The 144179-nt window shown below is 36.3% G+C and overlaps 2 protein-coding genes and 2 long non-coding RNA genes across 8 annotated transcripts in view; 2 read left to right on the top strand and 2 right to left on the bottom strand.

Moving 5' to 3' along the window:
* Window positions 1-2051, bottom strand: part of SEPTIN10 (septin 10) — a 55200-nt gene extending 53149 nt beyond the window's left edge. The window contains exon 1 of one of the 2 annotated variants that reach the window (XM_074299628.1): window positions 1808-2051. In XM_074299628.1, coding sequence (XP_074155729.1) covers window positions 1808-1837 — 30 coding nt within the window. In that variant the 5' untranslated portion in view covers window positions 1838-2051. The remainder of the gene's footprint in view (window positions 1-1807) is intronic. The other variant, XM_074299629.1, reaches the window with a different exon arrangement.
* Window positions 2052-2763: 712 nt separating this feature from the next.
* Window positions 2764-7234, top strand: SOWAHC (sosondowah ankyrin repeat domain family member C). The gene has a single exon (XM_074299626.1). It carries the CDS (start codon window positions 3055-3057, stop codon window positions 4921-4923), a length of 1869 nt encoding a protein of 622 aa, XP_074155727.1. The 5' UTR covers window positions 2764-3054; the 3' UTR covers window positions 4924-7234.
* Window positions 7235-47995: 40761 nt separating this feature from the next.
* Window positions 47996-126897, bottom strand: LOC141560842 (uncharacterized). The gene is made up of 5 exons (XR_012487835.1): window positions 126867-126897; window positions 126285-126375; window positions 124253-124431; window positions 112857-112995; window positions 47996-48199 (listed from the first exon to the last, which is right to left on the bottom strand). It is a non-coding gene; the product is annotated as an uncharacterized LOC141560842 (long non-coding RNA).
* Window positions 54027-74441, top strand: LOC141560841 (uncharacterized). 4 transcript variants are annotated; one of them, XR_012487833.1, is made up of 4 exons: window positions 54027-54716; window positions 59142-59236; window positions 60382-60453; window positions 73793-74441. It is a non-coding gene; the product is annotated as an uncharacterized LOC141560841 (long non-coding RNA). The 4 variants fall into 4 exon arrangements; XR_012487831.1 differs by having other exon boundaries at window positions 59142-59250; XR_012487832.1 differs by lacking the exon at window positions 59142-59236 and having other exon boundaries at window positions 54034-54716.
* Window positions 126898-144179: the final 17282 nt, after the last annotated feature.

Below are 144179 nucleotides of genomic sequence, written 5' to 3'. Positions count from 1 at the left end.
TCAAGATAAGAAATTTTAATTTTGGGCAAAGAGGACAAAATATAAAATTAAAAATAGCATTACAGAAAATAGGCTGTGCAAACCTTACAGTGATATACAAATGTAAGCTATGTTACAAATATCTAGCTCCTCATGATCTTAGTTTGTATCAGCAAGCAAGAGTGGAGAGTGTGCTAGAAAACTGCCAAGACTCTGGGAAGTCAAAGTTAAATCCCCCTCCACCTGTGTGAGCTTAGGCAAGTTGCCTGATATCTCCGCAGACTTTCATTTCTTAAATGAGAGGTCCCGCTAGACCTCTGGTGTCTCTTCTAAATTTCTATGATTCTAAGTCACATTTACTTATTTTCTGGGTTTTCATTTCTTCATATTTACAATGGGGATAAATAGCCTCCCAGGGCTATTGGGAGAATAAAAGGAGACTGAGCTATGTTAAAGGCCATGGCATTGGTCTTGCCCCTCTGGTGGTATTCTTTTTTACATTCTACCCTATAGTATAGATTTGTGATGGAAGAGACAAACTAAGGACTGGAGTTGTGTTTCTTTTTTTCTATTTTTTTTTTTTTTATTCCTAACGCCGTTTGCCTTGTCTGTAATAAATGCTTAATAAAGATGTTCCCTCTTTATTAAAGTATCAATGTGATCCCAACCTTAAGGATAGTTCAGATTTGCAGAAAAGATACCAGGCATGGGAAGCAGGCAAAGGCACTAGAAAGAATACCATCTAAGAAGAGTCCAAGAGTTCCCCAAAGCGGACCGTTTTAAATGGGTTAAAGCAGGGGTCCTCAAACTTTTTAAATAGGGGCCAGTTCACTGTCCCTCAGACTGTGGGAGGGCCTGACTCTAGTAAAAACAAAAGCTCCCACTCTGTCTCTGCCCCGGGTAAATTGAGCCCTGAATGACAAGTTTGCAAGTTTGTGCTTCATCCTACAGGTTAAAAGAAACTGGAAATCCAAGCAGAAGTTATTACTTGCATTAAACTTGAAAGCTTTATTTTCCACGCTCAAACTGCGTTATATTTTCCACACACACACACAATTACAAGCAACTGCTCGGCAGCACAAGATCTCAGGTCTGAATTTTTCCACATACAGGAGAACAAACAGGCCACCATCCAACATAAACGCGGGCAACCTTCCATTCCATTCTTTCCTAAAAGCCCTAACACGCAGAGTACAAAAGCAGCCTCCTAATTGCACCGCTCCAGCTTGCCTCTTAATTACAGCTTGCACAGGTAGTCTGGAGTCGGTCCTAATGATAACGCCCAGTGGGAGGAAGAGGAGTTAGACCGTCACATCTGGGTGTTACTATCCCATCACCGCTTTCTTCCAAAGGCCCGCCACCTAATCAACACTGATCTCTTCCACCCGTTACTGCCAGAGGAAAAAAAATGTCCCGCTCCCGGATTCGGGAGGCTTCCCCGCCCCCGGTCCCAGGGCTTTGTCTGCCGGCGCGCGCCCCTGCTCCGCTACTCTAGGGAGCCCCTGGGAGTGTTTCTGGAAATGAGAAACTTAGGGGGTAGAAGAGGTTCGCGGGACAATAAGCAGAGCGGATGGAGTCGAGAGGAAACAAGAGCAACAGGCTGAGGGGGCGAGCCGAGGCGTCCGGCAGCGGAGTCCGGGCGGACTCTGTTCCAAGTCCAGGATGACCCCCTCCCCCCAGGGCTAGAGGTCTCCCAAGTGGACGACTCTGCGGCACGCAGGAGCCAGGGACCGGGCCCCTTCCTGGGCATGGGCAAGCCCCCAGCTTTCGGGCGCTCACAGAGGCAAGGCAGCCCTCTCGAGAGGATGCCCCGGGCGGCGGCACTTACCGTGTGCCGCGCCACATCGGAGGAAGTCATGTCTCCCGGGATGTCCGGCAACTGCTCGGGATCCGAAGTATGGGACACACGACAGCCAGAGCCGCACTCTCCAGTCTCCAAGAGAACGGGAAAGCTTTGGAGCTAAGAGTGGGGAGGAAGAGAAGAAGAACCGAAGCGTCCCGCCTACGGCCCAAGGGCTTCCAGCAGCTGGAATTTAACTGGTGGCGCAAAGCAGTCTGGAGCGAGCCTCCCGGGGAGGGTGGGGCTAGGAGAGCGGGATCCCGGGGGCTGGGAAGGGTGGAGCCAAAGCCCCGAGGAGCGCGGGAGACCCGGGCGGAGTTCATTGAGGGCGGTAGCCCGAGGAAGGGAGGGGGCGGAGCCCTAGCGGAAAGGCCAGCACGAGGAGATGGAAACGGGGCGGGGCCAAGTCGGAGTCTCCAGACAGGGGAGGTCCTTGTGCGTGAAGACTCTGCCCAGCTGGGGGCGCTAGCGTGACGCGGCTGACTACCAGGCTCTGGGCGCGAACCCAATTGAGGACGGAGGAGGGGTGTGTCCTGGCGGAGGAGCGCCTTGGACGGCTCACTACTCTTCTGGGTTTGAGCCGCGAACCTCCCTCCGAAACAGAGGACCCCCATGATGTTTAGGGGACGGGGAAAGAGAGGAGTACGAAAGACAGTCTGGAAGAGTTGGGGAGGGGGGCTGTTTTCTGAACGCGGGAAGAATGTCCGGAGTAAAAAAGAATGAAGGGAACGTAGGAAGAATGTGCGCGCCCCCTCCCCCACGCTCCCCTAGGCAACCACAGTTAGTAGCGACTGAGATTGGCCGACCAGCGGGCGGGACCGGAAGTAAGGCGGAGCCCGGGGGAGGAGCCAGCTGGAGAGGGAGGTAGGGGAAGGGCGGGGCGGTGGGAGCAGGAGGCGGGGTCTGGGGCGGCTGCTGCTGTTTTTGCTGCTAGTAGAGGTGGTGGCGAGGCAGCGCTGCGGGAGGCAGCTGCAGACACCGCGGCGTCTGTCTGTCCGGACTGAGACCGGCCTCTCCGAGCCCTAGAGCAGACGTCCGTGGTCTCCTGGGTTGGCCAACGTGTCGGGGGGCGCAGTTCATCTACGCCAGCTCAGACTGGACTCAAGCCACCGCCCCCTTTTCTCCAGGAGGTTCCCCCAGCCGTGCAGCCCTTCCCGCCTGCGATGGGGCCGGGCTGAGCCTCCTCCCGCTTCGCTGTCCCTTTGCAAGGGAGAAAGGAGGAGGGGAGGAGAGGGATGGAGGAGCTTGGACAGGAGGCGGTGTTGCTCTTCCTCACCCAAAGAGGGGGCCGAGCCCGCAACGCGGAGCTGGTGGAGCATTTCAAGGGGGCCCTGGGAGGTGAGCCCGAGCAGCGAGCCCGGGCCCGGGATCGCTTCAAGCAGCTGGTGAACGCTGTGGCTACAGTTCGAACCGATCCTGAGGATGGAACCAAGTACGTGTACCTGAAGAAGAAGTTCATCAGTGGTGGTCTGCCTCTCCCGGTGCCTGCGGGCCAGGAGGGCGCCCCGACCCCCCAGGTCTCCGAGGGCGGCGAACGGGGGGCTGGCAGCGAGCATCATCCCTCATCTCCAGCCCGGCCAGTGGACTTGAGAAAGGAGGATGCGCGGAGCCCACCACCCTCCCCCGGAAGTAGGGAGCCTAACCCAGAGTTGCAGGAACAGGAGCAGCAGTTACCGCCGCCGGCCGCTCTTCAGGTAGTGCCCAGTATCTCTGTGACCGAAGCACCCGAGCTCGAGGAGGCTTCGGGCCCTTCGGACAGCGCTAACCCGCCTACCCCTAATGGACTTGAGTCACCGGAGGGACGCGCTCCTCCCTCCACCGGGGACCACTTGGTCCCAGAGAGCACTCCTGAGGAAAGTGGACAGTCAGCGGACCAAGAATTGACTCCCCAACTAGTCTCTTGTGAAAGCAGCCGGAATGAATTGCCGAGATTGGGGCAGGTGCAGCCCCTGGGCGTCGGGGCGCGGAGGAAGAACTCTAGACGTAATGTACCTCTGCTCCGGGGGCTACCGCAGGGTTCCTGCGGTGGGGAAGAGTCAGAACCTTTCTCAAAAAACTGGGAGGAGGGAGACGTTTGCAGCTCTCCTGGAGGAGTCGGTACCCCAAGACCTGGCCGCAAGAATTTGCTGGATCTGATGATAGGCAGTTCCCCGCAGCTTAAGAGGAGTTTCTTTGTTGGGGGAAACAATCCTGGGGCCTCTTCTGGAGGGGCACGTGCGCCCAGAAGTGGCGGAGACTCAGACACTGCGTCCTTAGCTTCATCTTCCACGGAGGAAGAAGGAAGCGCAACGGGGTCGGTGGCCTTGGACCCTCTGGAACATGCCTGGATGCTTTCTGCCTCGGATGGTAAATGGGACAGTTTGGAGGGACTGCTCACTTGCGAGCCTGGTTTACTGGCCAAGCGTGATTTTATCACGGGCTTCACCTGCCTTCACTGGGCCGCCAAGCATGGAAAGCAGGAACTCCTGGCCATGCTGGTCAATTTTGCCAATAAACACCAGTTACCAGTAAACATCAACGCCAGGACCAGCGCAGGCTACACAGCTCTGCATCTAGCAGCAATGCATGGACATGTAGAGGTAGTGAAGTTGCTGGTGGGAGCCTATGATGCCGATGTGGACATTAGGGATTACAGTGGGAAAAAGGCCTCTCAGTACCTGAGCCAGAGCATCGCAGAGGAGATAAAGAATTTGGTGGGTGCCCTGGAAGATGATGAAGGAGAGAGTGCTTCAGAAAGCGTGGGTGGGCGCTGGAAGCTCTCTAAAGTGCTCCCTTCAAATCTTATCACATATAAACTCTCTCACGTACTGGAGGACGGAGGAGATCATCATCACCACCACTACCACCACCACCACCACCACCACTCTTTGGCTGATGGGTCTGCTGGGGGCAAGTCAATGAGTCGCAAAGCATCAGGTGGCAGCAACAGCAGCAGCAGAATGAGACCCAGACTCAACAAAATTCGGTTCAGAACGCAGATCATTCACAGCACACCCTCTTTCAGGGACCCTGAACAACCGTTATCAGAGGAGGAAAGGCCCCTTAAAAGCAGCTCCTCCACATCCTCCTTCAAATTGAGACCGAAATCCAATGTATTCGGGTAAAGTTTATTGTTTTGGGCACAGTTTAGAATATGTGTCCTCTGGCATAGGAAATTTTGAGTGTCAAACAGAATTAGGAATAAGTATAGGAAGGGAAGGGGAAAGATTAAGGAAAATAAAACTCCATTCTGTACTTGGGGGAGGGGAAGGAGAGGAAAGACATCATGCATTCTATTGGGTAAACCCATGTATAAACAAACTACTGGGATAGATTTTTAAACCTCTCCGTAAATGGCTGATTCTCTTCAAACACTGGCTTATTTTGGGCGAGTGTATCTGTGCCAACAGATTCCTTCCCCTTAGAATTTTTTTCCCCTCTAGATCTCAGATTTTTAGGGTCTAGATAGGAACTTGAAGTGGTAAGGACAATTTTTTTTGGTAACCTTTTACTGTTACTGGACATCGTTTTTGATGCGTCTGTTTAAGTATTGTTACTCTCATAGGAATGGAGATAGTCAATTTGCAATGAAACTTGTATGTGCTGCCATACATTTTCTGTAAATGTTTTTGCTGGTGGAGGTACTATTACTACTGAATGTATAGTCAACAAAATGCAAAAGCACTGATAAAGATTATGTGAGTGAAAATGGGAGTCTTCAGTAGCAGTCACTATTTTAAATATTTAAGTTTATAATCACTGTGAACTCATGCTAAGTAAAATTTTTTGAGTTGTTAATCTGTGGTACATTCCATCTAACTGTATATAACAGCACTGCACTCAGCACTGTGATGCATCATTTGTAACTTCATCCAACAGACCTAGAATACTCTTAGCACTGATCATGCTGTAAATGAATAGTTCTTTAGTCAGACCTAAATCAATTCAAGTATTAAATATTCCTAGTCATTCCTTTTTAAATTGATATCCAAGAGTCATTTAACTGTCTTGCTTTTTTTTTTTTTTTTTTAATACCCTCTTTTATGGTGCTTGGGGTGGAAACACTTCAAGAAACAATTTCTAGTTTTAGATGCTTAGCTGGAATTGGCAATCTACTAGAATAAGCTCATGAAGTTACTATTAAGTTAGACTTTTAACAGACTATTACTATTAAATAATTCTCATTTAAGGTACAATTTTTTTTTAACAAATAGAACTTTCTTATCTGTGCTCTGAAGTAATGTTCTGTACATTTTAAGATCTTAGTCTAAACCCATTAGCTAACTTAACAGCTTTCTTGAAGTTAATAGATTCTCTCTCTCTCTTCTCTCTCTGGCTCTTTCTTTCACTCTCTCACTTTCTCTCTCTAAAAAGGAAACCATCAATTAAAAGCCAGGTGATAAATCTTCCAAGTTTAAAAATGGCACTTTCCCTTCATGAAGTAAGGGCTGGTCTTATATCTTGAATGCTGCTGGGTTTTCCAATCCCTTTGTACATAAACAAAATAATGCCAATAAAAATCCAAGACTTTGAAGTGTAGTTCCCAATTTCATTTCATATATATGTATATGTTTATATGTATACATATATATGTATATATAAATGGCTTTATATTTCTTTTTAAAATCTAGCTCAAAAGCATATCAAGACCTGTCACTGAATTAGAAAAAATCCTAAGAAGAGCTAGCTCAAGCAGATCTGCTCTATCAATTCTCACATATATGACATTTCTGGTACTCTGTTGCAAACTAACAAGCATCTGCCTATACTCGTAGAGCTAATGAGAGTAAGAAACTTTCCTTAAATTATCAGTTTAGCCACTGCATAGTTTGCACAGAGTTATCACATTTAAAGTTTTATATTTCAACATACAGAAATTAACAGCTTGATGTCATATCTTTTATTAGATGAGGAATGTTACTTACATAAAGACATATGAAAAAATTATCCTTTAAAAATGTAAGCTATATTCCTTGGTGCCTTTACTTTTTTTGTTTGCTGTTAGAAAAATGGGGCGTATCAATGTGTAAAAAGCACTTTTTTACTCATACAGATGAGTCGAGAGCCAATCTGTAATCCTATTCAAGGAAAGAAATGGATTTCTTAATGAGAAAAAACACTGATTTGTTCTGTAACCATCTGTATAGCTTATAAAGGAAGCATCAATTAAATGAAATTCAAAATGTCTAATAATGTAGAATAAATTGAAATTTTCCAGCTCCTAATTTGATTAAAATTATAAGCTTAAAGGACAAGATTTATCTTGACTGGAAATTTTAACCTTCTAATTACTAATGTAAAGATTGGCATAGTCTAGACATTCCTATTTTTAAATAACGTAATTCAATATCATTTTGATTAGAATATAAATATATATGTACTGTTGAACAATCAAAACTAAACTATTAAAAAGGAGTGGTACTTAGTTGAACAAAATATTTTATTTTAAAGAATTTTGTGGGTTTAATATTCCAATTTGTAGATCTAGCAGTTTGTATATATCTTGCTTTTACCTCCACCTCCCACCAAAGTATTTGTTTTGGCTTACACATCAAAATATGTTAGTATCATTTTCTTACCAATTAGGAGCTATTTTAAATCTCCCTAATCATAATGTGCTTGTGTGCTATGAAATCTGTAGCATTTATTTCGCTTTTTGACACTTTACATTTCCTCTTAGTTATTTTTTTAATTCCAAATCAAGAGATTATGGATCAAATTATTTGTATTCAACTGAAATTCATAGTTGTGCCTATTCATGGATACATTGTGTATTGGATATTTTAAAAGATGCTTATTCAAAAACTGATGCAAAAAAAAAAATGAACGTGTGTATGTATCATAGGTACACTTGAAAATAATTGAATGTGTATTCTGTTAACTTTTATGGTATGCGTACTGAAGCTAGCCTGTATAACTTGAAACTTTGATACTGTTTTATTGTGTCTTATGCCTAAAAACTTGGGGACCAGGATGCTTTATCTATATATACATACACACACACACATACACACACACACACATGCATATGTATGTATAGTAAAAGTTTGGGAGTCTGAGAGTTTAATTTGTGTGTAAGAAGTTGAACTTTCATTTTTGCCAAAATAAATGTTGCCCACTAGAATTTTGCTCAGTTTTCTTTGTTACCAGTGTTCATAGTCTTTCTATAACAGATTATTATATCTATTAGGAACTTTGACCTTCCTCCCCATTAGCTGCTGCAGTAAAGTTTGGAAGCAATGCTTTTAGGTAGCTTATGGACAGAAGAATGCTTTAAAAATTATACTCCCCCTAAAAAAAAAAAAATCTGGTACAAATCTGGTCAATCATAAACCCTCCTAAAACTGTAGAAATCAATGTGTTGTTTTTTGTAATTTTCACCTTTATTCAGATTTCACTATTATGAAGATGAAGAAATTGAGAAAAGAACAGAGTTGAACACATTTAAGTGTGGTCCTCTGTTTCCTTTAATTATGCTACTTAAGCTGGTTCATTATTATTTTTAAAATAGATTTTAAAAGAATAGATTAATTTTTATATTTTAATTTGTCTGAAAGATTAAAGTCCTGCTTTTACATCCAAGAAGAAATAATATTTTTCCTTAGAAGTCTATATCTTACAGAGGCTACTCAGAACAATTCATTTGGAAACATGTCCCCATCTGAAAGGACAAAAGTTCTTTGTTTAATAAAGTAAGCATTTAAAGTTTAACCACAGTAATGAATACTCTATTTAAGTCATTGGCACAATTTTCCTAAATACATCTTCTACGGAATATATATCAAACTACACATGTGCACATACCTGTAAGATGTGACCAGTATTGTTCCAATGTCTCTTTGAGTTTTTTCTACACATATATATATATGTGGATTTTAAATGTCAGTTTCAGTCTTCCTCTTAGAAAGCCTTTCTAACTTGGTAGAACCTACCATAACTCATGTTATTCTGGCATAACCTTAAGGTTACTTTCATTCCATGATGAAGCATCACAGTAGAACTTTAAAGGAAGAGATCATATAACTTATCTAGATCCAAAGAGTTTGGTTAAAACTGGACTAGCTATGGAAATGCAGCAAGATTAACAGCATATATCTTAATACTGGAACTTCAACAGAGTTGCATGATAAAAATCTAATTCTCTCCAAATTATTTTATGTAGCCATGAGGATATCAGCAATAAACCCGAAAATAAGCATTGGGAAATATATTTGTTCTTCCTAGAAACTTCCCTAGCCTAAGACTGCTGTTATAAAATCTTGGCAATTAAAGATATAAAAATATCTAGTCCAGTTTCTCATTTATATATAAACTGCTGGGTGGAAGGATTAAACAAAATATCTAAAGTCATGCAGTTAATTAATAGTTGAGATATCTGAGACTCATTAAGAATTTTCTGTAAGCTATTTGTGGGATCATAGAACTGGGAAGCACCTCTGAAGTCAGAAATATAGCAATTTGTCCAAAGTGATCCAGAAAGATCTCAGATGAGAAGACCATTGACTCCAGATCTAAATATGTTTGTACTTTAAACATTCATGATGATGGGACATACACATGCAAAAATTTTACCCTAGAGGACCCTAATTATTTAGAAGTATGAAAAAGACTAAGGCCATTTACTAATCTATAACAGGAAAATCTTCCATGTGGCTAAGGATTTTCATGGACAATATAAGCAATCACTAAATACTGCTACCCCTTAGCATGACATCCCCCAAGATGTCTGATAATTCAACACTAATAGACATGAATTTGGTGTCAGTATAGCAAGATCAGACATCAAGTGGAATCAGTATTCAGATTATAAATGGTTTCCCTGGTTTTCACATTTTTTTTCAGTAATCAAGAAACTGCCATTTTACTTGAAGGAAATAGGATTTTAAATCCTTATGTCAGACAATCTTGAGTTGGTATGACTAAAGAAATGTGTTGTCTGGTAGCCAGCCTTTTGGAGATGAGTCTCTACCTATTTAGAGAATCATCATCAGAAACATAGCTTGCTTCATATATCATGATGCAGAACCTGCCAAAATTTGTGTGGAACCTGGCATAGCTTTAGAGAACCCCAGGTCAGCTCTGGACCATAATGATGCATTGGAGTAAAGTGTCCATCCATCTTATCACCAAATAGTGTTTTCCAGAATGCCAGAGTTTTCTGGCATTAGAAATATACATTCTTTAAAAAGCAATATTTTAAAGTATCACTCACTGTGCTCTTTGTGCATTGTCCTCTAAACAACTATCATTTCTTACTACCTCTAGTCCTGGGTCAGCCTGCAAATTATAGTTAACATAAAAAATTGCTTGAAGTCACCATGAGCAATTCTGGAACGTTACCAATCTAGAAATAATGAAGCAGTGTTTGCTACCACATAATTTGTTATTGAACATGTATCAAGGATAATATAGCTATCAAGTATGATATCTGGATATTATGTAGCAGTGGAAGTATGCTGAATTATAATCAAAACAAACCTATAGTAAATGTTCAAATGTGCAACTAGGTATCATTTCAGATGGTATAACATAGTATCATCTGTGAACTCTAGCCAAAAAAAATAACAAGATAGTGTATGCTGGGATTATTAGAAATGAAATAATTCATTCTGAATCAAGGCCTGGGATTATGAATCAAGGAAGGATAACTGTTAAGCAACAGTGCCCAAAGTCACAACAATCTTTGCAATGGTGTTACAGTGGAGGAAGGAGGGAGAGAGGAAGGGAAAAGGGGAATTGAAGTGAGATGATCCAGGGAAATGCCTCAGTTTCTTCAATTGCAAAATGAGGAGTTTGGATTAAATGGCTCCTGGGGTCCCTTCTAGTTATAAATCTATGCCAAAATTGGATAGAGTAGGTGGGCCTGTGGTCAAAAAACCCTTTTCCTAAATTCAAATATAACCTCATATGCTTAGTAGTTGTGTGGTCCTGGGCAAATCACATAACCCTATTTGCCTCAGTTTCATTATCTATAAAATGAGCTGGAAAAAGGAATGGCAAACTACTCCAATATCTTTGCCAAGAAAACCTTAAATGGCATCACGAATTATTGATCAAGACTGAAAAACCATTGCACATTAATCAGTAAGTACCTGCAATTCCATTACAGTGGGAACTTGCCCCTCCATAACTTAGTAGATGATATCACCAAAATTCATCACCCTCCACTCAATCTCATGATAAATCTTTCTGAATTTAGCTAATTTGGTCTTCACTTAACAGACATATAGTCCAATACTAAGCCTACATTTAAAGGACTCTTCCATTTTAGGAGCACCTGGAGAAATTTGTATTCCACTGACATTGCATTGTCATTGAATGTTTTAAGAACATAGGATAACTTCTACAGTGAGAAACATTAGAATTTATAGTATGTCATATATGAAAATAATATTTTTTAAAACATAATAAAAGTTGCTCTTTGAAGTTCAGAGTATGTGTGTATGTGTGTGCATGTGTCTGGCTGCAACTCAGTTTTCTCTTTTTTTTTAACATTTGAATGTTTACTCAGCTCTCTTTAAGCTGTCATATTGTACTTCCAGTTTTTTTTTATTAATTTTATAATTATAAAATTTTTGACAGTATATATGCATGAGTAATTTTTATAACATTATCCCTTGTATTCATTTTTCCAAATTTTCCCCTCCCTCCCCTAGATGACAGGCAATCTCATACATTTTACATGTGTTACAGTATAATCTAGATACAATATATGTGTGTAAATCCAATTTTCTTGTTGCACGTTAAGTATTAGATTCCGAAGGTATAAGTAACTTGGGTAGATAGACAGTAGTGCTAACAGTTTACATTCACTTTCCAGTGTTCCTTCTCTGGGTGTAGTTGTTTCTGTCCATCATTGATCAACTGGAAGTGAGCAACTCAGTTTTTTCAATTGGAAAGAAGCTTAACCATATCCTTACTGGCCAAATATAAAAAAGATCCACATCTAACTGTAATCCATTACTCCTTGCACAAAAACAGTCATGTATTTCACTTCCTAGCTAAACCAGATGTTAATCTCCAAATAAAGGAGGAGCAAAAGAGGTGAGATTTATTAATCCAATTGGCATCAATCCTTCTGTTTGATTTTAAGTTCTAGTCAGTGCTTGCCTACTAATTTGGATCTAGAGAAAAGGAAACTAGCTCAGCATTTGAACTGATTATTTTCAACTGGAAGGAAGAGAACAGAATGAGAAGAAAATGTTTTTTTTTTTTTCTTATGACATCAATCTAAAGATGTTTCCACTTGTGGGACAATTACTAGAAACTCAATTTCTTAATTCCCATTGGTTCAATCAAACCTAATCAAAAATCAAACTAGAGTACTAAGTAAAAAAAAAAAAAAAACTAGGACATTTAAATAAAAGGCAACTGATTATTATTTTAAAGGACTACTTATAATTTTAAGGGACACAACTTACAAAAACATTTAGCATACTATTTTAAATTTTTTAATTATAAGAAATTTTAGAAAATATAGATTTCTTTAAATATGTGTGGATGGAGCTGGCCAATGGAACCCAGTCCAAATATATATTCTAAGACAGAATATAGATTTGTTTTTGAAAGAACTCATCAATCTCCTGTTGAGGTATGGTTTGGCTGAGATAAACCACACCATAAAACCTTTTAAGAAGTAAAAACTCTCACCTGCATTGTCTGGCCTCTTTATTCTGTCTTCTGTTCTGCCATTCCATTGCAGTTATGTTCATGCTGAAAGCCACTAACCTTCTTTCCCAATCAATTAAAGCTGAGTCTTTACCCCAAAACTTCCTTCTCCATTGCTTGTAATTTGCTCTACATTTCTAATGCTACAGAAGAATGGGATCTTTAGAGCCTCCTTTTTAGTACCAGTTACAGAGTAAGACTCTCCTTAACTTCATGGTGTCCCTAAGTTAGTGGGCTAGACAAGGCCAACTTTTTCTGAAGATGGAACTAGCATCTCCCTATATAGGTTTGTAGATAGATGGCACCATGGATAAAGTACCAGGCCAAAGACATCTTTTGGAGTTCAAATCTGGTCTCAGACAAGTACTAGCTGGTGATTCTGGGCATATCACTTAGTTCTTTGTGCCTCAGTTTTATTGTATGTAAAATGAGCAGAAGTTAATGGTGAAGCATTCCGGTATCTTTGCCAAGAATACCCCAAAATGGGGTCACAACATGTTGAACAAAACTGAAAAACAACTGAACCATATAGGGTAGGGATTATCCTGCTAAGCTAATTGGGTTTGTCATAATGCTCAATATTTCCATTAGAGTTACAGGTTAAGACTTCATGCTCATTAGAGTTCTCTGTTGAAGTAAAAATACCTCACACAGGATCTCCCTCTATTTGTCACTAAAATTAGGGGTGACCTAATGGCTAAAACATTTGATTTAGAATTAGGAAGTTAGGAAGACTGCAAATTCTGTTTCAGATTCCTAATTAGTTTGTGATACTGGACACATCATTTAACTTTAGTCAGCCTCAGTTTCCTCATCTGTGGAGGAGAAAATGGTAATAGTGCATGCCCAGGATTTATGTGAGGATTAAATGAGAAAACATATGTAAAATGCAAACTTTAAAGTGCTACTTAATTATCATCAACAATAAATATCATCTGGGAATGTAGAAAGGCTCTTGTAGTATGTTTAGATTGGAGAGGTGTGCAAAGGGAAAGACATGTTTTCGAAAGAAGGATTATTGAGGGACACCTGAATGAGGTGGGAATTCAGAACCAAGGAATGCCATAAGTAAGTGCATGGGTACTAGGAGTGGGGGGAGGAGAGAAAAGGAAGTCAAGAGGTGCTAAAGGGAGGCAAAAGGATATGAGAGAGGAAGCAAATAGGCATTTATAGCCACTTTACAATTTTACTTTGGGCCCTCCCAGCCATCTGTTTTTCCCTGTTCCATCTTTCTCTCAGACACTCAATAGCCTGGAGTTCCTTCCAAGCTTTACTTAGTCTTTTTGCTCTAAAACTTTGAAAAACCTAGATTTTCAAGTCAAACTCAATAGTTTTCTTAACTGACTTAAGCGTTCACCTAATAAATACTTCCCTTACTCTTCTGCAAGTCTTCTTGCTCTGCTATCTAATATAAATTAGGGCCAACCCCAACATCTCTTCCTTTCTCACTGAAAAATTTGTCTTCCATTCCACCAACCCTGCCCCCTTTTATCCTATTTTATACATGCATTACAATTATTCACTGTCCTGCTTAGTAAAATGTATTCTCTACAGTCTTAAGTAAAGTAACTTATTCACAGTGAGGTATAAATAATAACTAAATTATACTCTTATCAAAGGCACTTATATTTTTAACAGGTTGGCAAAACTACAAGCTCAAGGGATAGCATTTACAGTTGCTAAATTTCAAATTTTTGTTCATTTATAAATTGCAGGCACTAGCTAGGAGATATTTCAGGGGGCAACCTGTCTCTCTCTACATAGTACATTAAGGCCATTGGTCCAAACTACATCATTTACAGCATCTTTCCCCTTCCAAATCCCCTTTTTGCTTAATCCTGAAGATCTCTGCCAAATTATCTTCCCCAACATTTTTCATCATTGTTTGGTGTCATATAAAGAGGTCTTAGAACCACACTAAATTCATGTCTCATTTAAATAAACAACTTCCATATTCTGTGACTCAGTTTTCTCATCTGTAAAATTAGAAGTTTGAAAGAGATATCTAAGGTCACTTCCACCTCTGAGTTCTATGATTTTCTCCTCAAAACTCCACTGGCTCCGCATTACCTATCATATTATTGCCTATTCCCTCACACTTGATTTTAAAGCCTCAAGGTTTTAAAACAGAGAAAAATAGATAATTGGATAGATAGATAGATAGATAGATAGATAGATAGATAGATAGATATAGGTGAGTGGATGGGTGGATAGATAGATAGATACATACATACATACATACATACATACATACATAGACAGAAGAGAGAGAGGTAACAAAGTCAATCTGCAATAATACATAATTTGATTTGGAAACCAAATCCCAATAAATTAACATTAAACAAGTTCTTGTTGTTGAATTACTTTCCCTCTAAAAGAGAAAGTTAAATCTTGACAGCTAGATATAGAGGAGGATAAAATTTTATACATTTCATTTCCAAATAGCTAACAACAAAACATTATTGAAAGCATAATAGTAATAAATTACATAGTTCAAATATAACCTATCATGAGATAAAAAATTCAGAGATTTTTTTTGTTTCTATTTCCATGATTTTTCAGTGTTTTTTTGTTTTGTTTTGTTTTGTTTTGTTTGTTTGTTTTTTAAGTTAGAGCATCCTATAATATCTAAGGGCTATGATTTTTCTCATTGTGGAGTATCTTTTGGCCATCACAGATTGCAACCTCTCTAAGCTTTTTAAGTAGACTGTCTTCCTGAGTGGCTATGATTAAAAATGTTATTCCTCCATGGCTAATCTTTTGAGAATAGGTTGATTCTCAAATGACATTTCCATTATAAGCCTTGTATTCAAAGCCTTTTTGCTTGGTAATATGTCAGGATTTGTAGAACTGTAGGTCTTCAGTACCAAAATGAGCCATCAGAGGGAATTTAGGGGGAGATGAGTTATATACAAATTCATAAATCAAGTCACATTTACTATTTACTATACATGTGTACATATATGTAAAATATTTATGTATTCACATATACATATATTACCTATATTACCAGATCAATAATTTCATCAGTTTTGGGAACTGCCAGTGAGGAATTTCTCCTGCTAACACAGATTGTTGTGTTCTTTGCAAGGGAGAATGTTATCAAGTTGTCTGAGGTTCTGAGGGGTCAGTTTTGTCCAGGGTTATATAGTCAGTCTATGTCCAAGGCAGACCTTAAACCTAGAATCTTCTTGACTTCAAGATCAGTTTTTATATCCACTCAACAGAGTACATCTCTGTAAATATTAAGCTGCATTAAATGGAACTGTATTTTAATGTGAAGATTTACATCTGAATATGAGACATTTTGTGAATACATCTACCCTAGATCATCACAGGCTCTATTCGTTCCATAGATCATTCGTTTATTGGCCCTTCCTTTGTATCAGAAAAGAAGTCTGAATTATTATGGTATTAAAATATAAAATATATTGATATTATACAATACTGTATATGTGTGTGTATGTGTGTTATATGCATTTCTGAGCTACTAGACATTTTCTGTGTTATCTGTTAGCCTTTGTACATCATCTGCAGCTTCTACAAAACTCCCAAAAATTCCCATTTAATTTCTTATGCCAACCCATGTTATATTGAAATGATGACAAAGAAAAGAAATCACAATGTGGAAGGGATAACTGTAATTGTTTGTATATCACCTCCTCTGTTTGATTGTGAGCACCTTGTTTTTGCCTTTCTTTGTATCCCTACCTCTTGTCACAGTACCAGTCACATAGTGAAAAGGCATCAAGGTAGATAGAATGCTAGGCCTGAAGTAAGAAAAACTCCTTTTCCTGAGTTCAACTCAGATACATACTAGCTGTGTGACCATGGGCAAATCATTTAACCATGTTTGACTGAAACAGATCAGAGTAGAACAGTCTTGTGAACAGCTCCAGTACTTCTACTATAGGCAAGATATAAAAAATAGTCTTATCTCCTCCTTTTGAGGATGAGAAAACTGAATCCCAGGGAGTTTAAGTCACTAGCCTGACATGTCTTCCATATGTAGCACTAAGCCAGTAACTATTTTTCTTCAGTTAGATTAATTATTTTACTTGCTTAACTTAATGAAAAGTTAAGAGTGAAAACTTGAAAGAATACTTTTATCAAATGCAAAAAAAAAAAAAAAAAGGGCAAGATTAGCATTCATACAGCAATTTGTGCAAGTTTTTAGAAGTCCAAATGCTAATATGTGATATTAAATGAAAAAAACACGGGGAATGAAGAGGTGTATTATGCTATGATATGCTTTAAACCAATCCCTATATATTGCTAATGCAAAAATGTGGAAATTAAATTCTGTTCATTGAGACTGGCAGTTCAGATTAAGAAGCTGATATTGGCAACTCTATAAGATTTTAAATTGTAGAGAAGGAATCTAGTTAAAGGAGTAGAGAAAGTTTTCTTCCAGCAGTTCTTTATATCAATGAAATAACAAGTGCAGATCCCTATTTATTTATGTACAATTGCAATTTTAGATTTCTTTCTCTTTATCACAAATTCATTTTGGTCTTAATTTATCATATTTTGCTATTTTTGGAAAAAGCAATATGGTTTTTGAATTAGTGTTAGGAATCAAAACTAGAATCTGTATTAAATACTAATCAATCAAAGGAGGCAGGAGGTGTGGTGGAAATAAGGTGACCTGAGTACAAATTAACTATATAACCTTAAGTAAGTCATTTAATTTCTCTGAGGTTTAGTTCCTTCAAATGAAAAATGTCCTTTAAACAATCTTGGTCAATCTAGCCTTGAAATTGTAAAATTCATTTTTGTTCTTCATAGAATCATAGACTTGCAACTCTAAGATAGTTTTGTCCGAGCCATAACTGACAAGAGTACCCTTGAAAACATTCCCAAAGTAGCCATCCAGCCTCAGCAAAGACCTCCAATGATAAGAGATTCATTAATTGCCAAAGTATACCCAATTTACTTTTTGATATTTCTAATCATTTAGAGATTTCTTCCCTCTGTTTTTCCTCTTTGTTTCATCTTTATATAGATGAAATAGCTCCTCTGAATGCTTACACCCACCTGCTGTCTGGAACCAAATAAAATGAGACAAACATCTTTTCCACAAAACAAGCCTTCAAATACCTGATGATACTCATCCCATTCCTCTCCTTGCAAAGTCTTTATATTTTCAGGCTAAACATTTCTAGTCCTTAAACCTTTTCTCAGTAGGACTCTCAAAAATGTTGATTGACTTTTTCTTTCTTTATTTGGCATAAGAACTGATGATATTCACCTCCTTCCTAAAGATTTTGTGGTCTTACTGATATAATAATACTGATCACAAGAAGCATTTGAATGGAATGAAGACACTTATTTCTATTCATTGGAATTTACATATTGTATTCATTGACATATATTTCATATTGAGACTTCTAAATATCATATGAACTAACTGGTTAGAATAAGAAACTTACCCAATATAAATAGCATTCTCTTTGTGGGATTGATTCACATATTTCTTTCTGTAACCTTTAGCATTGAGTTTCAGGCTGATGAGCATCTGTTTACTGCCTTATTCTTTGCCAAACAGAAATTAGCAACTCATGCTTTCTATGTAATATCCTTTGTGTACATTAGGATATTTTTTTCATTGTGCAAATATATATAGAATCAGCTGTGGAAATATTCTCGCTCTGTGTGGTAAATTGAAGCTGAATTGTTTGCAATATGCAGCTGTGACACCTAAAAGCAACATTAGCTGACTCAGGTTATTAAGCTAGATTAGGGTTTACATGCAATCATAAACTTTTCTTCAGGTAGTTTATAGTTAAACTTATTTCCTAAGAGATCTTACAAATAAAGGTTTCATCATTTAAAAAACTAAATCTTCTTTAGCTGTATGTCTTTTATTTTTCTAGTTTGCACCTTCATTTATAGTTAACATTTCAGATAATCTGAATCCTAGCAATAACATCTTCTTTGCTTTAATACAGCTTAGCACAGTGCCTGACCCACAATAGACTCTTAATAAGAGCTAATTGACTTGACTTAACTTGAGTTTAGTATTCAAAAATAGTAAACAAGGATGTTTGTTATTCTACACTTACTGCCTGTGTGACAATAGGCCATGTTAGTTTACCTTCATAAACATAACTTTTCTTATCTATAAAATAAGAATAATAATTCTTATATTGCTGTTTCTTGGTTTATAAAAATTTTGTAAACACTGTAAAGAACCATGTATATATGAACAAAATAGATGAATGATTGTCCATAATATGCTCAAGCTTATTTTTAATGTGTATGCCTGGAGATCGTTCTTTGGGTTGTGGCTGTTGGGCAAAGACAGAGTTTCCAATGGTGATAATTCTAATAGCAATCCCAGACCCAAAGACCACATGAACATCTTCCTATTTAGTTTGGTCTAGAGGGACTATAGTCTCTTTTATAGATCATGCCAAATTTTTTAATTAAAAAAAAAAGTACATTTACACATATATTCATTTAGTATATCCACATCTGCATAAGTTATATATGTTTTCTATATATACACATAGCAAGAAAATTTCACTTTCATTTTTGAAGAAGACCAATGACATCATGGAGTGTCTTGACTTGCATATGAATTGGATTTAAATGAAGCAGAATTTCTCAAAGTCATCAGTCTCACTCTTTCTTCCAAAGTCATTGAAGCAAGACAAAAGTCAGGATAATTGGCAGTGATTCAGGATGCAGTGGGTGAAGTAGGCATGTTTGATATCTGACCCAGGTCTAAGTACTCCATATTGCCTGCTTCAGGCATTTTCATGGCCATTGGAATAAATTGTTCTCCTCTACCCATTCCACTAGGAGAAGTTTTCACATGCTTGGGGGAGACATTGCCCTAATGCACTGATGGACTTGGTTATCTCAACTTTGTTTAAGCCATATACCAAGACAGTTTACTGGGCTGTGGCTGCTGCACAAACTTCAGCTTTTTGGAGCCACAGATGGGAGATGAGTGACCAGTTGGATACCAAATGTGAATGAGCAGCCCTGAAAAGGGCTCCACAAGCCCTCATAGCAAAAATGCAAGTCTTCACTTAATACTTCATACACACACACACATACACACACACACACACACACACACACACACACACACACACACACACACATACACACACACTCTGAGAGATTATATGCTGTAATCTCAGAACTAAGGTAGGTGCTGTGGGGAACACTGAAGTATTAACCCCATCTCACAGTTCTTATAATGTAATTAGAGACAACATTAACAATTATATGATTATGTAAATATAATTAAATGTTATATTATTTAGGACAAATTCAAATGCTGAGTGAGCTTAGAGAAGAGGGGCATGGATCATTGAGGGCTGGAGGAGCAGTGAGGGAATCAAGGGGAAAAAAAACTGCTTCTGAGATTGACTTTGAAAAATGATAGGATTTGAATAAGCTTCATGGGAGAAAGAGGGAGGGAAAGGAATTTCAGGCCAGAGAAATAAATTTATTAAAGTAATAGAGAAAAAAATGTAGTAAGGGGGGGAGGGGATATGGAGAAGATGATAGAATATATTGGAATGAAAGTTGAAAATTATGAATTTAGTGGGAAATGTTTGGTTGAATTTGGGTGATATCCCAAAAGGCCTTAAACCAAGCCCAGAAGTTTAGATCTAATATAGTCAGAAATAAAAAAGTCAGATTTTTTGAGCAGAGAAGTGACAGATGACTGGCAGTAATGTTCAAATTGGCTTAGAATATAGAGAGCCTAGGATAAGGGAGGCCAGTCAACAGGCTATTATTGTTTCAGGAGTCTTTAAGATGAATAAGGCTTAGAATGGATGCAAATATCATATTATAGAGCCATAATTGAAAATTTTGGAACTTCAGTAAATTTAATTTGAGGAAGGAGTGAAAAGATAGATAATTGGTGACATCATCCCCAGCTACCATCACTGGACTCCCAAATAAGTGGTAAAAAGGTGGTCCTCTGAGGTTCATACTAACATGGAGATAGGGAAGTTAGAAAAGGGATATGACAATTCTAAGATTCTTGTGGGAATGATAATATATCCATATATATACATATTACCTCTTATCTTTCAGCTTCTACAAAGCTTTGTTCAGCTTCCATCTCTTAAATGAGACCTTTTTTGATATTTCACCAATATCATCACCTCTACCACCATAAATAAAATAGAGATGGGAGGAAGGGGGGCATTTCTCATGTAGTCAATATGGTTCCCAACTCCCTTATGGCTATCTGTTAACCACAAAATAGTCACAGAAAGCACAGATTTTTCACCACCATCATGGTAGTCTACTAAGTATTAGGCATTGTGAAACACTGAATAAACAAAGACAAAAAAAGAAATGACCCCTTCCTGAAGGAATTTATATTCTAAGTACATATATAAGGATATACAAAATAAACAGTCAACAAGCATTTATTATATATCAGGCCCTGAATTTGTAACTTTAGCTACAAAAACAGAAAAAAAGGTTCCTCATATTCTATGGGAGAGACAACATGCAAATAACTATAATATTTGTAAGTCATATGCACTAAGAATGAAAAATAAACTCAGCAGGAGGGCACTAGAAGAGCTGAGACAATAAAATAAGTCAAGATTTCTTTTTTAAATGCTAGAATATTGGACTGAATCTTATACATACAAAACAGACAAAAATATAGCCTTTTGGGGATGGGAGAGAAGTTACCCAAAGCTGTGTCACCAGGAAAAGCTATCTGCCTAAGGGGAGCTGAATCTTAATAAATAAAGAAAACCAAGAAGTGAGATAGGAAGGGAGTAGATTTGTGAAACATATGATAAATGTGGAATTATGTATAAAAGAATTGTACATGTGTAACATATATTGGATTACTTTCTGTCTAAGAGAGGAGGAAAAGGGGAAAGAAGGAAGAAAAATTTGGAACACAAGATTTTGCAAAGATGAATACTGAAAACTATATTTGCATGTATTTTGAAAATAAAATTAAAAAAAAAAAAAGCTATGTAAAAAATAGAAAGGCCCATGGATAAGTGCATGGGGGTCACAAAAAATCTAAAAATGATTGAACAAGAATGATAAGGAATCATCTATAATTCAATGTCATGTTAGTTCCAAAAAAGAAATTTGCTCCAAAGGCATGAATAATTATCTGAAGATCATTTAACATGCAAGTTATAATTCCCCTGTGTCTGGATCATAGAATTCTCACTTAGAATCATTTCTTGATGTAGGTGTTTTTAATAGATTTTTTTTTCTTAAACACAAGTAAGTTTTCCCCTTAAGTATCAGTTTACATAATAGAAATAGTTTCCCACCACGTTTGGAAATGTGTATGTCTGTGCTTTATCTAATCTGGCTTTGAAGATGACATCCAGATTGTGACATAGTCACCAATAGGAGAGTCATCACATTCAGTTTTCAGCCATCTGCATGACCTTTAGCCACTTATTAGTTTGAAAATTCAGTTCTTGTATTTCACAGCTTTCCAATTTAATGCCTGACTCATAATAGAAAAATGTGAAACACTTCCAAAGATGTAGGTGTGCACAGGGAACCAGGATTGTGAACAGCTGTTAGCAATATCCCCTTCCTCCTTCCCTTCATATAACACAATACTCCTTATTGATATTTTTAATAGATTTTTTTAAAAAATTGAACTGCAGCAACAGCAGTCTCAGTGTTCTTTTTTAAAATTTTAATTCTCTCATAATAGTTCTTGCTTCCCTATGGTATTTGATGTGAGTTAACTAGAGTTGTTGTTTGTTTTTTTTTTTTTTTAAATAAACCAAGAGAGTGAAGTGGTATTTCTGCTGAACTTCCCAGTTCTTTTATACACTTCTGTAAACAAGGTTTCTGCCTTTATGTTCACTGTCTACAGAATACTATTCCCTGTGGCTAGGCTATTCTCCAGACTGAAGCCCATGTACTTTGAAGAACCTTGAAGATATTGTTAATGGCAAAATTCTAGGCATCTTGTTTTGGAATTTTGTTTGAATTATTTTTTTCCAATGGGTGATTGATAGTGATTTAAAATTTTATTGTTATTGTTTTATATAGGAATTTCTATTATGGAGGCATTTGTTATAAAGGAGCTGGATGTGTCACATCTTTCCATACCAAGAGAAAAAAATAGGATACAAGGTTTTCAGGGGCAGCTAGGTGGCACAGTGGATAGAGCACTAGCTCTGAATTCAGGAGTACCCGAGTTCAAATCTGGTCTCAGACACTTAACACTTCCTAGCTGTGTGACCCTGGGCAAGTCACTTAACCCCGGCCTCAAAAATAAATAAATAAAATAAAATAAAATACTTTTATTCCTCTCTACTATTTGTGCTTTTTAAGTTGAAATTTTGACAGCTGTTGGAGGTAGATGTGTTAATAATCTGTTAGGCCAAGTCTACTGGTTAATTTTAAGTCATTTGGAGGTGAGTTGTAAAGAAAAAAAAATGGTACCATGCCTGATACAATGGCATTCCTCAAGCAGATTATTCAATAGTTTTTTGTACAAAAAGCATCAATGGAATAAAATGGGAAGAGAAGCAGTTCTCAAGTCTTAAGATCTGAGTTCAATTACCAGTTCTGACACATAATGATAATAACAATTAGTATATACATACACACACACACACACACACACACACACACACACACACACATATATACACTATCCATATATGTGTATTGTATGTGTATATATTTACCTATATGTGTGTCTGTCTATTCTACTAATTGCTAAGCACTGTGCTAAGTGCTTTATTAATATTAATTCATTTGATCCTTACTACAACCCTGAGAGGTATGTATTATTTCCATTTTATATGAGAAAACTGAGGCAAATTAAAGTTATGACACACAACTACAAAATATCTAAGGCTAGTAGAACTCATATCTTCCTGACTTCAGGCCCAGCACTCTTAGCCATTGCCTTATCTCTCTGCAGGACATTAGGTAAGTGGCTTAAATTCTCTATCTCTCAATTTCTTCATCTATAAAATGAAAGAATAGAACTAGATAGCCTCTTTGGTCCCTTCTAGCTCTAAGCTATGACCCTGTGATTTTGAGGTCCGGAAGCAAATTACATATCTTATTTTAATCCTACTGTTTAATATTTGTTGTTCTTTAGTCATTTTTTTTTTAGTCAGGTCTTGACTCTTTATGACCTATTTGAGGCATTCGTGGCAAAGAAACTGATAATTTGCCATTTCTTTCTCCAGCTGATTTTACAGATGAGCAAATAGAGTAAAGTGGCTTGGCCAATTCACATAGTAAGCATCTAAAGCTGGATTTGAACTTAGATTTTTCTGACTTCAGACGTAGTGCTGTATCCACTGGGACCCTCTGTTTGATTACTATACAATAGTAACTTGAAAGAATAACTTATATTTTCTCTCAGTATTAAATTAGGAGAAAATCTTGGCAAAGCTCCTAGCATAAGGACACTGGGTCTCCATTTTTAACTTCATTCTCTGTGAGAGGACTTTGAGTGAAGTAGAAGATTCACATGATAATTATAAATCATTTTGTGCTATTTCTTCTCAAAGTCCTTAATATCTAGCATTCCTTCCTGTCTGTTAAACGGACAGCAAAGCATTTTTACTAAATAGGCAATATTAATAGAGATGAACTTAAATCAAAGTGTGTGAACCCAGTGCCTGTCTAGCCTTATGATTGCCTAGCATTCCGATTCCTTAAGTCACTTCCATGCTCTCTTCTTAATGGGGAACTCTGGTCTCTCCCAAGGTCCATTTTCAAACTATTTGGAAATAGTTGATAGCACTATTCTGAAATCTGGGAGTTAGAATCAATCAGGCTCAAGCAGGACATGAAAACCTGAAATATCAGATTGCTGGATATCCATGACACTCCCTTTGATCCTCCTTATTGTTTTAGTGGAACCTGCAAGGGGGCTGAAAGCTGAGCATATGTTTCTAACAATAACTTTAAAAGATTGTACTGCAAAAGGAAGGTTTGGTGCCTGGATGCCCCAGGAACATAAGAAGAAATGGCAGCTTCTGAACAAAGAGCTTGAAGAACAAAAGAGCCACATGGCAAACAACTATTAGGAGCATTAGAAGGCTGACATGTGGCAGGACAGGCTTTCTTTTCTACTGATGATCATTTTTTAAGGCCCATGGAAACCAATGAAGAAAGAATTAGGATTAATAGAGGGGATCTAATAATGACCACTTAACATACTGCACAGGCTATTTGAGGCAGATGGTCTTCTCTTGGATGCTAAATATTGAAGACAGTCAGAAAAGACGCCATAGGGAGAGATACAAGCCTCTTGAGCTTTATTTCATACTATGTATTCTAAACTTCACTAATGTCACTTGTCACTAGGTCTTACGCTGCTTCTTTTAAGCCCAAGGAATTCAAAACCCAAATGCTAGGCATGGTCTCATTTTGACCAATTATCATCCTTTCCAATTTTTGCACTGGCTGCTCTTCTAAGATATGATCATTGTTTTCTTTATTTTTGGGCCCTAAAGAACTATAAAATTACCCACACGTATTGAGATACTGGAATCAATCAAATTATTGAAAACTAGTGGGCTCTGGCACATGCACTCTGCAGCTTGTTGGAGAGGGAGAGTGGCTGCATCCGCAGAGTCATATATGAATAGGTCATTTGGGGCTATGGATTACTCAGGTCAAAAATTTATGGGATTATTTAACGATCTATTCTTGCTTTTGGGAAGTTTACTCTTATGACCCACATGTATTGGATTCAAGTAAAATAGGGCTGTGAAAAGTTTTTAGCCTCACTCTCTGGAGTCATTGGGAATCCAGTGGCAAGATGTAAGTCAGGATGACTGGCAATTAGCTTCCCTGTCCTTGGTTATGTCTTCCCTAGACCATTTATTTTATTTTAAATTTAAATACAAAATAAGAAAAGAAAAGAGATATTCATTAAATGTATGCAGCAGAATATAAGAAGAGATTTAAAATATAAATCAGTATTTTCAAGAAAGCCTATAAAATATTACACATTGGGTTCAAAACTGTCTATCTTTGCTTCTTTTTTGGCTTTCTTTTGTTCTTTGATGTGCACTTTTTATTTTTTCCCCTTCCTCCCCATCCCCAAGAAGGCTATAATTAAAGTATGGCTATATCTGTATCTATATTCACATGGATATATATATATATATATATATATATATATATATATATATAAGGATATATATATATATACATATATATATATACCATAATATGCACATATACTTTCATGTGCATATAGGAAGACCATCCTGTTTATTTCTAGTTGTTCTCTGTTTCCCTGAAAGTGGATGGGATCTTCCTTCATATAAGTCCAAGTCTTCCTATACTTTCCTCAATCCGACTCATCATTTCCTACACCAAAGCAATACTCCAATCTTTTACTATCTAATTATTTTAAATAGTTTTTAAAATATTGAATGATATGACTGACATATAGTGTAGTATCTCTATTTCTCTTTTGATTAAATCTATTTTAACAACTTTGAAATCATGATTACAACCCATGTTTTTTAACATAATAAATTTCTCTTGATCTTTATTTTATGTTCAGTGTATCTTTCATTTTTATAACATTTCTTGCAAACAACATATTATTAAGTTCAAAATTTTAATCTACTATGTTTCCATTTTATGGATGAATTCATCCAATTCATGTTGGAAGTTATAATTACTTGTTTATTTTCCTCCTTCCTATTTTCCCTTACTGTCCTCACTCTATTCATATCCCTCCTCTACTTTAGTTCTACCACATTTATCTTGATTTTTCCTCGATCTCTCTTATTTGATTTTTAAAGACCTTTTTAAGTTCTAACAAAATATTTTTGTTTAACATTTAACATTTAACATTACTTATGAAAAAAGAAGTGGCTTTTTTTAGTTTCATTATCTTCCTCTAAATATAAAACCCTGATTTTCACTATCCCCATAGTTACTTTCTATGGTTGAGTTCTTTCTCCTCCTTCTGAAATCTATTAGTGTGACTCAATCTTAGGCTTTCTTTTCCACTCCTGAGCCCTGGTCATGTTTTTACCTAAGATCTATCTTCCTACACCTGTCCAGTCTTCCCTAGAACTGAAACCAGGGACTCTGCTCTCCTCTTAGTGTCCACAGCCAGCAGGTCCCAGTCCTTCTATTACTGCCCTTACCATGTGTATGATAGCTCTTTCTCCCTGGCAGAAGCAGCAGCCTAATCCAGAACAGGTCTGGTTAGCACAACTGTGCTTCACATTCTCTCCAAGGTGGAATGTCCTTCAGTATTCTCCTACTCACCGTCAGACATTTTCCCTGAGATGAAAGTTTCCAAGGCTATGTCTACCTTCCAAACCCAGCTGTCCCAGGGCTTGTGATTTGTTGATTCCACAGTTAGCCTAAGAGTATTTGTACTTCACTGAAGCCACATCTCTGCTCCAAGAAGCCCATCAGATCTTTCCTGGGTTCTTCTTAAGTGGTCAACAACTTTAACAGCTCTCATTTAACTGAGGCAATCAACCATTAAGTGACTAAGCCTAGGTAAGAAAGAAATAAGGCAAAAACTGGACTTTTTTTATCTATTAAAAAAGTGAGGGGAAGACCATTAAAGTTTCTGACCAAAACAGCAATAATTGCTATTTACCCCAAATGGTTCCAGAGGAGAAAGTTGGTGACCTTGAAAAGCCTTCCCCCATACAAATCCAATTCACTTGCATTTCATAGCTTTAGTTCTCTAAAATGTCTTCCCTGATGGTCATCTTCCAGAATGAAGGACAAACAACAGAAAAACAACTTCTTCTGTCTGACTTTTGCTTATTCCCATCTTTTTATATTCCCTCTGAGACTATGTTCTGTGTTTTTTTATTTGTTTGTTTGTTTGTTTGGGGGGGGGGTTGTTTTTGTTTTTGTTTTTGTGGAGGAAATTTGGAGAAGAAAAAGTTTTCTGAGTTATTCTGCCATCTTCCCAGAATCTTCTCCCTCTGTGGACTATTGCAATAGCCTCCTAAATGATCTTCCCCTCTCCATTCTTTTCATCTTTACTAGCCTTCCTATTTAATGCTGCTATGCTAATCCTCTTAGTGAACAAACTTGATCATACCTTTACTAAAATATATATATATATATATATATATATATACACACACACACTCCTTAGCCTAAAACTCAAGGTCTTCCATAATTTGGTTGCAAACCAATTTTTCACTTTTTTCATACTATTTACTCTATGTTCCAGCAAAATTGTACACTCCCTATTCTCAACTGGCAACTATGCCTTTATTTACACTGTTCACTCTGTCTAGAGGCTGAAGTTTTTCTAGCTGTTCCCTCCCCCTCCCAAGCCAGTCATAGCCACTGGATCAGAGCCAGCTCAGATGATACTTTTTCCACTTTGCTATCTGCCTCCCCCTCACAAAATGATCCTTTCCTTGAATCTTAAAGTTACTTTTTTGAATATCCTCTGGGCTTAAATCATTTTATGCCAATCATTTACTTACATTCTTTCCCCCCATTAAACTATCAATTAATTCTTTGAGGTCAGGATCCAGGTAATTTTCATTTTTACAACCCCAATGCATTACACAATGTCATGAAAATAGCAACTACTTAATAAATAGTAATTAAATTGAAGTAAATGAGAAGAAAAGAAGAAAAGAAAATGAGGACATTGTTGGAAAGTGAAGAGGCATATAAAGAGGTGAAGATTAAACACAGAATAGGGAGAGGGGAGAAATAAATACTGTCCATTTAAAAATTTTGTTTAGAACTGGTACTGGGTAACTAATTAATTTGTAACTCCTACCTATAAAAGGATTTATTCTGTAATTGTTGGCTTGATTCTTTTCATTCATCCACTTCTTGATTTCTTCTTCTAGCAAAGTTTTACCAACTAGAATTCCTAGAGTATTGGCTCTTTGTATTCAAAATATAGTGAAACATCATTAATTTTGACTCATAAAGGAGGTCAGTCAATATTAATGAAAAGCCTGAATTATACAATATTTTACAAGAAATATGATTTTTGGTTTTTAAAGACAATCAGTGAATATTTATGAAGTACCAACTATGTGACATCCAATGATCCATAGGCAATCCAATAATGAAAATGAAAAATTCAACTATGAAACAGTCCCTGCCTTCAAGGAACTTATGTATGTTCTATCAAAGGAGATGTGAATTTATATGTGTATGCAAATATATGCCAAATAAATGCAAAAGGAAAAAAAACCATTGTTTTAATAGATATCCTTAGATAGTCTGCTTTAATAAATAGAAAAAAATTTATCTATTCTGTCTCATCTCTCTCATTTGTAAAATAGTGAGGAATTTGAACTATGTGATATCTAGTCTTATCCAAACTCTGAAATTCCAGGATTGTAATAAATCTTATCAATTGTATATGAATTAGTGTAGTTATGGATAGATAGAAAAAGGTATTTTTAAATGAGCGTCCTTTTATACTTCTTATGAAAGAAACCTTTTGCCATATTTGGAAAAGTAAATTGTCAGTCATTCTTCCCCCCATGGTATTTTACTTTTTCCAAATATATGTAAAGATAGTTTCAACATTCGTTTTTGTAAAACTTTGTGTTTTAAAATTTTCCCCCTCTCTCCCTTATCTCCTCCTTCCCCAATTCAGCAAGCAATCTGATATAGGTTAAATAAGGGTGATCATTTTAAACATTTTTGTCATGTTGTGCAAGAAAAATCAGAACAAAAGAGGGAAAAAACACAAGAAAGAAAAGACAAATAAAAAAGTCAAAAATATACTTCAATCCACATTCAGTGTGCATTGTTCTCTCTCTGGATTTGATTGGCATTTTTCATCCCAAATCTATTAGAATTGCCTTTAATCACCATATTGTTGAAAAGAGTCAAGACAGTTGATCATCTCAGAATCTTATTGTTACCATGTGCAATTAAACTAGTAAGTCTTATTTCAAAATTTACTGAATTAAAATATTTTGTTTCCTTTGCTTGGCATTTAGCATTTGTCTTGATTAATTGATTTGACTGATAGAGGCCAATGGCACAACAGAAAGAGCTCCAGATTTAGGGTCAAGTTCAGGAAGGCCCTCTGTTTCTAAATCTGCCACTTACTTGTCCATGTGACCTTGGGCTAGATGATCTCTGAGATTGTTTCTAACTCTAAATATGTAATCCAATGACATTTGACTGACCAAAAATGTCAAAATACACCCTAATTTCAATATGGTTTTTGCACCATTTTGAAACATATAAAGATACTAACATTTTTCACATGACCAATCTGTAATTTTAGTGTAATTTCAGTAGAATCTGGCATATGGATAGAGATATATGTGATTTATCAGCTTCAATAAACTTACAATTGCATGCAACTTTCACAGTCTGGAAACTGGACTGTGCATGTCATGTATTATAATGGAGAAGACATTGAATTTGGGAAGTCAGAAGATCAGAATTATCATTTAAGCTCTGCTATTTCCTACCTCATCACTCTGGGCAAATCATTTAACTTCTATATCCCTCAGGAAACTCCTTAGGACTAAGTTCAGAATAGAAGGATTGTAGGGTCAAAGAGAAGAATTGCCCACACTGGGGAAATCCCAAATCCTTGGGTACTTCGTGACCTTACCCAAATCATTTAACTACTTCAAACCCCATTTTCTTCAACTCTTACCTGAGAGAATTGGACAAAATAATCTCTGAGATTTCGTTCAAATTTTAATTCTACAAATAAATTTTATGTTAAATGTATAATAATTATAATGGCTCCATCTCTTAGGATCTGCTGGTTTTTAATTGAACAAAATTTATTGTTTTAGCTAGGTAGAAATTTTAGTTTAACTATGTCATGAAGGCTTTAGGCTTAAAAATAAAGATGAAATTCCTTTATTAAATGACAGTTATCCATGAATAAACTGAATTCTCAGAAAACTAGATTCCAACCACAAGAGGCTAGGAACTAATTGATATCCCAAGTTTCCTTCTAAATCTGCTTCTAATCTTATTTCCTTAGTTTTTAGTTAGTGATATTCAAGTAGGAACTTCAAAAATATTGAAAAGATTTTAAATGATCATTTTAATTGGTCTTTTTCTCTTGTATTTGGAGAATACAATGCTATGCTTATTTTGGAAACGAGTGAAGGTTCTTAAAGTCTCAAAATTTTAATAGAATAAGTAATACTTCTTTAGAATGAGTGTTATGCCATGTTTAAATCTAGCTCAAGTAGAACATTTTAAATTTACTTATTCAGGAATCACTGATTGACAAGTCTGTCTTAAAGTGGTCCCAAAATAAATCTGTTGGACAATAAATAAGCTTAAACCATATCATAATAGCTCCCACATTGGGAGGTTATTCATTAGGAAGAGATGGTTAAGAAGAATCTGTAAACATCCCCATAGAATAAGTTGCTAATGACAAGATGAATTCTCAAAGTTGGATTCCTATTACAGAAGTTTTGAGACTAAATAATATCTCCTATCTCCTTCTAGACCTAATTCTAATCTTGTTTCCTTAATTTTTGTGTTTATATATGTATATGTATATACATATATATATATATGTATATACATATACATATATATATATATGCATGTCTAGATAGGTAGATAGACAGACAGATAGATGGATAGAAAGTTGGATAGCTAGATAGCTATTAGATAGATGGAAAGATACATTGTTGTATGGATAGATAGATAGTTGAATGGACAGATAGATAGTTTTGGATGGATGGATAGATTGGTAGTTAGATGGACAGATAAATAGATAGTTGGATGGATAGGATGATACATAATTGAATGAATAGATAGGTAGTTGGATACATAGTTGGGTGGATAGATATACAGTTGGTTAGATAGACAGATGGGTTGTTAAATGGATATATAAGTTGATAGATAGATAGATGATAGATAGATAGATGATAAGTGTTTGGATAAGTGGTGGATGGATCGATAGATGGATAGATAGACAGACAGTTGGATGGATGGTTAGATAGATAAATATAGACAGACGAATGAATAGGTAACATGGAGAGCTACTCTTGTATCAGTAACAATTTTTTTCAGTTGTTTTTCATTGGCAAAAATACTGGAGTGCCTTGTCATTTCTTTATCCAGCTCATTTTACAGATAAAGAAACAGAAGCAAATAAGGTTAAGTCTAGTAAGTCTGAGGCCAGATTTGAATAAAGGAAGATGAGTCTTCTTAACTCCAGGCCCATTGCTCAATCCATTTTGCCATCTGCTCACACCTGTAATAATATTTTGTAAGTTTTGTTGTTGATTTTCCAAAATCTAGATGAGATGCTTATTCTTGAATGCTTTCATCAGGAGGTAGAAAGACCCCTAGAATTTTAATCAAAATATTTTATTTTAGTCCCAATTCTGTCACTTATTAACTATATGTTTTTGGAAATGTCATTCAATTTATATAAGTTTCAATTTTTTCATCTACAAAATAAAAATAATTATGCATGCAGTGGCTACCTCAAGGATATTGATAAATATCAAACAAGACAGTGTATATATTCAGTCTTTTTTTTCCTTTTTATCATAATATGTTGAATGAATATAAATGTAAGCTATGACTATAAGTGAAACAATCCATCCAGAATGAACAATAATATCCAATATCAAGTACAAAACGGCCATCAACATATGACATAAACAAAAACATAAACAATAAAAAAAATCTTAAATCCTGTAGACTTAAAAAAATTCTATTGCAGTCCTTGGGAGAGTTCTGCTTTTCACTCAGGCAGTATGTGTAGCCCTGGCTAAAGATGCAGTCTTAAATTGGAAATTCACCTTTTCCCTAAAGAAAGAGAGCTAAGGACTGAGCTTGCATTTTAGACTGGATCTTGTTATCTACCTCTCTTTCCCCCAAGAACCGTGTCAATATTTGATTTAGAGATAGCATTGGCCAAAACTTGTGCCAGACCCTTGGGTTCATCACTAACAACAAACAGAAGGAGAAATAAAGAAAAATTGCCTTATAAAACTTTCTACTTTTAGAGGCTTTTCTGTACTTGATGGATTTCTGCTTCTTACCACCCCCAGGAATAATAATGCCAGCCTGCTCTCTGGGTATCTTTTGTCTGGGTTGCTCCACGGAGGGGCCCTGGGTGACAATGTGACGATTCACAAATCAGTAGGTCCCTAAATGTCAACATAGAGACCAGCAGCAAGGGCCCTTTTTAATATGCTAGTGAACCGCCTCCTAGAGCAGATGACATTTCTATTTTAAATGCTTTGCTTTCATCACACAGTATGTTTAATTTCTTGTCTGACTCTACAATCCTGGAAAGTGAGTAGACTGGAGAATTATTTTTAAAATGCAAATTAGTATGCAGGATGATAAAGGGAAAGGGAAAACTGTTCATTGTTCATCAAAGAATTTTTTAGAACCTCAAAAACACATTTCTTTTGATTCTCTAATCTGTAGCTTAAGGGATCAATGTGCTTTGGTGAAAGAAAAACCAGATCTTAAATCAGAAAACAATACTAACAACCACCTACATTTCTGTAGAACTTTTTGGCTTCACAGAGCACTTTCTTCACTCACCCAGAGACTTACAAATATGAGTCCATTTTACTGTCAAGGAACCTATGTCTCAGAGAGCCAAAATGACTTGTACCAAGGTCATATACCTAGAAAAAGTCAGAGTTAGAATTCGAACCCAAATCTTTTCTGACTCCTAGTTCTTTCTACTCCAACTTCCCCTTTCATTGTGCAAATCAATTTAATAATGTACATAAGGTACAGAAGGAGTTCTAGATTTTCAGCCAAAGGTGGTTGTTGAATTATTTGAGAGGCAGCTAGGTGGCACAGTGGATAGACTTGCCAGGCCTGAGTTTAAATCTGCCTGAGACACTTACTAGCTGTGTTACCCTCCACAAGTCACTTAACCGTGTCCTGTTTACCTGGGTTTCCTCATCTATAAAATGAACTGAAGAAGGAAATATCAAACCACTCCAGTATCTTTGCCAAGAAAACACCAAATGGGGTCACAAAGAATCAGACATAACTCAAAAGACCTGATTTCAAATCTAGTGCATCTCTTTATTTATTTAAAACCAAATGCAAAATAAGAAAAAAACAAAATAGAAAAAAGAAAGAAAAGGGGAAGAAACATTGTCATGTGCATAGCAAAACATCAAGAAGGATTCAAACTATGTAACCATAAATTTCCATTTCAAGAAAGCATAAATAATAATAGGAGAGAATATAATCATGAGTGTCCATCTTTGCTTCCTTGTAGGTAATTCTTTTGTTCTCTGCTGTGCAGTTTTTCTTTATTCTTTTTTTCCTCTTTCAATCCTATTTCCCCTGAGCAGGGGGATATATAATAATCTTAACCATGTTACCCACTCTTTCTGTAAAATGAGGGGATAAAAAATTTTTTGAGGTCCCTTCTAATTGCAAATTTATACTCCTATGATTAAATATAGCACTTTTCTAGTACTAAATCTATGATCCTATGGAAATCAAATTCATGTAAACTATATTTTAAAGTTATAAATGCCACCTAAACAATTAACAAGGTTTTCTGTAGAAAGTACAAAGGCCCTCATTTAATTTGACAAAGGAAAGGCTCCCCAAATTCTTCCTGATGAGTAAGTGATGTATATAATTTCATTATTAGAGTTTAATTTATTTAGCTTAAGGGTTAAAACCTTCTTAAAGTCTCCTCTCTAACATTTTAAGTTGCTATCAGTCATTAACGACTGATGATTATGAATAAAATATAGATAATAGACTTTGATGGGTTTTGAGCAGGGCTTAGTGAGAAGTCATGGAACTTTTCAGAAATGGGATGATTAAAGGAAGCCAAATGGGATAGAGGTTAAGAGAGTAAAAGACCAAGACAAGCCTCCTCCCCCCTTCACAATTTTAAAACATTGCCAATCCATTCAACTGCTTGTTTCCTTTTGCCTTCTTCCACTAGATCTTTTGCATTAGCCTCTTGCTCCAGAATATCAAAGCTATTAACTCGAAGAATGCTAAAGAAAACATAGTCCATGATCTGCAGTGAAAGGTCTAAACATCAGATGTCCTAACAGCTGGGTAGTTAAGGGGTGGGGGGGTGGGGGGAGAAGAGGGGTCTATATCTTGTAGCTGTCCAAAAAATAGTATTCACAAAGAAAAATATTCTGAAAACTGTCAATCTTCACATATGAGTACTTGGCAAATATGAAAATAAGCCAAGATGTTCCATTTGTAAAGCTTAGCAGACATAAATCTATAGTGACAGTAGAAATTGCACCTGGGATTTCACTAATTTAAGGAACTCTTATGAAAAAATTCTCTCCACTAACAAAGTTAACCCTTTCTCTGTAACCTAAAGTCATAACGAGTAGAAGTATCAAACATATGGCATCATGGACCAGATTAAAAAGTAATTGGGAAATTTTTAACAAAATCAAGAAAAATATAATATTGATAACATTACATTTTAAAACTTAAGCCAATAAACCACCTAAAGGGATCTTTATGAATTCATTAGTGGGCCCCACTTCTATTTGAGTTTGACCCCACTGGTTTAGGTCACTGAAAAAAAAAAAAAAAGTGACAAAGTCACACAACCAGCATGCCAGAAGAATTTGAACCTAGATCATCCTAGCTTAAGCAAGTTCTCCAATCACTATGTGATGTTTCCTTCTTTCTTAAGCTTGTTTGTTTAGATGAGGAAAAATAACACATGGCAGAAAGAATACAATGATTTAGAATAGATGATCTTCAATCAAGAACTGGCCCTGTCCCTGCAATTATGGGTGAGTCACTTAATTGCTTTTGATCTCAGTTTCCTGATCTGAAAAATGAGAGAATTGGATAACTTCCCATGTCCAGTCTAGTCCTACCATTCTAGATTCCTATCTTTTTCATCTCATTCCCCATTGTGACTTGCTTTCAGTTCCAACTTAGCCAGGTAATTATTTAACAAGCATTTATTAAATTCCTACTATGTGGTAGGTATATGACATAGGCACAGGTTTAAGGTAACCTTACTTGCCATAGGTTTTAAAAAAAATTTATTAAAGCTTTTCATTTTCAAAACATATGAATAGATGATTTTCAACATTCACCCTTGCAAAACCTTGTGTTTCAAATATTTTCCCTTCCTTCCCCCCAGCCCCTCCCCTAATAGGCAAGTAATCCAATATATGTTAAACATATGCAAATATTCTATACATATTTGCACAAGAAAATTCAGATAAAAAGGAAAAAAATGAGAAAGAAAAAAAATGCAAGCAAACAACAAAAAGAGTAAAAATGTTGTGATCCATACTCAGTCCCCATACTCCTCTCTCTAGGTATAGATGGCTTTCTTCATTACAAGACTATTGGAACTGGCCTGAATCACCTAGGTATTGAAGAAAGATATGGCTGACAGAATTGATCATCATATAATCTTGCTATTGTTGTGTACAAAGTTGTCTTGGTTCTGCTCACATCACTCAGCATTACTTCATGTAAGTCTTTCCAGACCTTTCTGAAATCATCCTGTTGATCACTTCCTATAAAGCAATAATATTCCATAACATTCATTTGCCACAATTTATTCAGCCAATCTCCAACTGATGGGCATCCACTTGTAGTTTTCCAGTTTCTTATCACTATATAAAAAAAAATGATACTTCAAACATTTTTGTACATGTGGGTCTTTTCCCCTTTTTTTGTGATCTCTTTGGGAGACAGGCCCAGTAGAGGCACTGCTGGATCAAAGGATATGCACAGTTTTAAAGCCTTTTGGGCAAAGTTCCAAATTGTTCTCCAGATTGGTTGGATCAGTTCACAACTCCACCAACAATGTATTAATGTCCCAGTTTTTTCACATTCCTTCCAACATTCATCATTATCTTTTCCCAATCATCTTAACTTGCCTTAGGTTTAAGGAGACACATAAAGAATTAATATTCTTCATTCTGTCAGTCAGGATGCTCCAAAGGTTGCCTCCTGGGTACCTTACTCTTCCTGTTCCCAATCATTTATCCAACTGTGAGTAACAGAATCCTAAGGCTCTATTATATCATTCATGCACTTCTCTCAGAAAAGTGTTAGAATCAGCAATAAGGAAAGATACCAACTCATAAGTTGAATTTTCCCCACAACTCCAGCCCAGAAAAGGTTTCTAGGGTCAGAGTAAACACTATATATCTTCTTATATGGGAGAATACCAACCCCAAAGTGAAGGAGGGAATGGGAGGGATATTATGGAGGGGATGGAGAATTTAAAGATTTAGAATTTAAAGAATTTAAAAGTTGCCCTTTAGAGCAATTAAAGACAAGCAGGACTGAACCCATGTCATCCCTAATCTTTTCCTTTAAGGATTTTAATTGTCTTGAATAAATCTTTCTTTTTCAATAATCTGAATGCTATCACAATTTCTTGATTTTCTCATCATGCAGAATAAACATCTGCCCTTAAAAGAATCTAGCTACAATTCTCTGTTTGGGGAACTTCCAGATTAAGGAAGAAATCACTGTTTCAACTTCAGGTGGCTTCCTGAAGAGCTGTGATCAACAGAGCCCTTGGTTAAGCACAGCCCCAAGTTGCCTTGTTCTCTTGTAATTCAGTCAATGTTTCATCTTTACTTTTTGAACAGGAAATCAGCCCCTGGCCATAGATTTATTAAATGTTTTGGCTTATAAAGAGCTGTTATATGTGGCTTTGTTTGCAGGCTTATAATAGGAAGAAATAAGGAACTTGTGAAAGAGAAAAAAGAGAGGATGATGGATATATTAAATACATATGGGTTTTTTTCCATCCAAAATATTACCTCAGCCAAAGCTAAAATTTTTCAATTCCTTGTGGGCCAGTAAAGGCAACACCAATCAAAGAGACTTGGCCCTGATCTATAAATCTTTAATATGAAGTCTGAAACAGAATCTTAGGGATCATCTAGTTCAACCTTTCTTCATTAAACTATGAGGAAAGCTAAGATAGAGAGATGAATCTTCCAAGAGCATAGAGATATTTGTATCTTAACATCAAGAATGGCCTGTAGGACTACTACCTAGCTCCTGACAAAGAATACCTAAATATTCCAAACCAAGACATCCATTTTCAAACACTAAAAATCTGGGAACTTATTTTGCCTTCACTCTGTATGTCCAGTTCATTAAAAGGTTTGGGAGTATTTTTTTTTCATTTTAGGGTAGGGGAATTGGAAGGAGGAACAGAACTATCTATAGAAAAAAGGAACAGAGAAAGGAGGACAGAGAGGAATTAGAGAGAAGAAAAAAACAAAGGAAAAAGGAAGGGAAGGAAGGAGAAAGGAAGATAGGAGAGAAGGAAGGAAGGGAAAGGAATGAAGGAGAGAAAGAAGAGAGAAAAATCATTAAAGCAATTTACAACATACATATAAAAGAGAAGAAAACACAAGACAACCAGAAGTTTTGAAAGTTATATGTTAACATTTATTATAAGTTTAAAAAGTGAAAATCAGCTGTCAATAACAGAGATTCATGATTTCATATATGACTGACTGATGTAAGATTTCTCAAGTCTTAATAATAGTGAGTACAAAATTTCAGAGAAAAAAGTGAATGAGCTCTCTGGAGGAAAATGAATTACACTTTCCCCACCCATTTTGGTTTATTATGTCAGTATTCATAATGGAGAGCAGGAAAAGCAAAACACATTAAAATGATTATCCCTTTAACAGCTTGATCTTTTTCTCCTCTTCTCTATTTCACCCCAATAACTTTACAATAGAAATGAGTGGGTTGGGATGATGATTCCAGAGAATTGTCCTGGTTTCCTTTCCCAGTTAACCATAAGAAATTCAGTGTTTCTAATATGGTTGCAGAGGTTCCATAATAGATATGGAAAGGATGACAGTTCTTGCTACTTCTACTAGTTGGTCTGATAGACCAGTAGAGTAAAACAGGATTTGATGAGAAGAATCAACTTGCTTCCAAAACTTCTCTTCCACTGCCCCATAATCAATTTTGAAAGTTCACTTCAGAGAGATCATTTCCTTTGAATTTAAACATTTCCTTCTCCTAGAGGTTCTCTATTAAAATGTAAACACCCAACTGTCAAAGGGTAACACATTATGCGGTTAACATCATAATGTGAATTAGCTTTACCAAAAAACATTTTCCCTTGAGAAAAAAGTTAGCTTACTAGTGCTATCACCTGGTTGGGGATAGAAAAGATTCTAAAGGCCCCTGAAAGAGGGAGGAGAGAAATAGCAAAGAAACATTTTGAATTTATTTTTAAATAAGCTTTGTATTTATTTGAAACTCTTAAATTTATATGTAGGAAAATCCTTAAAAGTAACTCAGTGAGAAACAATATGAGTATTAAATAATTAGCCCAATAATAATAATATTAACCAACTGGGTGATACCTTTATAAAATGGTATCAGTCATTTATACACTGCAATAAGAAACCAATTAATACCTGTTCCACCCAATGTGACAGGGATCTTCTAAATCACCTTGACATTAGAGGTGATAGTCATCATTTATCTTCAAGTCTCACATCATGACTGTCTACTTCCTTTCCTGGTCATACATCCCTCTGATGACATCCTATATGCCACATCCTTTTTGCAATTATTTATTGATTATATGTTTCAATCTGCTTATGCTTATTATGTGCCTGTTGAGTGGCCTTCAAATTTAACTTTTTTGGAGATAGATTTAGAGCCATCATTGAAATGTTCTGGCTTAGTTGGGCCTTTCACCAAGTTTTCTATGAACTTGTTTTCTCTGGTCTCTTTAATTCCTTCCCACTATCCATATTTTCAATATGTATTTTCACCATCTTTGACTAAACCTGCTTTTGCATTGAAGTCACTGACTATTCATCATAAGCAATTAGAGAGCCTAATTGAATTATCTGTAAAATTTTCCATATCTTCATGCTTTTCAATACATACTTGATATAAATAAAGTAAATCTATAAATCCTTAGAATAGTACTAGAAATGACCTTCTTGCAAGTAAGGATTAAGCAGACATTCACCATATTAATCCTTTTTGCCCCCCCAAAAATGACTGAGCAATACCACCATCCCCATCATTCACTGATATATTCAATTCAAGTAACCCAATAATGGGAACTCAGATGGGATAAAAACACCAGTATTAAACAAGAGTAGGTCATGACTTCCCCCTTCCTACCTACAAAATACCTCTTCATTCCTTAGCCAGTCATCTTCTGCCCTATAAGGAAACACTCTTTTGTGAAACCCATGTGTTGTTATGTTAGTATGTGTAGAAAAACTAGTGTGTCTACTTCATCACTTGAAGTCATCAGAAAAGAATTATTACTTTGTGACTCTGGTGAACCTGGTGAGATAGAGTTGAAAGATTACCACTTAATGTTGGTTTTAAATTAGATACTTCTAATTATTCTGCTGTTGTCAAATTATACTATAAATCCCAGATGTACTTTGGATATAATAATAATAAAATATAACATTTATATAGCACTTACTATATGCCAGGTGCTATGTTAAAATTTTACAAGAATTATGTCATTTAAATCTCACAATAATCCTGGGAAATAGATGCTATTACTATCCTCATTTTAAAGATGAGTAAACTGAGGCAAACAGAGTTAACTGGCATGCCTAAGGTCACACATCTAGAAAGCATAAGAGGTTGCATTTGAACTCAGGTCTTCCTAACTTCAGGCCTAGAACTCCAACCACTGTACTCTCTAGCTGTCCATGGTTATATGAAATAAGCTCTGAAATTTAAGTTATGAGGCCTAACAACTCATTAACTTAAATTATAAAGATATGGTCAAACTGTACACTTAACAAAACTACTCAAGGTAAAAAAGAGTGAAAAATGAATGTAGACATAACAAGCCCCATGATACATATTTATCATCTTATAAATCTTCAAAAAGCCTTGATAAAGACCCACAGGGTAGGTTTTTAAATGCCAACCCATTCAGCATTCTTAGAGTTAAACATAAAGTGACATACAAAAAATCTGGAAAGTCTTTTTCACTAATTTTCCTCCAGTAATCAATTTCAAGACATCCTTAAATATCCACGCTAACCTGATCTTTCTTTTGAGAGGAATGAAGGCTGATGGGGTGAACTCAAAATTACCTACATAAATTTAAAAATTCATTTTCAATAAATGCAGAGCCATCATAAGAAACAATAGTGTCTGTCAATCCACAAATTGTAAAAAACAATGGAGAGAGAGAGAGACAGAGACAGAGACAGAATGCTTCAATCTGTATTCAGATATAATCAGTTCCCTCTCTAGGTATAGATAGGATTTTTCATTTTAGGTTCTTCAGAGTAATCATGGATCATTGTACAGCTGACAATAGCAAAGTCATTCACAGCTGATCATGCCAGAATATTACTATTACTTTTTATACGGTACATATTATTTTGCTATACTTTGCAGATTTTTTTCTGAGAGCATCCTGCTCATCATTTCCCAAAGAACAATAACATTCCATCATAATCACCAAACTATTCAGCCATTCCCCAATTGATAAACATCGTTTCAATTTCCAACTCTCTGCCCTGAGAAGGGAGCGGCTATAAATAATTCCATACACATAGGTCCCCTTCCTTTTCCTTAAGTCTCTTTTGTGACCCTCAGTCTTGAATTCTAAATATCTATTGAATATCCCAAACTAAATATCTCACAAATAACTCGACATTTCCAAAACAGAGCCTAATTGAATTATCTGTAAATCTTTCCCCCAAATCCTCTCTTCTTAACTTTCCTCCTACTATTTAAGGATAGCACCATCTTTCCAGGCATCCAGGCTCACAACATAGATGTCATCCTCAATTTCTCACTATCTCTTCCTCCTGTATCAATTTTATCTTCATGCTATCTTTTGCATAAATCCTCTTCTCTCCTCTGGCACTGCCATCACCTGATATTGATCCTTATCACCTTACATATGAAATACTGCAGTAGTTTGCTGGTTGACCTCCCAATTACAAATCTTTCCCCATTCCAATATGTTCTCCATACAACTACTAAAGTAATCTTCCCAAAGTTCAATGCTGACCACGTTACCCCCTATTCAATAATCTCCAGTAGCTCCCCCTACCTCCAGGATCAAATATAAAATTCTTTATTTTGTCAATACAATACAGCTTCTTCTTATTTTCCCAGCTTTCTTAGGCATTACTCCCTAATGCCACAACTATTCCATCTAGTAACAGTGTCCTCCTTGCTATTCCTCAAAGAAGATATTCCATCTTCCAACTCTAGGAATTTTCTCTAGCTGTTCCCCATATATATGTTGCTCCCTTTCCTCAAGTCTTTCTCCTGGCTTTCTTCAAGTTCTAGCAAATACCTTTCCCAATGCCCCTTTATTCTATTGCTTCCCTCTATTGATTATTTCCAATATATGCTGAATGCTTGTTTGTACAGAGTTGTTTGCATGTTGTTTTCTCAGTTAGATAGTGACCTTAAGAATAGGGTCTATTTTTTGCCTTTCTTTGTATCCTCAGCACTTAGTACAGTGCCTGGTAGACAATAGATACTTAATAAATGTAATAAACATTTAAATTTAAATTTAAACATAAAGTGACATATAAAAAATCTGGAAAGTCTTGGGATTCTAGCAAAAGTGATTTCCCAACCAGCCTTTTATATATGCCTAGCACCTCCTTCACAGGTAGTTGTAAAGATCAAAAGAGATATTTGTTAAAGTGTTAAGCTGCCTGGTAGTGGCTGGCATATAGTAGGTGCTATATAATGTTTATTCCTCCCCGCCCCTTTAACCTCCTTCATCTTGCTTCAGAAATCATTTTCTCTCCTCTCCCTCTGCACTGGCTCTTGCCTATCTCTCTATAGACATTCTCAGTCGTCCCCAGTATAAACATAATAACCAAACCCATCTCTCTTCCTCTTCACTGACAAACTTTTATAAAATTGTTTATATTCCATGGCTTCCATTTCCTCACCACCCAAACTCTTGCAACCTGGCTTCTGACCCTCCTAACTCTACCAATGACCTCCTAATAAGCAAATTCAGCTTTTTTTTTTTCTCATTCTACATTCTTCATGTTACATTGATGATTGACTAATCCTGTTGGATATTCTCCTCCCTTGGCTTAAAAGAAACTGTCATTCTGGTTTTTTTATTCCTCTTGAACTGCTTATTTTCTGTCTCCCTAATAAGATTCTCCTCTTTTTCTCAATTCTTTAAAAAGTCATCTAGATTATCACTCCCTCTAGTCTTTTCTCTTTCCTGCAGCATATTTAGTCACTCCATGCTTTCAACTGCCACTTCTATCCTGATAACTCTCTTCTGAGCTTAGACTGATATCTCCAATTGCTTAGAGAACAACATATCAAATACAACATGTCCAAAATAGGGCATTACCTATCCCCCCAAACCTGCTCTTCTTCCTCCTGATTTGACTATTCCTTTCAGAGATGCCATCATTCACAAAGTGTTAAATGTCTTGGTGTTGCCATCTATTCTTCTCTTCCACAGTCAATCAGTTACCACATAATAACCACCCTAAATTCCACTCTTTGTACCTTTTGCCTATTGTGGTTTTGGTCCCTCTAGGGCCACAAAGATTAAGATTAATTATTTATCCACTTGAAATAAGAAAAATAATTATTTCTCTCTTTTACTAATAGCCAATTATTGAATTAGGGCTAAGGTTTTTCCCATTTTTTACTTTCTCATTCAGTAATAAGGGTTATTCAGGCAGACTTTGAAGTACAGACCTGATAATGAGAGGGAATGCTCAGATCTGTTCAAAAAGCAATTTTAGTTTATGTAAATTAGTGGATTCCAGTCAATTTTTTTAATCAAAAAGGTGTGAATGGAAGTAGATTTCTCTTTTTTGTCTAGATTGTCCTAGACTGAGGTGATATAGGAAGAGATAAGTAAACCTCTTTGACCAAGGCTGAGTGATCACAGCCACATCCCCCAAATCTTCATTAATATATAAGCCTGTTACAATATTCATTCTCTCATTACTTGTTAAGCAAAACTGATTACCACCTTCAAGAATATCCACTCTTCCAAGAACACATAAGTAGTGATTGAGTATATTAAAGTTTCAAAAGAAAAGTGACTAAACTGGCTGCATGTCCTATAGTCCCAAATACCAATTTAATTCAATTAGAGCTATATGTGACTGTATTCAAGAGATATGTTCTGGAAAATTCTGTGGTAGCTCTCATTTATGCAAACTAACTTGCCCTTTAGAGTGCACCAGGTATGTGAACTGATTCTGAGTGAAGTAAGCAGAAACAGGTGAATATTGTACACAGTAACAGCAACATTATGCAGTGATCAGTTTTGATAGACTTAGCTTTCCTCACAATTTCAAAAGGCCTATGATGGCAAATGCTAAATATATCCAGAGAAAGAAATATGGAGTGTGAATGTAGATTGAAATGTTATTTCCACATTATTTTTTTCTCATGGTTTTTCCCTTTTTTCTGATTCTTCTTTTGCAACATGACCAATGTGAAAATATGTGTACATATATAACTTAGATTGCTTGCTGTCTTGGAGAGAGGGGAGGAAAGAAAGGAAGGGAAAATATGGATTTCAAAATTTAAAGTGAATGGTGAAAACTATATTTACATATAATTAGAAAAAAATAAAATGTTATTTAAAAATAAAATAATGCAGTAAGGACATTATTTAAAGGAGCCTTACAATAAATCCTTCACACACTCAAGAATCTTATTGTAAAGGAAATGGATTATTCCTTTTGGTCTAGTTTATGTTCAGATTTTTTCTTAATGAAATTTTTTTATTTAAAAAAAAAAACCATGAACACCTGCATTCCCTTCTAAGGAATGCAAGTATTTTAAATTATCTTTCAAAAAGAGTTATGCTTTCCCTTAACTGCTTTCAGGAAGATGAAATTCCATAGATTACTCCTTCAATATGATACAATGATACGAAAAAGAAAGCTCAATAAAGTTTCTTTGACTCTAGAATCCCATTCTTAAATCCTGGAATCAAATATAATTTTCAATTTCTAACAAAGGAATTGTGAGGGGGGAGTGGTGATGGATGAGGCCTGTTTTAGTGGCTTTGGCTACCCATCTATGATAAAGGCAGATCATCATATAAGATAGACTATACAGGACATACAACAAAAGATACTTTTCAACATTAATTTATGTAGATTCTGAATACCAGAAGTCCATTCTCTATAGCAGATAAGTATTTCATGGAATCATCAAGCAGCAACATGACATGGATCTTAAAGGTCCTAATCTATTAAATGGAGATTTAAAAAAAAATTTGGATTATTAGAGGATTAGTTAACGACCTGAATTCATTCCCCATCTCTAAAGCCTTACTTAACCTCTTGATGCCCTTGTTGTTCATCCTTTGTTCTTGAAGAGGACCAATAACATCACAAAGATGATATCATGATTTTTTTATGAATTAGATTTTTACACAGTTGTGCAAAATAGACAGCTTCATTCTCTTCCCTAGGGTCACTGACAAAATTCAAAGTGAGTAGCAATGGACCAGGATGCAGTGGATGATCTTGGCCTTTCTCAACTAGTCTTTCTCAGGCCCATTCAAATTTTCTAAGACTGTGAACATCTTAACCAAAGAACTCCCAATGCTGAGGAAACCACAGAATAATGATGATGATGATGATGATGATGATGATGATGATGATACCTATACTTGCATTATCTGTAAGGTCAGTAATATGCAAATCTTAGAACATTACATAACTGTGTTGTTATTACATAATCAAGAGTTGGAAGGAACCCCAGAAATTATCTACTTTTAACCTCATTTTGCAGTCTGAATTCTTTTATATTGCTCTAATGAGTAATTTAACTCTTCTTGACACTTAATGATGGGGAATTCACTTCCTCCTGAGATAATCTATTTCATTTCCAAATGATTCTAATTGTTCAGAAAGTTTTCCTTAAAATGAGCCCCCAATTGCTTCTGCAACTTCTCTATCCATGGTTATTCTAGTTCTGTATATAGGCTTTAAGAAAAACAAATTTAATCCTTCTTGATTTATATTTTGTGATAAGTCAAGTCATTTGATAAATTAAATGAGTTACAATGAAGTTTTACAGCCTTTAGTGAATGACTGAATAAATGAAAGGGCATTTATTAATCACTTCCCATTTACCCAGCCCTGTGAAATGCAAATACAAGCAGGGAATTCTCCCTTGACCTTTAAGGAGCTGCCTTCTGACAACATATACAGAAGAGAACTTTTGGTCAAGATATCATTTTTTCAAATTATCTTTTAGAACTTCTGAAATCTATTATTTCATTAGTGTGGGTATGACTTTCAATGATATATTGCTAACCCTCTGCAACTGGGTTGACAATCTTTGAAAATTTTTGTCACTGAAAAATTTCATTCCACACCCAACCTGATCTCTATGAACTTAGTCTGATTGGTCCTCAGACATGTAGTCCAGCACTCTGCATCACACATTGCCTTTGTCAGTCTCAAATCTTTTCTGTCTTTTCTCGTTACAGTTACATAATCTATTAAATGCTGATGTTTGCTGCAAGGGTGCAGTTATGAAATTTTATTGCATTTTGGTAAATGGAATACAGTGTTGGTAGTAAGAACGTTATGAGATGTACAATTCTTCAAAAGTAAATGACCATTGTCTATCTACCCAGGTTACTTATACCTTCGGAATCTAATACTTAATGTGCAACAAGAAAATGGGATTTACACACATATATTGTATCTAGGTTATACTGTAACACATGTAATATGTATGGGATTGCCTGTCATCTAGGGGAGGGAGTAGGGGGAGGGAGGGGAAAATTTGGAAAAATGAATACAAGGGATAATGTTATAAAAAATTTACTCATGCATATATACTGTCAAAAAAATTTATAATTATAAAATTAATAAAAAAATAAAAAAAAAGTAAATGACCATTGTTGTTATTGCTTCCAACTGCCTTCCTCCCAAAGACTCCAGGAGCAGTTTGTGATATTTGCTTCTTCATAGTTGTGGCTATGATGGGACAGAATGGTAACATTTATTAAGCTTGAAGTATGATAATATCATATAGCAAAAGAATTATGGCCTTATCTCTGCATGATGAAACAATTGTCTTGAATATGTCTGTGATCTTAGTTCTCAAAGTTACTTTCAGGGTCAGTAGTGTATTTAGTTTTCAAAATGGTTCAGATAAATCTGTTCCCCTTGAGATTTGTGAGAAAGATGTCATTGAGATGTTGGAATCCAATAGATAGAAGGTGCTATCTATATCCAAAGAGAGAACTATGAAGACTGAATGTGGATCAAAGCTTAGTATTTTCACCTCTTTGTTGTTGTGGTTTATTTACTTGCTTGGTTTTTTTTTTTTTTTTTTTTCCCCTTTCTTGTGTTTTTTCCCTTTTGATCTGACTTTTTTTTTTTTTTTTTTTTTTTTTTGCTCAGCATGACGAATATGGAAATATGTTTAAGAGAATTGCACATGTTTAACCTATAATAGATTACCTGCTGTTTTGGGGAGGGAAAAAGGAGAGAGTAGAGGAAGAAAAATCTGGAACACAAGATTTTATGAAGGTGAATGTTAAAAACTATATTTGCATGTATTTGGAAAAATAAAATACCATTAAAAAAAAAAAAAACAAAAATAAGGGTTGAGATAAATTCTTCCTATTAGCTCTGTTTATACAATCAAGTAAACAACCAATTTACGTAGTTAAATTCCACAAATATCTTATCAATGGAGCATAGAATAGTTACAGAATCCTACCTTAGAGGTACATTTTTACAAGAAAAACCCCTATGGGTTGGAGACATTATTTGTTCAGGTATTCATTTCATGGCATTATTCTTTAAATGTTAGCAGAATTTTAAGTTCCATTAACTCCTTAGCATACATTAGTGCATTTTGAGGGTGTTTAATTTTCCTTAACTAGAAAGCTAATGAGAACAAGACTAGGGAGAAGGAGATAACAATCCATTTTGTTGTTGTTGTTGTTGTTTGGTTATTTCAGTCATATTCAACTCTTTGTGATCCTATTTGTGGTTTTCTTGATAAAAATACTGGAATGGTTGACTTTTCCTTCTCTAGCTCATTTTATAGATGAGAAAACTAAGTTAAAAAGAGAATCTGGCCAGGATCATACAGCCAGTAAGTGTCTGAGATCAAATTTTAACTCAACTCTTCCTAACTACTGGCCCAGGTGCTGTATCCTAACCTAGCTGTCCGTGGTCCAGTTCATGACTCTGTTACAGATATGTCAGGGTTGTGTAATCTGATTGGGATGCTCTACTGGAGAATAAATAGTTGGGTTTTTTTTTAAATTTTTTTGGTTTTTTAATTTTAATTTTTTATTTTACCCTTTTATCTTCAAAATATAAGCAAAGATAGTTTTTAATATTAACTGTTGAAAAACCTTGTGTTCTAAATTTTCTCCCTTATTTCTCCTCACCCCCTCCCTTAGACAGCAACTAATCCAATATAGATTAAACACATTCAATTCTTCTATACATATTTCCACATTTATCATGATGCACAAGAAAAATCAGATCAAAAAGGAGAGAAAAATGAGAAATAAAACAAAAAATAAGCAAACAATAATCAAAAATGAAAATATTATGTGATGATGCATATTCTGTCCCCATGGTCCTCTCTCTGTGTGCAGATGGATCTCTCCATCCCAAGATCATTGGAACTGGGCTGAATCACCTCACTGTTGAAAAAAGCCGTGTCCATCAGAATTGATTTTCACATAATCTTGTTGTTTCGGTGTACAATGTTCTCTTGGTTCTACTCATTTCAGTTATCATCAGTTCATAAAAGTTTCTCCAGGTCTTCCTGAAATCTTCCTGCTGGTTGTTTCTTAAAAAACAGTAATATTCCATTATATTCATATACCACAACTTATTCAGCCATTCCCTAACTAATGGGAATTTATTCAATTTCCTGTTCTTTGCCACTACAGAAGGAGCTGCTACAAACATTTTTGTACATATAGGCCCTTTTCAAAAAGGAATAGTTTAGAAAAAGTTGTCAAAGATGTTGCTCTTACTGACCTTATAACAAAGATACATTATTAACATGTCTTTTCGGTATTTTTAGTGCTTAAAACCATAACATAACAGCCCAAAACACATACTAGATAGGGGAACACTAACAGAGACATATAAGGAAAGTTAATTGAGAATAACTCCAGAACCCCATAGTCAGATTTTCCCATCCTACCTGTTTTTCTCCTTCTCATTTCTCATAGGGCAACATTGAAAGAACATAGGATTTGGTCCAGTCTTCAACAATCAGTTTTGTTTCTTGCTTCTTTTCATTGCTAGATACAGGCAGTTATAGCCTAGGAGAGACACTGGGGAATTCTTTAGGGCTATTGGCAATAGCTGCTGCCTTCTCTCACTGCCTCACCTTAACTATCCTTTCTTCCTTATTTTGGTATTTGCATGGAGAAATTCAGGAAATGGAGAGGGAAATTCATAAGTAAAATTAAGGTGGGTAGTGTCTCTACTGATACAGACTTCACTTTACAATATTAGTGAGTTGCTTAAGGATCAGATTACAGAGCTGATAAGTATTGAAGATAGGGTTTGAAACTAGGTCTTCCTGATTCCAAACCCAGGTTTGTATTCATTCATTTATTAGGATGTCTTTCCATGAAGATAATACTTGGCCATGATCTTTCCATAAGGGGACCAGAAAAATATACAGCATGCCTTCAATAAGTAGATCATTATGGGTAATTAGCAACAAACCCTGGACTCCTTCCTTTAATGACCCAAACCTAGACATTACCTAACAGCTAAATCTTGGATATTCAGACCATGTAAAACACTGCATAATCGTTCTTGAGTTTGGATGTGCTAAATAGTTGTTTGCTAAACTGATGCATTTCCTGTAACTTATTCTAGTAGCAGAGTGTGAGTGTGTGTGTGTGTGTGTTTGTGTGTGTGTGTGTGTGTGTCCTCTGTTGTAGGAAGTCCAAAAAGATTTTAAAATATTACTTTTTCTTGGATAACATTAAATTGTAAAAGGCGGACAAGAATACTCTTAACAGTTTATGTAGTGGGTGAAGGGGAAAACCAATCAACTGTAGAGGAAATTAGAGTTCAGAGAAAAGGCCAGAAAGGAAGCAGATGAACTTGGCAACCAGCAATATGTGTGGAACTTTCAGTTTTGGATCACTTCTTGGGATTCAAATCTGAGCAGAGTTCACAGGATACAAGATGAGAGTCATTCTTTGGCTCTGCAAAATGATTCAATAGTCTTAATCTGATTCCTGATTCCTGATGAATTTCTATTAAACAGAACATTCTCTTCTCATCCAAACAGACCCCCTCCTATCTGGAGATCAGTTCCCATAGGAACAGAGTTGAATCATATTGACAAGCTTTCACTGAAGCAATTCAAAGATTGACAAATGACATTAGAAGACGGAAATTAGATAACAAAGTCAAATAAGATTCAAACACATGCTCCAGTGGCTTGGCTAGAGTTCAAGAATAAATTCTGGCAAAATACCAGTCAAAACCTTCCCTGCCTTGTAAGAAGGAAAAGAAGTCAGAGAGAATTTTGATTATTGAGAGAGGCAATGGGATTTAGGTAAAGAAAGCTAGAATCTTCTTCACACACTTGCTATAAGGATCAAATAAGATTATCTGTTGTAAAATATTATGCAATAATAAATAAGTAAATAAAGCATAAAGCCAAAGTATCTGAGCACATAGTAAGCACTATGTAGTTATAGTTATTATTATTATTGGGTTATCATATATTATAGTATTATGTATTATTAGGTAAGACTTACCTGCTATGTTATGGAGGGGACTCCTGTTAAATGGGTTGAACTAGAAGTCCTTTATATTCTCAAAGGATTTTGGTTCTAAATCAGCCAAAACTTCGTTTCCTTAAGCAAATCATTGAACTTTTCTATGCCTTGGTTTTCTCTTCTGGGAAATAATAACTAACTGACATCTAAATAGCATTTTTGGTCCAAAAAATATGTTTACTTATCTTATCTGACCCTCACAACAACCCCATAAAGTAGACAGTATAAAGCATTATTACACCCTTTACTGATAAAGAAACTGATCAAAGAAAAGTTTTAAGTGACTTGCCCAAAGTCAGACAATTGGCTAAGAACAAAGTCTCTTTTTCCATTATCTCAGAGTAAGATCTACCTCTTACTGTATCTGCTTTAAAGGATAACATTTTTGAAAAACAGAAATGCAGAAAGAGAAATTCCATATAGATAGCCATGTCCTCCAGACGAGAGGAAATTCTTCTGATTTCCTCAAGTTCTCAGAATACTAAAAGAGAGATTTCTAAATGAGATCAATATTGATTGAAAAGAGCTCAATTTATCCATTTAGGAAAAACCAAGTTGGGTAAAGAATGTCTGTTATCAAGGCTGGTTTATTGAGTGGGTTGAATGGCCTATAGAGTCAATCCTATGAGAACATGTTTTAGACAAGACATGGCAAATGGACAGTGAGAACTGGGTGTGGAAGGAACTAAATAGTAAAAAAGTAGACTGGATTACCTTTGGGAAATCAATTAATGCTTTTAATGATCTCATTTTTCTCTCTGAAACAAAGGCTCATGTTTTTAATATCAATATTTTCTGGTCTGATCTTGAGGCATTGAATATCCAAATCTCTGAAGATTTAAGTTGAGGTTCACTGTAAGGGCAATGGAAAAGTACACAGTGAGAATGCATAGGCTATCATAGATTGCCAAATATGTAATAATGAAAAGGGAGTGAAGGATATTATTTCACTTCACATATGGATGTATGTCTAGAGAAAAAAAAAAAAAAAAAAGGTGGGTCAGTAATGTAGAACAAGTCTGAGATAAACCAATGCACAGCCTATACATGTCATTAACAATGTTAAGAGATCTAGATGCCAGATATGGTGGTACACACCTGTAATTCCTGTAAGCTAGGAAGCTAGAGGTGCTTGTAAGCTTTAGAAAGTCTAACTTGTAGTAGACTAGGCCAATTAGGTGTCCACACTAAGTTGGCATTAATACCATAAGGGAATGGGGATCCATCAGGTTGCCTAAGGAGAGGTAACCTAACCCAAGTCAGAAAATGGAACAGGTCAAGGCTCCTCTGCCAGCCAGAGGGGGACAGGACCTTTGTGATTAACCCTTACATTTCCAACCTGAAATATATAGATAACAATATAACTAATATAGGTATATTCCTGATTCCAAACCCAGGATTGTCACTAATTAGAATGTCTTTCCAGCCTATACATTTCATTAACAGAACAATATACCGAAATAGGTAACAGTCTGAGAAAGAAAGAGAGCAGAAGTTCTTAACCTCCCATGCAGAGACCCCTTCAGTAACCTGGTGAAGTCTGTGGATCCCATCCAGAATAATGTTTTTTGTTTGTTTGTTTTTGCTGCTGTGCCCCTCTTTAATTTTTTTTTAATTTTAATAGCTTTTCATTTTTCCAAAAACATGTAAAGATAGTTTTCAACATTCACCTCTGCAAAACCTCTTCATTTTAAATTTATCTCTTACCCTTCTACTACCTCCTTCCATAGATAGCAAGCAATGCAATATAGGTTAAACAGAATAATGTTTTTAAATAATTGAATAATTAAATAAATTACAGTTAGAAATTAGTGAATCCATGTATAAACTATATTGGATCTCAGGGAGAAGGAAGATAAGGATGAAGGGGTAGATTTTGGAACTCATCACTTTTTTTAATGTTAAGAAATTGTTTGAACATGTAATTGGGGAAAATATATATAAAAAAGAAGTTATGAAAATAAAATATGTAATTTTTCACTATTCAAGTTCATGGACTCATCTAAAATTTATTTATTGAACTTTTTTGGGGGGGTCTATGTGATGTGGGTCTAGTAGTAGAGAATTGAGGTGTGAGAATCTCCTCTGGTTGGCACATAGGTCCAACGTGAAAGAATTTTTGAACCCAGAAAGTCTGAATAGCAAAAGGGATTTTTACTGGCACCAAGAAGCCAGCTTTGCTAGGAAGACAGACTTCTTACTGGCAAGAGGTCCTGTCAGGGAAATAAAGGTTAACATTGAGAAGAGAGTATCTTCATAGTGGGCAGGAGTCCTGGCAGGCAGCTGTGCCAAGAGGTTCCTTGGCAAAGCTCAGTCCTATTTCATACTTCTGCAGAAATTTGGAGATCAAAATTGTCTTTTAATAAGAAATCTGAGACTGGGGCTTCTATTCAATGCCCCAGGCCTAGATTTCAGTAGAATAGAAATTACTTATCTTGGAATTTAAAACTACTCAGTAGGAATTTCAGGCCCAGATCACCAACTGAATGAGACCACTGAAGTTGGAGCTACTGGGAATGGTCTTGGGCTAATCTTCAATTCAATAGAGGGTACAGCTAGTCAATAGAGAGTATGGCTAGTCCCTGCCAAGATTTCCAACAGAATGAAACTTTAAAGGTGGGTCTCTGTCAGAAGAGGGTTTCAGAGTTCACCTCCATGGCTTCCCCCCAAAAGTCAAGGGGGACAGTTTCAGAGTTCACCCCCATCCATATGGACTCTGGATTAACAAACCTTGACCTAGAGTAAGGCTCCAGACTGGGGTTTGTTGTGTTTTTGTTGCTGTTTGTTGTTATTTGTCCTTCTGGAAGAGGACCATGACATCAGGGAAGAGATAACATGACTTGTAAGTGAATTGGATTTAAGTGAGGGAGAGCTGTGCAAGGTCACCTGCCTCACTTTCCCCTCCAGAGCCAAGTCCAATGGCAAGATAGAGATCAAGACGACTGGGGGTGATTCTAAATGAAATGGGTGAGGTTCCTGTGAAAGACTTGAGTACATAAGAAGAAGAGTTTTGCTGCAGGATAATAAAGTGTGGATGGGTGGCAATCTGGAAGTACTACCTCCTGAAAGAATTCACAGATGCATCCAAAGTGCTAAAAAACCTTACCCACTAAAACAAAGTGCCTAGTTGCAGATTCCCACTACTTAGCTCACTCCAAATACCTATTATGTGTATGATTGATGTAATTCAGTTCCCCCGAGGACAAATAGCTAGAAGAACAGATAGAATGAAGGAGACAATCCTACAAAGCTGAAGATTGGAACAAAGAGACACTAGCAATAAGGAAAGCAGCTTAAAAAGTTTGGCATTTTTAACATATCTCACTTGGGGAAGGTGGGACTATGGTCAAATGCTATGAAATCATACATATACTGACAACTGCAAGCTCATAAGTTTGTGATGAACAGGGTGTGGACTTTTATCTACCAATCATGTGAGTCTACTCACCAGGAAGTAGTTGTTTAAATTCTGACCAGGCAAAAGGAAATTATTCCTTTCAATAGGAACTGATAAAGAATGGGGTGGCTTAACATAATGGAATTTGTAAGATCCATTAAGAATGGTAGAATCCATTTATCCAAAAGAATGCCTACTCTTTAATATGTTCCAGTGACAGGTCACAGTCACCTTTTAGACCTGTGTGGGGCAAGGTGTTTTCCTTCTATAAGAGAGTTCCTGGTTCAACTTGATTAACTTACTGGGTGGTAAACATTTGGAACATTGATTCTATCTTGCAATAGTGCAGAAACACCCATTGTTGCCTCTTGAAGGATGGCACTGCCCCTAAGATAAACTGGTTGGTTCCTTCTGCTGTGGAATGGATTGCTATTGGAAGTCATCTCTGTGTACTGACCTATAAAAAGAAAACCAGTTTGTGATGGAACATAGCTGCTGAAGGAAGGAATCCCTCCCCGCACCCCCACCCCTCCCTTCAGCTCTAGCCTTAGAACTCTTAACTGTTAACTTCTGACTAAAGGCCCATAAGGAGAGAGTTCCTAGGATGCTAAATTCCTGGCCCCAGCCTTGAAGAATCTGCAGCATACTCTCAAACTCTATCACCATTTTATGTGGAATCACATAATCCAAGTAGCAAGAATTACTGGATCCTTGGATTTTCTGAGCAGAATAATCTCAGAATCTGCCTTCTAGGCAATGCCAGCTTTGAGGGGTGTCTCCCAAACAACCCTAATTTGACATTTAGAGATTAATTTTCTATTGAAAAAAATAGGAATTTCCTGAGCAGCAAAACTCTTGGCGAGAAAAGAAGATTGGCCACAAAGCTTCAGCAACTATGGAGGACAAACACCATGAAGCAAAAGAATAAGGAACATGATGCTCTTGGCTCTCAGTAAGTCATTGGATAGTACTGAGCTGTGAATTACACATGCATTGAAAACTTAGCATGGAGGTGAACCTGATTCATTCGCTGACTCTACCTACTTCTCCTTTTCCCTGACCTGTGATAAAATATCACATTTAAAACTCCATACAGTTACTAAGTGCTTTGCATCTGTTATCTCATTGAATCCTCAAAATATTTCTAGAAGGTAGGTGGCAACTATATTATTATCTACATAATATGTATTGTCATATTAATATTATTATTTACATAATAGATATTATCTACATAACAGCTAAGGCAGTGGGGAATTGCTAAAAAGTGGCAAAGCTGGAACTTAAACCCAGACCTAATTCCAAGTCCAGTATTCTTGCCTCCATAGTGCTTCTCCTTAGGAATCCTTGTGATTGTACAATAATCTATTATTACATTGGATCTAACAAAGTAGGGGGTGCTCAACATCATAAATCCTACCAGGGCAAAATTTCTCATCACAGTGTACCTGTGTTCTATCTCAAAATATTCTTGTATAACAAAGTGCTGGACTTTTCGGAAGAAATACTTGGATCCAACTATTGCCTTAAATAGTAGCTAAGAGTTGGGTTAAGTCATTTAGCCTCTCTTTACTTCATATTCTTTATAATAGGAGGGAGTAGGAGAAGATGGCCCCTGAGGACCCTTGCCAAATCATTCTAAGAACTTAGCATTAGGATGCTAATTGTTGTGTTCCTTAAATGTCCATGAGAAGAGAACCATACTCAGATCCTGAGAAGTCCTGTAAATCTATGATCCTATGATCTTTACAGCGAATGGGTCAGAGTAAATGGCCTCTGGCATCCTGCCTCTCACAGGAAACCATCAACCACAAGTTGAATTTTTCTGGACCTCAGTTTCCTCATATACATTGGCAACCTATTAACCTTCACAGATTTCTGTTAGTTCCAAACCTATAGTTGCACTCATTACTTCATGTAGTGCTCATAAAAGAAAGAAAAAGAAAGGAAGGAAGAAAGGAAGGAAGGAAGGAAGAAAAAGAAAGGAAAAAGAAAGAAAAGAAGGAGGAAAGGAAGAATAGAAAAGAAAAAGACTGGAGTCAGAAGTACTTTTGAAATTCAGCCTCAGAAACTAGCTGTATGACTCAGGGCAAGTCATTTAACCCCAATTATCCCCCCAAAAAAGAGGAAAAGAAAGGGAAAGGGGGAGAGAGAGCTCACTTACTAAATATGACATTTTTTTTGCCTCCCTTGCAAAAAGAAGGAAGAAATTCTATCACATACATACACATACACACAAGTGTGAACATATATCCATCCCTTTGGGAGTGGGCCGTTTTGAATCACTGAGCAAATTTGTCTCCTGTTCAACATTGCCAGTATGGAAAAGTCAGTTTTGCTCTAAGCTTCAGGATTACCTACTTCATAGGCAGTACAGCTGACATGTTACCACAAGTTCTGGGGATTCTAGCAAAACAAGGGTATCCTTAGCCATTTTGTGAAATTAAAAATACAAGATTTTGTTTGTTTCCTACCAGGATAGAATGTCAGGAACTTAAGGAAACAAAAAGCCTTTAAACATTCCTTTAGCAAGTGATCATTCAGAAAATATAGTCACAAAAAATAGTGTCCACTGAACACATTCCAGTTCAGAATGAAATCTCTCTGCACATCAAGATCAGAGATACATTTATTTATTTAAGCTCTCCATACACTAGACAATTCTCTAAATGTGTAAGTTGCAGAAAAGGGTCTTCTTTGTGGTAGGAGTTCCTTCTTCTGGGAGGTCCCTATATCAATGAAATCACAGATCCAGTTTTTATCCCTATCCAAATTTCTCAAATAGTTTTTTTATGCCTTTTATTTGCTCTTCCAACTCCCTTCCTGTTCATTATAGTTATCTGTGTAAATGTCTTATTCCCCCTTTTCAATTATAAGTACCTTGATCTAGCAGGGTCTTTGTCTTTCCCCTTTTTATATACCTAGTTTGTGCCTTGTACAAGGTAGCCGCTTAATGTTTATTGGACTGGATTACCCACAGGTCTTATTTTGTAGATGATCAAAACCCCAGGTTTCTCTTCTTTTTACTACTAGTGGTGCTCATTATCACCTCCATACAAATTGTTACCTGGAGGTGAGACTAGGAAGAGGAACATGTATAATGAGCAGGAAATGGGGATCATAGCTGGGCAACTACCTTGGCAAGCCTTCTGAATGTCACTGATAGAATCCAGGCTGTGCAGACGTGTTGCTAGGCAATGAAGGGAACCAGGAATTCTCAAGGGAGATGTGGAGTATTGCTTAGCAACCTTCATCATTGTCCTATCACTTTCACTGAGACTGGACATAGCTAGGAAAATTCTGACATTTGTATTCACTCTTTTTACCTCTGCTGGAAAGACTTTGGACTGTTCAGAATATCAACAAGAAGCTGATTAAAAGGACATAGAACATGACTACAAATTACAAACCCTTATAATGAAATTTCTACTTTGATAGAAAGTCAGTAAGTCATAAAGATTTTGAAAGAGTTTCCAGGAGATCATAAATCCTGTCTTTAATTAGAAGGGACAAATTAATTAAGCTTAAACTAATGAAGTTGAGTATAATTCCCTGCAGGATTTGAAGGAATAGCCAAACATTTGAATAGAATAGCTAGGGATTCTACATGTATATTCCAATTGGACTCTGAAGAATATATGGTTTCATCAGTGCCCCTCCACCAATAAAAGTTATGACCGCTTTTTTGCTTACTAGATATAGAGGGAACTTCCCTGTTAAAATTGGCTCTGAAAAATTAAATTTAGATTTCTAATTCTATTCGTGATCTCTAATATCTTCAGGTGAACCAGGCTAATTTGAGATCTTTGAGAAAATACAGAAAATGAAATCATAATGATTACAATCACCAGATTCTCCTCTTTGGGTCAACAGCCAGTTGCAAAATTTGCAGTTGTGAAAAGAGAGGGCCTCCCTTATCTCCATTTTCCTTTCATCTTTGATTTAAGAAAGGGAAAAACGTGCTTTCCAAGGAAATGTGCTCCTAGCTGCAGTGACAAGCATTTTTTAGTTTTGTTCACTCATGCAGAAAAAGCCCTATGGCCATAAAAAAGATATATTAAAAAAATAGTGTGTTCTCCAATCCAGCTTTGGGCTGAACATGTCTGAACAGGGTATAAATGAGGTAAGCCCCTGTGTGGGGCTGTCTACTAATATATTCTGCAGTGTAAAAGATTCATCCTCTCCTTCACTGGAAGCCTTCAGAATGTTGTGGGAATGGCAGTTCTCCAGACACTATGCCAGGAACAGTATGACGATCAGGTACCTTGTTCAAACACAGCAATGAAACTTTGTCAGAGCATGAGTCCTGAAATTCTGCTTAGCATTTATATGACTCATGATGTCTTTTTCTTAAGGGATTTCCTGGTCTAGGCTCCCTTGTCACCTAATATTACTCATTGATGACTAGGTACACGATGCTGTCACTGAGCATGGGACACTGACGCTAGCACTGAGCCACACCTTGCTAATTCCAGAGAAGCAGCCACCTCTAGAGCAGGTAGTCACTGCCCATGAGGAATTTTGAAATCATAGAGAGAAGCCAGATATGTAGCAGACAGGAATGCCCCTATTTCTCACTCCCTGACCTGCTAAAATTATTCATTCTTATCTAAAATAAAACAAAATAAACAAACAAAAAAACCTGACAAAAGTAAACAAAAAAGTCATAAAATCTTAGAATATAAGAGGTGAAAGCTGTGGTGGACTAGAGTCATCTTAAACAGACTTGGGAGAGCCAATTATTGAATTTTCAGTGTATTTTTTTGTTATTCATTTGTCTTGTTCAAGACTTGGTGACTTTATTTGGGGTTTTCTTGGCAAAGATAGTAGTGTGATTTGCTTTTTCCTTCTCCAACTCATTTTACAGATAGGGAAATTGAGGCAAATAGTGTTAAGTGACTCGCCCAGGGTCACATAGCTAGTAAGTGTCTGAGGCAGATTTGAACTCCAGAAGATGAGTCTTGCTGATTCTAGGCCAGGTACTCTATCCATCAACCCATCTAACTGCTCTCATGCAAGCATTTACCATTCCAAAACTGGCACATACCAAGGATCTGAGCTTGATTTTTTGTTCTATTGGATTGTCTAGCCTTGAAAATGTTAATAACACAGATTAAGCTTTAAAAAGTATATGTTCATTTCTCACCTCACCTCACTTCACCTCCTTCCAAAAATGGTTATTAAATTCCAGAACATCCCTAAGAGTCCTGTGATTTCATAGCTCTTTTAATCATGATTTCCTTCATTCCCTACTCCTTGGAAATATTTGATATTGTTGAGAGAGCTTACACCACTGAAATCCCAGAAAAAGTAATGAGAAAGATTGGTTTATATTTTGCTTTTATTTATATTGGAAGCTTTTACTTTTAGCCTTTATTTTTTGGAGGAAAGGAGAATAACAAGGCTGTCTCTTGTAGCAACTTACTTTCTGGAATCTTTTACCTGAACCTTCGTCCTGCTATGTTTACATGTCTTCATATTTCCACAAAGTTTTATTGCATTTAGGCAAATATAATACATATTGGTGATAAGAATGTCACAAGTCTTCAATAGTAAATGATCATTGTTATTGTTTCCAGATCCATAATTTCCAAGGACTCCCTGCCATGTCTGGTAATTTTGATGAGAGATTGGAAAGGAGGAACCCCGTTGGTCGGCACAAAGATCCCATGAGGCGCAGTGTCCCTTGTAAATGAATTTACAGGCCCGAAACCCTAGATTGATAAAAAGGTTTATTGTAGGAATTTTAGAAGTAAAGTTTAGTTAGAAAGACGCTAGGGCCAAAGGTGGTCAATGGGTGGGCAGGAACCCTTACATGGCCTGAAGGATACCATGTTCGGGGGGAAGGGCTCCTGCCAAAACCGAGCTCCAGCTTGGCTCTTTCATACCTAAAAGGGGCTTGTGGGTGGAGTCCCGAGCTCCTGGCGGGCTTTTCAGATAAGGAAGAAACTGTGGGGGGTTGGGGAAGCCTGAGCACATAGTGGGGGCTGGGCCAGGATATTCAAAAGAGTGCTTTTTGATCAGGATTTGTGAATCAAGGTAAGCCATGGGGCTTGAGAAACCAGAAAGGAATCTTAAAGGGACCTCAACCCCTATCAATCTCAACCTACTCTAGCCTTAGCTTATCCTCTTTAAGCACATTGATGATAAAGGTCCCTAAATCTCCATCTTGTTCAAATGTTCAAAAAAATTATTTTATGGAGAACTGACACATGCTAAGTGTTCACCAGGTGGTCAGAAAAAATGATACAAAGATACTCTCAAGGTCTCTCTTAAGAACCTTAGAATTGATTGTATGCCATAGGAGACTCTAGCACAAGACCCCCCAGCATCTCTTGGCTTTATCAGAGGAAATTCTGTACTCTATGAGCAAAGCAGAATTGAATTAGCTCAGAAGAAATGTGAGATGCTCAAAGTTAGAGAAGTCACCCAAATGTTCTGTTTTGTTTTGTTTTGTTTTGCTGAGGCAATTGGGGTTAAGTGTCTTGCCCAGGATCTCACAGCTAGGAAGTGTTAAGTGTCTGAGCCCAGATTTGAACTCAGGCCATCTTAACTTCAGGACTGGCACTCTATCCACTGCACCACCTAGCTGCCCGCCTCCCTTTCCCCCCTTCTTGTCCCCCCTTCCCCCCCCACCCCCAGCAATGTTCATAGGGACTATTTGTGTCCAACCTATTGGTCTGATCAGTCACTGTCAGACACACTATAACTCAACTCTAACATAGTGGTTCGTTTTGGTCCTCTTAGAGAGCAAAAGACAATAATCATCCTCATATATCAGTTAATTCTGTCTATTTTCTTCTCTGTCTTTGCCTTTAGGCTAACACTGTTTGTTAAAGGCACAACAAGACATCCTAAACATATGGACCCCTTTTGGATTTGGGGCAAAAGGTACAGTACTGCACTTGTGATTTTATTAGTATAAGGAAGTACTGCTGAGAACTCCTATATGAATACCACACAGCACTTTGTCTGCACTTTACAATCTTACCTATTTGCCTGGGCCACTAACAATTAAATGATATGCCTGCAGTCACTCAGCTAGTCTGTGTAATAGACTTGAACTCAGACCTTGCTAACCCCAAAGCTAACTCTCTATCCACCAAACAATTCTTTGCCTTTAAGGTTTTCAAATTCAATCATTTTTTAGTTGTGTCCTACTTTTCATGACCTCATTTGGGATTTTTTTGTCATAAAGGAGGGGTTTGACATTTCCTTCTCCAGTTCATTTTACAGATGAAGAAACTGAGGCAAATAGGACTAAGTGACTGGACAAGAGTAAATGTCTGAGGTCTGATTTGAACTCCGGAAGATGAGTTTTCCTGCCTCCAGGCTTATCATTCTATCCACCCAGCCGCCTCACTCTATGAAATAAGTCATAGGATTATAGATCCAGACCTGAAAGGAACCTCTGAGGCCAAATAATCCATTCTCCTTTTTTCAAAAATAAGAAAACTGAGGTCCAAGGAATTTAAGTTCAAGGTTATATAGTAAGTCAATGGTAGCAGGTTTGAATCTAGTTCTCTGGTCTCTAAGTCCATGGCTCTTTTAACTAGGTAGCAAAGAGTTTGCTTCAAAGCTTTTGAAGTCAAGAAGGCTTGGGTTGGGTTAAATCACATTTTAGCCATTGATTGTGTGACCTCAGGCAAGTCACTTTTATCTCAGTTTCCTTATCTGTACAATGAGTATAATAAAAAACTTCTACACCCTGGGATTAGTGTGAGGATCAAATAAGATAATACTTGTAAAAGTGCTCAGCACAGTTACTGGCACTATATAAATGTTAGCATTGTTATTATTATTAAACCATGGTAAAGTATGCAAATTCTATTCTATGGCTTTTGGGAAAGTCATCACGGTTTAAGGTGGAGCAGTACTGGTGTTTCCAGGTCTGCTTCTGGAGGCCTTTGAATCGTCCTTCTTCCTGGATAAAGGCTGGAGGGAAAATGCTGGCTTGTGAGGGAGAATGGAAGTTGTGTGTTTTTGGTTTGGGGCAAGAGAGCTCAAAGAGGCACTGGCAATTATCTGATCAGGCCCAGCCCTATTCCAGCTCCTGACACCCTTACCAGAAACTTGGGGATTCGAGCAAAGGTTAAACCAGCCTTCCTTTATGGCAAGTTTTCTCACTGTAGGCAAATGGTCCTTCCGAGTCATATAAAGGAAGATGCTGGACTGAGAATTTCTCATATTTTGGGATAGATTTTTAACTGTATACTACAATAAAGAGAATTCTGGCTCTCCAGTCAGAGGGGCCTACCTCTGATGCTCACTATCTGTGTGGGCTTAAGCAAATCACTCATCCCTGTACCTCATTTTCTCTCTGTGTAAAATAAAAGGGTTGGATTAGATGAATTTAATCCAATTAGACTCAAGAGTCTCTATTCCCATCTAAGCACAAGATCATAGCTCTGTAGCTGGAAGAGACCTTAGAGGCTATCTAGACCAACCCCTACCATTTTATGAGGAAACCAAAGCCCAGTGAAGTAAAATCACTAGATCATAACAGATAGATCAAATTTTCTGGCTGCGGGGTCAATGTCCTTTCTACTATGCCAGTCTTTGTGACTAGACTTTATTTGCTTATTTTTACTATATAATATTCAACCTGAGATTTAAATATCATTCTACTCTTTATTCTATAAATATATTGGCTTACTATGGCATGGAGGTCACCAGCGAATCACTCAGAAGAAACGTTAGAGAAGCCATCACAAATGTTCATTTACTGATTGAATGTCCCTAGATAGCCTCAGTTTTCTTACCTGTAAAATGGGGACACTTGAAAATGGGGAATACTTGAGATACTTATCCTTTGGAAATGTTGTGAGGCACAAATGAAATAATATATGTAAATCAAAGCACTGAGTGAACTTCAAAGTGTATCTAAATTCAACTATTATTATTATCGAAAGAAATTTCCTTTAACTGAGGTCAACTGGCAGAACCTATCAAGATAGAAAAGTTTTGAATACTTGTCTGCTAATGGACTAAGAACCAACCTAGAAAAATTCAAAAAACACTGAGACTAGCAGAGGATGAATACGAGGAGTTATTGTAACTCACCAAGATTCTCTCTTTAAGTTATAAAAGAATTGTGATCCTTGTTAGTAGATTAATTCACTAACAAAATCACAGGCACCAAAAATATTGAAGGAAGTCCTAGTTTTTACAATATAGATAAATATCATTTAGGACATATTACGGCTAGGAACTCCATTTATCCAATGGAAAAGAAGCTAGTTACCTGCTCAAATTATGTCTCTGCATGTTAAAAGTGAATTCATAAAAATAATTTTTTTAAAGTTTTAATTATATAGAGAGGTCCAAGAGGGAGAAGGGAGTGGGAAGGTAAACAGAGGAATAAATTACTTAATTGATATGAATTGGCCATGTATTCTAAGATGATCATGACTTTTTCGGGGCTTGCCTGAACAATCCAGGAAATTGTGGCATTCTCTCAACATTCAAGTTACCTTTGTACCAGAAAGCCTGCTCTGATTCATCAGAGCCACAAATAAGCACCTTTAGCAATGTGAACTCTCTCATAGACCTCTGCTCCACCCTCCACTCCTGCTATGTACTATGAAAAGGGAAAGGATAGGGGAGAGAAGAAAAGAATGGGGAACCCTGCAGACTTGGTTTTAATACATGTTATTTTATCTGATAAAATATCAGCTCCTTAAGAACAGAGATTATTTATTTTTTTAGTTTGTATTACCAGTACCTGGAATATAATAATTGCTTAATAAATGTTGTTTGGTTGATGTTGATGGCTAAAGACCCCTCTAATAGGTCCCTTAGAACAAAGACACTGCAGGTAAAAGAGATAAAGGTGATAGGAGTAGCGTGAATGTGTTATTTTATCAATCCCCTGAATGAAGGTGTGGATGGGGTGCTTTATTAAAGTTTCTGATGACAAAAAGCTAGGACTTCATAGCTAACATGTTGAGTAACTGAACTTTACAGAACAGAACTGACTGAATCTAAGATGAAATTTACTAGAGAAAAATGTAAAATCTTATACTTGGGTCTAAAAAAAGTCAGTTGTATAAACCCAATATGGGAGATGGGTAACTTAATAGCAGTTCATCTGAAAAAAAAAAAAAAAAATCTGGGAGTTTCATGGATTACAAAGGAGCTATGATTGGACAAAGTGATATAGCAATTACAAAGCTAATATGATCTCAAGTCATATTAAGGAAGGCATCATGTTCACCTAAGAGACTAGGTAACGAGGCACCTAGGGAGATGATGGTAGTCTCATTGTACTTACCAGAGCATATGGGAAGTAGTTTTTAGTCCCACACTTTAGGAAGTGCATTGATCAGCTGGAAAGAGTTCAGAGGAGAATGAATGGACCAATTAAAGGAACTAGGGATGGTTAGCCAAAGAAAAGAAAACTTAAAGTGGCCATAATTGCTATCATCAAATATTGTAAAAATTACCATATGAAAGAAGGCTGGCATAGTGGACAGAGTGTTGGACTTAGAGGCCAAAAGATTCATTCTTAAGAGTTCAAATCTGGCTTCAGACTTATTAGCTATGTGATCCTGGGCATGTCCCTTAACTCTATTTGCTTCAATTTCCTTATCTGTAAAATGAGCTGGAAGAGGACCACTCTAGTATCTTTGCCAAGATGACCCCAAGGTGGGGTCATGAAGAATCAGATATAACTGAACAAAAACATATGGAAGAAGGATTAGCTTTGTTCTGCCAAACACAACTAAGAACAATAGGTAGAAGTTACAGAAAGGCAAGTTTAGACTTGATTTCAGAAAATTTTTCTAAAAATTATAACTATCCACAAGTAGAGTGAGCTACCTTGAGAGGCAGTAGGTTCCCCCTCACTGAAAAGTTTCAGGCAAAGATTTGGTGATCATCTGCTGGATATGTTGTAACAGGAATTCTTCCAGAGATATGAGTTGAACTAGATAGCCTCTGAGGTCCTTTCCAGCTTTGAAAGTATGAAAATCAGTCCTCTCCTTTAAGTACCAAAGAAACTCATTATTTGTCTTTCCAAGCTTCCCTCTTTCTTTCTGACCAGTTACCCCATCTCAGGGACTCCATTTCCCTTGTCCTCAAGCAGCAATCTGTGTGACCAAAGAGAGGTCTGGAGAGGAAGTTCAGTCCTTAGCCTTATTATCTTGTTGTTGCTGATTATCCTTTCTCCAAGGAGACTGATAACACTAGGAAGACAATATTTTGACCTGCATGTAAATTGGATTTAAGTGAACTGGGCAATGTCTTCAGCCTCACTCTCTCTTCTAGACTTATCCAAGTTCACTTGGTGAAGATGATTGGGGGTGTCTCCAGATGCAGTGGGAGACCTTAGCCTTTTTAAATAAAGTTCTTGAGCAGAACCAAGAGAATACTGTTCATAAAAACAAGATTATGTGATGATCAACTTAGCTCTTTTCAACAATGAGGTGATTCAGGGCAACTCCAATAGATTTGTGATAGAGACATCCACATCCAAAGAGAAAATTATGGAGATGGAATGTGGACCAAAGCAAAATATTTTCACCTTTTGTCATTGTTGTTGTTTGTTTGCTTGGTTTTTTCTTCTTGTAGTTTTTTCCCCTTTGATCTAATTTTTCTTGTGCAGCATGATGAATATGGGAAAAACTTTAGAAAAATTACAATGTTTAATCTATATCAGATTGCTTGCTCTATTGGGAAGCTGGGAGAGGGGAAGGAAGGAGAAAAATTTGGAACTCAAGGTTTTGCAAAGGTGAATTTTAAAAATGAAATTTTCATTTGCTTGGAAAAAATTTATTATAACTTCAAAAAATAAAATAAATTGAGTTCTTTCCTAGATCTCAGCTTGTTTGAAGCAATGCCAATTCATTAATATACTGTAGTATGATACTTATAGAAAGTTTATGACCATTTTTGACCATTACTACCAGGCTCAGCTTCATTTGACTTTGAGGCCATTCTCATTCTCATTCTTTCCTTTGCCTCAAACTTCTAAATCATATATAGATTTTGAATAATTCCGTTACAGTACTCAGGGAGCCAGAGTAATGAAAATTTAATTGACTTTACATACACTAATATTTGTTCTCTTTTTGATTGAAAAAGGGAAAATAGGTTTGGGCTGAAGTGGTGAATCCCTGAGGGGGATGGGTGGAGTGGGGAGGGCTGTGGTTACACAAAAGGGGAAATGTGAAGATGTGATCTTCCAGATGTGAAGAGAGGATTAATGGTAAAGAAGAATTTTTTTTTTTCTTCAGAAAAAAAAACCAAAGGAGAAGGGAGAATTATAAATGAAAGTAGGGGCAAAAATAATCTCTTAGCTTGGTCCTAGACTGTCTCTCAGAAAACAGACAGACCAACAGTATTTTTGCCATATGGGGTCATGAAAAATTGGACATAACTGAAATGACTGAACAAAAATAATTTTCTGTATAGCTGATATTATGCATACAAATTTAACAAAGAAATGACAAGTTACTACTGCTTTTTAAATTTTTTAGGTCAACACGTTTGTGGTTCCTATGTGTACTAAGCATTTTTTTTTAATATATTGCTGTTATTGAGTCATTTTCATTATGTCCAACTATTTATGATACCATTTGGGATTTTCCCGAGCCCTCTACTCTTCTCTGTTCATAATTATCACTTTGTGAATCTTAGATCTTCTACTACTCTTTGGCTATGTCACCTCTTGATTACTTCATCAGTTCCCATAGGTTAATCCTGTTCTTCCATTCTTCTCTATCCATAAATTATGTTTTAGTGATCTCAACAATTCTCAAGGGTTAATCTTGGGCTCTGGGCTCTACTCCATCTATGAGATCTCTTGCTGATCTTGTCTATTCTATGGCTTTGATGATCAGATCTATGGAAATAACTACAATCTACATATGCAGACCTCACTTTTTCTTCTTATCTCTAATTTTGTATCTCCAGCTCCTGGCTGAATGTCCTTCTACTCACCCAGGTTTGAAACCCAGCTTCATCCACAACCCTTTTCTTTCTTTCCGTGCTAGGTAATAAACCATATCTGGTCAATTCTAATTTCACGATATCATGTTCTCTTTTTCCCAAATCATCACTTCTCATCTAGACCATTGTAATAACCTCTTTTCAGTCTCTCTATCTCATCTTTCCCAATCCATTTACTACGTGTTGCCAAGTTGACACTCCTAAAGTACATGCTTGACCACGTCACTCCTCTTACTCTGGAAGTTTCACAGGTTCCCTTTTGCCTGAAGGATAAAATACAAATGCCTCTGCTTGCATTTAAAATCCTTTACACACTTTATGCCCCAGGCAAAATGGCCTATTTGCTATTCTCAGAAGACATTACATCTCCCGTCCATATCTTTATATAGGTTTCCCCTATGCCTAAATTGCTCTTCCTTCCCAACCTCACCTCTTGGAATATCTATTTCCTTTCTAGTCTGCTCAGTTCAAGTGACCTCTTCTCACTGGGAGCATCTATTGACCTTCCTAATTCTTAGGAGCCTAAGTCACTTTGCATTTGATTTGTATGTATTTTATATTACATGTTTTCTCCTCCTCCCTCCCCTCCACTCATAGAATACACAACCCTTGAGGGTAGGGACTGATACTTTTTTCCTTGAGTCTCGGGGGCCTAAAATAGTGTAAGATGATCTGTTGAATAAGAGACTCTTCTGTTTTGAGATTTTCTTGGCAAACATACTAGAGTAGTTTGCCATTAAGTTAGATAGACTTACCCAGCTACTAAGTAAGTGTCTTAGGCTGTATTTGAACTCAGCTTTTCTTAACTCCAGGCCCAGCACTCTTAACTAAGCTACCTAAGCTGTCTAAATACTCTGTAGGTCTTTATTAAAAATATTTCTTGATCATTCTCCAATTGATAAATGGTCAAAGGATACAAACAGACAATTTTCAGATGAAGAAATTGAAATTATTTCTCGTCATATGAAAAGGTACTCCAAATCACTATTGATCAGAGAAATGCAAACTCTGAGATATCACTACACACCTCTCAGATTGGCTAAGATGACAGGAAAAGATAATGATGAATGTTGGAGGGGATGTAGGAAAACTGGGACACTGATACATTGTTGGGGGAGTTGTGAAAGAATCCGATCATTCTGGAGAGCAATTTGGAACTATGCCCCAAAGTTATCAAACTGTGCATACCCTTTGATCCAGCAGTGTTTCTACTGGGCTTATATCCCAAAGAGATCTTAAAGAAGGAATGGTGCTTAATACCTATTTGATGAATTGAATCATAATATTCAGTTCCATAATAATAATTAGCCTCTATAAGAAACTATTCTTTTAGGTCACTTAATCTCATGTCTGCTTTATTGTTTTTTTGCTAATTTCAGACTGCTTGGGAAATGAGGACTGTGGGAAGATTTAGCCTCTTAGGGGATAAAGAGGAAGCATTCCTTTAAGATATGAAAAATATACACCTCCAACAGAGAAGAGACACTTTTAAGACCTCTTTTCCTCCCCACCATTCCTGTTGTACAGATAACACAAATCAAGGTCCTGGAAGTTTTTGACAACTGAGAGGTCTGGGGCAAGGGGCATTAGGGAAAGTTATAAAGAAATAAAAAAATATTTACTTTGAAACATAACTATGTAGATGGAAGCATGTCATATTATGTCACATTAGAAACCTGGAGATTAGAACTCTTCATATAATTTGTCTCTGTAAGGTTTTCTATGAAAGCATAGACTTATTTCAAGATGTTGGATTAAATGAATGGGTTCAGAAATTCAATTGGTGCTTACTATATGGTATCTCTACTTATTCCAAATATTTCATTCTAGCCTTAAACCTTAATCAATCGATTAGGAAATTCTACTCTAAAGACCATATATATTTTTGGTTACATATTTTCTGGAATTACTCAGGAGATCTGATTCAAAATCCCTTCTTTGGCACTAGCTGGACCAAGAATAAATCACTTATTCTCTCTGATCTTCACTTTCCTCCTCTGTAAAAATAGAGATAATACTACATCTTCCACCTACTTCAGTTAGACTTTTGTGGAGAATGCAGAGAAAGGAAATATGAGATACCCAAATCTAGAGACATCTCTATCCCAAAGATTCAAATGGATTGTTTGCGTCTGACCTATAGTAGAGACATCTAAGTTTGTATTGGACTAATCACTCATAATCTAGACACAATTTACTCTGACTCCAACATTGTGATGTCATAGATACTCTTTAAGTATAAAGGACAAACAACAATGATTGTTGTGAGGAAATTACTTTATAAAATTTGGAGTGCTATAAAAATATGATTATCAAAAACTCCCTCCATGTCTTTCAAGATTTCCCTATTCAAACTCTGACCTCTACAGAACTATATACAAAGTACAAAAACAATTTTATTGCATATTAACATAGGTGATGGTAGTAGAGAGTCAATTTTAAGACTATGCAGCCTTCTTCACATTGCTACTGCTTCTTCCTTCTCTTTCCATCATCTAAGGACAAAGATACCTATCCATAAGCTGAGGTTAGGCTTCTGTGGGAAGATTTTCTGGATGCACAACAATAGCCCATCTCAACTAAATAATCTAATCCATAGAAATAATAATTTCATCGAAGAGAATGACAATAATGAGACAACCTATTTCTGGGATGCAGCCAAAGCAGTTCTTAAAGGAAATTTTATATCTCTAGATGCTTACATGAAAACAATAGAGAAAGAGAAAATCAATGAATTGGGCATACAACTAAAAAAGCTAAAAAAAGAACAAATTAAAACCCTCAATTAAATACTAAACTTGAAATTCTGAAAGTAAAAGGAGAGATTAATAAAATTAAAGTAAGAAAACAATTGAAATAATAAACAAAACTAAGAGTTGGTTTTATGAAAAAACCAAAATAGATGCCCATTATCATCATTACTATCACCATCAATATTGGATTAAAAATGTTAGCTTTAGCAAAAAGAGAAGAAAAGCAAATTGAAGGAACAGTAGTCCACCTCTGTTTTTGTAGAGGCCCCTAAACCATCCCAAAGGCTTTCAACAGATTTTCCTAATATTGAATTGTATATTAGCCTACAACTTTGAATAAACTATCCCAATTCCTAATTTCTCATCCTAAAGTAATTTACAAATATCTTATAGTTGTACCTTCAATACCATGATTTTCCCATCATGGTTTCAGGATATTGAGGGCTGGCATGAGAAATTAAATAGGAGTTGGGGGAAATTTTGCAGAAAGCTCAGATAACGCACAGAACCCAGCAGATGACACAGAAAAAATTTAGAAACTCAGAAATGCATAAAATATATGGATAATAGTGTATAATATCAATATTTTTATCTTTTAGTGCCCATAATAATTTAGGCTTTTTTGATACAAAGGAAGGACCATACATTTTTTATGTGGCTTTTCCAGATAGTGGGAATACCATGCCCCTATCTTTGTGATGTGGAAGGGATAACTGCACTTTTCTCTCTTGAAGGTCTGCTCAGGGGTCAAAATAAAGAGTTCAGGGGTCTCATTGAGGTAAGGGTTTCACAGGGGTAAGCAGCTGGTAACATTCTTTGGGAAAGCAGGCCAAGAGGGAGTAGTGAGAATCAACAGTACTTTCAATAAGACAACACAATACAATGGAAAGAACACTTTTAGTTGAGCCAGAAGACTTGGGTACCACTCTGTTTTGCCAAATACTGACTGTTGGACGTTGGACAAATCACCTGACTCTCCAAGTCTCAATTTTCTTTTCAGTAAAATGGTGACAAGAATGTTTGAAATACATTCTTTCACTCATTCATTCTCTTTTCTGGAAAACAATTTGGAACTATGCCCAAAGAGCTATCAAACTGCATACCTTTTGATCCAGCAGTGTTTCTATTGGGCCTATATCCCAAAGAGATCTTAAAGGAGAGAAAGGGACCCACATGTGCAAAAATGTTTGTGGCGGCCCTCTTTGTAGTGGCAAGGAACTGAGTGGATGCCCATCAGTTGGATATTGGCTGAATAAGTTATAATATATGAATATTATGGACTATTATTTATATGTAAAAAATGATCAACAGGATGATTTTGGAGAGGCCTGGAGAGACATACTACATGGATTGATGTACACAACAAGAAGAGTATATCAATTCTGACAAACATGACTCTTTTCAACAATGAGATGATTCAAATCAGTTCCAATAGTCTTGTGATGGAGGGAGTCATTTGCCCCCAGAGAGAGAGCTATGAGAACTGAGTGTAGACCACAACATAGTATTTCACATTTTTGTTGTTTGTTCATATTTTGTTTTCTTTCTCTTTTTTTTTTCCTTTTTAATCTGATATTTCTTGTGCAGCATAATAATTGTGGAAATATGTATAGAAGAATTGTACATGCTTAACATATATTGGATTACTTGCCATTTAGGGAAGGGGGTTGGGAAAAGGGAGGGAAAAAAATTGGAACACAGGGTTTTGCAAGAGTGAATGATTAAGTATCAACCATGTGCAAGACATTTGGGATATAAAGATGGAAATGAAATAGTCCCTATTTTCATGGCTTATATTCTGCTGGCCAATGTGGTATAGTGCAGAGAGGACTACATTATAGCAGTCCTCCGGTATAGGACTGGACTTGAAATTTAAATCCTTCCTCAGATAGTTGCTAGCTGTGTGACCCTGGAAAATCACTTTAATCTCTAAAGCTATCAGTTTCCTCATATATCAAATAGGAACAGAAAGGAATAGGGCTTACCTCACAGTAGTATTAGTGTGAGGCTTCAATGAGATAATGTATGTAAAGTACTTTACAAACCTTAAAATATTATGCAAATACCCATTGCTACCAAAAAACCCAAACAAAAAAAAACCCTATGTAAATATCAACTATTATTACTCTGCTGAAAGGCTCAAATTGAGATAATGCTTGGAAATTAAGATGACTGAGAGAGGGCTCATAGAGAAGAAAAGACAGTCCAGTAGTGATTTCTTGGGCATACAAAGGATCAGACTAGTGATCTGCAAAGGAGATGAAAAAAGATCATCTATTTAGAGAAGTCATCTAGTTCAGTGCTAATTTTTACATAGAAAGAGAGTTAGGTCCCAGAGAGGTTGGTGACATACTTAAGATTGCATATGTAAAAGCAAATGGCTGGATGGATGTCCCCAAAGTCTTAGTGCATTTCAATTCTTTAATAACTTTAGATGTACAAATGGTACAAAATTATGAAAACAATAGCGAGAAGATTATATATTTTTAAACACATGCTTCTTATTAAAATTCAACATTTTGTTAATTTCCAAGCTTTGTAAAACCTTTTAGTGATACCATGAAACCAACCACAGATGCAGAGAAATCTTGAAAAAAATTTACTATACATCTATAAAGACATAATAGACGGAGCTTGGATTAAAACTTTTTTGTTTCTTTTGTTGATGTGGCAGATGAAGGAATGTGTTTTATTTGATGACATATTTGTATGGAGTTTGGGGTTTATTTTTGGCCTTCTCAGTAGGTGGAAGAGGGAAAATTCAGAAACAAAGATAAAACTGAAATAGTTATTAAAAAAAAACAAAAAACTTTCAGTAACTTAAATGATTTGTAATTCTAGCCTTTGTAATTTTGTTACCTAGCTTTTTGTAATCCTTTCCTTTAAGGCCCTCCAAAGAATGAGGTTTTGATTTACGCAAGACTTCACAAGAAAAAACTGTAATGGAGATAGACCTGGTGACTAAGGTGGCCAACTAATCTGAGAAAGTATCAACAAACACTGTTGGGGCAGCTAGGTGGAGCAGTGGATAATGGATAGAGAACCACCCTTGAATTCAGGAGGACTTCCTAGCTGTGTGACCCTGGGCAAGCCACTTAACCCCAGCCTCAGGGAAAAAACAAACACACACTGTCACACAAGTGACATAATGACACGGTCTTTTAAGTCCTTTTGCAAAAGTTTTATGGCAAACTCATAAAAGGCAAGTGCTCACATGGAGGTCAAAAGAAGGAATACAAGGACACTCTGAAAGTTTCTCTGAAGAACTTTGGAATCAATTGTGAGTCTTATGCACACTGGCATAGAAGTGTGCCCACATCAAAAAGGCATTGTGCTTTAGGAGAAAAGCAGAATTGCAGTAGTTCAAATAAAATGTAAAATGTGTAGATTAGAGCCATCGCTGCTTCAAATGTTCATATGGGCTATTTGCTGACCTGTGTAAGAGTCTTCCCAACTCATCAGCTATATATATATATTAGTCTAATCAGCCATAGTCAGACCTTGACTCCCACATAGTGATGTCATTTTGGTCTTCAAGAACAAAGGGCAAGTACTAGCCCGTCAATGGCAGGGTACCCCCAACTCTTAAAAATTAAATTTATGATTTAAAATTTACAAATCTAAATAAGTATAAAATAAAAATAAGGAATTAAACTTGTAAAAAAAAATTGGTAAATTTCTAGCTTTTATACCTCTGAAGTTACTAAAACTCAAAACTGCACTAAGATTTTTGGGACATCCTGTATATATGAAACATTTTGCTAACATCTGTTCAATCTCTAAAGCATTATTTTTCCCTGCATGTTTAAATGGATGTTTTAAGGCTTTATCCTGATCCAAAAGACAGAAAAAATATGACCTTGATTATAGGATGAAATCTGTGTTAAGACAGAGAGGAATAAGAGGTATATTTGGATAGGTAGATTGCCCATTCTCTGAGAGTTTGGGGAAACAAAAGTAGAATCCTAGGAATTATTTGAGAAATCTGATATAGTGGAACAAGCCCTGTCTCTGGAGGGAGTGTATCTATGTGCAAATCCTAGTTATGCCATTCGCTACTTGTATGACCTTGGAAAATCTCTTAAGTTTCTTGGGTCTCATGCTTCTCATTTTTATTGGACTATGTGTTTCTAAGCTCCTTTCAGGGTCTAGATTTATGCTCTGATGATATTAAATACTAAATGATGTGATCCTGACTATAAATATAAAGATGACCAGTGGAAGAAGAAATTGATATAGGTTTTCATAATCAAAGACATTGCCAGAGGGTTCTTTAAAGAGGTGAAGCTTTCATAGATGGTCTTAAAGGGTATTAAACGGTAGATAATGTTTTATAGGCAGTGAAGATAAAAAGAAAATTCCAAGGGGAAAGGAGATGCATTACACTGTAGTGGGAAGAAGTAAATAACAAAATGAAGATGGTTTTTCAAAGATAATGATATTGATGAGTGATGTCTTGACATTTGTAAGTTGGATTTAAGGGAGGCAGAATCGCACAAAGTTAACAGCTTCACTCTCTTTTCCAGCGTCATTGAAATCCAATGGAAAGACAAAAAAGTCAAGAAGATTGGTGATAGCCTGAAATGCAATGGCCATCTTGGATGGCTGACCAAGATGTAAGCACCCCAGAGTACCTGCTTTATCCTTCTTCATAGTGAGAGAAATAATTCATTTGGACGCCTACTTTATTCTTATTAATATTAATCAAATTTGGTATATCATATCATAATTCTTTATAAAAGTCCCCAGTGCTATAAGTTACAAAATCTAAGTTTACTTGCTTAACTTTTGGAAGTTAACTAAAGGTCCTCCATCTTAGTTTTGTTTTATCATGATGGCCAAAACCAATGTGGCAGAAATCACAATTACATGGAAAGTCAACCCAACTATTTTTGTATTTCTTGCCCAGTAGAAGGTGTCCATCTTAAGACCACGTATGATCACTTAGATCACTAAATGTAATAGCTTCACCCAACTTGTTATTCTGGTGGCATTTATATTTTGGCCTATATATTATATGATAACCAATGGGATTCTGTTCTATGTTTAGCATAACTATCACCCTGTAAAAGTATACCCCTAAAGAGAGGTAACTTCTCAGATCATGAGGAAGATCTGAGGTTCACTGCAGTAGAGGGGACCATGGACTCTTTAATAAAGTGTCATTGACTCAGAGCTCTGCCTCAGTCTCTTATTGTAGATGAGATAATTTTAATCACAACAATTGTCATCAGAACAAATTCTCATCTGCCACTTCCACCCAGGTAGGTCTTTATATGTTTGCGATAGCTCTCTCCCTAATTCATTTCTGGGTCTGAGGCCTGTGGGTCACCCTCCATCTGGTTTAGTCTGTCGCTCATAATCATTTGTTGGATGTGGCTTTGCACCTGCTACAGTTTCTTGAAGCCACAAAAGAGAGTTGGATGACAAGTGGACACCAAAGGTGGGTGAGCAGCCCTAAAGAGGGCTCAGCAAACTCTCTCTCCAGAGATGTTAGGCCTCCTTGAATGTCCTTAACGCCCTATTAGGTTAGAGGATAAAGTCTAAGTTAAGGAAGAAAGAGGTAGCTTAGACAGTTAGGGTGTGGCCAATTTTTAAAGGGCCTTAAAATCAGGCAAAGAGAAATCTGGGGAAAATATGAACTCTTTAAAACTGACTCATTCATACTGAGTCAAATGGGAAGGGTTATATAATTTATGATACTGCTGTGGCAATCTTCCCCTCTCTCCACCCAGCTACCACAACCCCTTTCGCATGAGCAAACAAACAGCTGGTAAAACATGATTTGACAGGGAGATTTTAGAGCTGACTTTTATGTTCAGATCATAGTTTAACTCCTCTCATAGAATATTAGCATCAAGCTTTGAAGTCAATGGCTACTCTCATAAAAATGTGTAACCGTAGAGTAAATTATGCTAATTTCACTCTAAGATGGAGTCCCTTATGAATTAAGTGAGTGACAAAGGGACTGGCCAATGGGGACTAATGTTTCATGGATGCTCCAAGGAGACCAGACTTTCTGTTATACTGGCATTCTTTAAGTCAAAGCTGCTGACACATCCAAAGTTTTCCCATTCCTTATTCATCGCCCCTACAATATATCCCTACCTCTTCCTTCCTACCTCACCATCTTTCAAAGCTTGGTTCAAGTTCCAGCTCTTTCATGAAGCCCTTTCCTGACTATTCCAACGCAATCATTTTTCTCCTTCCTAAAAGATCCACAATCAGACATTGGGTCTCGAGTCACCTGATGTCTACTTTTGGGGAGCAATAGGATTATAGAACCATAGATTCAGTGTTGGGAGGAGCCTTAGGAGTCATCTAGTCCAGGGATTCTTAGCCCTGGGTTAACCCTAAGGGATTCATGAAACCCTAAAGAGTCTATAGTTAGATTTCAGAGAATCTGTGAACTTAGAGGAGGAAAAAAATTACAATCTTCTTTTCTCTAATCTCTAACTAGAATTTAGTATCCTTCAAATGTGTAAATACATTATTTGGAGAAAGGTTCTAGAGATTTCACCAGACAGCCAAAGAAGTCCATGATGTTAAAAGGTTACAAACTTGTATTTTAGTCTAAATTAGATGAAAAAAGTTAATCTATTAAATAAAACCTGATATGTTTTTTTTTTTTAAAACTGTTTTAAAAGGTAAATCTAACTTAGTGTAGAAGAAAAAAGTTATGAACCTTTTAAATTAAATCTGCTTTTTAAAAATCCTGTTAATATTGTTTGTTATTATTATTCATCCTTCATTCTCAAAAAGGGTCAATAACTTTAGGAGGGAGATATCTTGACTTACAAGTGAATTGGATTTAAGGGAGGCAGAACTGTGCAAAATCCCCCAACCTCACTCTATTCTCCAGAATAATCAGAGCTCAGTGGCAAAATATAGATCAAAATGATGGCCCTAGATGCAATGGGAGACCATTACTTTTTTAAGCTAATGTCTTTCCCAGGTCTCAGTTTGTCTGGGGCTGTACCTATTCAGTAATTGAAGGCTAAATAAGAATTGAGGCAAAAGATATCCTGGTTTTCCTTTACAAAAGAATCTATCTGAAAATGGAATTAAAAACAAAATCAAAACCCTGTTAAGAACTCTTAAAAACAGTTAAGAACCTATCAACTAATCTTTATATGTTAAACTTATAGTTATAGAGTTATAGAGGCTCAGAGATCATAGTGAATAACAGAGCCATTGTAAGTAACAGAAACAAGGGCCTTGCCTGCAGCCCCAGGCCTTCTGTCTTTCACTTAGATTATCAAACCTTGTTGAGTCACTGAGGTTCCTGCCCCTTCCTGGTCCAGAACCCTGCTTTGGCACTCCTAGTTCAAAAAATCTGCTGCACCAGAATCCCAGTTACTAATGCCACTGTGCTATCAGTTCTAGCATTCACTTCCCTCTTTTCCTCCTACCCACTATGTCCACATTCTTTAGACAACACAAATGCATTTTTCTAGGCTTTATTCTTTTTTTTTTTCTTTTTTGCTGAGGCTATTGGAGTTAAGTGACTTTCCCAGGGTCACCCAGCTAAGAAGTATTAAGTGCCTGAGGTCACATTTGAACTCAGGTCCTCCTGACTTTAGGGCACTGCCCCTTAGGCTTTATTCTTGAGAGAAAATAATATATACATTTAGAAATAATTCATTGAGGTAAAAAATATATATTCTGTAGACCAGGGGAAAGAGCACTATATTTTTAGTCAAAAGTTTGGGGTTCAAAATCTGCTTTTGATATATGTTTGATAAAGAGTGACTCAATTTCTCTAGAATGCAATTTTCTCAACTTTAAAAATGAAGGCCTACATGACCTTCCAAGTACTTTATGCTGCTTACAACTATGATCCAATTTGAAAATTGAAGTACTCATAAAAGAAATATCTGTTTCAGACAAATTGTACCTGAGTTTTCCATACCTCAGCTAAAATTTCCCAGGCCTCCTATGCTGGAACTCTATCTTTCCAGAAATCAGCAAGAGTCAGGATCACTAAACGTCTTTATTCTAGATCTTTACCTTCGCCTCCAAAGCCCGGTCACGAGTGCAAGTGAGCGTGAGTTCCACCACCCAAGTTTCTCTTGCTCCTCCCACACAAGTCACTTCCCTCTCTTTGTCTCACCAATCAAGTCAGCACAGAACAGCTGGGGAGGGTCAACCTTAAACAAGTTAATAGGGAACCGTCCAATTGGCAATTAGTCTCACGTGCTTCATCATCCAAGTGCATTGCTCAGTTCTAGCCCTTTACATCTCCCGCTTTCTTTTGTTTTAGACCACAGGAGGTCGCGCCATCCCTGACCTTTCAGGGAGATGAGAACCCCAAAAAGGACGTGATCACGCCCCCCCTGACTTCTCAGGAGGGGAGATGAAAGCACTAAAAAGGAGATAATCACGCCCTCCCTGACATCTCAGGAAGGGAGATGAGAAGCACCAAAGAGAAGTGGGGATTTGCTAGCGGGTTTCTGGATTGAAGGGCCTTATTAGAGACAAGTATGCACAAACCCATCAGCATGGGAGTTATTACACAAGCACATAGCAATAACGCAGAGGCTATTAGTGGTGACTCTCCCCACAATCAGTGCAGACTCGATGTGGTGTAACAAACAGGAATTGTACATGCAAATAGTGACATAACAAACAATATAAATCAACATGGTATTGTAAGAGATTTCCAGAAGTCCTAGAAGGAGGGTATGTAGACACCAGACACACATACCCCTTCTTCAGCAACCAAGAAATAGTCCAAAACCAATCTATTGTCCATTGCTTCACTGTTAGGGAATCCAATGATCCCCACAAGTTTTTGAAATCCCACATCAGTCTTTTTATATGTTAGGGAATCCAATGATCCCCACAAGTTTTTGAAGTCCAGCAATAGTCTTATGATGCCTCAGAGAATCCAATGATTCCTGAGGACTTTCAGTCCTACAATAGTCTTATGATGTCTCAGAGAATCCAATGATTCCTGAGGATTTCAGTCCTACAATAGTCTTATGATGTCTCAGAGAATCCAATGATTCCTGAGACTTTCAAGTCCTACAATAGTCTTATGATGTCTCAGAGAATCCAATGATTCCTGAGACTTTCAAGTCCTACAATAGTCTTATGATGTCTCAGAGAATCCAATGATTCCTGAGACTTTCAAGTCCTACAATAGTCTTATGATGTCTCAGAGAATCCAATGATTTCTGAGGATTTTCAAGTCCAACAGTTTTTGATGTCCATGGGTCAAACGCCATAACTGCCAGGTTCTTTCAGTGGTGGGCACAGTCAGCAACGGAACCACCCGATGTTTCTTGGGCCTTCTCCTTCGTTTCAAGGGTCTGCTCTGTCTCTCTCCGATGGACAAGGCGAATACGGCTCGTTGGCACCCATCTGATTCCTTCTCCATCTGTAGAGATACAAGCAAACCCTCTCCCCCAAGCAGTTAACCTATCTGGTCCCTTCCATTCACCACTTTCAGGGTCTCTCCACATCACTTGGCGATTATCTAAAGACAGTGGAGCTGCTCGCACTGGACACTGCCCTTCCGGTGAGTTATAAAACCTGTCTGCTGGAGCCAGTGCATCTTTGTCACTCCTATGTTCTGCAATCCTCTCTGGACCAGAGCTTTGAGCTTTCTCATGTTTCTAGTTGGGATTGATAGAAATGGCATCTTTCCTCTTTGAATCACCCTATACCAATTTGGTGATTTACCTATTTGAGCTCCCTTTTTCAAGAGTATAGGTCGTCTTCTTTCTAAATTCTAAACTCACCCTCAGCCACAGTTTGTAGGTGTTTCATTCACATAACTGTGAGATCTCTTATCCAATTGCTTCCCCTCCCTGTGACTAAAGGACAAGCAAGAACATACCAACAGGTAAAGAAACTAGAATTTCCATCACCTCAAAAATCAAAATAATCCAACTTGACAAATTCATCCCAAAATTCACAAATAGACATCTCTTTCTTACCCTTTGTCAAATTATTCTAGTCTGTTTTGAATTGTCTTTGGTGTTTGTTTTTTTTTCACATAATAATATGTCATATTTATATGAGTTTGTAGAACTGTTACAGATTCAGGGTTGGAAGGGACCACAGTATTTTGTGGCTTAAAAAGTGCTTCACTTACATTTTTAAGATGTATGTTGGTATTGGTAACCAAGTTAAACAGTATGCCATAAGAGTAATCAATTTAAAATTCTTAAGGATTTCAAAGATCATTGAGTTCAAATCTCTCTTTTTAGAGATAAAGAAACAGGGGTCAGAGAGTTTATGTGATTTGCCCTTTGTCACACAAGTAGTAAGAGATAGAAGAAGGGTGAGATCCTAGGTTCCTAGGCTCCAAATTCAGTACCTTTTCCACTGTATCATTCTGCCTCAATCTATACCTCTTATAATCTTCAAAGTAACCTGCAGCTGACCAAATAATTCCATGTTGAAACGATAATACAACAGTCATTGGATTTAGAGTCATGACTCTCCTGAGTTGGTGTCTCATTTTTGCCATTGTGTGACATTAGGCAAATTCTTGAATCTTTCTGAGCCTCAGTTTGCTTAGAAAGTAGTGTGAAAAGAACACTGGGTCCACTCTCAGAGAACCTAGGTTCAAAGCCTACCTGTGTGACACCTAACAGTTTTTTTTAACCTCCTTGGACCTCAGTTTCCTCATCTGTAAAATGATTGACTGGGTGATATACTTTTAGGTGCTAAATCAATGATTCCATGATCCCATCTAACTCTAGGATCCCAGGAATTGATAAAGAATCCACAAACTTGCATTATGTACACATTTTCTAGTTTTGTACTTTGGACTTGACTCTGGAATTTAATCAGAGTTCACAAATTCCTAACACATCAATGCAGATACTGATGCAGCAGAAAACCACAGGAGATTAGTAACACAAAGAGAGTACAACATAACAGACTGAGTGATATTCTTTTTTTTTTTTTTTTTTTTTTTTTTTTTTAACATCAGGTCCATTCAGCTACCTTTTTGCTTCTGTGTTTTGTTTTGTTTTTGTTATTTTCCCCGCCAAAGACAGTAAGTTTGTGGGAATAGGGAATGAGGGATGTGAAAAAAAGAAGGAAGAAAATGGTCAGGGAATTGGAAGATAAGATGATGAGATCATTTAGAATGACAGTAGAGCATGGGGAAAGGAAGAAAGAAATTGGGATTTCCTCAGGTCAATAGCTGTTGAAGGATGAAGAAATAGTAGAGAAAATGGAGAACAGAAATGGAAAGATTCCAGGAAAATCTGAAGTCATGAGTAAAAATCCCCAAGAAAATCTAAAAAGAGAGAAAGAGAGAAAGAGGAAGGAAGGAAAGAAGGAAGGAAGGAAGGAAGGAAGGAAGGAAGGAAGGAAGGAAGGAAGGAAGGAAGGAAGGAAGGAAGGAAGGAAGGAAGGAAGGAAGGAAGGAAGGAAGGAGGGAAGGAGGGAAGGAAGGAGGGAAGGAAGGAAGGAAGGAAGGAAGGAAGGAAGGAAGGAAGGAAGGAAGGAAGGAAGGAAGGAAGGAAGGAAGGAAGGAAGGAAGGAAGGAGGGAAGGAGGGAAGGAGGGAAAGAGGGAAGGAAGGAAGGAAGGAGGGAAGGAGGGAAGGAAGGAAGGAAGGAAGGAAGGAAGGAAGGAAGGAAGGAAGGAAGGAAGGAAGGAAGGAAGGAGGGAAGAAAGAAAGAAAAGAGAGAAAGAAAGAAAGAAAGAAAGAAAGAAAGAAAGAAAGAAAGAAAGAAAGAAAGAAAGAAAGAAAGAAAGAAAGAAAGAAAGAAAGAAAGAAAGAAAGAAAGAAAAGAGAAAGAAAGAAAGAAAGAAAACAGAGAGAGAAAGAAAGAAAGAAAAGAGAGAGAGAAAGAAAGAAAAGAAAGAAAGAAAGAAAAAGAAAGAAAAGAAAGAAAGAAAAGAGAGAGAAAAGACAGAGAGAGGAAGAGGAAAAAAAAAGGAAGAAAGAAAAGAAATGGATGTCAATGAGAAAAAAGAAGAATGAAAAGGAAGGAAATAAACATTTACTAAGTCCACACTATGGCAAAGATAAGTGGCTCATTGGATAGTGTGCTAAACAGAGTCATGGAAACCTGAATTTAAATCCACACTAGCTATGTGACCCTGGGCAACTCACTTAACCTTCTTGTCTAAGTTTTCTCATTTGTAAAATGAGCTGGAGAAAGAAATAGCAAACCACTCTTAGTATTGCCATGAAAATTTCAAATAGGGTCACCAGAGTAGGAATTGTTGTAAACAACAAAATAGCCATCCAGACTTTCAAGAAAGATTTGTGCTTATACAGTTACACTTTTAATTTACACAATTACATTTATAAGTTTACACAGGTCTTCTCAAAACCAATTGTTTAATCAAGTAAGAACTTTGGCCTTGAATAATTGTATCCTATATCACTCCATGTCAACAACCCTCCCCTTTCAGCTAAACTGGAATTCATGGTATCATTTGAGTTGTCTCATCAGATTCACAGCTCTGATCCCTCACTAACATTAGACCAAGCCAGATGATACTTGAATTCAAAGCAATGGCATATAGTTCAAATAGAATGGCAAAGGAATAAAAAGAAATTGGATCAAGAATATAAGGCTCTTAACACATATTCCAAGACTTTTGTCCTGACTTCTCAACCCAGCAGGGGCAAGGGGGGGGAGGAGGGGAGGGAGGCACATCAGTACAACCACAGGACTGTGTTAGAGACGAGCATACAAAGCATTCTGTGCTTAAATATTCTCTTTCCCATCTTTAAGTAGTAATCTTGAGAGATCTGGCTTCTCAATACACCACTCAAAGAGAATTCTACACTCCTCTGGGCAAAGCAGTCAAAAAAGTACTATTTGTGTCTCAGAATCAGCAGGAAGTTTTTGCCATATTTCTCTTAATCACCTGACTTATATTAATGCCAACTGGGTATCACAATATCTTGTTTGGACAGCCTCCTCAAGAATCTTAAAATCTTTTAAAACTGTACTGGAAGTATATCTACGCGATTATATCACTTTGAATTGGGAGTTCACATACAACCTCCTTGGAGATATAATGCAAGTAAAAATTTCTCCAATATTTCTCCTGCCCTAGGCATTATAGAAATATGGAGTCTATACACAAATCCACACATTTAACACATTCAATGATAGCTACCAAAAAATAAAAATGCACTTGCATTTCTTTCTCTTCCTTCCTCTCTCCCACCCTCCCTTCCTTACTTCCTTCCTTCCTTCCTTTTCCTTCCTTCCTTCCTTCCTTCTTTTATTTTCTCCTCCCTCCCTTTCTTTCTTTCTATCTATTTCTATCTATTTATTGATCTCTATCTATCTTTTTCTTTCTTTCTTACTTGGTAATCAGAATTAGGTGACTAACCCAGGGTCACACAGCTAGTGAGACTGGATTTGAACTCAGACCATCCTGAATCTAAGGCTAGTAGTGTTCCATCTATTGCATCACCTAGCAGACCCTGAATTTCTCTAAGTATATTTGAATGCCAGTGTTGGACTTTTCTCTCTCTTTGTGTCTACCTCTTGTCTTCCTTGACTTCCTACAAGTCCCAGCTAAAATTTTGCCTTTTATGGAAGCCTTTCCCAATCTTAATGTTTTCTCTCTGAAACTATGCCCAATTTATCCTTTTTATACAAAGCTTTCATGTCATTTCTCTTTCAAGAGCAAGAATTGGTTTTTGACCTTTCTTTGTATCCCCAGCATTTAGCACATTGCCTGGCACACAGTAGGTTTTAATAAATACTTGTTTCACCAGCCTTGTATTTCACATCAGAGAATTAGGCTGGCAATATTTGCCCTCAATAATTTATTGAATTGCTTATCTTTCTAACACTGTGCTAACATCCCAAGTGTTAATTCCACTAATAAAAATCTTAGTTGGATCTTATCTTAACAACTAGCCTTGAAAATAAAAGTGTGACAAGAAATAGAATTCTAGCCTAGCTAATTATTTCCTACACAATACACTAATGTCCATTGTTCTATTTAATTGCTCCCTATATTATATATTTAACCTTCCTGGGCCTCAGTTTCTACAATTCAAAAGATTGAACCAGTCTCTAAAGTTGCTTATAGCATTAGTATTTTATGATTCTACTTTTGCCTGTTGTTTATTAATAATCACAGGTGCTTCCAAAGCAAATGGTTGCACTGAATGAAGTCAAGGAAGAGGCTTTTCTTTTAAATTGTATTCTCCTTTTGCACATATGAAACATTTGATTTTGAGGATGACTCGATCTAAACTGGAATAGGGAAATCTATGGCATTCAATCAGAAACATTCTTTGAGTGGAATGGGGTGAGTGGGAAAAGGAGGGGAAAGGACAAGCAACCAAAACCACAAAGTCTTCTGATCACAAATGTCAACCTGAGAAATTATTTTGTCAGAGCTGGAAGGCTTCCCCCTTTCCCCTCCCCACCTTCCTCTATCATGTGTGGTATGAGCTTTTTACTATGGCAACAGCAGAGAAAAAAAATCCTCCTAGCTCACATTTGTCACTCTAGGTATGATCCAGAAGCAACTTATCCAGTTCTGGCCCAGTGGAGTGCTTAAGGCCATTTGTAACCTAGTTATTTAGACATTCCTCCATTTAACAGGGTGGCTTATTCAAGCACCCTGAGGCCCGAGGGGCTGAAAGAGGCAAAGCCTGTTCTGGGCTTATTCGTTCATTTGTGAAGGTTGAGATAAACTCAAAAAGCTCTTGGCCAGACTCTGTCCCACCAGGCTATCTCCCAGTGCTAATCAGATAATCTACCTTGCCCTCCCCTTTGGGAGAGAAAAACAACTTTGTAACAAACACTCATAGGCAGGCAAAACAAATTCCCCCTTGGCCTTGTCCAAAATCACGTGTCTCATTCTGCATCACCTATCTGGTGCTTCTTCTCATCATTGATCCTTCACTGGAATAATAGTTTCTCCTTGCATTGGTTAGAATTCTTAAGTTTTAAATTTTTTTTTTACATTATTATTATTATAATACAAATAGTTTTTCTGATTCTGCTCACTTTGCCCTACATCAGTTAGGATGACTTATAAGTCGGGGCAGCTAGGTGGCACAGTGGATAGAGCACCAGCCCTGAATTCAGGAGGACCCGAGTTCAAATGTGGTCTCAGACACTTAACACTTCCTAGCTGTGTGACCCTGGGCAAGTCACTTAACCCCAGACTCAAAAAAAAAAAAAAAAGGATGACTTATAAGTCTTTTCTGAAAACATCCCCTTTATCATTTGTAGCAGAACAATAGTATTCCATTATCTTTATATGTTATGTTTTGTCCAGCCACTCCCTTATTAGAAGAGCACCTATTTAGAGGCAGCCAAATGCCAAATAAAAGAGTGAAAAGAGCAGGAGTTAGAAAGACCTGAGCCAAGATGAAGTAACAGGAATAATATAGCTTGAACTATCCTATAAACTCCAGACCCCCAAAATGTAGTTGGCTAAATGCTGATGGGAAAATATAAGAATATCTCATAAATCATTATTCCAGTACAGATTAGTATAAGGGAAAAGTCAGGGGAGGGAAATGGAGACAGGATCTTGCCAGGAGCTCTCTGAATTGAGCAGTTCATTATAGGGAGAGAAAGATTGTGCAGCTTAGGATGAGGAAATCCCAGATTCATATTGGGGTTCCATGACTTTGTGTGTAGAAAGTATTGGAATAGTGCCAAGTATGTGTTACATACTACCCAGCTCTGGATCACAGATCTAAGAGAAGAGTTCTGCACCTAGGAGTGACATTTGGGATGAGAATCAAGAAATCTACTCTATGTACTCAGCAAAGAGTAAATTCAGAAGCAAGCAGAATCTAGGTGGTTCAAATCCCAGGAATAAGGTGAATTCTAAATTCCAGCTTTTAACACAATCTGAAGTCTGCAGAGGAATAACTAGGGCAGGAATCCCAGACCAAAGGGGAGATTACATACAGTTCTGACCCTCTGAACTTACAAATTTCCCTAGCTGATTGAGTCTAGCAGTCTATTATTGCTCTGACCGGGACACAGGTAAGGAACTTGCAGAACCCAGAGCAGGGAGGAAGGGAACAGATTTTTATCTTGGATCTGACACTTTGGGGAAATTAAAAACTTTCAAGTTGCAAGCCTAAACTGCCCTGAAAGCCTGAAATAACATAATGTTTGATATCACAAGAAAGCAGCAATATGACCAGCCCACACTTCCCCTCCAAAAGTTCATAGAGCTTGGTCCTAACATCAAGCTGAAAATCAAGAAGAATAAACAAATGAGAAAAAAAAAAAAAAAAAAAGAACATAACAATAAAAAGTCATTACAATGATAAAGACTTTCAAGGTACAAACCTGAAAGTAGAGAAGGACTCCAAAATAATTATAAGCAAAGTTTCAGGAAAAAAAAAAAAAGAAAAAGGATAGTTTGGATAGAAAATCAATTAGAATTCCTGGAAGACATGAAGCAAGAGTTAAATTTTTTTTTTTTTTTTTTTTTTATCAATGAAATAAGAGTGCTTGAAGAAGGAAAATGGAAATGAAATGAAAACTATGAAAGAAAGAATTAGAAAAGGTATAAAATCTTGTCTAGGCAATAAACTCTCTGAGCTCACAGGGTCCATGAGATAACAAAAAAATATTAAAAACAAAGTCAAAAGACTGAAAAATAGAGTAAAATAGAAAACATTTTACTCATAGGAAAAAAAAATTCAAGGAGAAAAATTTTAAGAATTTTTGGGTTACTTGAAAGCCATAACTTAAAACAACAATGAAAAAAAGCATAGACACATTTTTTAAAATCTTTAAACTGTCCAGATCTATTAGAAAGAGAGGACAAAGTAAAAATAGAAAGAATTCACTGTCACCTCCTAGAAGAAATTCACAAATGAAAATTCCCAGGAACATCAGAGCCAAAGCCCAGGTCTTTTAACTCAAAGAAAAAAAATATTAAGCATCTAGAAAGAAGGAATTCAAAGTATTAAGGAAATAGCATGATCACACATGAGTTAGCAGTCACCAATTTAAACAAGTGGAGTATTTGGACTACAATATTCCAGAAGGTAAAGGATATAGACTGCCAGTCAAGAATAACTTATCAAGCAAAATTAAGTACAATCCCTACAGAAGAAGACATGGATCTTTAATAGAACAGAGGACTTACAAGTCTTCCTGATGGAAAGACCAGAGCTGCAGAGAAACTTTGAAGTGCAAACACAGGAATGAAGAGAAACACAAAAAATGTAAACAAGGATCTAATGCCTACATTCAAAATATGGGAAGATGATATAGGTACCCCCAACTGAATCATGTCATCATCAGGAGTCATAGAGGGATTCTAATTAGTTAGAAGGCCTGAGAAAGATTCGATTATATTTTAGTGATCTTCAAAAAAATGGGGAGAAAAATTTATTAGGAGCAGAAGAGAAAAAAAGGTTAAGGGAAATTATCTCATGTAATAGAGAACAAGTAAATGTCTATAAAAACAAGAAAGATGGAGTTGGGGGAGTAGCTGACACTTGAAATTTACTCTATTTGAACTGGTCAAAAAAGGAAAAGAGAGTTAGAGACGGAGAGTGAGACAGACAAAGAGAAACACACAGAGAGAGATGGTTACAAAACTACATTCACGGAAAATAAAAGAGGGGGGAAAAATGGGAAATTAGAGGAAAGGTAGAATAAGGGGAGATTAATCCAAAGAAATACAAATCCTAAGAATGTACCAAAAATATTTACAATTCTTTTTTGAGATAGCAAAGAATTGGAATCTGAGGATGTGTCCATTAATTGGAGAATGGCTAAACAAATTATGGTATATGTATGTAACAGAATACTAATGTGCTGTAAGAAATAATAAACAGGATGATTTCAGAGAAACATGGGAAAATTTGTATGAACTGATAGAAAGCAAAATGAGCAAAACCAGGAAATAATTTATACAATGACACCAATATTGTAAAGTCAAACAACTTTGATTAGAATAATGACCAACCATGATTCTAGGGAGTCTCACAATGAAACACAATACATCCTGATAAAGAGATAAAAGTCTCAGAATGCAGAATGAGACACATATAGATATCTATATCAATCAATCTATCAGGAAAGAGAGAAAGATTCTTTTAGATATAACCAAAGCAGAAATTTGTTTTCCTTAGCATAGATGTACATTACATCTTTAGGAAATTTTCAGTTGGAGGTGAGATGGGATGGAGAGAAGGCAGATTTTTGCTGATTGAACAAATAAAATTTAATTAAAAAAAATAAATCAATCCAATCTTAGGCACTTCTAAGTTGTGTAACTATATGTAACTCATTTTACCTGTCTGATTTAGTTGCCTAACATGTAAAATAGGAATGATAATAATAGCACCCAAAGTTGTTGTAAGGTTAAAGTTAGATAATATTTGTAAAGTGTTTTGAAAATCTTAAAAGTTCTCTAGCTGTTATTAGTTTCCAGTAGCAAAATCCAATCAATTTTTATCATTATCTTCTATCCCTCTAATCATAAATTCCTTAATCTCCATTTAAAGTGGAAAGTCAAGACGGATATATTACCAGAATCTCATTTCCAACCCAAGCTCCTTGAGGGCAGGAATTTTCTTTCTTTTTTCATATTTTAGCACTTACTACTGAGCTTACCACATGGTAAATACTTAATAAATGTTTTATTTTCATGTATTATTATTACTACTCAGTATTATTATTACTACCACTAAAAGAAATACCATATAAATATTTTTGAACATATGATTCCTTTTCCTCTTTGACATTTCTAGAGTATAGATCTAGTGATAATGTAGATGGATGAAAGGAAATGCAATTTCCTTAATAACTTGCTGGAGGCAAGAATGGAACATAATTCCAAGTAGCTTTTCAGAATGGCTGGACCAATCCACAATTCTACCAAAAGTACATCAATTTGCAGGAACAATAATAAAATTGTTTTGATTATAGTTCCAGAACTGAAAGAAAAAGGAAAGGATGGAAGGATAGATATTACTTTAAGTTCCAGATGTGAAAGGGTTAAAACTTCTAGGGAATGGCTAGGAGGTTAAGCTGCTCCTGAGTTTGTTCAGAAGATGGCAATTTGGGAAAGAAGATTAGGAAATAGAATAAAATTTCACAGTATAGTTCTGGGAGATGAGTCTTCGGTAGTTAAAGAGGCTGTAAGCAATGTGTAATACTGCTCTGCCCTTTCCAATTCTGTTAGGTCTAAACAACAGGAATAGGCTTAAATTAAAAACACACATTTTTCTCTATCTCACATAGAGATTCAGGGAAGACATGTATCTTAGTAGAGAAAGGTCATCAGGAAATAATTTGCCTCCAGATCCTAATGATCCGTAGCTCATTTTCAATACCTGCTTCTTATTAGAAATAACAAAACCCAGCAGCATTTTCAGATTCAGTAAAATGTCTATTTGTTGCTTGTTTTGTTTTGAAAATAGTCTGGGTTCAATAAATAAAGAAAAGGCCTTTGCCAAGTATTCTCCTTCCCCTCCCACATTCCTATAATCTCCATTTTAAAAGGCCTAGTCAAATATTTAAAGGGAATCTGATCCATGTGTTTTGAATCATTTGCATTTAACTCCTCAAAACTGTTATTTTGTAAGTCATTTCTATGGCCAAGGATCCTTGGAACTGATTTTCTCTGAACAAAGAGTAATATTTTTTCTAAGAATAAGTGGTGGTTAGACCTCAAGAAATAATATCTGATTGAAACACAAACAGTACTCCACATCAAAAGTGACATATATAAACAGACCACCCCCTCACCTAATCATTTACTACATACCAGGCAATTATTCCCCCTCTCCTTCCTGGCTTCTACTCTTTCTTTTCTCTTTCCCTTTTCCCCTACAAACTTAGAAGGCACAGAGTTCTCAGCCTTGTCCTGACTTCCAAGAGATAATATAAGGTAGAGGAAAAGAGAAAGATCAGGGTTCAAATTCCATCTTGAAGCCTTCTAACTGTGTAAATCTCTCAACTTCTCTGAACTTTACTGTTCTCATTTGTAAAATGAGGAAGATGGACTAGATAATCTCTAAGGCTTCTTTTAGTTCTAAATCTATTATTTTCTGGTCCTACAAAAATTTCCTATTAAACTTTCATCCAAGGCTAGTTTATAGGCGGAGTTAATGGCAGAATTCACAGTTTTGTTCAATATTATCTCCAGCACAGCATTGTCATTTGATCTACACTCTCAAAAATGACCATGACATCAGGGAGGTGATACCATGACATGTAAATGAATTGAATTGAAATGAGGGAGGGCAGGCTGTGCAATGTCACCAGCTTCACTTTCACCTCCAGAGCCATCTGGGACCAATGGCCAAATATAGATCAGGATGATGGAAGATGGCCTTGGATGCAGTGGGAGACCTTGGTCTTTGTAAATTAAGCGCTTCAACGGATCTCCAGTTTGACTGAGGTCACTCCCATTCAGTGATTAAGGCTAGATAGCAATTGAGACAAAGTATTTTCTCTTTTACCTAGTCAAAAAAAAAGTAATCTAAAATCACCATAAGTGATAAGGCTATGAGGCACAGAAAGGCTTTTTTTTACCTAGTCAAAACAAAGAAACAAAAAATATATCAATTTGGGAGGTGGAGAGTTTCCTCAAGGTTTCTAACCAAAACAGAAATAATTACGCACCATAGGAACTTTGGCAGAAAAAAAAAGATTTCATCTTCTCCTGTGAGTTTTGTGAATTTAAGTCTTAAGAAAAACTAAAATCCTCAGGAACTTGACATGACTTGACAGGTGGCTTGTTTTAAAAATGAAAGACGAATGATCATAGTTTCTTGAGTCCTACAAAAACTTGAGGCTAAAAATATCCTTATTTGACAGGAAGTGTTTACAGCAGGGCTCAGCAAAATGAAAACAAGCAAACTAAAAACATGTCTAGGAGGCAGAGCCAAGATGGGAGAGTAAAGGCAGAGATTTGCCTGAGCTGTCCTCTAAGCCCTTCCAAATACCTTTATTAATTATACTGAACAAATTCTAAAGCAACAGAACTGACAAAAGAAGTAATAAACAATTTCCCAGCCTTAGATAATTTAGAAAGTCAGCAGCAAAAATCTGTCAGATCTGTCTTAGAATACAGGATAGCACAGCACAGCCAGAGCCCCAGAAAACTAGGTCTTCCTGAAAGTCATGGTCAAGACAAAGAGCCTAGACATCATCTTTCAAGAATTATCAAAGAAAACTGCCTTAATATTCTAGAACGAAAGATTTAAATAGAAATTAAAAGACTCCATGGATCGCCACCTGAAAGAGAGCCCAAAATGAAAACTCTCAGGGATATTATAGCCAGATTCCAGAAATATTGCAAGCAGCCAAAAAGAAACAGTTCAAATATAGTGGAGCCACAGTCAGAATAACACAAGATTAGAAGTTTCTACATCAAAGGATTAGAGGGCTTGGAATATGATATTCCAAAGAGCAAAAGAGCCAGGATTATAGTCAAGAATCACCTATCCCCAGAAAATCAGTATAATTAAGGGAATGTCTATAAGCTGGAGAATGGCTGATCAAGTTGTTATCTTATGATTATCTTGGAATACTACTATGCTTTAAGAAATGATGAGTAGGATGCTCTCAGAAAAACATGGAAAGATTTACATGAACTGATGCAAAATAAAATTAGCAGAACCAGAATAACATTGTATACAATGTAACAGCAATATTGTATGATGAATAGCTTAGTTATTCTCAGCAATGCAATGATCCAAGACAATTCTGTGGTACTTATGATAAAAGGTACTATCCATCTCCAGACAAAGAACTGGTAGAACTTTTTCTTCATGCTTTTTCTTTACTTTATTTATTTTTCTTATGTTTTTTTTTTTTTTTTTTGCCTGTATTCTCTTTCACAGATTGATTTACATAGAAATGTGTTTTGCATGACTATACATGTATAACTTATGTCAAATTGCTTGCTTTCTCAATGTGGGCAAAGAGAAAGAGAGAATTTGGAACTCAAAATTTGAGAGAAGAAAAATTGTTTTTACTTGTAATTAGAAAAAATATTAAATAAGAAAAAGAAACGTATATCAAATTAACAGATTCCACCATGTTTAGCTGTTACTATATTAAGTGTGAAATGATCGGGGGGGGGGGGGGGGGGGTTGAGGCTCTCCTAGATAGCATTTCTATATACTTGAGATATAAACATTGAGTTGTTGAAGATCAGAAAGGCTCTGTAAAACCAGCATGGTGGTGCCAATTAATACCAGCAGCATGTAGAGAACCACAGACCTTCTCCCAGGAACATAATTTTGGGTTAGGACTGTGCCTCAAGCACAACTGTCTCTAAGGAACCTGTTCTAATTCAGAGAAAAACCCTTAGACCTCAGCCAGCTCAAAGCCTCTAGACTTTGGTGTGGAACTAGCAGCCCTTCCAAGACTATTCTGACCATCAGAAAAAGAACTCATATCCTTCCTTACTGCTCTCCTGAGTCCCAGGCAAGCTGCAAAAGAGATGGGAATTCACCATCAGACAGTATCAAAATCCAGGGATAAAGTGGAATTGAAATGTTTTAAGTTCAATATATGGATAAATCTTGAGAATTTGCACAGTGGGGGAAAGTTCTTACTGAAATTCGTAATCCTATTCCCTACTTTCCATTCTCTATAAAAAAAAAAAAAAAAAAAAGTTAAAGATTTTTTATTTCCTGACCAAATACGTTTGTTTAAAGTTCCTTGCCTAAAGTGGCTATAAAACTACCAGTGATAACCAATCAAATTGTTCCTTGGAGAGAGTACATCTGGAGCCTTGTGTTCAGTTGTGGCTACCACATTACAGGAATTTCAGTGTCGAATTGGAGCTTTGTAAAACACAATGACCAGGAGGGTAATTTTGCCATGTTGTTTTGGTCAGAATAGTTGGAGAGATTTAGCCTGGAGAATAAAACACTTAGAAAAGGAGATGAAATTAAATATGTGAAGGGTTGTTCTATAGAAGAAAGATTAAACCGGTTTTATTTATCCTCAGACAGAATTAGGAGTGATAGAGGAAAGGTACAGAGATAGATTTAAGCTTGTTGTAAGGGAAAATGTCCTAACAACTAACTAGAATAATGGACTGTTTGAAGAGATAGTGAGATTCCCTTTCCCCAGAGGTGGCAAAGGTAGGATGACTACTTCTCAGGGACCATATAGAGGCACAGGTTGGCCAAGGTGAATTCTGGTGTCCCTTCCAACCCTGAGAGTCTGATTCAAATAAGACAATAGAATAAAAAAGGATAAAATCAAATTCAAAAGGCCTCAAAATCCCCCTGTTGTGAAAAGTCCCCATTCCAGGCTCAATTAGAAGCTCCAAGCCAAATCAGATATGGAGCCAAAACCCAAAAGAGTTTCTTTGAGAACCTTTCTTCTCCGCCTTCTCTGGACCCCTGCCACTTTGTTCTGTCACTAAATGAATTTCAGAGGTGTATAAAGCATCTGAACTGGCTGCCTTGGATACAGGTCTTCTTTAACATTTTGAGGTTTAGAGAATTCAAACCCAGAATGTTTCTTGACTGTATATGCAACCTGCTCTCTTATAGATAGGGCCTCAGAAGCCATGAGAAGCAAGAAGTAGTCCAGAGTTAACCCTGAGCATCTATTTTGAAGCACCTGCCCTCTATCCCATACTAAGTTCACTATGCCTGTTTTATATATGAGGCAAGAGGTCAGTGTTCTTCTCTGTACAAACTACATTCTAAGTACTGAATTTTGTTTTGGACACCATTTTATTTTGGCCATGAAACATATTGTTTTTAATCTCATGACCTATTGTGTATAAGCATTTAAGCATTAATGCTTTAAACAGCATAATAAGTTTTCAAAACTAAATACTGAATTTTCCTCTTAGTGCTACAGGTGTTTTGACATAAATCAAATTGCTTGTCATCTTCAACTCTCAGCCATGTTTACTGAAGTTTTAAGTACTATATGTTATCCTGTTAATTCAAAATCAAGACACCAGTAGTGGCTATACAACCATGTTTTTGTGGTCACTCAGCAATAAGACTGCTTTCTTGGCAGGAGTTGAGGCACTAAACAGTGGTAAAATTAAGAATATGGTAGGTTTTTTTGTTTGTTTTTTTAGAGGAAATTGGTTAAGTGACTTGCTCAGGGTGACATAGCTCATATGTGTCTGAGGTCAGATTTGAACTTAAGTCCGCCTGATTCTGGGACTGGTACTCTATCCACTGTACCACCTAACTACCTTTTAATCATTTCTTAAAATCTTTAAAAAAGGAGATAGCTGAGTATATTAGTAAATCTCTCCCAAACAAATAAGACTTCCTATTGGCAAATAAAAATATAAAATAATATCTTATTGAACATTCACTGTCTGAGTTTGAAATATCAGTTATTAAAATTAAAGAAAGCTAAAAAGAAAAAGCATATATAAAGATTGAAAACTGCCACCACATTTTATAGCAAACAAGAATAAGTTGCATTTCAAAAAAAGGAGAAGGTGTCTAGGAGAGTAATTCGAAGAAAAACTATCAAATATAAAGATCTGTTAAAGGAACCAGCCTGGAGAAGAAAAGACTCAAAATGGAAGATGTGATGGATATATTCAGTAATTGAAGGGTTATCATATAAGAGACAGATTAGACTGTCTGCTTGGTCCTAGAGGATACAACTAAATGTCATCTGAGATTCTTTTGGATTTAATGGTTCTATGATTCTGTGCATTTAACATTTATTGAACATTTATTAAAATTCTATTAATTGTCTACAAGGACACCTGACTAGTTGCTGGAAGAAATACAAAGTTCAGAAATAATGTTCCCTGCTAACTCCCAATTATTACACAAAATATAAGGTAAAGATAACAAAAAGGAAGATTGAAGGATAGGTGATGAAAGTAGCATGCAAGATACAATAATAATAAATAATTCATGCTTAGAATGTACTCTCTCCTGACTTTTTCCTCGTAGACTTCCCAATTTCCATCCAACAACCTTGGTGGTCAGGCATTTTTTGATTCTCCAGCTATTTCCCCCCAATTATTTCATAATTGTTTTCTAGGATTTTGATTTGAGGCAGCCCTGAAGGAAGGAAATTATCTGGATATACATTGAAAAGGGAAAGTGTTTAAAGAAAGAAATAACATGGGTGAAAAATAGAAAGCAAAATAAGTAATTTCTAGGACAATAAAAACACAAGGCTCTCTAGATGAAATGATCTGTTTCTCAATGAATGAATCCTCTTTTCTCTTTCTTCAATCATTCCATTGCTCTTTTCACTTTAAAAGCCTTAAATCAGAACTGAAGACTTTTAAAAATTATTTGTAATCTTTAGAGTTCTTAATTTTAAAAAATGAATGACTACAATGGTTTATATGTATGTATATATATATATACATATATATATATATATATATTTTACATAAAAATGGTTTTTATATTTAAGTTTATATACCTGGAGACAGCTGGTGACTCAATGGATATAGAGCATTGGGCCTGGATTCAGGAAAATCTGAGTTTAAATCTGGCCTTAGATGCTTAATTATAGCTGCATGACCTTGTGTACGTCATTTAATCCTGTTTGAATCCAGGTTTCCTGACTTCAAGTCCAGTCCTCTTTGAACTCTCAACTTCAAATGCAGGTTGTCCGACTCACAATCCAATGCATTTTCCACAGTACCAACACTGCATTTATAGCTAGTAGGGGTCTTAGATCGGATTCAGGTGAATGGAAGGCCGGGGAACCTAGCAGATTTGCCTAGTGTCAGAACTATATGTGTTAAATTCTACCTACCCCTCATTTCATAAATGAGGAAATGAGCCCAGAGAGATACCAAGATTTGCCCATAAACAGAGCCAGAATTTGTAAACAGGTTCCCTGCCTCAAAAATCTAGCTCTTTTGAGAGCCAGGATTCAAACCTACAAATCCAGTCATCTTTCTAGTCTGAAGTCAGAGGGAGGAGTATCCAATTGAGTTCCAGGCTAAATCTCTTATATTACTGACAGTGGTCGGAGGCTCTTGTTTATAAGAATGTGAGAAAGTAGCAATTAGCAAGGAGTGCCAGCATTCAGAGGCCTATACCTCGTTTTACCAATCTAAGAAATTCTCTTTCCTTAAAACCAGAAAGAAATAGTTTTCAATTAGGTCTGGGGGAGATAATAGCCTTCCCTTGTAGTTAGAAGTGACCACAATTTTAGAACCTATGTTTAACAGAGTTTGGGTTGGGTTTTTTTTTTTTTGTTGTTTTGGTTTGGGTTTTTTTTGTTCCTTGAGAATCATACTTTCTGGAGGGGATAACAGGCTAGGTGGAGCCACTTTTCAAGGCAGGAGAAACTGTTCTAACAGTGTTTGAAGTGGGAAATTCCACTCCTAGTTAGGGAACTCTGAATAATTAGATAACATCAGTACATCTCAGGAGACTATCAAGATTCCAGAAGATAGACAAAGTAACTGATGGCAGATCAAAAAAGATTATGGAGAGAAGAAGATTAGAGAAAGTTTTTGGATCTTTTTTTTTCTCTTTTAGATCCCAAAGAACTACTTAGTTAGGATCAATAGCTGAGATAACTGATCAGAGGGGGGTTGGGGAGAGCAGGTAGAAGGAAGATTATGGTATTAACAAGGAATGAGGATCATCTCCTAGTTCTTGTATATTCATGGTATACCTATTCATAAAAACATGGTACACATGTCATTTTCAAAATAGTCTCTGAAGTTAGATGTTAGGTACAAAGGGCAGAGGCTTAAAGAATTATGGGTTTAAGTGCAGAGATTTAAGTTTTTAGTGCTATATAAAGCTATATATAAACATTGAGACGATGAAGGCAAAAATACAGTCCTTGTCCTCAAAAGTTTACCTTTTATTAGGGAAAACAATAATCAAGTAATGGGATACATATGGGTTATATACTGAGTAAATGGAATATAATTCCCCAGGGAAGAGAGTAGAGTTGGGGGGAACAAGGGAAGGAACAGAACTGGGAAAAGTTTCCAGCTTAGGTTGGATTTGAGTTGAGCTAAATTTTGAAAGAAATAGGGAAGCTAAGGAGGTGAGTTGCCTTACTAGTATACAAGAACTGACATAGAATCTCAGCATTTTATTGTTCTAAAAAGAGCAAATGTAAATTCAGAGACCTCAGGGAGGGATCTGAGAGGCCCTTGGCATTCTTAGAATTGTTAGATAATAGATTTAGACCAGAAGAGACCTCTAAGGTCATCTAGTCCAATCCCTTTATTTTGTAGATAAGGAAATTGAGTGGAAAAGCTGAAAGACTTCCTTCAATCTCACTGATTCCAAGGAACAGACTCAAATCCATTCAAAAATCACTCAAAAGTCACGCAAAGTCAAGCCTACTCTCTAATACTTCACAAAATTTGTTTTTGTTTTATTTATTAATCTGCAATTTTGAACCTAGGAATGTGTGAGGAAATAGAAATACAAAGACAAAAACCAAGATAACTGCAGGCACCAAAGAACTTCATTTCTCTTGTCTTGTATCCTCAAGTGCTCCAAAAGTTCTGGGTCAGACAGGGAGAAGATGAATAGGATGCTTTTTGGATTTCAATGATAATAATAAGTAATATTTATTTAACATTTTATATTTTACAAAACTCTATACAATTACTATCTCATTTGATCCCAACAACAGCCCTCTTGAGTAGGTGCTTTTATCCCCATTATATTGATGAGGAAACTAAAGCAAGTTAAATGACTTGCATAGGGTCACAAAGCTAATTAATATGTGAGGTAAGATTTTAACGAGGTGTTCCTGGCTTTTGAGTCCAACACTTCATCTGCTATACCACCAAACTGTCAAGAAATACAAACTGGAAGACAAGGAAAAAAGGAGGGAAAGAGGAAGGAAGGGAGGATAGAAGGGACAAACAAATATATGCGTTGGGTATTTGATCATCATAGTGCTATAAGACAGGTGCTATTATCATCCTTGCTGAATAAATACATAAATAAATAAACCAGTTGAGGAAATTAATCAGAAAGAAGCCAAGGGACTTATCAGGATCACACAGCTAGTAAGTGTCTGAAGTTGTATTTGAAATCAGGTCCTTCCTGAAGTCAGGAAGTATTCTACCCATTGAACTACCTAGCTGCCTCTTCATAATATCATTTTACATGAATACCAAAAACTGACATTTATACGGAGCTTTACCTACTATATCTCATTAATATAGGCTGCAGGTCCATTTCTCTCTTTGTAGGGTACAGAGAGAGGAATACCCTATTAGTCTCAGTAGAGAGTCTGAGAGAATGAGAGCTGCTCTAATAGAAGAACTTACATGGTAAGAGAAGCTCTTTCCTGAAGGATCTTATTTATGAGTTAAAGCCCTCCTCTTTGCTTTTCCCCATATGCTCTCAACTGGTTACTGCTTTCCTTTTTTCCCTTTTTTCCTCAATCCCTCACTTCCCATTTTCCCAATATTATTTTATCACAGTTTCCCTTCTTTATGTCTCCAATTTTTCCGTCTCCATCATGAAAATATTACCATATTATAATGCCTACGAAATACCCACTATAACAAATTTTCAAAACCAATTTTCTTTTTCTATAAGAAACTCCAAACATTTTACATACTTAGGCTCATTCATGACTCAAAGGTCAGATAATTATCATCAACATCATCTCCTAGAAGCCAAGAAGAATGTACAATTCCAAATTGTCTACTCTGTGTTTGGACATCATTCATTATCAGTGTTCCTACTGATGGATTAGTGAGTAACTCTGCCATGAACTGCCGGCCACTTGTAAAGGGAAAAAACTCCCACACATGACAAATGTGCACTGTTAATAGTCTCCATGTAAAAAAGTCATATGACTTTGGTGATTTCTCTTCCTAATATAGGAGACGATTTTGTTGTTGTTGCTGTTCTCATTTATTTCTTTCTGAGCCAGTCCACCTTAAACAGGGGTATGCTAATGCTAATTCTAAGCAATTTATAATGTTAATTTTCAGTGCAAGTATTTGCACCTCAAGATTTTTATAAGTGTGTGTGTGTGTGTGTATATAACCATATATACTATATAAAGAAGAGTTTTTGTTCACATCTTTTGATAAATAAGTGTGCACACACCCACACACTTATCAGGGCTTAATTTATTGTTTTGTAGATTTCTAGATTTAAGACAGTATGAATATCATTTGTTCAGTTATATCCAATTCTTTGTACCCCTTTTGGGGGTTTTCTTGGCAAAGATACAGGAGTGATTTGCCATTTCCTTCTCCAGCTCATTTTACAGATGAGGAAACTGAGGCAAATAGAGTTAAGTGACTTGCCCATGGTCATACTGATAGCAAGTGCTTGAGGTCACATTTCGAAGAAAGATCCTGTTGATTCTAGGCCTGGTGCTCATTTATTGTGCCACCTGACTAACCAGGCCTATTGCCTAGTTTCAAAGATCTACTTTTCTGTCCTATTTGCTATTTCTAATTTGTAATATCCCATTTTCCACCTCTGTCCCTTTGCATTGCCCATACCCCAAATGCTAAGCCCCTTCATATTTGCCTTTTAATTTCTTTAATTTCCTCTAAGACTCGGCTTAAATCCTACCTTCTACAAGAGACCTTTCTTGGTCCTCCTAGTTATTCCACTCAGAGATTACTTTCTATCTAATCAATAGATATATAGATGGATAGGCAGAGAGATAGTTAATATTAACATAATTAACATATATAACGATTAATAATGAGTGATAGTAATTGATCTAGATAATGTTCATTGATGTTTTTCTAAAAATATGTAGCCTGCAGGGTTCTATTTTTATCTGAATTTGATACAACTGATATGAGTAAGTAGTTATTTATTATAGATAGATATTATATACATATTTATCATATTTGTTTTGTGTGACACATAATCTATATATACATGTGATGTATATCTATATATCTATTTATCTACATCTAACATGATGGACTGTTGTTCTTCATTGTCAGAGAGGACCAAAGTAATGTCACTATGTTAGAGTTACTGTCCAATTGTGGTGACCAAACCAATATAAGCTCAGAATGCTTTGCTATGTCTGGCACAAATAGTTCATGTGAACATTTGGGTGGATTCTCTAATTTTGTGCATTTTGTATTTCTTCCGAGCTAATTCAATCCTGCTGTTGAGGGGACACCATATTGGGCAGTCCTGTGCTAATGTTTCCCATATTGTACAATCAATTCTATCATTCTTCCATCACTGTATTTTCTAGCTATCACCATGAGCACTTGCCCTAAGTGAATTCTCCATAAAATAGTCCTTTTGGCCATAATACATTTGGCACTTGAATAATTTAGCCAGCCCAACAGAGTTGTACAATAAAATTTGAATCCTTGGCAGTTTAGTTCAAGAAAGAATCTCAATGTTTGGCATCTTATCCTGCCAGATGATCTTCTATAAGGATGCGGTTCACGCAAAACAAGAGAAGGGAATTGTAAGGGTCCTTTAAATGGGCGGGCACAGCACAACAGGAGATTTGAGTGGCCCAGAAGTAATCTTTGTGGATATAGGACTGCCCTGTGGGTGGGATCCTGGCCATATTGAGATAGCTTTGTAATGGGCTCTCTCGCTGGTTGGTTGCGTGTGTGACCTCACAGGCCCTTTATAGGCCCACTGCAGACAGCAGACACTTTAACCTGGCTCCCTAGCCTGGAGTAGCCGAGCCAAGCTGATGGATACCCGAGAGGTAAGGAGTTTGGTAGTGAACACGTGGGTCTTCAGACCAGGTGTTCACTAGGGAGCTGACAAGTCAGGGCATTATGTGAGTAGGTATAATAAAGGCTTTTAAGTTTACATGTGGCTGTTCTTGAGTGCGCTACCGGTTATTAAACTATAGATTCCAGAAATCATGGCCAGAGACCTTTGAAGGCCTCAGAGGAGGTGAGATAGAGTTGACACTGCAAAGGTCAGTGGTCAAAGGTACTCTGTTGGGCCTAGGACAGACTGGTGATAGTAACTGCAATCTTCAGAATCTAACAATATATACCATATATGATTATAGTTATTAGAATATATTTTTGAATAATACAGTTAAATGCATCAATTTAATAATTTAATTAAGTCAATAATTTACTTGTTTAACACTTTGATTGATTTAATAATTTAAAAAGCAAGTTCAGAGACTTAAGAAGGATCTGACCTAGAGGAAGTTCTCCAACATATTCAATGGATCCTTTGTGGAAAGAGTTAAATATGAAAATGTGACAAGATTTAGTTCATGTAGAGTTGGTCTTGACTTCAACAAGACCTGGGCCAAAGTTCTGCCTGTGACAAATTCTGACTGTTTGACTCTGGACAAGTCACCCAAACTCTTGGAGTTACACAAAACTCTCTAAAGTTACAGTATTCGAGGAGGTGCCAATCTGCACTAGAAATTTCACCAAGAAATCACAGGGAAGGGGAGGAAGTGAACTAATAGAACTTAGGGTGAGAAGGTATGAATGAACCTGCTCTGGGAGTCCTTAAATCAGTGACATCAGAGATCTGACTATATAAACAGATGGCTCAGAGGATAGCTAGGGCACTGGGTCTGGAGTTAGAAAGACCTGAGTTCAAATTCAGCCTCAGATACTTACTAGCTGTGTGATTCTCAGCAAGTCACTTAAAACCTTTTTGCCTCAGTTTTCTTATCTATAAAATGATCTGGAAAAGGAAATGGCAAACTACTCCAGTATCTTTGCCAAGAAAATCCCAAATGGGATTGCAAAGGGTCAGGCACACTGAAAGTGACTGAAGAACAACAGAAAACAATAATACTCTTATAGTTTCCTTTCAGTCTAACTATAATCTTCATCCAGTGTAAATATTACCCTTCCCTGTTGCCACTCATACATAGACTTGTTTCTGAAATGCTATTAGCAATGTTCCACTCATCCAATTGCTGCTCCTCCCTAAGCCACAGTGTTTATTGTCACCCCATCAAATTACTGATACCTGTGAAGAATTATTTCCTGGAATTTCAATTCAAGGTTGCAAAAGGAAAAGTATGGAAGGAATTTAATGGAATCTAGTTCAAGCTAGTGACTATCTATACTTTAAAAACTTTGCATCTTATAAAATTTAAAGCATTATTAAAATGTTGATTATTAATTATTATTATTAGCATTATCATATATTTGTATGATAGAATCATAGACTATTAAACCAGGAAGGAACCCTAGAAATCATTTATTATTTAGTCTCATTTCAATGAAGCCCAACATAGATTTCTTTTTTAATCAGTTGTTTTTATCCCGTTTCATCAAAAAGACAGAATAATATATATATTTTAAAGTGCACTGGATTTAGAACCAAAAGATTCTAATTACTACTTATTAGTTCTTTTTTTTTTAGGAAATAAGAGTTCATACTAATTATTTTATCTCTACATCCCTTCTAGTTCTAACATTCTGTGAGTTCAAAAACAAAGAAAGGTTAAGTGATTTTTGCGAGTTCATAGGATACTAGATTGAGAATTGGAAGAGACTTCAGAGATCATCTATATATTACAAACTCCTCGTTCTACAAATAAGGAAACCGACACCCAAAGAGGTATCTAGTCAAAGATTCTACAGCTAGTAAGTAGCAGGACTTCTAACCCCAGCTCTAACACTCTTTCCACTTTGCCATAATCGCCTTCATCACATTGTTGGTAGAGAGAACTGGATTTAGAACCCAAGTCTTCTGATGCTCAGTTTTTATTATGTGCTATGTTAAATTACATGATATTATGTGAAGATTGTGTTATTGATTAGTTTCCTTTCTTTCTCAGACTTTCTACTAGCCTCAGGACTCACAATTTATTTTTTTTCTTCTAAGTGTGAGACTAATTAATCTCATAATATTGAGATGTTGGATTCCTAGATGGATGATATTCTATTGTGACCTGTGCTTACAAAGACCACTAAAAGATGTCAACATAAGTGATGCTATGCAACAAAGACAAAATAAAAATAACAATAATCTTATGATCTATTCTAAAGCAGATGGCAACATCCAAGGATACTATAAAGATTAATTATTGTTTATACTTCCCTTTGAAGATAAGTATCTTTAAATTGGGTGCTAATTATGGTTAATGAAAACAAAGTAGGAGCAAAAAAGAATAAATAGAACATTGGAGAAGTAGTTGGTAAATATCCTTTAGTGAGATTAGAAAAACAATTTTACCCTAGGCTTCTGGAGTGATGGTCAGAGAGATTCCAGGGGCTAACAAAGCAATTTTGCAACCTGTGTAACATGAATCCTCCCCATCTTTACCTGTTCAATTTAAAATGATTATCTTTTGCCTGACATGCTGCCTGAAATTCTGCTATTCAAAATTCACCTACTATGTGCAATAAGTGTAGTACTAGGCTGAGAGATCTATGAAGCTTGTTTAAGATACACTACTTTGACTTCATGGAACTATGGAAATAGGAGTTTGGAGCAGGGGATGTGGCAGGAATCATTGGATATTAAGGTTTAGAACTAGATGAAACTGAAAAGATCATCTGGTCTTAACTTAGTGTGAGCACTTTTTAAAAATAATTTGGTAACTATATTTCAATATAACTGATTACCTTTGCAATCCTGTGTATTTTATTTTGTGTATTTTAAAATTTTCATACTAGCCATTTTGCAACAAAAAAAGCAAGAAAGATATAGTGAAAAAAGTATGCTTCATATACATTCAAGCTGTCAGTTCTCTTGGAGGTGAAGAGCATTTTTCACCACGAGTCAAAGGAAAGAGCTAAGTCATTCACAATTCTTCACAATGCAATATTAGTCTTACTGTGCACAATGTTCTAGCTCTGCTCATTTTATTCTGTATCAATTCATATAAGTCTTTTCAGATTTTTCTGAAACCATTCTGCTTGTCATTTTTAATGTTTTATCAATTTAAAATATTCTTCTGGAAAAGGGTACATGGATTTCCCCAGACTGCCAAGGGTTCCATGATACAAAAATGTTAAGACTCTTCCTGTCTAGAACAACGCCCCTCATTTTACAGATGATAAAGATGGTGAATAGAGTGGTGGGTCTGGAATCAGAAAGACCTGAGTCCAGTGAGTTCAAATCTGGCCTCACACACATACTAGCTATATGACTCTGGGGAAGTCACAGCCTCTATTTGCCCCAATTCTCTCATCTATAAAATGAGGATGATAATAGCTCTACCTCCCAGGATTATTGTGAGGACTGAATTGGATAATTGTTAAAACACTTATCACAGCTCCTGGCACACAGTAAGTACTATATATTAGTAGCTGTTAGTCATTATTAATTATCATTAAATATTATTGTTAATTATTGTTGTTATTAATAATAGTAATACTTTAAGATTTGCAGAGCATGCAAATATGTCTCAATTGATCCTCACATCAACTCTAGGAGGTATCCTCATAACTCTAAGTCCTGTTCTTCATGTAAGGGACCTAAGTGCCTAGAAGATAAGGAAACTAAGGTTGAAGAGGATAAATGGGTCATACATATCTTGTAAATAGCAGATCTAGGACTCTGAGTCTTCTGATTACAAATCTAATTATCTTTCCATTGCATTAAACTGTTTTCAGGGAAGGGTTATTATTATTTTTTTAAGAGCATTTTATTTTTGCAAATACATGCAATGATAGTTTTCAATATTCAGCATTGCAAAATTTTGTGTTCCAGTTTTTCTCCCTCTCTTCCCTCCCTTTCCTCTCCCCTAGACAGCAAGCAATCCAATATAGGTTAAACATGTACAATTCTTCTAAACACTTTTCCATACTTATCATGCTGTGCAAAAAAAAAAAAAAGAGAGAAAGAAAAAACAAGCAAACAATAACAGAAAGGTGAAAATACCTTTGATCCCTATTTAGTCTCCATGATGGCACTTTCCATAACAAGTTTATTGGAATTACCTTGAATCATCTCACATAATCTTGTTGTTGTGTACAATATTCTCTTAGTTCTGCTCAATTCACTCAGCATCAGTTCATGTAAGTCTCTCCAGGCTTTTTTGAAATAAGCTTGCTTTATTCTTATAAAATAATAATATTTCATAACATTCATATACTATAACTTATTCAGACATTCTCCAATTGATAGGCATCCACTCAGTTTCCACTTCCTTGCCACTACAAAAAGGGCTGCCACAAACATTTTTGCACATGGGGGTCCCTTCCAGGGAAGGGTTATTTTAAATAATGGAATATTACCTTGGGAATTTAGGCCTGGGTTCATAGGATTGAGGACTAAAGAGAATTTAAAATCCAATTAATCCTAGATTTAGAGAAAGTGAGTCTCGAAAAAGATAATTAACTTACTGAGGTTCATAGAAGTGGTAAAGTCAGATTTAGGTTTTGAACTCAAGTCTTTCTGACTTCAGGGGCTGCCCTCTAGGGCAATCCATTGGACTTTTGCCTCTATTCCATAATGTGCCATCAAAAGTCTGGTTAAATGGGAGTTAGGTTGTTATTGTTTGTTCTTTGTTCACCAAGAAGACCATGACATCAGGGAGGTGCAATTGGATGCAAGTGAATTGGATTTAAGGGAGAGTGGGCTGTGCAAGATCATCAGCACTTTCTTCTCCAGAGACATCTGGGTTCTGGTGGCAAGATATAGATCAGGATGACTGGAGATAGCCACTCAATGAGAGATTTATTAAAAAACAAAAACAATAACAAAAAACCCCACAATTTAAACCAACTTTCTAGCCTGAGTACTTTTAATTCAATTCAAAATAACAAATATCTATTAAGAACCTAGGCAATACCCTGTGTTGGATACTGAATATATAAAGACAAAAAGAATCCTAAATCTCTCTAAGAATTTACACTTCTTCTTCCTCCTAACTTGTCTTATTTTAAACATTGTAAATGTGGAAAACTACCTCATCCTATCAACAACCATATCTTTAATTTCAGATAAATAGGTACAATAATTACTATGTTTAAAATAGCAAAAGATGAACTTATTCAGGGTTAAGGGATAGAGTTGAAAGGTTAGAGGAGGAAGGAACATAAAGGAAGAGCTATTTCAGCAGCAAAGTCCAGAACGGATTAACCAATAATTAGAAGATTTTTTAAATGATAAAAATAAAAGTCTGATCAGATAATCTGAGAGACTAATGTCAAGTCCTGGTTAACCATGGAACTGCCAACTTCCTAAAGACAATGTCAAATGATTTATGTAGCAGAAAGAATATATATTTTATATATTCCATATTCCATGTTTTTATATGGACTTGTAGTCAGAAGATCTAGGTTCAAGTGATTGTTCTAGCACACATCAATTAGCTTTGCAACCATATGCAGATCATTTAATCCAAGCTTTTTAAACTGTGTGTTGCAATCCCATATGGGGTCATGTCACTAAATGTGGGGGTTGCAAGAAATTTGGCAACAGTAAAAAATTTCTGAATGCAACAACAAAAAATTAATACGAAATCAAATAGGTAATGAATCTGGGATGTTTCTGACAGCATTTGCCATGATGAATTGTGCAGTTCAGATTCAAGACTATTGCATGTTATAAATTGCAGTGGAAAAATCTCTTTTGCTTACTTTGTTCTTTCCTGATGCAAGGTTATTATTATCAGCCTCAACTACTTTCACTATTTTGCTTAATTTGTAATGATCTAATCTACCTAATCTTCATCTTTCTCATTGACAAAATGAGGTTGTAATATATTGACCACCAATATCAATCACAAGGATATTATAAGAATCAAATTAGATAACATATATATATATATATATTTTTTTTTTACAATGATGTACAAATGTCAGTTCTTCATATTACCAAACATTAGCTGTCTGAGTTCATCTCACCTGTAATGTAAGAATGTTTCACAAAATAATCAGATAGGCCATTATTATAACACATTTCAATTAATTCAGTAGAAAGTCCAAGGCCTAAATTGAGACATCTAGGAGTAGAAACAATAAAAAATGGATACAATTAAGTACAATGGTCTTCTGGTTTTTGAAAGATTCAGAGATGAATCTGAAAGTTCCTGCCCTAGATTCCAGAAAACAAAAATTCAAAGGGCAACTGGGTGCCTCAATGGATAGAGCAACAGCTCTGGAGTCAGGTGGGCTAGTTAAATGTGACCTCAGATACATTCTATCAGAGTGATCCTCAGTAAGTCACTTAAACCCATTGCCTTCCTTACAAAGAAAAAGAAAAGAAAACTTCACCAATGCCAGAGGTCCTCTCTCTCCTTCATAAGGAGAACAGCCAAAGTGAGAATATTATAGTTTGGTTAGGGAAAGGGAGTGATCTCTCACTCAAATCTCTGATAGGTTTCCTATTTCTGCTATCACAAGAGGGAAATCCTTGAGGATTTGTCTTGTAGGCCATGATTTTATAAGGATAAAGCAAAAAAATTTCCAGAATAAGGTATTGAAATTTTCAGGAAAGGGAAGATCAGAGGAGAGGCAGGTCCAGCAAGTCAGCCTGCCGTAAGCAGGTCTCATGTATCTCAAAAAGGCATATCACTTTAGCAGGTGACCAAATCTGATACTAAAATTAATCATTTAATCTTCAAATATTTGAAGGACTATCATTCTGAAGAAGGATTAGCCTTGTTCTGGCTGATCCCAGAGAGACAGATTATATTAGAGTAACAGGTGACATTTGCAGAGAGCGAGGTTTAGGCTTGATACAATGAAAATCTTTGTAATGATTAATGGAATTCAAAATTGGAAGATATTGGTTCAGGAAGTATTCACTATAAATTTGCAAGCAGAACCTAGATGAATTGTTGGGAATGCTACAAAGGATGTCCAAAGCCCTTTCTGACTGAGGTTCTGTCACTTCCATGATTTTCACCGAGGTTTCAGACTTTAACAGCAAATAAAGTGCTGGAGCTGGAGTCAGGAAGACAAGTTCAAATCCAACTTTAGACATTCATTATCTGTGTGACTCTGGGCAAATCAGTTAGCTTCTGGTTACCTCAGTTTCTTCATCTATGAAATGGGCATAATAATGTCACCTTCCCTGTACCTTCCATCCTGTTGGTTTATATAAGGATGAAATGAGAAAAGATTTGTAACACACTTTGCAATCTTTCAAGAAATATGTAAATACTAGCTATTACATATATAATTTAATATTATACACATATTATTATGATATATATTATATATGTGTGTCACTTAACTGTTTGGCTTAGTTCCTCATCAAAAATGAGCTGGAATGGCAAACCATTCCAATATCTTTGTTAAGAACCCCAAATAGATCATGAAAAGAGAGAGACATAATTGAAGAGGGACTGAACATAGCTATAATTACTATAATTATCATTTGTAGTAATGGTGGTGGTACACTGGCAATAAAAGTAGAAGTAGTAGTAGTGATGGTGGTGGTGGTGGTTGTAGCAGGAGGAGGAAGAAGAGGAGGAGGAAGAGGGATATTTACTGAGAAGATATAGCAAAAACAGAAATATAAACATTTTCCCCAAATGCACAGGAACACAGTCTCCGCTATACCACCTCAGCCTATAGAGAAGATGGGGAGAGTGGGTTCAGATATCATAAAGTTTCTTCATAGTATTAATGAATGGTGATGGTGATGGATGTAAAATAGTAGTAGTGGGAGGAGGAGGAGTTTTGAGAGATGACTAAATTGGGAGATTGATTAAAATAAAGTCTAACTCTTTGATTTTAATCCTCAAATGTTATTTGGAAGTGACTTTTTTCTATTCCCAATCCCATCACTCTTGCTCTCTTTAATACATAATTGGGCTATTAACTGCAATAGTTTTCTATATGGTTTCTACTATAGGTTAGGAGATGAAACAACTTCCTCTGCCCCTATCTATCACTAAATGTAGAAATGTGACTAATACTTAAACCCAAAGTGAACTACATACTGTGAAGAAAACAGCATTTGGCCAAAATCAAGTTCAGACCGAGACTCCATGAAGATGATCCTTAGTCTAGATCTAAGGGCATCTTAAAATGTTTCCACTCATGACCTGAGAAATTTTTACACTATCCCAGAAAGATAGGTATATAAAATAAGTATTAAACATCATAATTTCACAATCCCTACATTTAGTTACCTGACCCCATATAGGGTCATGACCCACAATTTAAGAAGCTTTGCTCTAGAGTTTCTTTTGAGCTATGTAACCCCCTGAAGGAACATGTTTCCTAGCTCTAACAGGAATTCTGTCCTGTGTGAAGAAAATGCCTAATAAAACCAATTTCAGTCTCAGGATTTGGAATACGTCACAGTAATAGTGTCATAGCTGAAAGAGACCTTTGAGTTCATCTAAGATGAACTCCCTCCCTTTGCAGATGGATAAACTGAAGCTCAGAGAAATTAACTGGTTTATTTAAGATCACATAGTAAGGGTCAGAGGTCAGATTTTGAACTCAGGTCTTCCTGGCTCTAAGACCAGCATTCTAACCACTATCCCATAAAAATGCAAAGCAGCTGTGACTACATAGGAACATCTTGAAATAATTGACTTTTTTTCCTATCTATATATATATATATATCTGTAAATAAAACTTTGCAAGCAAACTATAAGTATGGTCCATTAGCCAGACCATGAGAATCTTTTGAACTGAGTGGCTTTTACTGACACATATGATCTCTCCCTCTTCTGGATTCATCCCTAACCTATCCCTCTCACAAATGCTGCCAGATTTCTCTTCCTAAAATAGCATTTTTCACAATCATTGTGACAATCATTACCCCCACCAAAAACCTCTTTCAAATGTTTCCCATTGCCTATCGGCTAAACTCTAAAATCCTTAACTCCTCACTGAAGATTCTCCATAACTTGGACTCATATGAAAATGTATTTCACACAATCTCACACACAGTTTCCACTACAAAAAAAGAAAGGTCTACTCATTGTTCCCCAACTATCCAAACTCACCTCAGTGATTTTGCTTACCCCAAAGGGGTCAAACTCTCTAGGGCCAAATGAGGCTCACAATACTTGGTGCAGATCAAACTATATTAATATGTAATAGGGAAATATTTAAGAAAACAAATAAATACAATGAAACATATGTAATATCCAACTCAATATACCATCCACAGGGATCTTTATTTAACCATCATTGCTAATTAAGTGTGAAACTATTGATATATATCATTTACACTGCTTGAAGTACTCTCCCCTCCAACTTTTTATAGACCCAGTTAAAGTGTTTCTTTAGCAATAAAGAATCTTCTCAAACAGCTTTAGATATATATAATTGGTCCTACTCCTGACTGCAATATTCATTGTCTATACTACTCATTGGACATAGTAAATATTACCAGCACATCAAGACTGAACTTTTTTCTCCCAACATCCATGCACACCAGCAAAGGTGGATCCCAATCAGACTAGTATCACCCTTTGTGTTCTTGAAGCAATAGGGAGTATCTTTTCTCATCCTGTTGGTTCAAGACCCCATTCAGGTATATCATCCCCAGTGTTAACACTCCAATGCCACATCCATAACAGACATTAATTTCTACAATGGGATATTTACTAAGAAGATATAGCAAGAAGAGAAATGAAAACATTTTCTCCAAGTTTATAAGAGTATAGTCTCCCTTACTACTTCAGCCTCTGGGAGAGATAGGGAGAGTGGGTTGAGGATTAGTAAAGTTTCTTCATAATATTAATCTCATCAAGTTCCCTTCCAAATGTGGTGTGGCCATTGGGCGAATGAATCTGTATCTCTAGCACTTATAGTTTGTCCTTTGTTTTCAAAGAGGACCAAAGTCACCATGAGACATCTTGACTCCTTTGTGATTGGATTTAAATGAGGTGAAATTGTACAAAGTCATCAGCCTCCTTCTCTCTTCCAGAGTCACCCGAGTCTAGAAGCAAGACAAAAATCAAGAGGACTGACAATACATTGGAGATAACCTTGGTAACTTCTATGTCTGGCTAAACTCCAAGGTCTCCACAGTGACTATTTCAACTGCCCTTTATGGCCACTGGAACAAATTATTCTCAACCACCCATTCTTTGGGAACAGGAGGAAAGGTAGGAGTCTTCATATGCTCAGGATAGACAAACCCCTAACTCATCATTGGGTTTGAAGGCTATTGGTTACCCCAACCTGGTTTATTTCATCTACAGAGACAATTTTACAGGGTGTTACTGCTGTGCCCAGTAGACAGTAAAGGTAGTGAATCTTTAACAGACCTGAACAGACCTGAAAAGGACTTAGCAAAGTCCTCACATCAGAGATGTTGTTTTCCTGGAATAACTCATATACCCTACAAATGAAAGCACATTAAGAATAAGAAGACAGTGTCTGCCCTCAAGGAATTTATCATCTAATGGGGGAGACAGTATGCAAACATACAAAGCAAGATATACATAGATAAATAGATAGATAGATAGATAGATAGAAGATATATATATATGTAGAAAATAATTAACAGAGGAGAGACATTGGAATTGAGGGATTATAAAATAAAGTAACCTCTAAAAAGGTGCTTTGTAAAACATAAAATGCTACAGAAATAAATGTCAACTATAATTTACTGGCTATTTATATCTACATGTTTGTTTTTTTAATTTTTTCTGACATTTCAGATCTCTGGAGAATTTTAATTGTGAATTTTAGTTGTGATAACTGGAGAAAAGTCAGTTACTTCTTGCTTTTTTGTACATTCTATTCTATGCCCGTCCAAGGAAACTCCCTGGCCTTTTTTCTTTCCCATAACTATCTAAATCCTCTGAGGAGGAGCGCTAAGGTTATAATCCTGCTTAAATAAATAGGGGCTCCATTTAGATCATTAATTCCAGTCAGGTAAGAAATGTGGCAAGGCTATAAAAGCACAAAGGGCAAAGAAATCCATCCCATTTCATCCACAAAAGTCTCCCTCCTGTCATAAAAATACAGACACCTTCTGATCCAGACTATAATCTCTGCCAACCTTTATACCTCAAAGTGTTGACAAACCATCAAAGGCTAAATTGCTGGGAGATGAATAAAGCAATTAAATGCAACTGGTTTTGTTTTTCTTCTCAGACAGGTCCAGCCTCTCTGGGTACTAGCTACATTGGCAGACACCCATACTGCCTACTACATCATGTGGGCTATAAAATTTCTGTGGGGATGGGAATATTGGCTCTTATGATCATTTCCAAGGAATTCCCTGGGGAATCTAAGACTGTCTTTTCCCTACTGATTCTCATTTGCATCCTCCAGGCAAAACACTTTATTTGCCTTTTACAAAATCCAAAAGGAGGCTGAGGAACCCAGCTGCATTAGGTATTAGTAAAACGAATATGGGCTTAATTAAGCCCTTTGAAGATTAAAAAAAATTATTATAAAAACATTGGCAATAATCACAATTTACATAATCCTTAGAATTTTATTGGATCTGTTACAAATGCTTCCTGATCTTATGAATTATCTAATTTAATTAAAAGATGAAATAGCTTGAGTGGGGTTGAGACTGAGAAAACTTAAGTTTTTCTTGTAAACCACTAGAAGCAGATTTTTTTGTTTGTTTTGAAGAATATTTGTATTAAAAATAACTGATGTTTATCAAGTCAATGAGAGTCATTCTTTTTATGGAACACAAGTTAGTTTTCATACTCCTCTAGACAGTATGATATTATGTTTACTGTTTGTAAAAAAACAGGGTAGCTCATCAGTCTATTCAAAAGAACGGTATAAAGGGGGTGTGGTGGGGGAAACATACATTTTATTCCTTGAGCTGACATTGAGTTATATTCTAGTTCACCATGTAACTTGTTCCTTGTCTCTGGTACTGATTATTTACAAATGATATATTATGCTAGAAGCAGATTGTTAGGGGCCCTATGTTCAATGTTATCTGTCATACATACAAATATATTTAGAATGCTTTAAGATTAACAACAGATTTTCCTCACAATAGTCCTGTAAGGCAAGTTGTATGTGTATTAATCAGTATTTCCATTTTCAAGATGAGGAAACAGATTTTTATTCTGTCATCCTTTCTCTAACATTTCCTAACTGAGTGACTTTGGATAAGACAATTCCCTTTACTGGGCTTCCCTATACAATATGAGATTAGAATGAAAGCAATCTTTTTTTGCATTAGAGATTCCCTTAGCAATCTAGCAAAGTCTATGAATACCTTTTCAAAAGAATATTTCTATATGCACCAAATAAAATATACAGGAGCATAAAGAAAACCAATGATATTGAAATGGTTATCAAAATATATTTTTTTAAATATTCAGGAACGTAGGTTAAGAATTCCTGTATTGGGTGATCCCTAAGATTCCTTTCATTCTTTATTGATCTCTCTTGTTAAATAAAATCTTTGTGAGAATCTTCTTTACAGGAATCAAGGATATCCTTATAAGGATATTAGTTACATATAAAGACAAGCCAGCTTTTGTAAGGGATAGTCAATAATGGACCACATTTTTATCATTTTGCATATGAGAAATGTAGACAATGCAAGATACTACCTTTTTTATTGTTTGGTGATTATGAAAAAAAAACATTTAATTTGTTGGACATACCTTTTGGTTGGCTACAAGTAACTGATTTCATACATTGCTAAGAACCACCCTTCAAAAGAGAGAAATCATAAACAAATACTGTAAAATAATAATAAAAATAAATTTTATTTCTTCAATTTTTTGCTTAAAAAATTAAAAGTTTTCTCTCCCGTTCATACTTGAAAATCATTCAAGATTTTTTGAGACATAATAATAGAAATAACTTTTTTTGATGACTCAATCTACCTATCAATATAAATATAAAACAGATAATGTATGCCTACCAATAATATTCACAATATTGAATATCTGTGATGGAGTAAATCCAATGCAGAGTCCAAAATTAAGAGAGATTCCCTGGAAAAACAGGTGAAGAAGGAGTCCTGCCAAATTCCTTTTATGACATATATATGGTACTGATACCTAAATTAGGAAGAGCCAAAACAGAGAAAGAAAATTATAGACCAATCTCCCTAATGAATATTGTGGCAAATTTTTTTTTTTTTTTTTTTTTTTTAGGCTAGGGTTAAGTGACTTGCCCAGGGTCACACAGCTAGGAAGTGTTAAGTGTCTGAGACCAGATTTGAACTCGGGTCCTCCTGAATTCAAGGCTGGTGCTCTATCTACTGCACCACCTAGCTGCCCCCTTGCAGCAAAAATTTTAAGTAAAATGTTCACAAAGAGATAACAGCAATTTATCAGCAGGATAATAAATGATTACCAAATGGAATTTATACCAGGAATGCTATACTTGGTTTTCCTGAAAAGTAAAAAAGTAAAAAAAAAAAAGAGATTGTATCCTGAAAAGTACTGGCATGATTAATCATATCAATAATAAACTAACAGAAATTATGTGATTATCTCAATAGATGAAGAAAAGGCTTTTGACAAAATGAAGTGCCCATTCCTATTAAAAACACTAGAGAGCATAAAAATAAATGACATTTTCCTTAAAAGGATAAGCTAAAACTATTAGCAAACATTATCTGTAATGAGGATAAGCTGGAAACATTTCCAAAAAGATCAGAGGTGAAACAAAAATGTTCATTATTCACTCTATTATTCAATGTTATAGTAGGAATGTTAACTTTAGCAACAAGAAAAGAAAAGAGAAATTAAAATAGAGTAGGCAATGAGGAAACAAAACTATCACTCTTTACAGGTGTTTTGATTTTTGAGAACCCTAGAGAATCAACTAAAAATTACTTGAAACGATGAATAACTTTAGCAGAGTTGTAGGACATAAAACAAACCTACATAATTCATCAGTATTTCTACATAATACTAACAAAGCTCAGCAGTAAGAAATAAAAAGAAAAATTCCATTTAAAATAATCATAGACAAAATAAGATATTTGGGAGTCTATATGCCAAGACACACCCAGGAACCATATGAACACAATTATAAACTGCTTATCACAGAAACAAAGTCAGATTTAAACAACTAGAAAAATATTTGCTCATGGGTAGACTGAGTTAAGATAAAATGACAGTTCTATCTAAATAAATCTATTTATTAGGTTCTGTACCAAACTGCCAAAAAAATTCATTTTATACAGTTAGAAAAAATAATAACAAAATTCATTTGGAAAAACAAAAGGTCAAGAATATCAAGGGAATTAATGAAAAATGCAAAGAATAGTGACCTAGTCATACTCAAAATTATATCATAAAGCAGCAGTCATCAAAACCAATTAGTGTTGAACAAGAAATAGTGTGATGGATCAATGGAATTGGTTAGGTACACAAGACACAATAATCAATGACTACAATAATCTAATATTTGATAAATCCAAATATCATTTTCTGGGATAAAAAGTCAAAATTGCTGGGAAAACTAGAAAATAGTATGCAAAAATTAAATATAGACCAACATCTCCCATCCTATATCAAGATAAAGTTTAAATGGGTACATGATTTAGATATTAAGGGAAATACTATAAACAAATCAGGAAAGCAAGGGATAGGCTAACTATCAGATCTTTGGAGAAGAGATTTTTAACTAAACAAAAAATAGAGAACATTATTAAATACAAAATGGACAATTTTCATTACATTAAATTAAAAAGGGGTTGTGCAAAGAAAAACAATGCAAACAAGATTAAAAGAAAAAAGCTGGGAGATAATTTTTACAGCCAGTGTTTCTGATAAAGGCCTCACTCATTTCTCAAATATGTAGAAAACGGAGTCAAATGTATTAGAATACAAGTCATGCCCCAATTGATAAATGGTCAAAGGATATGAACAAATAATTTTCAGATGAAGAAATTAAAGTCATCTATAGTCATATAAAATTTTTCTAAATCCCTATTGATTAGGGAAATGTAAATTAAAACAACTCTGAGGAATAACTTCATGCCTATCAGATTAGCTAAAATGATAAGAAAAAAAATGATAAATGGTGGAAGAGAAGTGGGAAAACTGGGGCATGAATGGGGCATTGTTAATGGAGTTGTGAACAGATCCAGTCACTTTGGAGATCAAAAGGGCAATCAAACTGCATATCCTTTTATCCAACAATGCCTGTTGGATCAACTACTGAGTTTATATCCCAAAGAGATCATAAAAGAGGGGAAAAGACCCACATGTGCAAAAATATTTGTAGCAACTTTTTTTAAGTCTGGTTTTTTTCTTAGAAACATATAGAATTCCTCTGTTTCATTGAATGACCATCTTCTTCCGTGGAAAAAGATGCTAAACTTAGCTGGGTAGTTCATTCTTGGTTGCAGTCCTTGATCTTTTGCCTTACGGAATATCAGGTTCCAGGCCCTTCTATCTTTTAATGTGGAGGCAGCCAGATCTTGGGTGACCCTTATTGTGGCACCTTGGTATTTAAATTGTTTTTTTCTAGCTGCTTGCAGGATTTTCTCCTTTGTGTGGTAATTCTGCAGCTTAGCCACAATATTCCGTGGTGTTCTTTTTTTAGGGTCTATTTCAGAAGGAGTTCGATGAATTCTTTCCACATCTACTTTCCCTTCTGTTTCTATTATCTCTGGACAGTTCTCTTTGATAATTTCCTGTAAAATAGAATCTAGGCTCTTTTTTTGGTCATAGTTTTCTGGAAGTCCAATAATCCGCAGATTATCTCTCCTAGATCTATTTTCCAGGTCTATAGATTTTCCCAGTAAGTATTTGACATTGTTCTCCAGCTTCTCATTTTTTTTGTTTTGTTTGACTGATTCTTGGGTTCTCTGTGAATCATTCATTTCTATTTGTTCCATCCTGACTTTTAAGGAGTTATTTTCTTCTTTCACAGTTTTTAGTTCTTTTTGTAAATGCCCAATTTCGTTTTTAAATGAATTGTTTTGCTCTATTGAATTTTTTTCCATTTCCCTAATTTTTTTTTTTTGAGAATTATTTTCTTTTTCCAATTCAGAAATTCTATTTTCTTGAGACTTTTTTATCTTTTCCAATTCAGAAATCCTACTTTCCTGTGTTTTTTTAACCTTTTCTAATTCACTAATTTTGTTTCCCTGCATCTCCTGTGAATTCTTTATTTTTTCCAACTCCAATTTCAGGACGTTGTTATTCTCTATCATAACTTCCCTTTCCTTGCCCCATTTTTCTTCGATCTCCCTCAATTTCTTAAGAGCTTCTTCTAGGAGAGAGTTATGTGATGGGGGGCAGGAATCGTTCCCCTTTAGGTTGTTATCTGATTCTCTGCTGTCAACTTCCTCGGGGTTGGACACCCGCTCTTTCTCTGTATAGAAGGAATCTATAGTTTTTCTAGCTTTTTTGCTCATACTTAAAAAATGTTTTGGGGTCTGTCCCTGGGGTAGGAAATTATTTACTTCTTTACCAGCTTCCTCCCAGACGGGATGGATGCAGCGGCCCCTGCGCCCGCGCTAAGAGAGAGCTCTGGGAGAGAGTTCCCCACCCCCTCCCTGGAAGTGCCTCAGAGGTGATTAGCACTGCTGTGCTTTGAGGGCGTAGAATAGTGAAGACAGCAAGAAGCTCAGCCTATGTGTCCGGGTGGGGAGTGGATGTCTGCAGCAGGTGACGTGAGAAGCCCCTGCGCTCAAACTGGAAGTGTCTGCCAGAAACCGCGGTCCCTAGTTCAAAGGTTCCGCTTCTCTGGGACTTCCTGGAGCTGAGTTCCACTCCCTCCAGCTAAGCTAGGCAGTGTGTGTTGCCTTGGGCCGTATCCACCCACTTGTCAGTCTCTTAACTATTCTCAGGAGGGAGCTGAGGCCACACCCCCTGGTGCCGAGTCTGCCGAGTCACCCCCAGGGTGGGGGGAGGGGGGAAATCTAATCTGAGTTTTAAAATATTTTGGCTTTCTCTTCTGAACTGCTAAATAATTAGCAGAGAAGAGCTAACAGCCTGTGCCAGATTCCTTTACCTCAGTGGCTTCTCTGATCCCAGAGCCCCTCCCAGCGCAATGGGCGCAGTGTGCCCCTACCCCACCGTCTGTGCTGGTCTTTCTTATTCCTCCCCTGAGAACTGACCTTTCCTGTTGAAACTCCAGATTCTCTTCAGCTGGTAAGTCGTGCTTCCAGTCCTTGTGGTATCTATCAGTCCTGAGCTAATTTTGAGACTTAATTTATCTAATTGGTTGTGAGGGAGTGAGGACGTTCACTGAGTCGTGTGTTTCTTCTCCGCCATCTTGGCTCCGCCCCCTGTAGCAACTTTTTTTGTGATAGCAAAGAATGGCAATGAATAAATGCCTATCAATTGGGGAATGGCTGTATAAGTTGTGGAATAAAAATGTAATACTATTGCTTGATGAGAAATGATGAACAGGTTAATTTCAGAAAAGCCTGGAAAGATTGACACAATCCAATGGTGAATGAAGCAAGCAGAACCAGGAGAACATTGTACACAGTAATAATAAGATTTTGTGATGATCAATTATGATGGTCAGCTTTTCTCAGCAATATAATGATTCAGGACAATTGTTGTACACTTGTTTCAATTGTGCTGGATTCTTCGTGACCCTGTTTGGGGTTTTCTTGGAAAAGATACTTCTCCAGCTCATTTTGCAGATGAGGAAACTGAGGCAGAGTTAAGTGACTTGCCCAGGTTCAGTATCTGAGACCAGATTTGAACACAGGAAAATGATTCTTCCTGACTCCAGGTCCATTACTCTATCCATTGAACCCTCTAATTATTGATAGATTAAAAGACAACTTTCAAATGTAATTAATTAACATATTATCTTTTAGTTTGGGGAAGAATAAGGTGGTATAATAATTTAAATAAACTAGAGTCATAATAAAAATAGGCCACAAGTAGAGGTGAAGCAACCCAATCTCTCTGAACCTCTGTCTTCTCATCTGAAAAAGGGGGAGAATGATACCTGGGTTACCTATTTTAGATGTTTGCTGTAAGGATCAAAGGAGTAAAGATATGTAAAATACTTTGTAAACCCTGATATCCCAAGTAAGGAGTAGCTCAGCTATCTGTATTCGAGGAACCCAAGTTTGAATGTCAATTCTATTGTTTACTGGCTGCTAATTTCAAAAGGAATGCAAACTATAAAATACTGAATAAGTAGATGACCCCTTGGTCTTGATAGCTATTGAGCTTCCTTCTAACACTGAGATATTATACTCTGGGATTCTAACTATATGATTTTGATGAGACAACCAAGAGTCAGATATGACTGAACAAGAAAAATATGACCTTGAGCAAGTATTTGAAAATCTCTTAACCTTAGTTTTCTCATCTGCAATATATAGGACTCAGACTATATTATTGTTAAGATTACTTCTAGTTCTATAAACCTCAAACATTCATCTGTTTCCCCTCTCCCTTACAACTTACTCAGAGCCTAGAGAAATGTTATATAAGAGGAGCATTTTTTTTTAACCTTTTAGCTCAACTCCTAAAATATTTTCTTGCCCTTTTGAATGTTTTTGCTACTCTAATATAGGTGGATGACTCAATTATTTGAGTCAGTGATTGAGTAGACAGTCTGGGCCGTTCCTTACTTAATAGATACTCCCTAGCTAGTGTCCTCTTATTCAGACTCTCCTGTTCCTTCTTAAGGAAAATGCATGGGTTAGTGAATTTCATAGATTGTTATGTCTTAGAAACTAGATGTTTTAACTCCATTTCTCACTTTTTCCTGCATGGCTTTGAGCAAATTGTTCAATCTCCTTCTGTTATAGTCTCCTCATTTAAGACCTGCACAATAAATTGACCCAGTTCACAGGGATATATAGGAATATGGAAATAATAACATTGCCTATTTTGAATAAAATTTGTGAGATATAGTGAGGAAAATGTTGGAAGGTGCTCCATGAGGGTCCATCCCTGATTTTGTTGTTAACTAAACATATGACCTAAAGAAAGTCCTTTAGGTTTTAATCACCAATTGTTAATTACTTCACAGAATCATGCAATGAATGGTCGAGGTCCATCACCAAAGTTATTATACTTAATAAATGTTTATTGATTAAAAAAATGTTATTTTATTATTGTTATCATGCCACTGCATAAGCTAGTCTGAGGTAATGTTAGGTTTTTAGGAAGATTCTTTAACTATGTATACTGTTAATAAATGTTTCTATAAGAATCTCTTGCTATAGTTAACATCCTTCATACTTGACTAATAAATGCAGCCTTTTCTGTATGGTCATGAATCTTCAAAGTGTGGTCTGGAAGGCCTTGAGGGAACCCTGTCAGAGGCATGAGATCAAAACTATTTTCATAATGCTTTAATGTCCACTTTGTAAATGTAAATAGATATAAATCACATGAAAAGCTTGGGGGGGGATGCTCAATAATTTTTAAGAGTAAAAAGTTATTCTCAGCAAAAAGTTTGAGAACCATTAGCCTAAGATATGCTCCAGTACTGCATTATACTTGAGACTGGCATTTACCAAATTGTGTTCTACAATAATAGTTCATTGGATTCCAGGAAGAGAAAGCTGTAGCAGGGGATAAACATCCATGGTGAATTTCTTTTGCTTTGCCATTTCTACTATTTGGGTATAATGTATACTCAATCCATAAAGGGCACCATTAGATATTGGTTAAAATAGATCACAAGAGGAAAAAACTGCCTTTTTATGGGACTAGACTAAATCATCAAATGTGTCCAGTCACTTAAGCCTCTATAAAAGCAAACACTTTCTACCCATTTGCTTCCTTAGTTATTTTAACAAGCTATCAATAACTTTAGAATTTGTGATTTTGTCACTGTATTTACTCCCTTCAATTCATCCTGGCAGATGGTCTTTGAGAATTATCATAGTGGAAATTGTACACAGGATCTAGAAATAAACCTTTCCAAACTTAGCAGATGGCAGGGAAGACATAGTATATCACTACATCTACATTTGAAGCCTTTCCTATATGGCAGAACAGCAAGAGCTCCAAATCCACTAGTGGAGTCCTAATAGACCCAAAGTGATCTGGGGAGTGGTGGAGCAAAGGCATATAGAAAAGGCGGGGAAAAAAAGGGAGGATTATAAAAGGGGATGATCCATAAATCCTGCTTTCACTTTCAACCCCACCCAGGCATACTTAAAAATAAAAAACAAAATAAGATTTGTCATTAAGAATAGTGTCTTAGAGGGCACCTAGGTGGAGCAGTGGATAGAGCACCAGCTTTGAGTTCAATAGGACCCGAGTTCAAATCTCAGACACTTAACACTTCCTAGCTGTGTGACCCTGGGCAAGTCACTTAACCCCAGCCTCAGGGAAAAAAAAAAAGGAATAGTGTTTTAGATTGCACATATTTAATTTATAAGAAATTGCTTGCTGTCTTGGAGACAGGGAAGGTAAGGGAAAGAGGCAGAATTTGGAACATAAAATCTTACAAAAATGAATGTTAAAAAACTATCTTTACATGCATTTGGAAAGATAAACTACTATTGAGAAAAAAAGAATTAAGCAAATGAAAAGAATTAATAGTATTTTAAAAATATTCTTTAGCATTATATGATTTTAGAGGTTTGATTGTTCTGTCTCTAAACATTATGATATATTGAAAGAAAAATTGATTTAAAGTCAGAAGGACTGTGTTCAAGGACAAGCAAGGTCTCTGACTGGCCAGAGCAAATTAGCAATTAGGCTTTGAGGAGATCAGAGCCTTCTCATAGCTTTAGCTACTCTTAGATAATTAGATAATTAGAAATTTATTTAATTAGAGGATCTCTAATTTTGCTGCAAATGAATTTGAGATCAGAAGAAACTTAAGAAGGCAAGGTAAGTGTTCTCTGCCCACTTCCCCCTTATGTCTTCATATTTGTCTATAGCAAAACCTAATTGCTTTGGTGCTCTATATACCACTATGGACAAATCATTTAACTTCTGGCTCAGTTTTCTCATCTGTCAAATGAAGACAATACTATTTAAACTACCTATTTCCCTCCTATTTACCCCTTGTTTTGGGAAAAAGCTCTTTAGAAACTTTTAGAGTACTGAAAAAACATAATAGTTATTATGATTATTGTTATTATATATCCTCAAAGCTTCATATTACCAAACCCTTTCTTTAATGGAATTAGAAATAAAAGGATTAAAAGATCTAAATGGTTGACAGTTAACATATTGGTCTTATTAAGACTGAGTTAAAGTGAAAATAATGACTTCAACTTTTCCAGTTCATAGAATCACAGAATATCACAGAGACAAGTTGAAAGGGACTTCAACTTGTTGCTTTTGTCCTTTTTTGTATCCCTACCCCTTGATAGACTGCCTGACACAAAGTCAGTGTTTAATAAAGGCTTATTGACTCTCTGACCTTAGCTTAGCGATCACCTGTTCCAATCTACTCACTTGACAGATAAGGAAATTGAGGAGTTGTAAAAGGAGGGAAAGCATCCAAATCAAGAGAAGATTGTACTTGAAGGTGGAGAGGGGATGTCACTAAAGAAGCAAAAAGGACATAAAGTAAAAATACTCCATACAAACTTCATTAACTTTTCCATATTGAAGCTTGTCTGCCTTATTTATCTAAAACTATATACAGATAAGGAAGGAAACCTTCTACAATGTTGCTCCTAGGAAATATGCATGAAAGTATTATCACTTATGTACTTATTTGTCCACTGGTCACAAAGTACTTTATTAAACCTTATGGAAGTGGGTGATAATAATAACAACAAAAACAAATAAAGGATAAGAAGGCTATAGAAGAAAATCTCAACTGATTATGATAAGAGTTTACAATCTAATTCAGCAGATGAAGCATAGACACAAAATGACTTACTTAATTTAAAAGTAACCTATCAACACATTTTAATGAATGTAGGTGTTAAGATATTTATAGTGGAGTATAATCAATCTAGCAAGATTGTCCAGAAGAGACATTATTAAAAGGTCTTCAGGAAAGTGATATTTGTAGATAGGGAGAGCACACAGGAGGGAGGAAGGAGTAGAGGGAGGAAGGAAGGGAGAGAGGGAAGAAATGAGGGAGGAAGGAAAGAAAGAAGGGGGGAGAGGAGGAGGAAGGGAAAGAAGAAGGGAAGAAGAAGGAAAGGAGGGACAAAATGCAGGAAGGGAGTTGAATGAAGTTGAAGGAGTAGTTGAATCATGAGTATACCATGCCTCTAATTTTAGTCTAAACAAGTCAAGTAAAAAAATATTTATTAAGAGTTTGATATGTTAGGCCTTGTGCTAAGTACTGGAAATATAAATACAAACAAAAAGAAAGGAAGTGCCTTCCTCATGGAGCTTACATTCTAAGAAGGAAGAAAACACATAAAAGGTAACTGAAAGTTGGGAGGAAGGAAAAAGTACCCACAAGCTTAGTAGCTAAGTCTGGAAGTCTATGAGGAGAGCAGAGAAAGAGTGAATCATGGCTATTCTGGGTATTCCCTCAAAATGAAAATGGAAGGAGGAGACCACTGGGACAGAGATGAGAAGGTTGGAGAGAAGAATTCTATCTGGTGTACATATGAATATAGAAAATTAGAAGAACACTGGACAGTTCATTTAACCCTCTGAATCTCAGTTTTGTCATTTGTATAATAGGAACAATAAAACTTCAACTCTTTTGTTGTGGAGATTAAATAAGAAACATGCCACCATAGGAATGTAAGTTATAATTATAAATATTCACTGAATGAGTATTTTCTCCCCTAGGTACATTGCTATGTAGTCTCTAAGTGTTCAGTAAATAAGTACTTGTTGCATGATTAAGGCTTAATTAATGATCTTCAAAATGAAAAAAAAAATGACATATATATGTGTGTGTGTAAGTATGTGTATGGTATAGATGGATTCTTGGTAAAAGGGTTATGTTCAGTTTTTATCATTGTTGATCTTTTCATCTTTTTTGTTGTTATTCTTTTAGTGAATGATTATTAGCTGTTTTCAGGTTTTGTACAAATTAGATTTTGTTTTTGTTTTTTTAAAGCACAACCTATATTTCATCCAATGTGTTAATGTATTCATGATAATTCCTATTCCTAAGTTACTTTAAGGTGGTAAAATTGTTATCCACTGACAAGATAAGATATGCTATCTACACTGAGGACAGAACAAAATAAATGGGCTTGGTTGTAGTGCAAAAAGTTTGGTTAGGGAGAAAGAAACTTCTTTTATCAAGCAGAGTGGACTATATGACTTCTCAAAACCCATTCCAACTTATGATTCATTCTGTGGGCTATAAAACTGATGTGGAAAAAGTCATAATTTAAGCAGAAATAAAGAGTCAGGAAGATTCGTTTCTCTGAGTTCAAATCTGGCCTCAGACACTTACTAGCTGTGTAACCCTGGGCAAATCATTTAACACTGCCTTTGTTTCTTCATCTGTAAAATGAGCTGGAGAAGAAAAAAGCAAACCACTCCAAATGGGGTCACAAAGAGTTAGATATAATTGAATAATAATAGCAAGAAGTCATGTGTAGATTCTTCTCTTGATATAATAAAGGAGTTGAGCTGACAGTCCATAGGATCATATGTTTAGAGCTAGAAGCATCCTTAGACATCATCTAATCCCATCCTGTTGTACAAATGAGCAGAATGAGGCCCAGTGAGATGAAATTACTTGCTCCAAATCACACAGGTAGGGAATATTAGAGATAGGATTTTAACCAAGGTCCTCTGATTTTAGAACCAATACTGATTCCATTCTACGAATTGCCAGCAGCCTTCTTACAAAGTGTGTTATCTCATTTAGAAGTCTAAGCTCCGCTGTGAGATAAGAAAGATAAATATTATACCAGTTTTACAAATAAAGTTTTGTTGTTGTTTGTTCTTCTCAAAGAGAACCTTGAAAACAGAGAGGTGATGTCATGACATGCAGGTGAATTGGATTTAAAAAAGGAAGGTTTGTGCACAGATAAAGGGACTTAGGTGCAAAGACTATTCAAGTTAAGTGACAGAGGTCGTAGGACCCAAACTTAGATCTTCTAATTCCCCATTTTCCCCATGCATTTCCTATTTTCTTTGCTTTATAAATTCAGTGCTGTAGGAATATTCAGCATAATATGATGGTAATATATTTAAAGAAAAAAGTTCCTATTTGAAAAGCAGAATTTGAGAGGGTACATCAATTACCTCAGTGGGCATATTTTTTCTGTACAACTGAATCACCACTAATGATAATAAATGTTTGGAAAAAAAAAAAAAAAAAGGAAGGGTGGAAGCTAGATGGTACAGTGGATGGCCCTGGAGTCAGGAGAACCTAAATTCAAATCTAGCCTCAGACATAAGCTCAGTTTCTTGACTCCAAATGCCTTTGCTGTCCAAAAACATTTTTTTTGAAATCATACTGTCTTACTTTCAATGTATTGTAGAAGATCTGAAGCCTCCAGGTTAGCTACCTTTATTCAAAGTATCCCACAAGTCCAATTGTCTGTTTCTTGCCAGGTATTCTCCAACAGTGGCAGCAGCATAGTATCTGTAGTCCAAGGCTTTATGTGACTCTGAGCAATCTTTCTGGGACCTTCTTTTAATCATCTGAAAATAAAAGGATTAGTCAAGAGCCTTTCAGGTTCCAAAAAATCTTGAATTCTAATATTGAATAGTTTGCATTGCTCCCAAATAAAAAGCAGAGGCCCACAGGCAGAGGTAGAAGGAAGGATTTCCAAAGAAGAGTTTTCATAGAAATTTAGTCTTAACTCAATAATTTTGGAGTGATTTTGGTACCTTGCCCTTCTGCAGAGCAAGAAAGCAAACACAGAAGGCAGGATATAGTGGGGCCCCTGGAACTGATGGAATCCAATATTTACTTGACTGTATGGCTGTAACAGCTCAGTTTTTTAAGTTAACCATGATGTTCCAAGTGTGAGTTACATTTCCAGGAAGATACAAAATGCAGAACTATTCCCTAGCAAAGTACTTGGGGCTGAAGAATGAGATGGGGGTTGGAGAAAATGTAACTTTGATTTACCTAACTCAAGACAGTATTTGCTGAATATTTACTATGGGCCCAAAATGCTATTATTCTTAAAAACTTAAATCCAGTCTTACTAAGACATCCTTACAAGTACACAGTGTAGTAAATAAGATAATGATTAATGTGAAAATGGAGGACCTGGATTGTAATTCTAATAAACCTCTGTCTCAGTTTAATTTTATCACCAAAGAAATTAAGGAGTTAGATTAGAGGAATGACTTCTGAAGTGATACAGATCTAAAGCTATGAACTTTTGCTTCTTTGAGACATTCTAGGTTGGTGGTATTGCACATTTGATTCCATGGTTGTTAAAATGGCAGCATCTAAATTAATACCAAATTAGGCAGAATGGTATAATGAGGGGGGGGAGGGGGATTAGATTGCCTCCAATCATAAGAACTATATTTAATTCCAGACTCCACCATTTGATTTTGAACAAGTTTACACCACTGCTCTGTTCCTCTACAAAAATTACATTTTAGAACAGTATGTGGCCCAGAGAAATCCTTACATACAGATTATCAGTAGCTCCTATTTCTATTTGAGTTGTATACCCCTGATGTAAAGGAGAGTGCTGGTCCCTTGAATTAGGAAGCCTTCCTTTATGACTGTATGATCTTTGATAAGTCCCTTAATCTCTCAGTGCTCCCAGACAACTTTCTAAGATTGAGAGAGGGGAATTTCCTCACCAGTAATTCCCAACATCAGTGAAATCATAGATCTGGGACCCTTTTCTTCCCTCAAGGCTATTATATGCAATACCCTATGTTGGCTGGATATGACAGAGACCTTGATCTCAAAGAATTTACAATCTAGGGAGGTGGGAGAGGATAAAAAATAAATAGTAGTTAAGTTAAAACTTTGCTTTACAAAGTAATTTTGATCCATTCTCCCTTGATGACTACAAGTCATGGAAGTAATGTAAGTATAATGACTCCCATTTTAAAGGTGAGAAAACCAGGTTATGGGGAGCCCAGGTCTTCTAATTAGCAAATACTGGAATGGGGATTCAAACCTAAGACTTAGTCATAAGTGTGGTATTCTTTATACTCAAACATTTCCCAAACTTATCTAGACAGGCATAGCAGGAAAACAGGATTTCTCTTCCCAAAGTTCTTGTATTTGATTAGTTCTGGACTTAGCTATTTGACAATATGGGCTGGGTAGCTCCAGGCATCGACCCAGATAGGATCTGTCAAGGAACAGATGCAGCTGGGGTTGCTTTGGGATCAGACAAAGCCTGGCTCAGTCCCCAGATTGGCTCCTGCTGAGGAACCACTCTGATTTCATTATGGTGTGTTGGACAGCACTCCACAATCAGATGACACTGTTGAGCTGGGGGAGAAGGGGACCACAGGGAAAGGGGAAAAAGCACATACAAAGAGAGTGAGGGTGGGCAGAGAAGCTCACTCACGATGTCTCTGTGAATTTACCACTTCACCCGTAGCTGGAGCCAATTCTTATCCACCTGTGTTATCCATTTTTCTGTCCTGGACTTGGGTTACCTAAAAAAGAGTAAATTAATTTGACATTAGCCAAACCTGAGTGAGCTAGAATAGAAAGGAAGCACACAACTATGCCAGGGCCAGTTCCACTAACTAACATGAATGCATGAAGTCCTGATTTGATTCAAAGGGGTCAGGAAGGTCGGCTGCCCCACAGAGATTCCCCTCTACCCCTGATGCCCTAAGCTACACCTTCAAAGGTTTATTCCCTTAGTTCAGGGATTCTTAATCATTTTGTGTCAGGGACTCATCAAATAATATTTTTAAATGTACAAAATACATAAAGATCACAAAGGAAACAAAATATACTGAAATAAAGTTGTTGTTTTTTTCCCATTCAAGTTTACAGACTTCTGAAATCTATCCATAGACTGTTTCTGGATAGGTTCCATGGATCCCAGATTAACACCACCTGCATTAGACAAGGGCTTTCATTTCTCTAAATATTTCTAGGAATAGTGATATTTTGATGTTACAGCAGTCATTTTCACCTTAGTGTGGAGGGGGTGGGGGAAGAAAGGGAGCTTAGAGTACTCTGAGGTTGGCAAGACTGGGATTTAAATAAAGCAGAAAGGAGAAGTTGCGATATCTGATTTGCTTCCTTCACAATTGTGTTGAATTATCATCAGTTGTGGGTAGTACTGGCTTAATTGGCTGAAGCTGGTGGAGGAGAGAAGAAAGATAGGATGAGAAAGGCAGTCCTTTCCCCAGAAGATGAAATAGGTAAATGGTGGGGAGTGGATAGAATACTCAGTTAAGAAAATTTGAGTTTAAATCCAGCCTCAAACATTTACTATCTGTATGACCCCACTTCACCCTATTTGCCTGTTTCATTTGTAAAATGAATTGGAAAAAGAAATGGCAAACTACATCAGATCCCAAATAGGGTAACAAAGAATCAGACATGACTGAACAACAACAAAGCCCCTGTGTCAATCTGGTCCTATCCCACTAACCTAGCTTGTATTCATACCTTCAATGACATAGGGAGCAAAGTTATAACAGCTTTAATAAAGTGCAGAGGGTCTAAACTACTTGGTTCTTCCATTTATTTACTATTTGTGTGATCTTTAGCAAGATGTGAAGTCTCTGAGAATCATTTTCCTCATTTATAAAATTAAGATGGTGACACCTTTATACCTTGAGAGTTGTTACAAAGAGAAAAGGAAGTAAATTACAGGATATATAGTGCAGTAGAAAGTGTGCTGGATTTGGAGTCTGAGGACACGAATTCAAATTCTGACTCTGACACTCACCTAACCCTACCTGTGTAACCTATCTATAAGTCACTTAACATTCCTTGGCCTTATTTCCTCATCTGAAAAATAAGAGAGACTAAATGCCTTCTAAGATTTCTTCCAGCTCTAAATATGAGATCCTAAGTGCTTTTCAAACTACAAAATAATGTATCTGATTAAAACAAAAGTGGATGGATTGACTGAAGAAACCATCTAGAGAAAATATGGAGTGAGAAAGGCAAATCTCATTTTAGATGGTCAACAGCAATGAAATCAACAATAACACATTCTGACCAACAGATGTTCATAATTGAGCCCAAGACTGTCTCCTTCTCCTTTGATGATCATCTAAATAACTCACAGGGGGAATATTTTCCAGGATCTAGTTCACTGGAAGAAGAAACACATTAAAAACTAAGATCTCTGAGGGAAAAAGCCACTCTTTTTGGAACAAAGTATTATATTTGTGATTCCTGTCAAGATGTCAGTCTGTCCCTGGCACTCACTATTCTACATCCTCATCAGCAGTCTGGCTTATGAGTTATATGTAGGTGATGTAAAACCCACTTATCATTAGCTTTGTATCTTTTGGCATTAGGTAGTAGCAATGATGAAACTAACTTAAAATATTAAACATGTTCCTACTCTCCACTGAGTGATGGAAAGATAGCTCAACTTATTTTTTAAAAGCCTTTTTCATATATTCACTTTTATAGTCTCATGGTAACTCATAAAAGCAGTCCCTGAGACTGAAAAGACAAATAGAGAAAGAGATTCTCTAATGCAGAAGGTTCAGTGGCATTTCTGTTTGGTTTCTCATATTCAATTCTGAGTTTCCTGAGAGCTATGCAACAAATTCAGAATCAACCATTCAACATTTAGTAAGCAGCTGCTACATGTCAGGGACTGTGCTAAGTACTGAGAATACACAAAGTCAGAAGACATTGATTGCCTTTAAGTAGCTTATAATCTTTTTTTTTCCTGATTTTATTTTATTTTTTTATTATTTATTTTATTTTTATTAATTTTATAATTATAAAAATTTTTGACAGTATATATGCATAAGTAATTTTTTATAACATTATCCCTTGTATTCATTTTTCCAAATTTTCCCCTCCCTCCCTCTACTCCCTCCCCTAGATGACAGGCAATCCCATACATTTTACATGTGTTACAATATAACCTAGATACAATATATGTGTGTAAATCTGATTTTCTTATTGCACGTTAAGTATTGGATTCCAAAGGTATAAGTAACCTGGGTAGATAGATTGTAGTGCTAATAATTTACATTCACTTCCCAGTGTTCCTTCTCTGGGTGTAGTTGTTTCTGTCCATCATTGATCAGCTGGAAGTGAGTTGGATCTTCTTTATGTTGAAGATTTCCACTTCCATCAGAATACATCCTCATACAGTATTGTTGTTGAAGTGTATAATGATCTCCTAATTCTGCTCATTTCACTCAGCATCAGTTGATGTAAGTCTCTCCAGGCCTCTCTGTATTCCTCCTGCTGGTCATTTCTTACAGAGCAATAATATTCCATAACCTTCATATACCACAATTTACCCAACCATTCTCCAATTGATGGACATCCATTCATCTTCCAGTTTCTAGCTACTACGAAAAGAGCAAGTAGCTTATAATCTAATGAAGGAGACAACGAGTAAACATATATAGAGTAAGCTATATATGATAGGAAATAATTAACAAAGGAAAGGCATGAGAATTAAGAAAATAATTTCATTTCACATTAAGATCATTATCTTACATTTAAATGATTATGGGATTAGTTAACTCAATTCTCTTCTTCCAGTCTTCTGGAATGGAGTGGTAGATTTGTATAGTTCTCATTCTGATTGATCTAATACCCACTTTAAGGGGAGCTTGCAAATATGGCTCTGATATATTCCAATATCCTTTAGAGAATGGCCAAGATGCACATCAAAAAAAGCTCCAAGAACTTTTGCTAGCCAGTGGGAAAGTATTTAGCAGACAATATGACTAACCTCTCCCCATCATTTCAAGTTTTACCCCCATGGCATGAAATAAGAAATAAGAAAAGTAGAGTGAATATTTGCAAAGCCACTACACTCATGTGCATAGAAGAGAGATGCCAGATAGATATAAAAAGGATCCCTATGACAAATTGGTTCAAATTCTGACTAACATCACTTGTATATTTCCTTTGGCCAATACATATAGCTTCTGTTTACTCATTTATAAAAATTAGGCATAATGATGCTTACAGTACTTATCTCAGATTGCTGTTGTGGCAAAAAGTACATCTTTTCAACCTGAAAGCATAAATGTGAATTATTATTTTCATTATCCTTAAAAGTCTTCTTTCCCTTCTACCCTTTAAAGATACTGCCTCATCTTTCCCCCTTCATTGTCAAATTTCTAAAAAGGAGAGCTTGCTACATCCATTATCTATATGTTTTTGTACTTCAGGAGACACAAAATTGAATGTAGGAGGCCAAAAACAAATGCCACTGAAGGCTTCCACATTAGAGAATCTCATTTTCTGTTTGCCTTTTCCATCTCAGAGACTTCTTTCATGAGTCAGCATGAGACTGTAAACATGAATAGTTGAACAAGGCTTTTTAAAAAAAATAAGGGATTGAATTGAGCTATCTATCTATCACTCAGTGGAGAGTGGGAATATGCTTAATATTTTAAATTAGTTTCATCATTGTTATCACTTTTAAAAAATAATTGACCACACATACAAACACTGAATCTGACTTCAATTCCCAATATTACCCAGTTGTTTCAGTCACATATTACTTCTCATGACCTCATTTAGGATTTTCTTAGCAAAGATTCTGGAATAGTTTTTACCATTTCCTTCTCCTTTAGTTTCCAGATGAGGAAACTAAGATAAATAGGGTTAAGCTATTATTTAAACTTCAATACAAGTTTTATGAATGCCCATAAATTTTGGTGCCCTGGAACAAAGTCTTCATCATCTTAGCCTATTTATATCCCTGGTTCCCCTCCTCTTTCACTTCTCTGTCTATTCTGAAACTTCATCATTCCTTCTTCATTAATATTATGCTCCTTTGGTTTCCATAGAACTGCAATTTTATGAATTTCCCTCTGCTTTTCTAGTTATTCCTTTTTTATGCACCTTTCACTGGTTCCTCTTCCTCCTTCTTTTCCAACGACCTCTTTAATATCTTCACTTGCTTGTCTTGATTCCATGGTAATGGAATATCATCTTTCTACACAAATCTACTCTTCTACTGACTTGTATATTTCTATTAATAGTACCACCAATGTCCCAATCACATGTTCCTTCTATACTTCCTTTCCCACCTACATATCAAATTATTGTCAATTCCTGTCAATTCCACTTCTGTGCTCTATATCTCAACTTCTTAAACTGTGGGTCACAAGCCCGTATGAGGTCTCATGATGATATGGTTTATCATCAGCAAATATTTGATTTGTATACCAATTTTTATATACCTAATGCCCAGGGTCACATAAAAATTTCTCCAGCGAAAAGGGGCCATGAGTGGAAAAAGTTATTACCTTTTCTCTTCCATTTCCATTAACTCAAGTTTAGACCTCTTTCACACTGCTGCTTGTTTAATCTTCTTAAGGAACAGATCTGATTGGGTCCCTACAACCACTCAAAATCCCTCAAATATCTACATGTTGCCTTGTAAATAAAGCTAATATTCCTTTACCCTTGTATTCAAAGCTTTTCATACTCTGTTTCCTAGAGTTTCCGAGCCAGGGTATTTGTTGACCTATTTCCTGTGTGCTGTGTATATTCTACAGAGATACAATCTGTGAGTCATGTTGTTGAGCTATCCTGGTCTGGGACAAAGAACTTTAGTTGTGATGACTCTGGGTCACCAGGTCAGAGATAGTGACATCCTTGAAGACATCCTTTGGATCCACTCCTTGCTTTTACATCAGGAATCACAGGACCTCTCCATTAGGACACAAAGCCATGTCTCCTGAACTCTAGTCTAGTGCTTTCCCCACCTCTTCATAGTTGCATACTGTTTTGCAGTTTGCAAAATGTTTTTACATCTATTATCTCATTTGCTCCTTATCTTACTAGCAATCCTGTGAAGAAGGAAGAGCAGGAATTACTGATGAGAAGACAAATCCATGGAGCTTAAATAATTTGCTAGTGGTAACAGTCATGAAGTGGCAGGACTAAAGCATGCACTTGCACTTTCTTTCAAAAGTTATATCCTCTATTTTGATTTAAAGTTATATATTGAATTATTATTTTAGATAGTTAAAATCTTTCATCACTATGATGACACAAAGGAAAAATTACCTTTTCTTATTCTTTAAATGATTGACATGCCAAGTATCTGAGACCATATTATAAAGTAGAGTGGAGAAATACTTTTGTTTGTTTTGTTTTGTTTGGAAGGGATCAGGGTTAAGTGACTTGCCCACGGTAGCACAATTTGTAAGTGTCTGAGACTGGATTTGAAATCAGGTCCTCCTGACTTGAGGACTGGTGCTTTATTTACCAAATCACCTTCTCTTTTTCATTTTTCAACAATCTCCTCAATATCTTCACTTGCTTGTCTTGATTCCATAGTAATGGAATATCATCTTTCTACCCAAATCTACACATCTCCTGACTTCTATATTCAGGATTAATAATTACCACCAGTGTCGCTCCAAGTTGTCCTTGGAGAAGTAGTTTTATTTTCCCTTAGGATTTTCCATTTTATTTATTTATTTTTTAATTTTTAATATACATTTGTTTTATGAATCATATTGGGAGAGAAAAATCAGAGCAAAAAGGAAAAAAACAGAGGGGAGAAAAAAAAAAAAACAGAAAAAAAGAAGTGAATCTAGCATGTGTTGATTTACATTCAATCTCCAATCTTTGTTCTTTTTCTGGATGCAGATGGCATTTTTTATCCAAAGCTTATTGCTATAGATCATTGAAATACTGAGAAGAACCAAGTCTTTCATGGTTGATCATCAGCTATTATTGTGTACAATGTATTCCAGTATCAAATGCTTCAGGTAATATGGCATCAGGGCACTAAAAGAGTGTCCTGAGACTATATTACCTGGCTGGCTCATAAGTAATAAGACCAGGTATCCAATTAGGAAAAAGAGTCTGGCAGTTATCACTGGTTTAGCAGACAATATATTGAGTTCTAGAATGTGAACAGAGCAGGAGAAAACAGGTGGTCAGCATAGATGAGGCAGGAAGTAATTCAAGTTGAGATAGTGCATTTAAAGTAGAAAGAATCAGACAGGTCTATGAGGTCTAAGCAGGCAGGGTCTGGATGGTGACACTGTCATGGATTGAATCACTAATAAAGAGAAGATTGAAGTTCTAATTTTGAAAAGTTACTGCTTTCTGCTCTATGTGGTTGAGCCAGTGTTCACAGATGTAGGCTGTCAGCTTAAGGGAAAGCAGAGCTTTTTCCTGACTCTCTGCTCTTGTGGAACCATAGTTGCTAGGACCTCCTGGAAGGTTCTCATAAGTAATAAAGAGCCAGTGTACTAGGAAGTTGATTTGTATGTTGATTAAATGGGCTGAAGAAGGAAATGGCAAACCACTCCAGTATCTTTGCCAAGAAAACCCTTCAGAGGACATGGCATCATGAGTCAGACATGACTTGAAAGGAAGAATTTAATCACAACAATTCCAAGATCATCACTAACTTTGTGATTTTAGACAAGAGATCTCAGTTACCTTATCTGTAAAATGGCTATAACAAAAATAAATGAATAAAATCTTTTTCAGACAGTTATGATGGTTTGTTTTGACTTCTGATTTTCCCTGTATGGGGCATTTCCTTTACGAAACAGATAAATTATCTATTGCTTACTATATAAGAAAATTGCTTGGGGCATTGAGAGTTAGTAATTTGTACCCAGTCACATAGCTACAATGTACCAGAAGCAGAACTCAAAGTCATTTTTCTTGACTCCAAGGTGGTACCAGATAGAAGTCTGCCCTCAGACACTTACTAGTTTCCTCAAATATAATGGACACCCACTTACAAGATTATAGTGAGTTTCAAATGAGAAAATATTATTCTTAACATGGTGGTGCTTAAGCCCATAGTGGGTGCTTAAGAAATCATTGTTTCCCTTTATGTGCTCTGCCCTTGGGTATTATTAATCACAGATTTATAGAGATCACTGAGATCCACAGAGGCTACCTAGCTCTCCTAAAGTTCTTGCCAGTTCTAAAATCCAGGGACCATTTTCTCATTTTGCCTTGTTGAGATTTCCCAGTTGCTGTGGAAGTAAATTGAAGTGGAAGCAGGAGTTCTGCAACAATAGGGAATTCAGAAGAAGCTGGAGAAGCAGGGGGCATCATGGTGAATACAGAGAATTGGAATTTTCTCCATCTAGCTCAATTTGTTGTTGTTCAGTCATTTTTCTATCATATCTGATTCTGCATGACCCCTTTTGGGGGAGTTTTTTCCTGGGCAGTGTAATGTGCTGTTGTCTCCAGAAGCTGCTGATTGCTCTCTGAGAGGAGATCTGCTGTGTCAACTCAAATCTCTCTGACAGATTCTTTTTCTTGTAGAGAACCATTGTCTCCAGACAGGTGCCATTAACTCTGGTCCAGAGAAGTGACTTCCCTTCCTGCAGAGAGCCGCCTCAAGTCTGGTCCAGACAAGACTCTCTATCTCTCAAGTGCCGCCCTCTTTTATCCTCCCAGAGAATGGGCATGGGATAATGCAAGGGCTTCTGGGAAAAATTACTTCAACCAATGAACTTGCTCCTCCTAAGCATGCAAGCTCCTCCCCAGGAGTTCACAAGTGAAACTCCCAGTAGAGGCCGGAACTAGAGAATTGTTAAGTACCAACTTAGCACTTAGTAAGAACCTAACAGGGCAGAAATATTGGAGTAGTTTGTCATTTCCTTTTCTAGATCACTTTACAAATAAGGAACCTGAGTGAAATGTAATTCTTTAAGTGACTTGACTAAGGTTACACAGTGAGTAAGTGTCTGAGGTCACATTTGAACTCAGGTCTACCTGACTGACTTCAGGCCTAGTACTCTATCCAGCACAATATCTAGCTAGCTCATTACTCTGGGGCTTATCCAATCAATATCAGCTTTTGATACCCAGAGTCCTCACTTTGATAAAATATAAGCAAGGATTGTTTTGCTTTTATCTTTGTTTTACCAGTCCCTACACCATTACTTGACTCTACTAAGCACTTAATGAATTCCGGTTGATTGATTGTAAACCTTTGTGGGTGTTATTTAAGAGATGAAGGACTACAAGGAAAGAGAGGGGCAGAGTCCTCAGTCCTGAAGCTTCCCCATTATCTTTTCACTCATTTCATTTCTCAATAGCAGACTGCTGTTCCATCTCAGCTATGTGACACATCCTTCCTCTCTGGATCCTCTCCTTATTCTGAAGAAGGACCTAATCACAGTCATATGAGAAAAGTGGCCCAAGATTCCTGAAGCATCTGCATTTTGCAGAATGTATGACTTCCCAGAAAAATTTCAGACCTAGAAAAAAATAAAACATTAGGTAATTGAAATACTAGATTGGCCACACCTTGAAATATTAACTACTTCTTCACTAGGGTTTTCTACATGCAGTAAAATGGTATGAAAAACAACATTAAAATGATAATACCAGAACTTGCCTTTTCTTTCCTTCTCCTTTTACTATGTGCCTCTGTTAGCTCTTTTAACTTGAGATCTCTTCAGGTAGAGGCAAAGTTGGGCGTGTTTGTTCAGCAGCTGAAAGTTGTCATACTAGAATTTCTACACTGGTAGGGCTTATGGTGTGTAAAGCTTATGGCTCTGTTACCAAAACAGCAGGCTAATAAATGAATATGATTGTGTAGGGACCTTCTCTGCATGTTTTCTATAAATAATATGGTCAGGAGCACCTTAGCAAGCTGTTATTAGAACCATGATAATATCTGACTCACTTAGGATGTTGAGAAATAAATATTTCTTCATGCAGAATTTCAGACCTGAAAAAAATCTTTGAGGTCAGGTCTTCTAATACACAAGCATCCTATGATTTGGGGATTTAGAGTCAAGAGGAACCAGTGAGATCATTTAATCCCCTCATTTCGTGGATCTACTTTTTTTAGAGCAAGAAATGGACCTTTAAAAAGTCAGGCAATTTTAGTTCTTAAAATTTTTATTTTGGACTTAGTAGTTGCTGACCAAAATCAATATTCAAATAAACAGTAGAATACCTTAATATTTCAATAGGTCAGCAATCTGTGATATTTTAATTGGGGTATTCTCTTGTTTTTTGATGTCACATCATTTAGATTAGATCATAAGCCACCTTGGTTCCTCATCTTCTGTGACTCTGAACTACATTCTCTATAAATCCACTATGTTAGTGCTTCCAAAAAACTTACAACAAATTCCTGAATACTAAATGTATATTATATATGGATTTGGACTGTTCATGTGTCTGTAATTCCTTCACTTCACTTAACAAAACATAAATAAGACAGCTAAGCAGCATAGTAGAAAGAAGGACCTAGATTCTGAATTCATATCTAGCCTTAGACATTTAATCTCTCTTTGCCTTAGTTTCTTAATCTGTATAACAGTTATAGTAATAGCATTTACCTCAAATGAGGTAATATTTGTAAGGTTTTGTAAACCTTAAAATTTTATATTATAATAATAATAAAAATAACTGGAGGGACTGGTAATTTTTTTATTTTCTTTTTAACTTATGGGATAAGACAAGCATTTCCATAATGTAGCATAATTTTTAAAAAAGATTGCACATGAAACTCTAAGTTTATTATGTACAAGTTGCTATTCCTTTTATTTATTTTAAGTTATCATGTAAATATTTCCCCTTTCTCCCCTTTTAATGATAGCTATCATTAGATACAAATGTGTGTGTGTGTACATGTAAAATCATTCTGTATGTACTTCAATTTTATGAATTCTTTCTCTAGATGCAGATAGCTTCTTCCTTCATATGTTCTTTGTAGTTAATTTGGTTATTTGTAACAGTCAAAATGACTTATTCATTGTTTATATATCACCTACTTTGTGCCAGATACTGTGTTAATCATTTCTGATAAATGTTAACAAAAAAATGATTGCACATGAACCTAAAACTCAGTTATTTACAGCTTAATTTAAAATGCATACATTAACTTTAAAAGATAGTAATAAACACATCCTGTCTACTTGGGCTTCCTTCTGAATTCTTTTCCTTCTATGTGTTTTTCCAGACTTTTAAAAATATAATTGTACTTAATATATATAGTTCTAATTCTGCTTTTTAATTAATTTTTTCCAAAGCAACATATTGCAAAGCTGGGCTTAGAACTCAGATGTCTTGACTTTTAGTCTAACATTTCTTTCATGATGCACTGATAACTTATTGAAAAATTATTTGTGGTTTTATACATGTATAGTAAATATTACCTAATAATTATACTTTAAAATTTTGAAAGCACTCTGCATATATTATATCATTTGACCCTAACAACAATTCTGTGACAGAAGTGCTATTGTTAGCCTCATTATAAAGTTGAAGATACCAATACTAAGAAAGATTAATTGGTTTGTTGAGAGTCACCTCACTAGAGGGTTTCTGAAGTATATGTAATAGTATTTGTTTCAGTTAAGTGAGTTAGTTGATAGTATTTCTGGACCCAACAAAATATAAGTTGTTTGAGACCAAGGGATATTTCTCATCTATTTTTATATCCCCAATGTCTAAAACAGTAGTTGGTACATAATATTTAATAAATGTCTGGTTTAATGCTCTTTGGAATCACAACACTGAAAGGCATTAGAGACTTAAGGAACTTAAGCCCCCTCCTCAGAAACCTCCAGGCAAGAAAAGATAAAAATGTCATCCATTTAAAAAAAAATACAGTAATCGTTCTTCAATGGGAAGAAAGAGGAGGAATCAGAGGAATAAAGGACTGTATTTCAGAATCATAGAAGGTGTTAATCAGCAAAACATTTTCCTTTAAGAGATATATCATAAAATGTGATTTAAAGTAGTTATTTAAAAGCTAGAAAATAATAGACAGAAGTTAGATTTTCCATGAAAATAAGACATCAATTGATCAGTGACTCAAGCTATTTAATAAATTAAACAATTATTAGAATCAAGGGATGGGAGTGATTACTAGGTGGTACAGTGGATAGAGCACTGGGCTTGGAATCAGAAAGACATATTTCTGAGTTCAAATCTGTCCTCAGATATTTATTATCTGAGTGACCCTAGGCAAGTCACATAATTCTATTTGCCTCAGTTTCCTGAACTGTGAAAGAAGCTGGAGAAGGAAATGGCAGACATCTCCAGTGTCTCTGCCAAGAAAATCAAAAACAGAGCACTGGACACAACTGAAAAATGACTTAACAAAAAATTAAAGTTTGATAACTCTAAGAAACCACTTGTGATCAACTAGTTCAATACCAATTATTTGTCAATGGTTATAAGTGTTACCAGAAATAAGACAAAGCAATTAAGTCAACCTCTATCTGTGACTAATTGACAACTACCAGGAACAAACTAGGAGGAAAGTCTGCATGAATTATCTTTACCCCATTTACTTACACAAGACTCAGTTTCCAGAGCCCAGTCTATACAAAGATAATATTGACAGATTTCTTCCTCTTCTCTATTAGGAAGGAAACTTTAATCCTTTGAGTATGTATGTGTACTTAGGGAGTGTTTCTTCTATTCCTTTGCTAATTGTTTTAATCACATTTAAATGCTTCTCTTTTTATGTGAGTACTCTCTATCTGGTCTGCTGACCTTGTACAAAGTTACAATATTTTAGAATACTCAGCGAATCTTAAATGAGGACTTGAGCTAATTAAAGATATTTATTTGAAATAACCTATGCTGAACTCCAGAGAGTAGTGGAAAATTTCATCCTCCCTAATGTTTTCCAAATAAGCTCATTGTCAGAGGTACTCTAGCTCAAGATATTACTCAAGTTGATTATTTGATAAATTTGTGCTTGAGAGGTGCTAGAACTGTCACACTCAAGTCCCTCAGGTGAAAATCTTCTCACCTTTCAGTGAATGACTTCATTTTTTTCAGATGTTGTTTTACCCACTGAAAAATGGGGACCCTGTCTCCCTCCCACTTAAGTGCTGCTGAATCAGCATCCAAAGAATCTTCTCCGACTGTACACATGACTAGAAAGGTACACAACTAAAGAAAAGATTCTTTGTTCAAGGTTAGGATTCTCCTAAGTTGGGGACAAGAATGAATTCCCTTAAAAAAAAAAAAAAAGAAAAGAAAAGAAAAGAAAACAGAATAATAAGGGAAAGCTCTGTATATATAAGTCATTTGAGGATATTAGATTTAAATGGTATTATAGGTTCCCTTCTAAGCTTTCAAAATTCCTGTATTTCTAGGAAATAGAGACGACCCATTAGCGTTTTACAGGCTACTGAAAACTTACAGTCAAGGCTGAGAGCCTTGATTAGGATATCTGAGAGCTTCCCTCTTCTGAGTGAAAGCCAACCTAAGAAAAGTTTGCCAACTGATTCTATTTGCCTAAAGACAGTGGTTAGTCATAAAAACACAGGATTTATAGACCTTTGCTGCTGTGTGAAACCACAACACAGTGAGACCACACAGTCATATCTGCTTCACCATTTTACCCTGACACATCCACATCTTATAATGATCACTAAGGCACTCAATCAACCTGGGCTTTTAATTCAACTTCTTTGCTAAAACAAATGGCTGAGGTACTGGAAGATGCTTCTAGAAAAACAGATTGAGATAGTGACTGTACTAGGAGCTGATCTAGACTCTGCTATTAACTTTGGGCAGCTAGATAGCCCAAGAGATAAACAAGCATGGAACCTGGAATCAAGAAGATTTAAGTTCAAAATCTGACCTCAGATACTAATTGCTCTGGGACTATGAACATGACGCTTAACCTTTGTTAGCTTCAGTTTCCTCATCTGTAAAATGAGAATAATAATAGCACCTATTTCTCAAGGTTGTTGTGAGACTCAAAGTAATATTCATAAAGTGCTTAGTGGTATATCTGACACATAGTAAGTGCTATGTAAATGTTATCTATTAAACTATCTATTTAACCTTGGTTGTATCACAAAATCTCCCCATGCCTCTGCTCTCTCATCTATAATATAGAAAAAATTGAATTTGATCAGAGAACTTTCTTCTTATGGGAAGCCATTTTTGTTTTCCCTGAGGTCTTACACTAATAATACTAACATATAATTCACATTTATATAACTCTTTAAAGTTTGCAAAGCACTTTCTTCACAACAATGTTTTTATAACCATTGGTTTATATTGGATATTGAAAGGCATAAATTAGTGCTAAAGGAAAAGATAAAAGAAGATCTGCCTGAATCCTTCAGAGGCACAGAGATAGGGATGGCTGTGACAACTGATTTGGAGATCAACCAGGTGAGGCTTAGAGAATGAGAGGCAACATGGTACATTCCAGCAATGTCGAACTCAAATAGAAAAAGATTCACAAAGGCCACATATTGATTTAGAAAATCACAAGTTAACATTATCTCTTGTTGTATTGTGTCTTTATTTTGATAAACATTTCCTAATTACATTTTAACCTGGTATGGGTGATACTTGGGCAATCTGAGGTCACTTGTAACTGAGGATTCTAAGTTTGACATCTCTAGTAGTGATGGATAGAGTTCTGGATCTGGAACCAGGAAGATCAGAGTTCAAATCCTACCTTTGACATTATGTGAGAATGGGGAAGTCCCTCATTTTCCCTAAAGCCCCAGTTTTCCCCAAAAGAAAATAAGAACCTTGGTTTAGATTAAATCTAAAGTCTCTTCCAGATTCAAAATCTATGATTCTATGACCGACTAGTAGAATATATCTCTGTTTGAACAGCCTTGATGATCTTTAAGATCTTTTCCAGGTCTAAAACACACACACACACACACACACACACACACACACACACACACACACACACACACACACATTTATATATGCATATATTGATATGGTTAGTATAGGTATAGGCTGCTGGCCTATTATCCAAATTTACACCTAGATAAGAAGTGTTATCAGAGAGACAGCCATTTAATTCAATTTAGATGATACATTTTCCAACACGGTGATGCACAGGATGAGGAACAGATTTTGATTTGAAAGTTTATTTTAAATATTCCTGACATCTTCAAAACAGAACAATTACTATCAGTAAAAGTCTCATTGGCTTTAAGATTTGTTGCTTGGGGGCAGCTAGGTGGTGCAGTGGATAGAGCACCAGCCTTGAGTTCAAATCTGATCTCAGACACTTAACACTTCCTAGCTGTGTGATCCTAGGCAAGTCACTTAACCCCAGCCTCAGGGGTAAAAAAAAAAAGATTTGTTGCTTGGCTAAGGGTATTCATAATCATCATCAATTGTTCCATAAGAAAATGCCCATCTCAAAGGGTTTTATGCAGCAAGTTATAAGGATAGTTGATACATATTTTTATCTATATTCCTTTTTTAAAGGATTAGTGAGCTGGATATTTCAGATAGCTGAAGATTTGGCTCAGATTATTTGACAGATTGCATTTCTGTGTATTTTTATCTGTTGTTTTAATTCCTATGGATGGCAGTGAAAGCTGCCCATTTATTTCTTGGTATGCTCAGATTTTGTATTTTTTAGGAATGTGTCTTCTTATAACTTACAAATTGATTTGAGCCTTAGTTTTCAAAGTATCTCCTTATAGTGAGCCTCTATCGAATTCGTGGTTATTCCCAGAATAATCTAAGGATATATCTGTAAGTATATATCTGTATACGACTTGTTAAATGATTAGTAGCCCACAAATATTTACAAACTTACTGAGTCATAAATACATATAATTCCTTTTGGTTGTTATATAGGGTGTCATTCCCCAATGAACTCAATGTAGTAATTTTTTTTTTAATTGTTAAGCACCGATTGTGTGCCAAAGATTGTGCTACATACTAGGCTAGATACAAAGTTTAGATAAAATTAAATTCTTGCCTTTATGCTTATACTTCATGGAGCAAGGGATATGAAACATACAGAAATCCAACATTAGTGCACTTTTTAATAATTATTCTCAGCATCATGTGAAATAGGCCATAACCTTTTCTCTGCTCTTTTGAGAGATGGCAAAATTGAGGAGCTGAAAAAAGTCTGAAGATGTTGTCCAGTATAACAGGAGTAATCTCAAAATAGAACTCCAGATTTTAAATTTTCTCTCAGTACTTGGACCATCTAACTCTAATTTTGAGGCAAAAAATGTTTAAATGAAAAAGAGGATAATCTGAAAAAAAATAAAATCAAACACTCTCTGAAGAAAGGATTATGATGTTTTCCTTCTAATTGTGTGTACTAAGAGGTAAGCAGAAATAAACATCCCAGAAGCTGATAAATGAGTCTTGACACACACCATTCTTTGAGTATGCTTGGTCTAGCAGGACACATCCTTCTAGATTGGATCCTCTGAATTTATGACACCACTTTTTCATCATGATGACACATCAGTGGGGCACATGGATACAGTGTCAGACCTGGAGTCAGGAAGGCTCATCTTCCTGAATTCAAATCTGGCCTCAGGTACTTACTAGCCATGTGATCTTGAGCAAGTCACTTCCCCATTTGCCTTAGTTTTCCCATCTGTACAATGAACTGGAGAAGGAAATGACAAACGACTGTATCTTTGCCAAGAAAACCCCAAATGGGGTCACAAAGACTTGGAAATTTCTGAACAACAAAAACAAAAATACTTAAGTGTAAGAAGTTAGAATGTAAGATATGAGCAGTGGGAGTATAATACTGACATAATGTGCATTGATTAGCAGTGTTTCTTTGAAGAGTTAAAAGAAATTTTTGGAGAACTGAGCTATAGATCCCCTTGTAGCATTCATGGCAACATACCCAAAACACAGGTGACTTGTGGGCTATGTTAAAAAGCTGTGTTGAACTCCTCCATTGTGGTTTCTGCTCTCTCCCAGTCATAAAAGGGATTGCAGTGTTAATGGAAAGGTTTAATGTCAGATTGTAAGAACTCAGGGAGAGGAGAAGTTGTGTATCACTGACATGGCAAGGTCAAGAGGCCCTTTCCACCATGTACATTTTTAACCATCTTATGTCCTTTGGCCAGTGGTGTGTGTCTGGAGCAGCAGCTCCTTCAAACAAATAGGCAGCCAGCACACCAACCCATTGTAAACCTTCTGGCTAGGCTCAAGTCTTGCCTGTTACAATGCCAAGTATGTTAATGATCCTTTATACTAACAACCATAAACCATCTCCTCCCACTTGGAAGTCAGGAGCGATTTTTCTAATATCCCATCAGTCACATTTTTGATTAACTATTGCATTGCCAAAATACAGGTTTTTCATTCTTTTTGTTCAAAAAACATCTATTAAATGAATGCTTTTTAAAGAGAACTATTCTGAGTACTGGGGGAAATATAAAGATTAAAACAGACATATCACTATACTCAAGGAGTTTATAGTAGAGAAAGAGAAGACATCAATAAATTTAACTACTATACTCAAAAATCCATAAGTGAATGAGAGAGTGGATGAAACATGAACTAAGGGGGAAATTTGTAATAGGATCAAGAGATTAAAGAGTATGTTATTTCAGATGCACTTTTAAAAATGAGTAGGAATTCAACAAGTGCATATGGTAAGGGAATCCAAAACCTAAAACTAAATATTGATGATAAAAGCAACAACAACAACAATAATAATAATAAATAATATTTATAGATAGTGCCTCCTATGTGCAGTTATGCTATATGCTTTACAAATATTTTCTAAATTTGATTCTCACAAGAACCTTGGAAGATAGGTCCTGTTATTAATCATAATCAAGCATATCTTTACTACAATGTGACTGGGGGGGTTGCCTCATTTTCAAAATCAATTAAAATCAGTTCAATTCAACACACATTTATTAAGTATCTACTATGTATAGAGTGACTAGTAGACTTTGAGAGGATTTAAAGTTAAGATAAGAGAACACCACTGTCCTCCTAGGGTTTGTTTAATTGAGGAATAGGGATCAGTAGTAACTTCACAGTGACTTCACCGGTGTAAGGAATGCCGACACAAAGAGTTTAGCATTAATTCTGCAATTTACAATTTTCTAGAGAGTTGCTAGAGCAATGAGAGGTTAAGTAGTTTGCCTGGGATCATACAACCAATATGGGTTAGAGGTGGGATTTGAACCTTGGTCTTACTGTCTCAATCTACTATAGCATAGATGACATTTAAAGAAACTTTAAATTATTACAAGTTTGAAAAGATAGACAAAGTGCTAGGCAAAGTCTTAGTGAGGAAAAGTCACCAATGAATTGTGTAATGACACTATTACGCAACTTATATTACACAAAAAAGTAATAAGAAGCATCAGTGCTTTGAAAGAAAGGGCTGTTGTTGACCCAGTGGTTAATAAAGATAATTAAAGCCATACCACATTGGGTATTTGTGGACATTCGAGTCCCAGTTGGATATATCTTCTCCACCCTTAGAAGTAGCAAGTTTGTATATGTCTTACAACTATTTCTGTAAGTACATTAGTACATAAATACTGCTTGTGGTCTTAGTACAGACTCTAAAATAGTTTCTTTC

Source organism: Sminthopsis crassicaudata, chromosome 3 (genome assembly GCF_048593235.1).
Source record: "Sminthopsis crassicaudata isolate SCR6 chromosome 3, ASM4859323v1, whole genome shotgun sequence".
Classification (NCBI taxonomy): Eukaryota; Metazoa; Chordata; class Mammalia; order Dasyuromorphia; family Dasyuridae; genus Sminthopsis; species Sminthopsis crassicaudata.
This window is presented reverse-complemented; position numbering and strand designations above follow the sequence as displayed.

Excerpts from the sequence above, each read along its gene's own strand:
- SOWAHC (XM_074299626.1), top strand. The coding sequence starts at position 3,055 with ATGGAGGAGCTTGGACAGGAGGCGGTGTTGCTCTTCCTCACCCAAAGA.